The sequence below is a fragment of the Streptopelia decaocto genome, assembly GCF_964273445.1.
Source record: "Streptopelia decaocto genome assembly, chromosome: 9".
NCBI lineage: Eukaryota > Metazoa > Chordata > Aves > Columbiformes > Columbidae > Streptopelia > Streptopelia decaocto.
The window spans coordinates 17,086,299-17,199,246 of record NC_138664.1 but is presented as its reverse complement, the minus strand read 5'-3'; the positions used below and the strand labels follow the sequence as shown (position 1 = coordinate 17,199,246).

At 37.3% G+C, this 112,948-nt stretch overlaps 1 protein-coding gene and 1 long non-coding RNA gene across 9 annotated transcripts; one reads left to right on the top strand and one right to left on the bottom strand.

The window, feature by feature from the left end:
• Positions 1–617: 617 nt before the first annotated feature.
• On the bottom strand, positions 618–17,752 carry LOC309443956. Of its 3 annotated transcripts, XR_014184890.1 has the most exons (5): positions 17,299–17,752; positions 14,465–14,559; positions 9,464–9,625; positions 4,075–4,157; positions 618–2,370 (listed from the first exon to the last, which is right to left on the bottom strand). It is a non-coding gene; the product is annotated as an uncharacterized lncRNA (long non-coding RNA). The 3 variants fall into 3 exon arrangements; XR_014184891.1 differs by lacking the exons at positions 618–2,370; positions 4,075–4,157; positions 9,464–9,625 and adding an exon at positions 13,378–14,015 and having other exon boundaries at positions 17,546–17,752; XR_014184892.1 differs by lacking the exons at positions 618–2,370; positions 4,075–4,157; positions 9,464–9,625 and adding an exon at positions 13,861–14,015.
• VPS13C (vacuolar protein sorting 13 homolog C) lies at positions 17,305–107,475 on the top strand. Of its 6 annotated transcripts, none has more exons than XM_082061348.1 (84): positions 17,305–17,484; positions 19,002–19,045; positions 20,187–20,229; positions 20,971–21,066; positions 21,909–22,010; positions 30,130–30,239; positions 31,069–31,128; positions 31,711–31,770; positions 32,570–32,650; positions 34,735–34,792; positions 35,118–35,245; positions 36,118–36,224; positions 36,945–37,116; positions 37,573–37,635; positions 38,768–38,903; positions 39,470–39,564; positions 41,106–41,248; positions 41,991–42,183; positions 42,323–42,437; positions 42,752–42,888; positions 43,536–43,662; positions 44,297–44,414; positions 44,782–44,911; positions 45,274–45,352; positions 46,345–46,484; positions 47,084–47,237; positions 47,668–47,744; positions 47,913–47,972; positions 49,652–49,802; positions 51,149–51,265; positions 52,567–52,670; positions 52,971–53,138; positions 53,908–54,212; positions 54,521–54,668; positions 55,440–55,548; positions 55,987–56,120; positions 57,077–57,233; positions 57,979–58,058; positions 58,869–58,928; positions 60,038–60,203; positions 61,065–61,181; positions 61,711–61,814; positions 62,256–62,423; positions 62,857–63,161; positions 63,539–63,683; positions 64,763–64,919; positions 65,798–65,928; positions 66,964–67,133; positions 67,693–67,931; positions 69,140–69,369; positions 70,020–70,112; positions 70,265–70,630; positions 71,877–71,966; positions 72,391–72,546; positions 73,569–73,833; positions 74,665–74,825; positions 75,359–75,480; positions 75,726–76,020; positions 77,387–77,776; positions 78,806–78,910; positions 79,649–79,813; positions 80,208–80,336; positions 81,328–81,461; positions 81,839–81,965; positions 83,402–83,637; positions 83,965–84,115; positions 84,341–84,481; positions 85,530–85,611; positions 85,716–85,785; positions 86,546–86,657; positions 87,570–87,683; positions 89,142–89,278; positions 89,474–89,555; positions 89,992–90,105; positions 90,362–90,437; positions 91,029–91,192; positions 92,505–92,550; positions 93,533–93,656; positions 94,371–94,485; positions 99,345–99,436; positions 100,664–100,787; positions 101,047–101,130; positions 102,874–103,006; positions 107,230–107,475. In XM_082061348.1, exons 1-83 carry the CDS (start codon positions 17,385–17,387, stop codon positions 102,973–102,975), a joined length of 11,157 nt encoding a protein of 3,718 aa, XP_081917474.1. In that variant the 5' UTR covers positions 17,305–17,384; the 3' UTR covers positions 102,976–103,006; positions 107,230–107,475. The 6 variants fall into 6 exon arrangements, with proteins under 6 accessions (XP_081917474.1, XP_081917473.1, XP_081917476.1 ...); XM_082061347.1 differs by lacking the exon at positions 107,230–107,475 and adding an exon at positions 104,970–106,032; XM_082061350.1 differs by lacking the exon at positions 107,230–107,475 and having other exon boundaries at positions 75,726–75,763; positions 77,571–77,776; positions 102,874–104,477.
• Positions 107,476–112,948: the final 5,473 nt, after the last annotated feature.

The window sequence follows — 112,948 nt, the reverse complement described above, 5'->3', positions numbered from 1 at the left end:
AATTATTCAAATACAGCATTTGCATGGCTCATGCAGCAGGGATAGACTTCTTGGTGTTCTCATGCAAGCTGGAAAACTTTGAATTGTAATTTGCACATGGTCCACGAAGACTTAGATCTTAGTTGCTAAAATCTCAGTATGTCTTTTCTGCTTTGTGCATGCTTGATGAAATTAATTTTTCTTGGTTTTGATCAAGCTGTGTACGCACTCTAATGAGTAATTAAGCCTGATTCAGCCCATTAATTCAAGAAGGGTCAGACTTTCTTCATCAAAGCTGTCCTGGCCCCAGCACAGAGCTTGTCTTTTTTTATGCTCACATTGATCTTCCTGCTAGAATGGAATGGACGGCTGAGAAGAAGGAGGAGTGAAGGCCGAGGAGAGGGAGGGGTGACTTCAGGGAGCCAGCAGGACATGGCAGCTCTGGGCACAAGTGGGTGATGACACTAGGAAGATGGTGGTGGCTGCTGGGGACCAGCCCAGCTGGCCAAGGAGCCAGCAGGAAACCAGCTCAACAAACTGGGGCTCTGAGAAAACAAAGGAAAAGAGGAACAGGGAAGAGAGCCAAACAGGAGAAGAGGCAAAGCAATGGAGATCTGGGAGGGACCACAGCTGCAAGAGTCAAAGTAAGGAAACAAAACAATACCAGCGGTTCCTCAAGCAGCAAAACCAGTTTATTGGTTTCGGGGACAAAATATCCTACGTCAATAGAATTTATTTATTTTTCTAATGTATCCTTTCTCAAAGTTAAGTTTTAAACAAGCTATTTCAGAAGAGTAATATTAACCATAGCACAATTCCTATCACAGCAGAAAACATCCAGATCTTTTCTCAGAGCAGAAGTTTACCAACTTATTTCTGAAGGGTACTGAGAGAGGGAAACGGCCGGTCAAAGTGCTGGGCACAGGTAGGGGAAGGCAGCCTGGGTTAAGTCACTTAGAGATAATCTGACAAACACTGCCTATTTGCATGTTAGCTGCAGGTGTTCATTGCTTTCATTTACATTTTTCAAATCCAAATTATGGAAGAAAGTGAGGGAAAAATTATTGTTATTGCTGCCAGTATTTCTTGAATTTTCCTCTCTACTCTCTGTTTAATTTTGCCAGTGCCTTATTTTCAGCTGCCTCTTTCTAAGCTCATTTGCTACTTCCTCACATCATGAAAAGCTAAAACTAATTTACTGAGACATTACAGAGTAGGTAGTTTATGTTGGTTTAGGCAGTGATTCAGATTCTGTCTAACATTAAAGATCAATCTCTGCTTCCTTTTGGCTTATGGATAAATGTGACAAACTTTCCACAGCCACACAGGTAGGTTAAGGAGCCTTACAGACAAAGGAGGCAAATAAGAGTGCTACTCTTTGAAAAGCTGTATCACAATTCAAAAGAGCAGCTGTCAGTCTAACCTTGTGACTGCTGAGCATCTGTAGGATTCCTGGGCTGTGCTTCCATGTCCTGTGCTGCCAGCTCTGAGGATGGGGTGTCTCCCTGGCAGTGCCCCTAATAAACTGTTTACCCATAAAGCTTGATACTCAGATAAAAATAGGTATGAACAGTGATCAGATGCTGGTGGGGGGGCCAGGGAGGAGGCAAGTGTGTGTGGTTTCTTTCTTCCCCCCAACACTTGCTACAAGTGAACAGATTTTGCTTTTCGCATCGTGTGGCAATTTGTCTGCGTGTAACAAAGCAACAAGTTTATTTTCCTTGCTTGTATGTAGAGTATGAGCCATCATTCAGAGAAGGACATCTCATCAGGCAGCCTCTTCATGCTGGTGGTTTTGGCACACTGGATGTGCCTCTTTCTTTTCTGTCATTTGGCTTTGGGAGCTCTGAGCACATGCAGAGAGATGTTGCAAGCAGAACGTACACACCTTTGAGGTACAAAGCAATTCTTTGTTGTCTTATGCACACAGTTGATAGCCGGGACTCAAAAGTTCCCAGGCTAAGGTGAGCTGGCAGGGACCTGGCAGTGAGGGGTGGACAACTGGGACAGGGTCACACTCAGAGCTGCTGAGTTCCCATCCTTGATTCCCTGTTTTCTTTTTTCTTTCCTTAGGGCTTTATGCCTTTGGAGCAAATGACCTTCCCCATCTCAACAATCTTGTTTCTGCCTGTGGCTTTTCTCCTTTGTGTTTTGTCTGGCTCTAGCTGGCACACTGTCTCACAGCTCTTTCTCACAACTTAGCTGTTTTCTCAGAGGCCTGAGTGAGGATTTTGCTGCTGTGCGGTGCAAGACAGAGCCCGAGATTACGGAGAACTGAGCCAAAAGGAGGAGGGTAACAGTGGAGACACCACCACGAAGTCTGCATTTCCACAGCTGTGTCCTGAGCAGGTCAGTCTGGGAAATCTGACGCATTGTTGTACTGGCACAGAGCTGAGAAATAAAAGCCCATAACTTGGGTTAGGTATGACTGCACAGAAAACATTTTAGAGCATCATTAGCAAAGGCCAAAATCAATTCTCTCAATTGTGTAATATTGAGACAGCCTTATTTATCAGTGTCTAAAAAAAACCTGGTACTGCACAGTTTCCGTTTGCATTAGCAAGAATTATTTATAAGTATCTTTCAGTAAAGTGCACATTTAGCATTCCTAATGGAGCAGAGAACAAAGTTTTCATGACTAAGCACTGCAACTTAGGGACCAACCTGGGCTCACAGTGAAGGAAAGGCAATCAGAGGGTGTCACAAACCTCTTAGGAATTGATGAGTATGTAAGAAGAATCTGTGCCAAATACTTGACACTCTAATTTCATGTTATTCAAACTGGTAAGTCTTGTGGGCTTCTTTTTTTCTTGTGTGTGTGGCTTGTGGTTTCTGGCTAGCTTTTTTTTTTTTTTTTTAATTGCTAAGTATGTCAGCACTGAAATCCTACAAATTGAAACGCTGTGCTTGACATGCGGGGGGTTGAGGTAATATCATCTGCCATAAAATCTGAATGGTGAACATGAAACGATAACAGATGTGAGACTGAGAAACTCAGACTGCCTGGACACGTTAAGTTAATGTCATGCTGGGACACAGGGCAGAGTAATTGCTTCATTCTTCAGCTTGCCAGAGATACACAGCATGAGAATTCAGTCCTGCCATACTCCTGACCAGTGTGCAAGATACGTAATAGTGAATGAATAGTTGTGATTTGCAGTAGAGAACATCATGTACTCAAATATTAACCTCATAGGAGGAAAAAAAAAATTCACTATAGTAATACATGACAGCAGACAAATGCTAAAAGAACATCTAATTTAATCTGTGCAAAGAGCACTCAAAGAACTCTTGTCAGAGACTTGGAAGCACGCACCCCTGTCTAACATGCTTTCAAAAGGAGAGAAGGTGGTGTGGCCAAACAGGAAAGGGAGCCTTGTTGAAGCGAACAGACATATTCCAGAAAAAATCACATCTAAATCACAAGAGAAGAGCAGAGGGTTTGCATTTAGAATTGACTTCCCCAAAAAAGAGAACTCGTATAAAACCTGTCAGTGTATCTAAAGTAAAAAATCTGGCAGAGGGTCATTGAGGAAATAGTATATACAAGATGATTGATGAAACCTTTACAAACGGGTCAGGCTGTAGAGTGGAGGAGGAGGTCAAGGAGAGTCTTTCTTTCTAGGGACTTGGTCAGAGGGTCTGTCTCAAACAGTAGTATCTAGAGGCACTGACTTTTGGAAGGCATCTATAAACTAACTACGTGAAATTGTCAGGATCACACAATGCTCAGTGCTCAGCTGAAGACTGGGCAGCAGATAGCATGCAATTATCATGTTCCGTTCTCTGTCATGCCTCATGGCTGTTCTGTGCCTGTGCTCTTTGGCCAAAAATGATTAGACAGCACATCTGGCACTTGTGGTCATCCTTCTGTATTGAAAACATGTAAAAATGTCTTACTTTTAAGACGTATCATGTGAGTCATGACACTTAAAAATCTTACTCACTGGTTAGTCTAAACACTGCCTCTTTTTAAATGAACTGGTTCCAAACATGGTTCCATTCATAGTAGTTGCACATTTCTTACCAGTTTCCAGTGAAGTACAGTTCCTGCCAACCTTCAGGATAAGAGGAATGTTCATAAATTGCACTTACATTATGAATTACATGACGTTGCTATGCACTTGAACCATTCAGGAAATATTCCCTTTCTTTCATAAACAGCTTTGATTTGCTTCCTGTGAAAAGAAACAGTTTTTAATCTTTCTTGGTCACAGAGCAAGGCATTTAAATTTTTAATTCAAGTTAATTAAAAAGCATGGCAATTCATCTGGTATTCCCAGGGGAATTTGTGGCTGTAAAAATTGCAAATCAGATTACCAGATGTACAACACAGACACAATCAATGGAGGAAAAATACATTGCTAAGGAGAAACTGTTCTTCAGAAACATTAGACATTAGGAACTGGCTTGTTGAGCACTCCCATGTTTGCAGGTTTCTAGGTCTTGTCCTATTATAGAGCTTGTCCAGAGCCTCACTCTTCAGCTGAGTATGTTCCTAATCTTCAACCAGGGTCAATCTCTACCAGCATTGGCCTGACTAGTTCTTTTCCCTTCACAATATTTGTGACAGATGCAAAGGAAATCTTATCCTTCAATTTGCCAGGCTAATAAAACCAAGCTCTTCTATTCCTCTCCTGTAAAATAAGCTCACCCATCCTCTGATCATGCTATTGGATGCATTTTAATTCACCTTTCTTGACAAGGGGTGGCCTACTCTGATAAAGTCCTTTGCTTTTAGAAATCTTGTGTTATGAGAGACCCAGGAGGGGCTTTAAATAGGAAGGCATAATCTAGTTCTGTGTGCTTTTTCTTATTTTATTATTTTAAATGAGAACGGTAAATATTAACATCACAGAAACACATCACAGAGGCTCAACTACTGTAAACTTGAAATGAACTAAACTAAAATGACAGTTGAGATGAGATCATGTGTGACCAATTACATTGGCTTAGTTCACCAGTTTACGAAGTCATAAAGTTAGTACGGTGTGTAATCAAAGTGTGTGCCTGACAAAGACAAGAATTGCTATTTGTTAATTTTACATCAGGTGTGTTTGAAAGGGGAGTTGTTTCCTTTCAGTAAAGGCCTATCTGTGACAGAGGGCTTGAGCAACCTGGGGATTGCTGGGGTCACCGAACACGGGACATTTCCTGGAGGACAGGATGGAACCTGTTCAGCTACTCCTGGGGACAACAGACATCTCAGCAGCCCCTTTGCTGTTTTCTGCCTCAACACTTCCTCCTGAAAATTTTATTGCAGTTGCAGAGCTATTGTTTACCCTCCTTATTTATTACTCACCTTTACCCACATGAGTACAAAGCTTGCCAAGGGTTTTGCAACAAGGTTAATTTCTGGACCAGACTTAGGACTAGCCTTAGGTCAATACGGCCTACTTTCAGATGGCTCTTTTTTGACCTCAATTTAAACAGCAGGATTATGAGCTGGGGTTTCCTTTTCAGCTAATGATGGAGTTTCTCTTGAAACCAGTGCTGCCTGATCTTCTGCACTGGCTGACAGTCAAGTTGGCTGAGCACCTTGGACACAACCTGGGTGGGTGACCCTGTCCTCTTCAAGCAGGAAACCTTTAAACTTCAGTCCTGTTCAGAGCTGATCTTCATCACTCTATGCTAAAGAAGAACATCTCAGAAAGGATCCCTTTGTTTTTTTAGGTTAGGTACCGAGAATCATACAACTAGAAATATTTTTTTCATTTTTTTTTTTTTTAATTTATCTGAGAACATAATAACTTATGTGCCAAATGTATTTTTCAACATAATTCTTTTGCATCCACTGAAGTTTTCCGGTTTCTGGGTAACCTGAATATTCATTTTCTTTCATAAAGAAAAGAAATTATAATATGTTGAAAGTGTATCTTTCTAAGTGCCATCTCTTGTCTTTGTAGTATGTGAATGGGTTGTATTTTGGAGTTTGACTTATCTTCTATCCTAGTCTAACATTGTGTGGTCATATATCATTAGTGCTTTTTAAATATTCAGGAAAAAAAAAAGTTATTTTCAAAATATTTCATCAGTTAAAAGAAATATTTTTACACAACTTAATAACATTAAATATAAGACAAAAATTGGAAAAATTTTATTTTTCCAATCACAGCCTGAAAAGCTGATTTCTGATTGAGCTGACTGATGCCGTTATTAATTATAATATGCTTTTATCCTTTCGTGACTACACCAATTCCCAGAAACACTGTAAGTGGTGCTTCTGCACACAGTTTAACTCCCCAGTAAACATGCCCATCTGCTCAGTGTTTTCCTTCCTGCATAACTTTTACCTCAGTGGTAAAAGCAGCTGACTGAGGGCATTAGGCAAGAAATACATCTGTTCCTACAGACTGCCTTGTCATAATGAAATCAGAAATCAGGTGATGTCACTTCTATCAGACAATACCTATGTTGACAAATGCTGACTATACTTCAAGGATTTGGATGACAGGAAGCTTCAGTGCCTACTACCTTAAAAAACACTTGCTTTTACTTCTGGATAGCTCTACCTTGGAGAGTGTTTCAATTTAAAATAGCTTGTCTCAAAACTGTATATTCTCAAAGTAGGTTAAATCTGATGTGGTTATGGGCCAAATCGTTGTCATGGAAATGGTTATGACTCCTCTGATTTCAAATATTGTTCTCAAGAGAAGTAACTTCATTTTCAGATTTGACTATTTTAATAACAGAGGTATACATAGAGTGTTCATATGAAATCTAGGATAGTGGAAGTATCTTTCTAAAGCCTGTTAGAAACTGGAGGTGGGTTCCCTTTCATGCTGGTGACAAGTTTCAGAAGTAGGACGCTATCAAAATTCAGCTCATCAAAGCTGCATATACTCACTGGCTCTGTACTGTGTACGCAAAAAACTCAAGATCCCAGTTTTCGCCCTGGGAATCTTCTGATAGCAAGTATTAGTTTCACAGGCCCCGCAGCCTCTACAGGGAAGAATTTTCATTGCAGATCAGATAATTTCAAGACCACAGTCATGATTTGCATGTTACTCTTGTGCTATTACACTAAAACACTGGATATGGGAGGACCTGATCTGCTAGTTCCTGTAACAGCAAGTATTTGTTGTGCCTATATAATCTCTCTTCTCATAAAGTAAAAATGGACAAACTACAGAGAAAGTGCGTTACGTGGGCAATAGTGCCCAACCACCCTGTGCTCAGCTGCCGTGATCCCCGCTGGACAGCACAGTCTCACCAGGGGGGTCACCAGCTCACAGCTGGTTTTACTGGGCAGCTGCTGTTTCCATGTTGACTCCAGCTTCGCCAGGAGAGACCACAAGACATTTTTCTTCAGTTCAGAGGACCATGAGCTATCTTACATGTTTGTCAGTCCTTGGTTTTTACAGTGAGGACTTGCTGTTCTATTTTTACTAATCACTGCCCATTTAATGGGGAATATGCTTTTGAAAGACATGAGTGTCTAGTTTAAACCCAGTGTAGATCTTATCTGGTGCATTTTAGACAAGAGAAATTTTTTTAAAAATTTGAAATGACCAGGATTGTCTGTTTCTCAGAGTTGTAGGAGAAACATTTAACAGCGGGACAAAATACTTGGGTATCTAACCAGAACAGAATTTACTATTATATAAAGGTGAATGAGCTGAATTAGGGCAACATGGGCAGGCAAGCTGTAAGATGTGCTGGAGTTTACCATTTAGAGACTTCAGCTGGAGCAAAAACACTTACTTCAGTATTTTAAATTATTTTTAAACTGAGATTAAAAGAGAGAAATGTTTGAACATGAGAGGTTTTTGATCTAGCAGAGGAATTGAAAGGGATCCTGTGCCCAGGCAGTTAACCCACTGATGTGTGTCTGTAGTTCAGGATTGCTACTTTGAATTGTTCAAATGCATAAACCAAGAGATTCATCATTCAGGTATTCTGATTTGCACAGGCTCCAGCAGCACAGCATGTGAATGCTTAATTCATGTGCATGCTTAATATTTAACAGAGTGCTTCTTTGTTATAGTAACAACAGGGGAAAAAAGTACATATGGCTCACTGCTGTCAAAAACAAAGACATAGAAGCACAGTAAGCAGAGGCTCTTAATTTTTTCTCATCTGTCAAGTGCAACCTTTCACCTAAAAAAACAAATCACCTGTAAAAGGTAGCTATTATGCTATTATTTTTATTAGGAATTATTAAACAGCTTTTACTTCCTTTTGATAAGGGACAGCTTACAATATGTACAACTACTCAAAATACAATTTGTATCCGTAAGCATCAGCCTTTCCAAGTCACGTATGCTGACTATTCAGAGGATGAATGTTTCATGAGAAAGGCAAGCTCGTGAAATGAGGCTAAATCTATAAATAGCTTTATTATTGAATGCTGGTGTTTAGGGTTGAGGAATATGCTGAAAACGAAGGTTTGTGTTTCCCAATATTTTCTACAAATAGTTAACAAATTACGTGGTCTGAGCCAGGTTGCCTTTACTGCTTCCTAAGCGGGTTGCAAGAGGCCTCGGGGGCAATTCTCTCCTTACTGAAGAAAACAGGAATACAGCTAGAACTGCCAAAAAATCCACTTGAATTGGATGTTGCCAAAGAACTTGATTCTTTGGGGTTTATTTCTCTTTTTATGAAAAGCTTTTTATTCATATTGTGATTATGTTCAAGGAGTTGGATGCAGTACTGATTTGTAGGAGAGATGTAGCAAATAAGGCACCCTTCTGCTGCTGAGGATGAAGGCAGGGAGCAGAGCCGCAGAGATGGTTTCCTGGGTTTTCTCTGGCCAGGGTGATGTAGTGTGGTGCTGAAGGCATGTAATAAAGATGGAACGTGAAGGCTGGCTCTGTCCCACACCCGCGGACTGACTCCAGTAGTTAATGGAAGGAAGGCTGCTGTGTGCATGGTCTTTTTGGAACCACTGAGGCAGAGCTCAGGATGATGCTGTCATTTGGCATGCTCTTCTGGGATCAGTGATGAGCACCCAGGTTAGCACTGGTATATTTGATAAGTAGATTCTGTACAGATGAGACATAAATCAATCAATCATATAATACCTAACTAGGGAAATAAATTATGGATGGAACATAGTGAAGTTCCAAGTGAATATAAGGAGAACTTTGACAGTGAAAGTGGTCACGCATCGGGACAGCTTAGAGGCACTGAGCGACCTCTGACCTGACTGAACCTGACAAGGCCTGAAGAAACCATATTGCACTTGGAAGTTAGTCCTGCACTGAGCAGTAAGTAAGACTAGATGTTTCTAGAGATACTTTCCAACCCATAATCTTTCTGTGATTCTAAGTTTCCTTTGAATCAGTAAACTGAAATGGTGAGGGGGACTTGAGAGGTTTATCTTGGAATGTGAAAGAATATCTCTAGGTTTTTCTTGTGACACTAGTCTGATAGTCTGTTGCTATCAAAACATTGTGACAATAACTTAATTTCTCTTGATTGCCATGCAGATTTTTAGAAATACTTTTAACATGAAATAAAACATATCATTAATTTCTCTTACCAATGAACAATTCTTGTTCTTCTGGAGTCTGCTTCTGGAAAGAGAGCATTTTCCAGCTTCTGTCATTTGGAAGGAACACTGAGGTAAGCATCCAGGTAGTTTTACTATGAGAGTCTCATTTTGTGTTGCAGTGAGGGACAACTCTCAAACTCTGCTGAAGGCCTTCAGAAAATAAGAAGATAACATGTTTTCCTGACAGCTCACAGCCTCAATTGCTTCCCTGCAGAAGGTGCTGCCTGCCGCAGGAACATGCTGCAAGTCCCACCTTAGCCTTGTTTCCAATAATTCATCAGATCTGGTAGTTCTAAGGCAGGGCTTGCCACTTGCCATGGATTTTAGTAATGGTTTGTTATGTGTCTGGGTTGTTTTTTCTCCCTCGGACTTTATAAAACAGTATTGATATATCCATGCGAATGGTCAGAGTGAATGAAACAATTAGAGCCTTGTGGTGGGACTACTCTTTTTTAGGCAAAGTTAATATCAAGAGCTTTGATCTAGCAGCCTGTTACATTTAACTGAATACTGCACACAGATTTTCATGTGACAAATATAATTTGTACCATGCCACGAAGTATGAAAAAGTCAGAATTTCAGAAGTTTGACATTTTTATACATTACAGATGATGAGATATGTACAAAAGTAAATGTTAGAAGATGAACCTGGGGGTTTTAGTAGAAGGAATAGAGGCTCACAAGGCAATAATTTCAGACTATGATACAGTTTATGAAAAATTGAGACCTTTGAACTTTTTTTAGGTACAGTGAACATTCCGTATTTCCTGTTCCTTAGTTTTTTTTGTTAACTAAAGCAACGCTGTGTGGTTCAGCACTGTCTGGAGGAAGGGTGACTTCTGTGAGATGAAAGGAACTCTTGTGATTTTTTTTTTGAGTCCATAGTAAGTGTGACATTTGGAATTTTTCTTTACCATATTATTTAAAGGCTGACCTCCACATCTGAGAATTCGCTAACTCTGTTAGTGGGCAGGGACTGTGCAACGTCCTGCAGTTCTTAACTGTTTCCAAATCAAATTTGGCTGATAATGAATAAGTGATTGTTCTACCATTCAGCATCCCATTTCTTTTTCAATATCAGTCAGTGCTTTTTCAGAAAAGCTACTCAGAAAATTTATCTCGAACAATTCTGTTGTGTGTGACTTAGTGGGTTTTGCTGGAGGACTGTTCCGATCTTCAAGTGAGTGTGCAATTGACTGAAATTTTTAAGAAGTGAAATGGCTTGGCTTTGGATGAATAGATACTTACATGTGCTTTCACAATGAATAAGTTCAAGTTCTTATCAAGTGAATGAAATTACACTAATAATTTAAAAGCAAATGTGTTTTGTCCAGTCTAGACTATTACTGCTTCCTTCCTCACTCAAAGGCAACATATTCATTAAGACAAGTGTATTTTTATTTCAACCAATTTTCTTACATAGCTAGCAGCTTTTCATCTTCACAGCGCATCACTGAAGAAACAAGCTACGATTCTCAGAAATACCATCAAATAAAGCCCTCATGAAAAATTAAGTTAGATTCCTCTTCTGATAGAACTTAGCTAGCTTTTGAAGATTTCCTGGCTCAGGATAAAAGATAGCAATGTAATTTATGTTTCAAATCTCAGCTGGAATGACATGCATGTGATCAATACTGATCAGACAGACTAAGCCTCTTGGCTTAGAAATTTCACACAGAAATGCAGATTCTAATTAATACATTTCTTAGATGCAGATAAGGTTCAGTAGATAAAGGAAATGATCCTTCAAACTCCCTTGAAAACCACCTGCCATAGATTGTCTATGGAGCTATCCCCATTTGTGGATATAACATTATTTCTTACCATGTGGTATCTACACTATGCTGTCCTTGTTTGTTGTACTCACATGAAAGCTATGAAAAGCTTTGGGTGTAGGCTTTTAACAAGGAACAGTCAGTGGGAATGTCATTTTTTTACTAGATTTCACTGGAAACTTGTTCACAGTAGCCAGAGAGGATCATTTTATACATGGTTTGTCTTTGAGGATAACGGGTAAGGGTGCATGTTTATTTACTTAGAAACAGATGTGGCATTTTTTTATAGGGGAAAAAAAATAATAATTGTGTCAGAATTTAGACAATATATCAGGTTTAAAATTATCCTGAGAAACAAAAATAGGGTTTCTCCAGATGACTGAAGTTATTTTTGTGAATAAAAATCAACTTTGTCCTTTTGTAATATGACTGTGCCTTGGTGTTAGTAGCTGAAGTTAAGACTGACTTCATATACTGACGCGCCTCTGTTTGTATATCACTTAGTTCTTACATATTAGTGCCTGGCAAGTCTTTTATATTTTATTATTCCATCACAGAGAGAGAAGACACACACTGAAACAATATCATGGTTTTTTTGCAGATGTGAGTTCTTCATGTTTCCCCACTGAGAACTGCGAGGCTCCAGCTGTCACAGGGGAAAGAAGAAAGCAGATTGCTGTTTGTTGGTATGTTCTTAGTGCTTCAGACATCTTAGTATATCTTAGTCTATTAGTTTTGTTTCTGGCTAAGGTAACTGAGATAAGCATTGTAAAAAAATCTAAGAATGATGGTAATAATTACTACTTGCAGTTTTCTAACTGCTAAGTAATAGCAGTTATTCAAGAAAAAAGCTACAATTCTCAGAAATACCATCAAATAAAATCCTCATGAAAAATTAAGTTAGATTCCTCTTATGATAGAATTTAGCTGCTATTCTAGTTCTTGCAATGTAATTTGGGTGGTTATTTTACTATCTGATGTAATTGTTGAGACACCTTTTGTTTTCCCTTTTTTTCTGCAAATGCATTCAGCATTAATGAAATCTTCTGGTAACTACTTAGAAAAAACTTTAAAACAGTGAAAAATGAAGTTACTACATATAAAAATCAAAAAGTAAATAAAATTAAAACCAATATCTAACACTATTATTTCCACAGAATACTGAACTTTTCTTTAGAAAAGGCAATATGGCAAAATCATCGATACTGATCCCTTTCATCTGTTAATTCCAAAAATACGTGTCTTAAATAGACAGTTACTTTTGAGACCGTAACAATCAAAAATTGCAGCAAGGGAAATTATCAATAGCTGAAAGGAATAAAACACCCCTCGTAATCCGAGAGGATAAGGAACAGGTTGCTCAGAGAGGCTGTGGCATAACCACTTTTGGAGATTTTTCAAAACTTGTCCAAACACAGCTCTTGGCAACCTGATGTAACTCATCACAAAGTCCTCTCGTCCCTGGAGGCTCCGTGATGAGAGTTGATGCCACATTATCTGGCTGATTTCCCAACTGCTAATAGGCATACCCTCGATTTAGTGAGGTACACTGATAAAATTTGCCATCTGCTCACTTGCCAACAGTCAGATGGTAGGAGCTGGAGATTTTGTAATATTAATGCCGTAAAATAAGAGAAGAAAGCCTGGTTATTGAGCTATCAGTTCATGTACCCACCTCAGATTAGCATTAGATTTGCTCCATTATTTATTAATGCAAGCAAGATTGTCTAACAGGCAACACTGAACAAGTATTTGTTGTGACTGTTATTTATGTGTATTTCTATTCATAAACCCGAAGCTTTAACTGATACTTTCAACGCAGATTTCCTGTGTTTTTTTTAGGCTTCATTTTTTGTAAAGGCTTCCCTAAGAGCTTTGGGCAAATTTTGCCACATAAATAGTAAAACCACAAAATTAAGTATTAGTGTTGAATTTGTTTTTCGTTTAGTAAATTATTATGCAGTGATGGATCATCAAATCCTCTTCTTTAATGAAAGGCTACAATAATACACAAGAAACCTCTATATATCAACCTAATATGTTTATTGATGACTTTCAGCTGAGTGAAACTACTGATTCCATTCATGTTTATCAAACCAGTCCTGACTATTCAATGTTGGTATTTGGAAAAAATGGGCAGAATGGATGGGTTTTCCCTGAGGTGAATGAACATTACGTGAGTATTCAATGAACGGTAAGTAAATACCAAAATTTATTTGTTCTGTATCTGTTCTTCTAGATACAGAATTTGTACGTCATGCAACTGTGTACAAGGTGTTTTTTGGGGGGTTGTTTTTTCCCCTTCCTTGCCCCTTATTTTTGACTTTTCACCTTTTTCACTGAGAACGCAAAAGGAATGGTACCTACCAACAGACAGAGCTGCATTCATGCCGTGTCTAAGTGGCATCCTATCAGCAAGGAAGGCTCAGGAGGGCTAACTAAGGATTATTTTCTAACAGAGGTGCAAAAATATGTATCTTTATTTCCAAGTAATATCTCAGTACTTAAAGTAACCACACATATTGTTGATAAAATATGTATTAAAACTGCTGCCTTCACAGATTTTCCTTTGATTCCATTCCATTTTCCTTTCGAAAACAATCTGTGTAGGTTTTACTGAAACAGGATATATGACACAGATGTGGCTTGCTGGGGTTCTTTCCATGTGAAATCACGTTACTTCAGGAGTGTTGTTTGCTTGTTTGTTTGTTTGTTTGTTTGTTTGTTTTTATCCACTAGGACATTTATTTATGTTTGTTGCATGCCTGTAGAGAGCAGTAGAAATTTTGTTTACTCAAATATATGCTATAACAAGGTGAATTTAAAAATTCATGGAATTCTTCAAGTTCTTTAGGTAAACACTTGAGAAAGAATTTAACCACATACAAGCTTTTTTCTTATGTTTTTCAACACCCTTTTTAGTTGTGATTAATTTTTTTCTGTGCAGATATTTTTATGACCATTATGAAAAGTGAAGTAGCAAAAGGCTATATAATCCTGACTATATTGTATGATTTTTGTAGAGAACATTTAATGCCATTGATTTGCATGATAGTTGTTACATTCACATATACCAAGAGCATGAGCTGCCACTGATTAGCCAGTACTTTTGCTCAAACTTTAGTTATTCAGCTGTGGTTTGTATATACAAAAGCATAATAAACTGAAGTCTTTTAAAACTTCATAAAAAAAATCACAAATGAAAGTTTGTTACCTAATAGAATGGCAGCAGGAGCTCCACTCACAATTTCCTGTAGTTTTCTTGCATTGCTACTTCCTTATGACAGGAATGGCTTTGAACAGCCAACACTGCACAAAAGAAGTAAACAAATAAAATATAAATTGCCATTGTCTATAGTTTACCTTATTAGGTAATTCCTGTCTGAAGATACCTAGACCACAAAATGAGAATGCAGTAATTTTTGACTATTTTGAACACTAAGATATGCAGAAATCAATTACGTGGTGAAGAACTTCTGAGGCATTATGAAAGCTAAGTTGTACTAACATATTACTTAAGGTTAGAAAAATTGTGAAAGAATGAATTTGACTTGGGAACACAAGAAAAAATGGCACAAAAACACTTGTTCAATAAAATTTATTAATATTGCTCAGGTATTGCAGGAAACACTTTATTCTGGGAATCAGTGCAACCTCTTCTTATGGAAAGAAATTTAAGTTTGAATCTGTGACAAACATTACTGTGAAGTCACTAGCTAGAATACATATAGGATACAGGTAGATTATTTATAGAGACCTTGGCTGTAGGGATACACACAACTGCACTGATCTTTAGAGGCTGACAGTTCTTATCAGGAGATGAGAAATAAGAGGATGCGGGGTTGATGTTGGTGTTTAGCTCTGACTTAAAACTGTAAAAACTTTTAATAATACCTGGTCCCTTCTCATTCTATTATTCTCATTTACTGGGGCAAAAGTGTGCTCTTGTTGGCAATAAACAAAAACTCCTGTCTTGCAGGAAACAACCTGGCATTACTCCTTGGTGTGCTGAATTCTGCAGCCACGCAGAAGTTGTGTGGGTTGGTACCTGGCACTCACAATTCCCTTCTACCCCTTCCTTCTGTAATGACTTATTAGAGAGGCTTTAGTCCTTGAATTTGCCCCTGGGTTGCCACAGCTACAGTTCTCATGAAGAACAAAAACAGCACTAACAACTCAACAGAAAACTCGTTTATCCACGTTCAGGCATAGACCAGTTTTGCGGAAGGGCTAGAATGCAGCACACTCGGATGATTCTGAGTACACTGTGACTACTGATAACGCATCTGACAGTGCTTGTGCAAGAACTGCCACAGTATGTGGGAGGGAAAAGGCTTCCAGTGGGCACTGATGTATCATAGTAGTTGCTCATGGTGCTTATGGAAGTGTGGCATCCTATGGAAGGGCGCAAAGGGAGACTTTTCATTGTGAACCTCCCCAGTGTTCCTGTGCTTCTCCAGCACCCAATAATGTGATTTCCCCAATCAAACCTGCATCCTGACCATCATGTTTAACAACCACTGCAGGCCTGAACTTCGGTCTTTGTAGTACAAGGCTCTGACTTATCCATTCAACCTGCGATAATGTCTGCAGGAAATGTAGGCTTATATGTATAGTAATGGGGTACACATGTGGCATTTGACCCTTACAATGTGAAAAAAAGGTGCTAAATGATCTTGTGCTGCTTGCATGCTTTGGACTGGACTCTGTTGTTTTAGCACCTATTTAACAAACTGAAAATGCATTTGACACACATTGTTATTTGGATGAGTGTGATCTTATGTATGTGTCCTCTCTTTAGTTAAAGTCAAAAGATACCCAAGCAGAGCTCTTTGGATTTAGCTCAACTACAGCAAGAGGGAGCTTGCAAGTCTGAAAAACAGGCTCTAGCAGAACCAGAGATGTAACAGTCACTGATGGGCCTTTCCTTTATCAGTTTACTTATTTTTTTTCCTTAAACTACTTGTGGTTTTGTAACATCTTCTTGTTCTAAACTCCACAATATATTTGTGTACTGTTTAAAGCAATATTTGTCTTATCCTTGATCACATTCATGTGGTCTTGATGTATTTTTGCGATTAAATGCTGTTGCTAATATTCGTTTCCTTTCTCTGCAACACATTTTTGGACTGTATGTGTCCTTTTGAGCTTCCAAGTGCTGTTCTTCCATGAATAACAGAGCTTCCATGAGTTCAGAACAACTTTACATAACCGGTTTGAGATTAGTCCCTCCGATATTTGAGATGTTGCCATTGCTACCGGCAGGTTCACCACACAGAGCAGCATGAGCTTCTGCTGCAGTGCTATTAACTCTGAAAAATCTGAGTTTTACCATCGACATTCTTGTGTTCCCTTTGTCTGTGAGTTTTCCTGTCCCTTGAACGGCTGGATTAACAGAAATTGGTTTTCTTAGGAACCATTAGCACAAGCCAGGTTGTTTAATTCCAGCTGCCCCGGTGCAAACACCCTGGAGGCTGCGTTCAGCACGCACATACATCTTAAATGAAGAGGCGAGCGGGAAAGCGGGCACACCCGCACTGCAGCCCAGCCCTTGCACACCCGAGCTCTTGGGCTGCACCTCGGGTGCAAACGCAGCTTTCGGCGGGAGAGCCCTGGGGGAGGCGCGTGGGGGGCAGCAGGCCGCGCGCCGCCCGCCGTGCCCGCGCTGTGCGGCGGCACCGGGTGCTGCTGAGGGACCGGGAGGTTGTGGCGGCTGCGCTCAGCGCGCGGCGGCCGCTCCCCGCGCGAGGAGCTCGCGGATCCCCGCCCCGCGCGGGGCGCCCCCTGCCGCAGCGCCCGCCTCTCCCCGCACCGCCACGCGCCTGTCTGCCGCCGCGGCTCTGAGAGGCCACCGGCTCGCCCAGCCCGGGCCCCCCGACCCCGGCCTCTCCTCCACCTGGGACCCCGGCCTCGGGAAACGCGCCCACGCGTCCGCCTGTGCCCGGGGGCGGCCGCGCAGCCGCTCCGAGACATTCGCCTCCCGCCTCTCCCGCGGGCCCGCCGCCAGGAGGCGCGCGGCTCCGTCACGCCCCGCCCCCGCCCTGTCACCTGACTGGCGGGGACGCGCCCGGCGCCGGTTGATCCCCGTGCCCCGGCGCTGCTCGCCCCTCCCCGGCAGCGGGGGCTTCTCCGCCATGGTGCTGGAGTCGGTGGTGGCGGATCTGCTGAACCGCTTCCTGGGCGACTATGTGGAGAACCTGAACAAGTCTCAGCTCAAGCTGGGCATATGGGGGGGTAAGGAGCCCCTTCCCTGTCTCGCCCCGTCTCCGCGGCGCTGCGGGGCCGCAGCTCTCACCGGGGCCGAGCGCTTCCTCGCGGCGGGGAGCGGGTCTCGTTGGTTGCGGTTCCCCCGTGCGGGGTCTCCGGGCGGTGGGGCCGCTGTCTCCTCTGAGGGGCGGGCGGGCTGTGGGGCTGCGGCCCCTGTGAGGAGAGCGCGAGCCGCGGAGCCGCGCGCGGACCGGCCCCCCCTTCCCCACCGGGAGGGGCGGTCAGTCTGTGAGTCAGTCAGTCTGTGGCTGCGGACCCGCCTCCCCCGTGACTGTGCCCGTGGCCTGTGACCCCCTCACGTTCCTTGCCACCATGCCCGCCCCCCTCCCCGGGAGGGGCGGGCGGTCGGTCGGTGTGCGGGGCTGCGGCTCCCCGCGGCGGCGGGCGGAGGCTCCGGCTGTTGCCGCCGTGCGGCGGGGCTTGTTTGTGAGGTCCCCGCGCAGTGACGGGGCCGCGCGTTGTGGGGGCAGAAGGAGCAAAGTGAGGGTCTGTTCCACGCGAGGCGCGGACAGCTGTGTGTGCCCAGCTGTGGCACCTGCTCCGCGGGGCTGATGCTCTTCTTGTTGGGAGAACACGAGTGGAAGCACGAGTGTGTTGTCGGGTCTGCCCGTGGAGTGGCGGCCCATGCCCCAGGAGGAGGGGAAGCCTTGGTTGTGGAGCAGTTGATGGGCTGGGTCTGTAACCTGCTAATTTATTGGTGTAAATCATGTGCATTAAACAAGTGATAGCCCAACAACGTGGACTATTCTCAGTGGATACATTAATATATACCCTGTAGGCATGTAAAAAATAGTACTGTCTAAAGAAGGCTGGCTTTTTTGGAAGGCTGGCTGTTTATCCCATACATAAGGGATGAAACTCCTCTCTTTTCTAAATGTTGCTTTTGCCATGGTAGTAATATTTTAATACTTATATGTTATTAATACCTATATTAAAAATATAATGTAACTGTAGCGAATCTGTCATTGAAATATGAAGAGGTATATGTGCTTTCCTCAGGTATAATGCTGTGTACCAGCATTCCCTTTGGAAATCCTATTGTGTTGTCTGTGTCATGAAAAGTTAATGTGTTTGTGCAAATACACAAGTGTTTTTATGGCTCTATGATTCATGATTTTTCTGTTATGTGAAGTCATTAAAAACATGATAGAATTTTCGTAGTCTACCCTACCTTGATAGAACTATAATTATGGTTCACAACAAAATGAATAATAAGAAAGATTTCGTGTTACCGTATGTGTATTTAATAGAGTAGAAATACATAGATGTCCAAGTTAGTGATATTTCTATAATCTCTTATACCTTTATATTTTGTCTGAATAATCAGTGTTTAATGCCTCTTAGACATCTCTTGTGCTATTCTGTAACTGGAGTAAGGTTTTCAGATTTCATCCATCTGTACTGGGAAGGGTTGTAGTTGTGTTCTGTGTTCCAGCTTCCATAGTAGTTGAAGTCACTTGTTCTGTACTTCTCCTGCTAAATAGGTGATGTGGCACTTGACAACTTACAGATAAAGGAGAATGCATTAGTAAGTATTCTAATACTTGTAAAATTGTTTTATGGGCTTAAAGGCTCAGTCATAGGATAAAATATTACTATAGTCTTATGTTACACAGTATGCCTTCTTTACTGGTTATTGGAAGTAAGTCCCTCGTTAACTACTTTCAATTTTGCTCTTGTTACTGGAAGAGAAAGAAAAGAAGTTATGGGTGAAAAGGTAAGTGTACTCCTTCAGAAGAGAAGAATAACTTCTGAGAAGTTATCAGTAGGGTTTTGAATAAGTGTCCTAGTGTTTTATGTGTACATGCATACACAACCAGTCCTAGCATTTGAGGATTCTGTTACCATTTTGGTCATCCAGTACAACTTAGGATTTAGTTTCTGCTGTGACTACTGCTGTATAATCATACTTTAGTTAAGTCATAGGGTTTTTATATCAGTTTTATGTCCATGCAGTAGATGTTTTTTGTTTCTGAATGATGTGCTAGCTCTAATGGATTTGTGTAGACCTACTTTTTTATTTTTTCAGCTTTGGTTGAATAAATGTTTTTTTCCAAGGCCTGAGACCTGCAAATTGATTGATCTAATTGAAATCTTCTGAAAGATAGTGGTTCATTTCTCATTTGTTGGTGTGGGGATAAACAGGGAAAAAGTTCATCCTTCTGCATTGGTTGATGGGATTGAAGCTTGTGTTTAGGATTTTCTGTGCGTATTTAAAACTGGCAGGGAAGATGTTTTTCAGATGTGTACTCTCTGAGTGTAGATATGGTTATTCAAATGCTGGACTGAAGGAAAACTAAGAAAAAGCTTACATTAAGTACCCATGTCATTATCCAGAAATTCTAAATTCTTGTATATAGATAAATGTTACTTTTTAGTAACCTTTGGAGGGAGACATTATCATACTTGTAGGAGAGAATTGCCAGAAATGTGTAAATGCTTTGTTTTAAGGCTTTCTAAAAGCCTAACCATATTTATGGATTCCTGAGTTCATGGGAGTATTGCTAAATAATTCAATCACTGTCGTATGGAGAACTGTTTCTGTTCTGGAACTTCAGTTCTGGAAAAATAGTTTTAACAGAAGTAAAGATAATTTTGCTGTATAAACCAGCTTATCTTTGAAATACGTGAGTATGTTGAATACTTTTTTTTTTCTTTTTAATTTACAGAGTGAACTGGATGTACCTTTTAGAATAAAAGTTGGTCAGATAGGTAAGTTTTTGGTTTAGTGTAAGTACTGAAATGGAAATTTTAGTACAGGCTTTAAGGTCAGTCTTGCCTCTGAATCTTTTTTTTTTTGTCAAGCTTTCTTAAGTGATCTGTGTAATTGTACTTGCTGTTAAAACTAGCAGAGGAATCTAATGTGACTGCCCTGGATGACCATACATACAAGTTGGTATGAAAAACTTGTCTGAGAGGTTCTTCCCAGACACATGGATGATCAAGGGAGCTGTTTAGTGTAGGCAGAATGTGTGTGGCTCTTTAAAGGACAGATTTGGTATATGAAGAGTTTAAACAGAGTCCCTGAAACTTGCAAACATGCCAAGGGTTTAAGAGCTCCAAGATAGATAGATAAATTCCTTTCCCTAGTGGCCAAAATTGCTTTTTCACATGAAACATTTGTTGGAGAGCAATGTGTGTTGTATTTCTTCTTCTACTTGACTGGGAAAATTGCATTCATCCCAGTGAATTGAATTCCAGTCATGATCTCAGGTTTAGATCTGAAATCTTTTGACTCAAATTGCGTCTTCTTGCCTAGATCTGTGGCTTATATTTTCTCTGCATTTATTTTGTGGCCTCAAAGGCTTTGTAAAAATGTTTAGACCCATACAATCTCTCCTTCATATGTGTTTAGGCCATGAAGATACTAATGCTTTTTGATGCCTAAGGCATTGTTTGAACTAAGCACAGTGTAGATTTTTGTTTTGATGTAACTGTATCTGTTTTGTTTAGATAAACTTACTCTGAAGATTCCTTGGAAGAATCTCTATGGCGAGGCAGTTGTTGCAACCCTAGAAGGCTTGTATCTTCTAGTAGTTCCTGGAGCAAGTACGTAAACTCTTCAACAACACTTCATTAAATAATGAAGAGAAGAATATCTAAGGATACCATGTAACTGAGTATATGATAACAAGTAGTTAATGTAAGTTGCCATTTTTACATTGTGTTCCCTGAGGGAGACTTCTAGACAAATGCTGACAAGGTAGTGGAAGAAGGGTGGGAGAAAACACCTGTTGCTTTTATGGAAATCCTTGGTTCTGTCCATTCCAAGTTCAGTTCAACAGCCAAGTTTCTTCTGAAGCGAGCCTATCCTGAATCCACTATTCTGGCATGGTTTAGATCTTTTAGCATTTGCATGATATAGTTTGTCTGTTTCTAACTGACAACAACTGAAAATATTAATTCCATTAGAGCTGCTTTTAGAGAGAGAAAAGAGGATCAGAGAATCTGATTGGTTTTCTCTGAAATCATAGAATCATTTTGGTTGGAAGAGACCCTCAAGATCATTGAGTCCAACCATAACCTAACTCTGGCACTAAAATCAGAATCTCTGGTATATTAAAAAAACTTGCAAGTTTCTAGAGCATCAAATATATGTGTAGTAGAACTTACAAACCTGCATTATATTGCACAGACCACAGTTAAGGATATGGATTTTCATGGAAAGGTTCTCCTGTGAAGAAATGCTTAAATGTTGGTATGATTGTTTTGCATTTTACTGTGTAAAAATATCAAGTTCAGAGCCTGGATGCAACTTTTGGCAATTAAACCTAGAACAGCTTTTATCTCAAGGTGTTTAGCAACATAATATTGAATATGGTGTGCACTGCTTGGTTATGCATTCAAGTAACTTGAAATTTAGGATTAAGCTGTTCCAACTTTGCTTACAGGCATTAAATATGATGCAGAGAAGGAAGAAAAATACTTGCAGGATAATAAGCAGAAGGAACTGGTGAGAATTGAGGAAGCCTTGCGGAAAGCAGCAGAAAAAGGTACTGAGTTAATAACACAAATTTCCTTTGGAATTGGAGTATTTAGACTATGCTATGAAAGACAAGTCCTGTTTTGTGATTGACTTAATAAATGTTGTTGTTTTCAAGTGTCTGCAGTCCTTTGAAAAGCCTTTTTCCTCTAATGCTTGAAAGAAACATTCTTTGTTTTGTTTACTATTCATTTATCCAGTCAGCTTCCATTGGAAATGGGGAATTTGATAATCTGGTATGTCTTTTTTTCCTTTTTTTTTTCCTTAATGCTCTGGGGGAACAGGACCAAAGGTAGAAACTGCATTGCGTGAGACTAGTGTTATCTTGATTTTAGAGCTTCACTAGTGGGTATTTAATAATGTGTTTTAGAGGTGCATGTGACAGGTTGAAGGAAACTTTAAGCAGAGTGGTATGTTTGTAAATTTTTACTTTAACAATAATGCTTTTTTTTCGGTTTCTGCTGTCCTTTTATGGTATACTGGGTTTTGACTAGTTTGAAAAATTAGAATCTCTTGAGCAGGAAATAATTCATGTCCCTAGGAAGCAATTGAACATGAACTTAGGAAACTTAAACTTTTGATCTAGGTCATTACAATTTTTATAAGCTTTCAGTTATAGTTTAAAACAGTTGATTTCAGTGCAGTTAGCCTGATTCACGTAGGGTGTGTGATGGTGTTGTTTTTGTTCTGTTTTTTTATTGTAACAAAATTATGGTGTAAATTAGGCTTGTTTGGACAGAAGCCAAGCTCAGAACCAATGACAGGTGACTGTGTATGGTGGAGGAAAAACTTTTTGGAGTTTTTGTCTGAAGTGAGACTTGTTTGCTGGGCTGTATAATCGTTCTTAAGGTGCATCTCTATGATACCTGTAATGCTGCAGGTCATTTGCCTTGGAAAAGTTACTGAAAATTAAATGATGCTTAGAACACATGGAAAAAGAAAGTTTGATTGTTATCTCTTTGCTTATTTAGTTTTCCCATTACAGAATTCTCTACTGCCTTGTTCCTGTTTTGCTCATTTGAGATGTACATTTGCAGTTTCCTTCAAACAGCTATCTGGCAATGGATTTCCAGTGAAGAAATAAGCCTTGCTTTATTTCTTGTCTTTCGTGTGCCAGAAACTGTATGAGGGCTAAGACAGCTTCAGTGAATGAATTCTGCAGCCATGACTTCATACTGGGGCAAAGGGATGTTCACCTTGGTTATGGACTTGGTTGTGTAGTACTGTAAAGCAGCAGTGTAGTGTTTCAGCCATTATTCTTTGCACCACTAGCAATGGGATGAAGGGGTAATATAACAGTAAATCAACCTAATGGGCACTGCTTGTCGAATTCTCATTCTGGACCTTAACATAATTAAGAGTATGCCTGTGACAGTCATCTTATTTTGTTTTCAAAGAAACTTACCACATCCGGCATTTCTAAGGCTTTTGAAAAAACAAACAAACAAAAAACCCCCCACATATAAAAATCATACCTCAGTATAACTTCAATTTACTCTATTAAAAACACAAAGTATGACTGGGGGGTTGGAAAATGTGTTGGTGTTTTGTTTTTTTTTTTTTTTAATCCTCCCTGCATTCCCTCCCCCCCAATTTAGTTGTACCAACATCTGAGATGACCATTTAAGCAGCAGCAATAACCATCACTGAGAACTCTGTATGCCTTTCAGTATCTGCTTTACAAACTCTCTGCTTCTACACCACACAAAGGATGCATTTTATTTTATTTTATTATTAGAGGTTGTGGAATACCATAACAGTAATTTTTTTATGGTTAAAGAGATCAAAAAGTCAAATATCCCTTCTGTGTAAAAGTGAAAAACCATTTCTAATGCATGACTACATGGCTAAATACTTACATAGAAAGTTTAGCTTTTTTTTTTTTTTTTTTTTTTTTTCTAGAGACCTCAGTGAATTAATTTATTGCAACAAACCACAAGGAAGTAGAGTGGACTTGCAGCTTCAGCAAGTCTGAGTTTGCATTTTTAACTGTACAATTAGAAAGTAAGCAGGAAGTAAGGGTAGTTGATTAAAGCCACTATTCTTTGTGAACAACAGGATAAAGGTGATCAGCTTCTTATATTAATAACTAGAATTGGATTTGGTAATGTTTTGCAGTTTTAAACTTTCAGCCTTATGAAGGAAAAGCAACAGGAACATACAAATTGGATTTTTTTTTTTTTTTTACTGTAGTTATTGTCTCAGTCTCACTGCAGCATGATCTTTATGGGTCCCTTCCAACTTGAGATATTCTAAGATTCTATGGTCATATCTCAGTGGTAGCTGTTTGTTTCTGGTGTTTTACTAGAATACTCAGGAGGACTTGTGTAACTCTTGCATGAGCAGATCACTTGCTTTTGCATGGTACAGAAGTCTCAGGGCCCAAGTTGCTTGGCTGCACCGTAAACCTCTAAGAATTCAGCTCTTTCTGTAGGATTTTAAGAGTACACAATAAATGGTGAAAAACTAGGAAATATATTGAATAGAAAATTATCAGGGTCCGTGAATTCTCAGCTGTATTTGCTTTTCTCATTAGTACTCACCTTAATGTGTTTAGAATCTCGATTCAGTACTTGCATTTATTTAAGAGGGTCTTAGCATAAACAGTCCTGGGGATATTTTCTTTAGACATATTATTTAAATAATGAGCAAAATGGTTGTCACCGTGTGGTTAGCATAGTGTGATGGGGAAGTGATAGCAAGTCCTGCTGACACAAGCTGGGAGACATTATTTTCTGTTTTCTGAGCTATTAAAATCTATCAGTATCAAAACTTACATATGGGAACTAAAGCTTGCAGCTCTTGTCTTTTGCTGGTTATATGTAAAATGAAAATTGCATGATTTGCCCATGTAGATAATCTTTGAAAATAGATATTCTGAAGTGACCCTGGCTGTGAGATACTGTAATGGCAATAGTGATGTGTCATATGAGTTTTATAAACTTAACATAAAATCAGCAGCTGATTTCTGTGTTATAAACAAAATGCATTTTTTTGGTTATTTGCTGCCATGTGGACCAAGGCACTCATTTACAAGATTCCTTGTATGGGTTGGAGAGTCTGATTTACAAGGACATCAAGCCCGGTGGGTATGCATGGTTACATTTTGCACGTGCATGATGGGTATGCAGCTTACATTTTTAAAAACAACCCTGGCAAAGCAGCCCAACATAGACATCAGAAAACAGTACTTGTTTGGTAAGCATCCACATATTGGTGGTTCTAGAAATAAGATTTTAATAACCGTGGAATCAGTTGGAAACTTGCAATGACCAGTCCTGTCTTAACTGAGTGGCTGTTGAAGAACATTAAGAGACCATTTAGAAAGATTTCTATCAGCTATTATGAGCTCAGGAATGTTATAAAATACTGAGAACATTCTACTGTAGTTTTAAAACATTGTCTTTAGTTGTTTTCAGAATAGAGGGTAATTACCCTTACTTAAAGTGTCTGGGCTTAAGATACTGGAAATTCAGACTGTCTTGAAACTGTGGACAGGCAAAATGACCCCTAGCAGATGGAAGGCACTTAGCATGCTTTCCCCTGCTTCTGTTTATTTGGACTGCTCTCAAGTTATGCAGGGAAACAGTTTTCTCTGAAATTGGGAGGAACTGTTATTGTGTTTTACCTGTTGTATTTTTATCTTCTTGAACCAGATTTTCAGAAATTTATTCTTAGCCAAAATTACTTAGTTGGCTTTTAAGTGAGTGCAGATTTAGAATGAGCTTAAAGTCATACATTTAGTTTCTCCATAGTAATGGATGCAGGTAATCAAGAGACAAATCATGTTGCCTCAGTTATGTCATACATGGGAGTGAACTACAAATTCAATAGTAAGTGAAAGAAGAAGCTGTCTTGTAAAAAATATAATTTAGAAAGGATTAATTGTATTGTTAAAAGGAACTATCGAAAAGAGAACATTGTTTCTATTTGACAGTTTTTCCTCTAGTAATTTGTAGGGTCATCACCTTACCTGCAAGACAGGTTGAAATCTTGGCAGGTGCTTTTTTCCTCCTTTGTTTGATCAAGTCTGAAAAGTTGTTCCCCAAAGTTAAATACAATTTTTCACTTGCTTCCTTCTCATGCTACAACATCTTAAGCACAGGCAGCTTTAATGTTCTTTCCCCCCATATGGCCAGAGAGGGGAAAGAAACAGAGCAACTTACCAAACAGGTTTTATTGAGAAATGTGGAAAAAATTGAGCATTAATTTAGTTCATGAAATGGTTGTGAATGTATGGGTCATAACTAGTGTGTAAATAATAGAATTTAATTTCCTATAAAGCTTTTAAAGAGTCATCATTTTTGTAGGCATTTTCTACAGTTACTGGTATAGTTCTTTCAGATTGCTTTCATACCATATTGCTGATTAGCATGAGAATCATATTGAAAAGTGCTCTTTGGGTTTCTGTGTACATGTCAGAACAGGAAGTTCTGTCCTCGTATGGTAGAAACCTCTGAATTCTAACTTCCATGTTTTTTTCCCCATGTGTATGTTATTAACTGTTCACTTAAAACTGTTATGCCTTTGCCTGAGGTCATTAAATAAGAAACAAATGCATTACATAAAAACTGATTCACTGCGGTTTCTAATAAGCTGTCATGGCTCTGTTTTGAGCTCTCTTTTGTGTGTAAGTCATCTGGAATTATGCAATGCACTCATTAAGAAGTCTGGGTGTGTATTTGCTAAGAAGCCTGGTGATTATTTGTAATTTCTTTGACTCTTGAGATGTTACAGAAGAAATATATGAAAGTTGAATTATTTGCCTTGACTTTAAAATTGGCAGGACAATTGATCCAGTAGAAATTTGGATACTTAATCTGAAGTGTTTAGTGGCTGCCTAGTTTACTTGGGCTTTGAACTTGAATGACTTTTTCCCAAAAATTAAAAAAAAAGGCAAGTGTTTAGTTGGTTCTGTGAAAGTGAATTTAGGTGTACATAAATTATGAAAAATAAGGCTCTGTGGTATGACAAGTAGCTGATTGCTTCCTTAACAGATCTGAACTTCTTTAAAAGCTTTTGATGAGACCTTACTAAGTCATTCTGCTTTAAGGCAAACTAAACTTTCTTCCATCTCTTCTTATGCTTTCTTATATTTCTGCTTTACTAACTTGATTTTTATCCTTTCCCCCAAAAATTGCTTGCACTGAAAAAGGACGTAAGCGTAAAAAGTATAAAAAGCATTTTAAAAGACCTTTTAAAGGTCGTGATCGCTCAAAAGGTGGGTAAAAGTTATGGCTTTTAACTTATTTTTAAAGACTTTTTTTTTTTTCCTTTGTTTGGGTTAGTTTTTCTTAATCTTGGATATACATACACTGATACCTTTTCTCTCCTGTTTGAAAGAGAGGATTTAAATTGGAGAGAGGTCTGTTTTGCCGCTTATTCATTCTCTGAATCCAATAAGATGGAAGAGAGTCCTTGTTTCTCTCTCCTTGGATAGCTATGCCTGTTTCTTCAACTTGAGCTCTCTGTAGCATTTCCAACAAAAATGTATGCGTTTGACAGGCTGATTAGTGGCACTTCACTGTGACTGTTGGAAAAACTGATGCTATCCTGATGATATTGCTGTAAACAGTCTTTTCCGCCCTTTTCAACTTCTGCTCTAAATAGCAAGTGTGGTGTTATGACATTTATTTTGGCAGCAATGAAATTTATTATTTTCCCCAAGAGGATAATCATTATTGTTCTTAAGTACCAAACCATGCAGGTGGTTAGTATTAGCGTGTGAGTCAGAATGGGTTGCCATATCCCATGTGTAGTTATTGTTATGTATTTGATCCTGGAGGACACTGCAGCATAGACTTGTAATTGGAGTGAAAACTTTGTGGGGGCCCTAGATAAGTGCTGTTAGTTATCAAACTGTCATTGCTGCTGGTAGTTGTGTCTGACTGGAGAATGTTTCTGGGTTGCCTGCTTGCACTTGAAGGTCATGAAGCTTTGATAAGCACTTTTGCCCCTTTTTTTTTTTAAATCAGTATTGTGTTGGTTTCTGTTAATAGACAGTGGGAGTTGTGAAGAAATTATTAATAGGAGGAAGTGTGAGTTACATGTAATTGGTTTCTTCTGAGCTCCTGACTAATTATTTACTTGAAATCCAATTCTCACTTGACTAAAATAGTGTTATATCACATTCAATGATGAAATCTTTTCATATTTAGTGGGCTTTTCTGAACCTCTCTTAGAGCTTTAAAAAAATCCTAAGTTTAATAACAAGATGTACAAGGTTATATCTCTGGTGTTCAGTGTGCTTTGTAAATTTAAAAAGTTACAGTTAAAGTAAGCTGAGAAGTAAGTAAGAAGTAAGCTGGCTTAAAGAGAGAAGCCAGAGAGTGGTAGTCAATGGTGCGGAGTCTAGTTGGAGGCCAGTATCTAGTGCAGTGCCTCAGGGGTCAGTACTGGGGCCAATATTATTCAATATATTCATTAACGATTTAGACGAGGGAATAGAGTGTACTATCAGCAAGTTTGCTGATGACACTAAGCTGGGAGGAGTGGCTGACAAGCCAGAAGGCTGTGCTGCCATCCAGCAGGACCTGGACAGGCTGGAGAGTTGGGCAGGGAATAACCTAATGAAATTTAACAAGGGAAAGTGTAGAGTCCTGCATCTGGGCAGGAACAACCCCAGGTTCCAGTGTAGGTTGGGAGATTACATATTAGAGAGCAGTGTAGGGGAAAGGGACCTGGGGGTCCTGGTGGACAACAGGATGACCATGAGCCAGCACTGTGCCCTTGTGGCCAGGAAGGCCAATGGTACCTGAGGTGTATTAGAAGGGGGTTGGTTAGTAGATCGAGAGAGGTTCTCCTGCCCCTCTACTCCGCCCTGGTGAGACCAGATCTGGAATATTGTGTCCAGTTCTGGGCCCCTCAGTTCAAGAAGGACAGGGAACTGCTGGAGAGGGTCCAGCGTAGGGCAACAAAGATGATGAAGGGAGTGGAGCATCTCCCTTATGAAGAAAGGCTGAGGGAGCTGGGTCTCTTTAGTTTGGAGGAGACTGAGGGGTGACCTTATTAATGTTTATAAATATATAAAGGGTGAGTGCCACGAGGATGGAGCCAGGCTCTTCTTGGTGGCAAACAATGATAGGACAAGGGGTAATGGGATCAAGCTGGAACACAAGAGGTTCCACTTAAATTTGAGAAAAAACTTCTCAGTGAGGGTGACAGAACACTGGAACAGGCTGCCCAGGGAGGTTGTGGAGTCTCCTTCTCTGGAGACATTCAAAGCCTGCCTGGACATGTTCCTGTGAGACCTCACCTAGGCATTCCTGCTCCAGCAGGGGGATTGGACTAGATGATCTTTTGAGGTCCCTTCCAATCCCAAACATACTGTGAAACTGTGAAGTCAAACTGGGAGTGCAGCCCTTAGGCAAAATCTGTACTCCTCTCTGCTTGGATAACCATGACTGTTCCTTCAACTTGAGCCATGTGTAGTATTTCCAACACAAATGTACAAGTTTAAGTAGACTGGTCAGAGGCATTCACTGGGATAGCCCCCTTGTAAGGCGGATCATGAAGAAGACAAGGTAGCCTATGAAAGTAGCTAGAGAACAAGCAGATTATCTAGTCATATTTTGTGCAAAACGTTAAGACAGCCTGAGATGATAATTTTAGAAATGGAATAGTTCACCAAATGATTGTTTTCACTTATGGTCTGCCAGCTTCTTAACTTTCTTAAGCAGTGTTCTAAAGGTTTTAATGATCTGGCCTCTTGTGCAAGTATCATCTTCACCTTGGTATTCAAGGGTATTTTGTGCTAAATTACACCATCTTACCTATTTGCTTGTTTAAACGCCTAGTTAGTTGCTGAGAGGCTCTTAAGAGAGAACCTTTTACCTTAGAAGGAGTGGGGAGAAGTATATTAAACAAGAACTTGCTGTAAGCTAAACCATGTTGACTGAAACTTAGACAAAATTTTGTTATGGTTGTGTTGTGCAGACAGCTAAAATAACATCTTCAGAATATGGATGGACAGAAAAGGAAAAAAATGCAAATATGTAATCTAAAGAAGTGGAAACTTAAATGATAAGTATTTGTGTTACAGTAAACACCTTAGTGTAGCTGTTGGTGTGCTTAAACTCAAGATGCAGCTACTACATTGAATGCTGACTTTTTAAAAATTATTGTTTCAGACAAACCAAAGGAGGAGAAGAAAGACACTTTTTTAGAAAAGCTTGCAACTCAAGTTATAAAAAATGTGCAAGTCAAAATCACAGGCATTCATGTTAAATATGAAGATGATGTAAGTATCTGGAACGTATTATCTTCATTTTAAATTGGACTCCAGTGCAGTCATGATTGTATACTCCATAGAGAGAAACTTATCTGCCATCTTGAAGAGGTTGCTGTGGTTTCTTTTGCGCCTCTTTGAGTAAAGTATCCCAGATATAACTGAAAGCTGGGAATATTTTGGCTATGTGAAATAGGGATTCTTCTCTTGCCTTGTCCAGTGGTGCCTTGCTCACTAAATGTGGATGGTGGCTGTTGGTCACATGTTAGTGTGTGCAGTTGATGTATGGAATTTTTAAGCATCCTAGGTGAAGTCCATAATGACAGAAGCTGGTAGGGTTAGAGATGAGTTGAAAGGTGAATAGTTAAAACAACAAATAAAAATGTTTATGTGAACCAAACTGGTATTATTCTAGCCTGTATAAAGTAGTTTGTGACGGGATAATTGAATGTAAAAGAACAGCATTGAATGTAGAGGATTTCTCAACCCTATTTTGAGAATATTTTCAGGGATGCTAAATTTAAAAAGGTGAGAGGAATGGAAGTCATAAAATGATATAGCTGACTGAGATGTGGTACTCCGTTGGTCTTGGTTCTTTCCCGTATGAAGATTTTAGAAGCCAAAAGGAAATTTTCAGCTTGAATTGAAGTCCTAAGTTTTTACACTAGAGCCATATTAGTTTTGGCCTAAGTTAGGGGGTTCCAAGGATGCTTGAGCTAGAATGATTAAGCAAAGGAAGATCCTCAATACAGCTCAGGATTTCAATAAACTTGAATTAAATGACACATCTTTGATTGCAGCAAGATAAATAAATAGTACTTCTTTCTCTCTTTTTCTGTAGATCACAAATCCACAGTGCCCTATTTCCTTGGGAATGACATTGGGCGAGCTTAGTTTACAGGTGATGTGTGTATGCATGCATGTTACGTTTGTGATTTACTTGTCTTTGGAGTAACAGAAAGGAAAAGTAATGTATTAATACAATATAATGGCAGTATACATATTTTTCATGCAAATAGTACTTCAAGTTTGTGCAAGCAGAAGGGAAGATGCCTGAGGAACATCACACTTTCTGAGACAAGTGACTTATTCTTATGATCCAAGTGATCTTTAAAACTGAATAAGTTTAGTTTCATAGGGCAGGTTATTTCCAGGCCTAATCAATAAATTAGGGCAAACATTACATAATGATGATAAAGAATGTGGTATTTTGCCAGGCCTTTTGGGAAATGGGGGAAGAAAATTTCAGTTAGCCTCTGTTTTCCTTGGATGTTGGGGATTCTATGGGTAGGATAAGGAGCTGAAAAATCACACTGACAGATTTTGTATTGGATTTTGACTTGTGCTTATGTGGTGCAGAGAAACTGGCTTCTGTAATTGGGTAGTACTAAACTTATGCATCCTGGACTTGAAAAATTAGGATAAAACTGCGAATGTGTTAAATAAGATGCACAGGATGACTTTTATCACTTTGAACTTGTAGACAACAAACGAGAACTGGACACCTTCTATTCTGAATGAAGCTGCAAAGATAATATACAAGGTAAGGTGTGTTGTGGTGTTGTGTTTTGTTGGTTCTTTTTTTTTTTTTTTTTTTTCCTAAGCAAGTGAAGAGAGGAAGCGATCTTGGGGAGAAATAATCTGGGGTTCTAAATAAAAAGTGGAAAAATTGTTTTGTGAATTGTCCTGGGTTTGGTTGGGCTGTGTTTTCTTTTTCTGTAGTTTGTTTGTTTTTAATTTTACTGTGTGTTTAAAATGAAGTAGAGTCAAAATAACTGGCTTTACATAAGATGTAACTTTCAGCTCCATGGCTTAAATAATTTCCCTTAAATGCAAGCACTGATCCCCTCATGAAATGCATTATACAGCAAGTCTGCATGGTAGCTATGATTTCAAATGGGTTGTCAAATTGCCATTTCCTACCTTAGTTTATATGCCTAATATAGTTTGCATTCAGGTAGCTAAACAGTCTCTCTCTTCTCTCTGCCCTCCTGCCCCATGCTGAAAGGAGTATGTAAAGATCTAAGAAATTATAGGAATGAAATCCGAAAGGTTTAATAGTCCTGGCTTCTTTATTAGGCCAAATGTTGGTTTTGTGCCCCCGTAATTCAGAGTCGTATTTAACAGATGTACATGAACTGGTGTGGTTTAAGAACTTGCTTTTTAGCAATTCAATTTTCACTTCAAAAATAGTGTTATAAGATTAAATACATCTTAATGCTAATGGTGGATTTGCTGTCTAGTCTGCTTTTGTTTTCTGCTTTCACAAATGGAAAGCTAAGTTCATGGAATGGGTTGAATACTGAGTATAGAATCTGTTATATGTTTTCTTTCCTGTGCAGCTTTTGTGCCTGGACAGCCTCAGTGCTTATTGGAACATGCACAGCAAAATGTATTATCATGGCTCCCGTGAACAAATACTGGTAACGTAGAAGAAAATGGATTAAACAGTGCTATATTCTACAGCTGTTGTAGTATTCAAAACTACACCATGAGAATTTCTACCTCACTTGGCATACTTATGGTCAACTGTATTCTGATACCAGGGTCGTATGTTGATCTGTTGCACCATACACAGTTTATATTTTTTTGTGAACTTCATATGTTATCAACCCCCATAGGTTTTAGAAACAATCAGAAACTGTGTCTCTGAAGTCATGTTCTATTGGCATATTCATCTGGACTTCATGCTGGTTACCCACTACTTTTTACTAACCACTCGGGCTGTATGAGTTGTTATGTAGCCACTGTAATGAAAAAGGCAATGTTGAGATAATAAATGAGCATAGAATTAATAAAAAAAAAAATCAGACTATTAGATCTTTATCAGAACAGGAACTTAGATAATGTTATCCAGATTACCTAAACTGCATGGCTGAAATTAGTGAATAGAGTGAAGTCAAATAGAAGAACAGGATGTTGAAAGACATTTTAAAAATTATTTTTATTATTTTAATTTTTAACAAACCAAAAGCTCAGGTAGGTAGGTATCCATTGTCAGACCTGAAAAAAGGAACAAAAAGTTGCAGAGGTGCTACTGTGATAGTTCTTTAAGACAGCAACTCTTACTATGGGAAGTACCTTTGGCAAAACTTTGAGGAGCTTTAGTAGAATAAGCTATGTGGATGAATGAGTCACAGCTTTGAATGTGGAATGCACAGTAGGACTGCATAAAAAACTTTGAAAGTGAGGTTGGGTCGAACATAATTAAGGTAGACTGTATGGAAAAGATTATGCTGGAATTGTGGTTTTTTCCAGCTTGATGAAGCTGACTTGGTGTAGAGGCCAGAGAAGTAGATGACAGTGCTCCAGTGCAGATGAGAGGCAGCATAAGGGCAGTGAGGGTAAATTAAGACAGAATGAGAGGCAGATATCTTAAAATGATAATTACAGGGAAAGAATAAAATGAAGTTTGTGTGTGTGTGTGGGCTTCCTGAAGGCTATGTCTAGCTTTTACTAATTCATATTTTTTTGTATTTTTGATGTGAAAAAGTGGTCTCTGTGCAAAATTTTTTGATCCATTATGTTTATAAACGTTTTACAGGTGTTCTCTGTGTTCTTGTGATCAGCAGACAGGAAACAGGTTGAAATACAGATATTTTTGATCAGAAAGTCTATGTTTTAGAAAATGCAAACCAGTTTTTAAATAAGGAACTGGGAAAAACATTACATTGAAGAAATTTGTAGTTACAAAATAGTTTCCTTGTGAAAATGGCTCTTAATATTGGTAGTCTTTATAAAAGATAGTGCAAACAAGCACTTCATCTGCCTTCATATAATAGCTAGTATATATGTTTTCCAAATAGCAGGCCTCCTGCTTTAATTGTTTGTGCCTTTGCAAGTCTGAAACTAGACAAAATGTTTGGGTGTGAATATAGCATTCTCAATAAATTGCCAAAGACTGATAGCAGCAGACAGACCTCATTTTGAATTAAGAGTCTGTTCTACTGTGGCATTTCTCAGGCCTCTCAGGCTGTGCTGTTGTTTTACTGATTTCTTTCTGTCTTTAATTCCTCTCGTACCTGCGGAATACCAGAAGGCTCAAGTGGCCTCCTTATGTGCTAAAAATGAGGAAGAGTAGAATATGAATTGGTACTCCTGGTACCTTCAAGGAGGTTAAAAAACAAATGCTCAATCTATTATGCTATGTGTTTGAGTGTACATATGAGCTACATGTTTCTAAATTAACACACTATACTTGTTATTGCAAGATTTAGACAAGTTGAGCCAACTTTGTCAAAACTACTAATATTCCAGTTGATATGAGAAACTTAGAATTCTTTTTAATCTGGTGTATTTAAAACATTCTCTCTAAGGTACTTGTGTTATTTTAGCTTTCCCATTTAGGGGAAGGAGGCCCTTATGTCAAGGTTTAATGTTAGGGTTAACAAAACCAGGGCATCTAGCAAAATACATGTGAACTTAATTTGGTCTGCTCAAAGTTTAGAGAACTGTAAACAAGTAATGCTCTTCAGCAGTTGCTAGACAGTACTGTATTCCTTTACAGGATCAGCTGAAAAGAGGAATTTCTTGTCGTGGTAGCCAGCCTCAAGACTACCAGTACAGTAAGTGAATTAGGAATGACGGGATATAAACTGTTCTGAGCATGTTATTAATGCTATACAGCAGCCTCACCTGATCATGCAGGCATGCCCATACTGACTTTATTTTACAAAAACCTAAACATAAGACATGTTAGAGCTTGTATGCTTTTTGACTGCTGTTGGGATATCTTAATGCTAGGAATTGCATCCTTATGCTGTGGGTCTTGAGTATACACATGGTCAGTAAAGTGGTTGATATATCAGGCAGTGGAAATAAATACTTTAAGATTGCTTCCCATACTTTAATAGTAAACATAAAATAAATCTCAATTTTTTTTTCTCTAAGTTTTTAGACCAGTATCAGCCTCTGCAAGACTGTATATCAACACATGTGCAGAAGTAGAACTAAAAACTCCCAAGCTTGATTGTAACGTAGAAGTACAGAGAATTGTAATTGAATTCACTAAGCCACAGGTAAGCTGGCTTGATATCCCATGTCACGTATTTTAGAGTTTGTGATGAACTGTAGGATTTTTTTGTTGTTGTTGGAGAATATTGTTCTTTGTGAATTTTCTGCTTATATGCAAGTTGACTGTCGAAATTGTTTAGCAGTGACTGTGGGAATAGTGTAGGATCATTTTCCCTTTATGCGACTGTCAGTTCCTGGTGCTAGATCTGGACACTCTGACCCTGTTTTCTGTGGATCCTCTGCTCAGTATCCCACCCTTCCAATAGCATTCCTTTCATATAGACAATGGAATCATTCTTATGAGTAACCCTTATTTTATAAAGCTATAAGACAACATTATAATTGCAGAGGTGGCAGGATACAAGCAAAGGTGAGAATGAGTGGAGTGCGCTGACAGAAGTATCAAGAAACTCATTTAGATAGCTCCCCAGCAGTGCTGGTGTTTTCATTTATCCAGTGATAATTTACAGTTAGTTTGCTAGATAGTTTTTTAGCTCTTATTGATGGTCAGAGTGTAATCTGAGTTCAGAACAGTACCGACGAGGTTAACTAATGCAAAGGCAGTTCTAAAATTGGGGAAACTGTATTGACAAATGAAGAGAATATGGTTGGTTTGAGAAAGCCTGAGACTTTGTGCTGAGCAGGCTAAAAGAAATACAAATCGGTTTTGGTCTTCAAGGAAACGGAAAGTTAATGTGGTGATGTCTTTCGAGAGCAATGGGTATAGTCGGTCCACTTTTGCATACTGCTGAAAATGCATAGGCTTAAATTTCTGCATAGTTTGTGGAATACTGAAGACTGTGGCATGCATATACTTCAAGCGCTGCATACAACAAAATCTGAACCTCTGCTAAGAAATTTGGTTTTCTGTGTTTAGTACCTCAGCATGATAGACCTTCTGGAGTCCATAGATTACATGGTTCGCAACACACCGTACAGAAGATTTAGGCCAAATGTATCTGTCCATAAAAATGCCAGCCAATGGTAAGCTGTGTACTTTCATGCATTCTTTGGAAGATGCTGGAGTCCTCTCCAGTCTCTTCATTCTCTTTTGTGATTTAACATAGTCTTAAAACTTAGATCACGTATATCACTATGGCTTTCACAAAACTTTGCTTAGCCAAGTAGAAAAGGCTTGCAGAAGAGAATACGTGAAAGAATGAAGTGATGAAAAGCTGTCTTGCAAAGCTAACACAGGTCCCCAAAATCTCTGATCAAAATGTTGGTGTTCTCTCTAGAGGTTAGAATTTAATTTTAGAAAAACTAAAGAAAAAAATAGCAAATGTATTACAAGGGAATCATGTATGTCAATTGTTTGTTTTGTTTGTGGTTTTTGTTTGTTTTATTTTGTTTTTGTTTTGTTGTTGTTTTTTTCAGGTTTGAACTTTTTGTGGATTTTTTCTAAGTACTAACTGGTGCTGATTATTGAAGTGCTTAAGCATATTTAGTGCTGTTACAGCCCAAATTTGCAAACATGCGGAAGTCAATAGAGAATTCAGACTTATAGTTCTTCAGGCATTAAATAAAAGCCCTCAGTCCATTTTTCAAAAGTGGTGTTGAAAGTGTTAATGTTTTTATAAATGGAGTTACTCAAATGACAAGTGGTAAACAAAGTGTTTGCATCTTAATAAACTCCCTCTTCAGCTTCTAAATTGTAATGCACAAATGAAATGGAAATTGCTCACAAGCGTGTAATTATTGCAGGTGGAAATATGCAGGTAACAGTGTTCTTGAAGTTCACATCAAAAGATATACCCGAATGTGGTCATGGAGTAACATAAAACAACACAGGCAGCTTCTGAAGAGTTACAAAAATGTGTACAAGAACAAGCTGACACAGAGTAAACTCTCAGAAGATACACAGAGGCAAATTCAGGTATGTGTTTTCTGTCTTTGGAGAAAGTATGTTTTGGTTCCTTTATTAAATAATTCTTTAAATATGCATGAGAGGAATCAAGGTTGGTGGTTTTATAAGAGCACAAAAGTTCTTTGGAAATACCATTTAAATCTGAAGTTCAGTGTAACCTGTTGTGGATAGAAAGAAAATACTAGTAAAGTGCCATTTAAATAAACCCTTTTTGGTTGCAGATTAATGAACTTCAATGCATGTAAGGAAGTGCAAGATTAATCTATTAAAAAAAAAATTAGACTGCCTAATATCAGTTTCATATTCTAGTGAACTTCTGTCCAGGGGATATACCCTTGAAAGAAAGGAGCAGGTCTGTGAAGAAATTGGAGTGTAAATACAAAGGAGCTGGTAGAGGATCTGTAGTGGTGAGCTATTCCTAAATGTGTTTTAGAGGCAAATGATTTCATTTATACATTTTTACAGGACCTGGAAAGGAAACTTGATGTCTTCAATATAATCTTAGCAAGACAACAAGCACAAGTTGAGGTAAGAAAAAAGTTTTGTTCAATAATATTGTAACACTTCAAATAGAATGGCTTTGACATGATAGTATCTTCGAAAAATTTGTGCTGATGAGTTATGATAGGATAGGGAGGTGGGAAGACAAATTTCCAGTCTTCCCAGGACAAGAGTAAATGAATTTCCAAGCTGGAAACCAGTTCTAAAAATCTACCAGGATGTATGCACAGTGTCATTGCTACACACTCTGTGCCATTCAGGCAATTGTCTAAGGGTGATGATTTAATGATTCTTTTCTTCCTTTGACTTGTGTTATTTCAAGACTGGTTCTGCAGCTGTTCAAGATAAAACAAGTACAGCTGTTCCCATCCTCCATACATCTTTTTAGGGGATAACCAATCTAACTAAAACACAAATCTGAGAGGATTGTTGAAAGGTAGATAAAGTCTCTAGCTGCATTTTATTTTGGAAATCACATGTGACACTTAACAAGGAATTGCATGTTATAACGTTATGAAAAGTGTTGCATCTGCAGTTAAGATCAAAAACACCTAGTGTGCTGAGGGCAAGCTCAGAATAGTCGCGAGAGGCATGCTACTAGTTACTCTTTTCCTAACATGAAAATTAACCTCTGTAGTTGCACCATATGGTTAATATTCATGCCAATGTAACCTCAGTGTTTGTCTACACATCTGGAATGTATGTAAAATGAAGATGAAAAACAAGGAATGATGATTGTTTTTGAGATGGTTGTGGTCAGACCTTGATTTTTAAAATGGAAAGTGAAAACTTGAGTACAAAGTAAGTTTTAAGTACATGTAATGGTACAGGATCAGTCTTGAGGTTTGTTACTACTAGATTTAAGGAATGAAGCCTTTTTGTAGTCTAAATGCTAGTGAAATGTGTAGAAAAAGGCCATCCAAAGTAAAAGTAACATATGCTTGTTTCACATGCATGTGTGCACACACATGCCCCCTACCCTGATCCTCATTGTGTTTCTGTCTGGTGAGTCAAAGTGATCTTAATCCCTTGCTGGGTGGTGTTGCTGTCCATCAGTGAAATGTCTGTTTAACACACATACATACATACATGCATTATTTACAGAAAAACAAAGTATATAATGATTTTATTAATTATCTATTTTAATGTCTGTTTGTAGACAATAAGATCAGGACAAAAGCTACTGAAGAAGAAAACCACTGATGTAGAAAAAAAAAGTGGAGGATGGTTTAGTGGTTTCTGGAGTAGAAAAGAATCTGCGAAAAGGGAAGATGAAGAATCACTTGTTCCTGAAAGTAGGTGAACACTGTAATGCACTGACTACTATAGAGAGTTTAAGTTTCTATATAAAGAAGAAGGTTATATGTTTTGCTTCCTGCTATGCACAGGGAGCATGGCATAAGCAGTACAATGTAGTATTGACCCATGTTACAGTGTTACTTACTGTCAGTTAATTTGAGCTGGCAAATAAGGTGTCCTTCGTAAATGGTCATAAGCATTTCAGAACCTTGGTAAGGATAAGAGTATTGAGCTTATCGCTGTAGTGTGATAGGCAACGAACGGAGTACTATATTCTGGTGACTTGCTGCCTGGACCAGAGGTGTGCTTTAATAGTGCTCCTCAAAGCTATTTTCATTGTTGAGGACTATGGGTACTCTTGTAATATAACTTATATCGATTTCTGTGCTATGTCTGTAATGTCACATACCAAGGCTGCTTCTGTGTGAATTATTTTACAATATGGAACTTAGTGCGGTAGGAAGAATCAAATAAATGTGTCAGCAGAACTTAAGTACAGTAGAAAACAAATTGGAGGAAAAATGCTTATCATTAATAATTAAAGTGGCTTTTTGGTTTTTAGCTATTGACGAACTAATGACACCAGAAGAGAAAGCTAAGCTGTTTACTGCTATTGGATATAGTGAAGGCTCCCATCACCTTTCCTTGCCGAAGCAGGTAAGCAACATTTTTGGGGATGGTTCAAAAAAAAAACCCAAACAAAACCAACCAAAAAAAAAACCTTTCTGATGCATGTTAGCCTTAAGATAAAGAGTAGAACATGTGTCAGTGCAATTCAAATCTGTGTTGATTGTGCAAAGGTTAAAAAAAAATTCAGAAAACACAAAGAACGGCTTATGTTTTCTTTGGTGTTCTTCTGCCTCGTGCACAACCCTGATCTAGAGTGATTTATAAGTAGCAAACTGGATGATGGATACTTATTTGTGACTTGGAAGACAGTAAAAAAAAAAAAAAAAAACAACAAAAAAACCCCAACTGTAAATGACAATAGATTCCGTGTTAGCTTTTTCATTGCAGCTGTTTCTTGCTGCCTCTGGTGGTGAAAACTACATTAGTATATGCGGTCTTTTTTTGTTTTTAATCCAAAGTCAGTTTGATTCTGATAATTGAATAGTTGTTGTTTATATAAAGGTGAACATTGGCATCTGGTCATTTCCGGCTTGACCTAATGTTTATAACTTTCAGGGATGCTTTTCTTAGAAGGATCATGTTATGCTTCTATTAAAATGTCCTAATGGTAAGTGTTAGGAGATTTCAGTTGTAGTGCCTTTTTTCCTACTACCCAAAGGCAAGCATAAAATTAAAAAAACCACAACCAAACAACTAACCAAACAAGAAACCCTCACATTTTTGTCACAGATAACTTTTGGCTTATAAGCTTACATGTACCTCACACAGGGAAGTTCAGAGTTGTTTGAGTGGCAGCATGGAGGCCTGTGCGCTATTGTATGAACTTGTGTTCCTGTCAAATTGTAAAGAGCAGAGCAGCAGCAAGCATTTCTTAACCAACCAAGAAGAGGCACAGCCCAGACAGTACCCAGTACTGCTGCTGTTTTTTCTGTTTCATGCTTTCCTTGCTTACCTGTATAGAAAAACTTCTGCTTTTAATTTGGACAAATTAAGTGTAAAGGTGCTTTCATTTCTTTCAGTACCCTGAAGAAAGGTGCAGGCTTCAAATTCAGATAGGAAGTATCATTTGATTATTCTTAAATTGGTGATTGATATAGTCATAAAATGGTACATGTGTCAGGAAACCAAAACCCTTTCTTGACAAGGTCAAGAGATGACATTCAGCAGCAAGAACAACAAAGGTATATATGCAATGTATTTTAAAATGTAGTTATTGGATGGGATTATGATAATTTGATTTGCTGATCTTGCTAGCTCTCTACTGAGTGTAGTTAGCTACATTTGCTTTCACGGTTTAAAGAAAACTTCCCAGAATCCTGAAAAGAGATACAGACTATGTCTGCTTTGCATTTGTCAAAATGTACTGTTTTATGTTAAAGAACTGACTCATAAGGGTTGAAAGAAACTGAACTCTAAACTTCGCTTCCTACATAGGGATATGTTTCTTACCTTAGTTGACTTGAATAGCTTTAAACGCCATATGTCTTTAGATCTGTTGAAATTAGGAGTTGTGAGAAATTATCCATATCAAGATGACTAATTTCAATTTTCTCTGTCCTTCTCTCTAGTATGTTGCCCGTGTTGTGACACTGAAGCTGTTGAGCACTTCTCTTACCATTAAAGAAGACAAGAATGTGGCAGAAATTCTTAAAATACAGATGATTGATTTAAGTACCAAAATATCACAGCGCCCAGGAGCACAAGCCATTAAGTAATTGGATTGGTATTTTCTTTTTGTATAAATGTCTTCTTGCCCTCACCTGCCCAACTTATTACATCTTTTCTTGGGTAGTGCATTACGTTGTACATTGACTTCTAAATTTATGGGCTTTTTGCAATTGCACTCTGAAAAGTTATGGTCATGTAACTTGGTGAATAGCATAGAATGGAATGAAGAAAGGAGTATTATTTGTTAGTATTTATAAACAACAATAAGCTCTGTCTTGAATCCAAACGTTGGAGTGCTGAATATTACTTTTTGGAAGTAATAACTTAAGCAGTGTGAAATGGTCTGGCTAACACACTCCAGCCAAGCTACTGAATGTATTTCCAGCTTTCTACAGAAATGAAAAACTATGTCCAAAACTGATTTAGAAGTCAATATGTAGTATTTAATGCTCCTGTTAATTTTCACCTGTAGCATAAGTATTCTGCCTTTCGTTTATTTTGCAACTAATTCTCTTAATAAACATGAGCTAAAAGTTATATCGAGTCTACCTTGCAGATAAATGAAGGTAAAAAGAAATATCACCCTTATGTTGCTGTGAAAAGCTTGCTTCCTCTTTATTTTTCCAGCTTATTAATGTTATAATTCCTTAAGAGCATGGTTTGTTAGTCCTGTGAAGTTAGTCATGTCTGGCTTGATCAAAGACTGTCTCATCTTGCTTGTCTTTCCTAGATAGAACTGTGTTCTCTATTCTAATTAGGTATATTTAACTATTCATCCTCTTCAGGGTTGAAGCAAAGCTTGAAAATTGGTACGTTACAGGCTTAAGACAAGAAAAAGTTGTACCATCTCTTGTGGCTTCCATTGGGGATAGAAAGTCTTCTCTGCTTAGGATAGAGTTCAATGTTAACCCAGAGGATAGTACAGCTGACCAGAGTCTTACTATTGAATCACAGCCTGTGGAGATCAAATACGATGCAGTGAGTAGTAGCCAAAACTCTTTTTCTGATTCTCCTTTTTCTGCTGTTACTCTCTTTGCTCTGTCAAGATGTATTTTTGAGTTTTCACTGAGTGGCATCGGTGTATATTGATAATTCTTGTTTCCCTTTTTTTGAAAAGAGAACAATAAATGCAATGGTAGAATTCTTTCAGACAAGTAAGGGAATGGATCTTGAAAGATTAACCTCAGCCACATTAACGAAGCTGGAAGAAATCAAGGAAAGAACTGCTGCAGGTAAGATAACAAATCTCAGGTGAGGTGAACCCTTGAATGTCTTAATGTTTCAATATGATTTTCTTGAAACTCTGCTTATGTTTTGATTACTGGCCAAATAGTATGATTGGGTTTTTTCCTTGAGTGATTGACTTGGAGGATTAGTGGATGTGTTGTGGGGAGGAGATTGAGAAATCAGTAGAATGCTACAAGAGTAAGTCTTTACTCCAGATGTTACCTGTCAGATGGATAGCATCTCTTCAGATGTTGACTGGCACAAATGTTTCACTTGTGAATACCCTTTCAGTTTTAATGTACCTTTCTTTTTATTTAAGGATTAATTCATATTATTGAAATGCGGAAAGTCCTTGACTTGAAGATTGATCTGAAAGCCTCCTACCTTGTGATTCCGCAGACTGGTTTCCACCGTGAAAAATCAGATTTGCTGATTTTGGACTTTGGTACATTTAAGGTATATAAATGACCTCTCTTATAAGCTCAGAGGAAGAAAATATTCTTTTCTCCTGACCTAGCTGTCATGTGAAACTGTCCTGTTTTCAGAAGGCAAAGATGAAACATTGATCAATATTCAGAGCTGTTGTCTTTGACATACTTGTACTAGTTGATCTCCCCAGGGAACATTTTCATTTTGTAATCACGATTGTAATAGCTTATAATTTAATATATTTCACTTCTCCAGCAAAACACAACTTTTATTTCCTTTTTTTTGTAACTGATAGCCTTTATTAATAAAAGAGAATATGATTTTTTCTCTTGGAGTTTGAAAGTTGATTCCCTTGTCTGTATAAAATTTAAATAATTGCACTTGATTTTAGCTGACTGATGAAATGTTTATTTCAGTTGTACTCCATCAGTGAACTTGTAAACTAAAAAGAAAAGTTTTTTTGTATAACTTGAATACAGTGGATTGATAGAAGCAACAAAAAAATCTACTTACTTTTGATAAGTGAAGTGTGAAATGATTTAAGATCTCTTCTCTATAAGACTCCTGATGTCAGTCATAAACTCCTATGAATCATCTTTTTCATCTCCATTTGAATTAATAACACATGTATTTCAGTTTTAGACTTAACTTTATCTTGTCCTTTATGTGTTTAGCTGCACAGCATAAATCAAGGACGTAGTGAAGCTTCTACCTTTTCATCTTTAGAAGAGCTTATGGACAAAGCTTATGACAAGTTTGATGTGGAAATAAAAAATGTGCAGCTTCTTTTTGGAAGAAAAGGTAACAAAACAACATGGTTGCTGTTTACTGAAAAGATTGAAGGCTGCTTACCTGTAAATAAATGTTTTTTTAAATAAAGAAGGCAAACCAAAACCAGTAGTTAATGAAAGGATAGATTATAATATGCATGTATCTAGTATTAAACTGCGAAAAAAATTGTTAGTTTCTCTTCAAACAGCTGCTTTCATTTTGTTTGGACTTGTGTGTCACCTGTTTAATTTGATGACAGCGAACAACATAAATGCATAGAACTACTATGTTTTCCAGCATATGCAGGAAAATACAGCTCAAGTTAGCCTTAGTGCTTCATTTGGACTTAAGTTTGTGCAGTCAACAGAATGCTAGGTTCCTGGTTTGTGTTTATCCATGTATCTGGTTTTTTCTTTTTTTAGGATTCTATGTTCAGATGCATCTTAAAGTGTAGAATCGGGCTTAAGGCTGCTAAAGCAATAAATGTTAAGAACTATTGAAAGTGGATTCTGAAGCACTTAAAATACTTGACCCAAATTGTTCTAGGTTTCTCTAGTTTGTGAGTTCTTTATCCTTTCCTAGTGATGCGATTTGGTTACTTTACCTTAAGTAACGCAATTAGCAAGCAATGTTTTGTTAATCTAAATTTACTGAACATCTGCAGGTGAAAACTGGCAGAAGGCTCGTTTTCAACATCCATCAACTTTGCACATATTACATCCTATGGATATTAATGTACAGCTGGCAAAATCAATGGTGGAAAGAGATACCAGGATGGCAAAGTAATGTATTAATTTTGAAAGGATTTCTTTTAAACTACTGTGTACTTATAGAAAAGAAAGCTGTTTGGTTTGTGTGTTTTTTTTTTTTTTTTTTTTTTCCCCACCCCCAAATATTCAATTACATTTTATAATCTGAAGCTATTAACTTAAGTAGTAGAAGTGGTTTACTACTCTTTATGAAGCCTTTCTTGACTGATCACCTTCACTGGTTATGAACTATACTGTTTAAAGTGAATTTAAGACCTCTTTTATTTTCACAATCACTAACTTTGCTGTGATGTGATCGTTAGATATTGATAAGATTTAAATAAAGAATTGTGGTATGTACTTTTTTTTGTCTTGGAGTTTAATATATTTTTTTTTTAAGGTTTAAAGTGTCAGGAGGACTTCCTTTGGTGCATGTCAGACTCTCTGACCAGAAAATCAAGGCAATTTTTGATCTGATTGATAGCATTCCATTGCCTCGGAAGTCATCCGTGTCAGTTCCAAGCACAAAGGTAAGCTGACTATAACTAAGAAAACTAAAACTAAAAAAAACCCCAAAACACTGAAGTGATCATTTTTAGTGAGAATTCTTGCTAATGTCCATGGTCTTTTTCACTTGAAATAAGAGATCTGTTGCCAAGCTGAGTTAGGCAAAGTGTCTTCATTATGACTGATAAGAACATGCTGAGCTTATGCAAACAAGGCTAGCTTAGCCTTTGTCTTTTTTGTGCTGGTTTCAATATAAGTATTGGCAAAACTGACCTTTCCAAGTCATATGGAGGAGGCAAAGTTAAACATGCATCATCAGTAGAAAATACAACTGAAAATATACAAAATTGAAGGTAGTGACTTTTTTTTTTCCCCCTCCTTCTAGGTGCCGTCTATTCCCATGATTTCTGTTGTTAATAAAGGGTTACTTAATACACGTCAGTTTTTACCAGAAATAGTGTCAGGTAAGAAGCTACAGATAAACCTTTGTGAAAGTAGAAGGCCATCACTTAAGGAATATCTAACGTTTTCAGGCTTCTGTTGATCTTAAAACATGTTACAAAGGCAGTAGAGATGAGTATTATTGATCATCTCTAACTTCAATTACACAAGAAGATCCAATGAAGATGCTGATGTTATTAGAATTATAAACTTGCTTTTTTCTAGAGAGAAAAAACACCCAACTTTTTGGGATTAATCAATATTATGCATAAGCAACTTCTTCAAATATAAGTGAGCTATTAATAACTGTATTAGTTTGTCATTAGCAAACCCGTTTAATTATTCAGATGTCATGAAACGCCTTTTTAGCATGGAGTATTGAAGAACCTGTTATTTCAGAATTGACTTAAATCTAAAACGGATTTAGCTAAATACACATCTGTTAGTGCCACATCAGGGTGCATACTTTGGGGCAGGCAGATGAGAATGATGAGTAACATGCCTCAAGGATGGGTATGCTTGCATTTAAGCAGCCAACAGGTGGCAAAAATACACTGTTACAAACATCACCTGTACTGTCTGGAGTGTTCTGCATTAGCAAAGCTCTCCTTTTTCTGAAAATGCACAACTAGAGTAACAAATGCCAAATTACTGTGTTGACACTGCAGATTTGAGCATTCACTTCCATGGTTGATCTAGAGAAGAACTTCACTATACTGGAACCTGGGAAGCTTGTTTCTGGAGCTTACTTTGTAACTGGTTTTCCTTATATGTGTTCTTGAAAGTCTAATGATATAGCTAAACTCTACTGCTTTCCTTAATAGGGCTTTAATTTTCTTCACTTCTCATCCAGTGGGTAAGAAAGCAGTATAGATATAAAAGGTATACTTTGTCAGATTAGGTTTAATCTGCTCATACAGTTTAAAGTCCCACTGGAATGGGAAGGAGAGGGTGGGATATTTGGTCCTGTTTCTGGAAAAAGTTTGCTAAGGAAGAAGTCGATTCTCTTCTGTAGACTCTGAAGAAGACAATTTTGATTTTGAGGGAAGTTCTGAACCAGCTGATGGGTCACTAATTAAAGGAGAAGAAATGAGGAATAAGGAGCCTGTTAAAGAGGAACTGACAGATCTTCAGCTGAAGTTTGAAGTTAAAGAGGTATGTCTCTTGAGTTCTGTTTTTTGCCTTCTACATAAAGAATACTGAAAAAAACCCCAATATTTTATTACCAGTGTTCTGCAGATTTAGTGGATGCAAAAGCAAAGCCACCAAACAAAAGAATAGATATGTATATGCATACATATTTCAGTGTGTGAGTTATTGATATATGGTATGCATATGAGTTATTTTTTATCGATGGTATGTATATAAATAGAACACACATGCTTACTTGATCTGTGTGTATGTATTAAAAAAAAATCAGCAAAAAAGCCCCTTATTGGAGTATTTTTTTGTACAGAATAATAGTACCAGGTCATAATTTGGGGGTGGGAGGTAGGAAATTTTTACTGGAAGTACAAAGTAAATACCCAGGCAGGTCACTTGCCAAGAACAAATCCCAAAATATGTCTGTAATACTTATGTCTCGTCACCAGACAGTCACTTTTTTTTTTCTGTTTTTACACTTCAACTCTGTAATAATACTTCCTGTAAGGCAGGCAAGGAATTACTTTAGCTCTTTATGTCATTGTTGGTTTGAATGGTGAGAATGCTACATGTGAAAAGATGGCATAACTTTGTATTTCTTGCTCATCCAGGTTTTAGTCGAACTCACCAGGCAGAAGAAAACTGAGGAAATGGTACTTGTATTTGATGTAATGCATCTTGGGACAGAAGCTACTATCAGAACCTATAATTTAACAGCGGTGTCTTATTTAAAGGAAATAAGCTTGGATTACTATGGAATTGGAGGTAATAAGCAATGGGACAGAAGTATACTACTATGTGTGCGTATATGTCTGTAGCAGTTAGTCTGAAATGTGGCTCTCTTGTCTCTTGTGTTCACTGAAATCCAAATGTTCTTCTAGTTTTCCAGTTAAAATACTTGATATGCAACTGTCCATTGGCAGTGCCTGTCCCATTGGTACAGTTGATAAGCTCTGGACTCTACCATAATGCTTATTAGATAAATAGATGTCTTAGTGCTTAGTGCTTGAATGAAGAAAGTGTACAGAAATGCAATTTTGGACTTAACGAATGGAAGCAATGATCCTTATTTGCTGGTGTAATGCATTTTATGAGTGTTGACAGTTCATCCCTATCTTCAAGGCATAAATTCTTTGGTTCTCCAAAAGAACAAAGATTACCCTAATTCTTCTGTATTTCATGTGGTATGTTACAGGTAAAAAAGCACCTATTCATCTAATTAGTTCCTCAGATAAACCTGGCTTAGACCTCCTGAAGGTGGAATATATCAAGGTATACATAAAGCTTTAAAATTTTATTTTTAAAGCATTTTTATATGTTATAAAGCATTATAGATTCTTAAACCCACTATTCAGAGCTAGTGGATTGTTGTTTATCTTCTGAAGAGCACAGTGACTGGTTGCAATTAATATTAACCTTCATGTGAATCATTATTTTCAGGCTGACAGAAATGGGCCACACTTTCAGACAATTTTTGACAACACTGAACAGATGATTAAAGTGAGTGCTTGTGGATATTACTGCTTATTTTGGTTTGGTTTCCTGGCATAGAAGGGAGGAGTCAACAAGGGCTCTTTGGCTTTCCTGTTTCCTTCCCACTTGGCCTTGCTGCAGGGAGGTTTAAAGAGTTAAAATGGACTTGAAAATCTTTATACAATATAAGCACAGCGTGTTAGTCTGTTTCTTAGCTATGATGAAAAACTGTCTAGCTAGCTCATGTGGATAAAATAAAAAATAAAATTAGAATCTGTCTTCTCATGCATATGAGATCTTGAAGTTCAAGTGCCCAGTATGGGACAATGTAGTGGAGTCCAGAAGTCATTCCCTTCCCTGATGGTCGGTTTGTGTTGTGAGTGCCACATCATCAGCACCCTGGCTGAATTTATTACGAAGTCTAAATCCATTCATGAGTGATTTTTTGGAGCAGGGGGAGGGCAGATGGGAGCATGTTCTAATTTTTCACTCTGGAGTATGACTTGGGTGCTTCTTGTGGTACTGCATTTTCCTCTTCATAGGACATAGACTCTAGAATGAGAAATCAAACACTTAAAAACTATTGCAATACAGGGGAATGTTTTTAGACAGAAAGTGCCTAACTTCTTAAATTCTGACTGTTGTACTAATGGTGTTATTTTTGAGCCAGAGTCTTCAATCTGAGGAAAAGCAGAGTCTCGAGGAATTCTGGAAATAAATTACAAAGGGCTGTCAGTTTTCTGTGATAGCAACTTCCCTCCTTTATAACTTAATGCTATTATTTTGTTTGCCATTTTTTGGTGTGAAGACAAATATTTAACTTGCTGCCTAATAGGTTTTAGAATGTCTATAGATTTCATCAGGGAAGTCTAGTTATTACTGGAGTCTTTTTGCCAAGAAAAGGTTCCTAAAGCCACAGGAGAGGATGACAGTTCTGCTTCTGTGCTACTGAGGTGGATGTACATACTGAGTTCACTGACTTGATGCTATGGGATAGCACTCATGTTAAGAGAACTCAACTTTCTATACATCATCAGGTGTTGCCTTGCAACTCTTCCATGGGACTTCTGTTTCTGGAAGAATTGCATTTGAGCTCTTTTTCCAATTTCAAGCCCATTCAAGTGATTAACTTTCACTAAACTACATGGCAGGCACTTATTCTCCTTTTGAACTCCCTTAATAGATTTGTTGAGAAATAACTTTATGCTAAATACCTGCATGGCAGCCACCTGCCCCTCATCCGCTCATGTAGAACTGTGTTAGTGCAGGAGCATTTGAGGAGTCTGTTTTGAAAGAGCGTGTTGCTTCAGAAGACTGAATCCTGGTTTAGGTTAGACTACTTTGTTTCAGGTGTATCTTTCTCAGTCATGTAATTAAGTTTTCCACTTAATGCAGTTTTCCATAAGGAGTTTTTCACTTATTTAATGCTTCTAAATTAATTTTGTATCACTTGACTTTTGTACTGAGGAGGTTATAGGTTAACAGTTACAGCTGTTGGGTTTTTGTTAGATTTTCTTATTTTCTAAGCTTGCCACTTTTCTGCTTTACAGAAAGCTTTTTTTCCTTTATCATCTGTTGCTTGTAATACGTGAGGCTTTTCTGTTTCTAAGAAATTGTTGTATTCCATTGGGTACTTTTGCACCTGAGTCCAACTCTTATATTTGTGAGTTACTTTTTGGTCACGTGGTGCCTCATGTTTTCAACAGGTAGCTTTTTCATCATTGAACCTTCTACTGCATACCGAGGCCCTTATGTCTGCCATCAGCTTTCTAACAGCTGTTAGTCCATTAGGCAATCGAAGTGGTGGAGACACACCAACTAAAGCTGAAAAACAAGATGACACTAGACTGCAGAAAGGTACAGTTGTGTTGGTCAAAATGGTGTTTGTGAAAGGATGTGTTGCATGCTGGCAAAAGGATCAAGTCCAGAGAAACCTGATTAGTGTGTGGTGATGGTCAAAGTTTATATGACTGGCTCACCAGGCTGGAGGACTGATTAAAAACAAACAAGAAAATCAACTAACCAAACAAAAACCTCAAGAACCACAATGGTTTTGATAAGAAATGGTGTTGTAAGGTGAGCTTTTTAGTGTTTCACAGCTATTTCACAAATAGACATAAATTTGAATGAGATTTCTGTGAGCTTAGAGTGCTCAAACAGCAGCATGATCTTAGTGTTCATGGTAAAACAAAGGAGACAAATAGTACTTTGATTACACTATGTTATTGATCTAGGTGATTTAAATATACTTTTAAAGCAGTTGAGTCCTTTGCTAGCCTAATGAATACCTTGCTGTTCCTGTAGCACTGAAACAAAAAATTAATTCATGTCAAAATATGCTCAGAAGGGAACAGCTCCACTGTCCCTGATATTAAGTGCAAAACTTGAGCATTAGGTGAGCAGGAAATGAGGTGTCTAGTGAATGTTCAGAATCACTTGTAATTGTAAATGGTCTGGGTTTGAATCTGCAGGCTGAAAAAGAAGCTGCTGCTGTGTACAGTTTAACAAAGCACATAGACATTTGAGCTCTTGGATTAACACTCTGCTACTCGTGGTTAATGATGGCGCAGACCATCAGTGAGGTCTGATGGCTTCTGGTCTTTCCCCATAGACAGTGTTTGACACTTGTATGTGACTTCACCTTATTGTCACCAGTGTTAACACTTACTCTCTTAAAACCTTGATGTTGCCTGTCTGAAATAGGCTTCCAAGGTTTGCTGTTTTTTTACAAGCTTGAAGTTTAAAAGAAAACTTCCTACATTAGGATCTTGGAATAGGAAATATTAGATAACCTGAAAAAACACTACTGTGAACCTATTGAGTTATTGACAATGTTAAAGGTAAATATACTGAGCAATTTATCTTCCCTTGAGCTAGCAATTACCCTTCATTTCAAAAACAGTGAAATTGTTCCGATAGAGACTCATCACTAGATGGGAAGAGTATCAGACATAGAATTACAAGCAAATGCTGACATGTTTTACTCTCACAGTAGAGTTACCTTCAGAGCAAGACTTGTTGCTCTAAGATGGGATGTAACAGACTTAATCGTGATAATGGTGGTAAAAGAACCTATAGGAAACAAAACTGTCATCTGAATGCCAGAAAAACCCTTAGACCAAAACAATTCTCAATACTCTCAGGAGTTTAAGTGAAAATATGAATTATATGTACCTTGAAAATCCCTCCTCTCTCATTTCTAGTGGCTAGACCTTCCAAGGATAAGGATGTCTTTGACTTGAAGCTTTTTGCCAAGCTGGATGCATTCTGTTTAAATATTTGTGATGAGAAAAAGAACATTGCAGATATCAAGATACAAGGTATTAAATTCTTTGTTACTAGTAACTCATCTAGTAGTTTTGTTTCAAAGCAGCTACTAATAATTGGACTAAAAGATATTTACAGTGTAAATTTTCACTGCTTGACCTTTTATTATTGTTCTCTGTACAAACATGGCTGTGGTATTGTTTTCACAGTCAGTCTTCTGGTCTGCCAAAACCATTTGGCCTCCAGCTAGAAAAGCATTATATATAATTCTTCAGGTAATTAGATTTATGTTTTGAAGGAGCTGGATTATGAGTGGCTTTTCATGTTGTACTAAGCTTTGGATATTTTTATGGTGTACTTGAATTATTTAGGATAAAATAAACTTCACTTCTTTCTTTGCTTTTGAACTCCTAGGGTTTGTTTGGGTTTCTTGCTTTGTTTTTGTTTTCTTGATTCTTTTTTGCCCCTCAGAAGGACTATCGATAGTTCTGTGCGAGAGAGAGAAGGTGGAAGTTTAAACTACAAGTTCGGCTATAGCTGCCATCCTATTAGATGCCAAGACACACTCTTATAATGAATATTTAATCATGTGTAACAAGAATATGTAATACAGTTCATAAAGTCTCATGCTTGTGCCCATCTCGAAATCATATGATGTGTTCACACAAGGTTTTGTACACAAGTGTTGTATTTCAATACAGTATAGTAATACCTTTTTTGATAGAAAATCTCAGTAAACTGAGTAGCTTGGTTATTAAGAGATGGATTATTGATTGACTATTTTATTCTGCATAGTAGCTTATTTCTTTCCAGAGGTGCTTGATATTGAGACAGCATCTATATTAGAAATTTTTCTATTTTGTTTTGTTCAAAGTTGTAGTATAAGAGACAGCATAGTGTATGGACTTGGATTTGAGCTCTAGACAATATACTTATTTATTGTGTCTGATTGATAAAGTGCAAGAAGTCTCTACTTCCAGAACTTAAAATGCTTTTTTGATTTTGGAGAATTCATGGTAGTTGAGGAAGTACTTGTAATTATTCTGATTAGGATACAGGGAGACCAGAATGCATTAGATCAAATGGAGCTTTTATTTATAGTTCCTTCAGCAGTGGATATGTGGTAACTGATTTATTCCATTTGGAAACAGAGGAGACAATCAAGTGTGTTTAGATGCTTTTTGTTGGTGGTTTGAAATTTTCGTTCAATCTAGCAAACCATTAAAAATTCTGTGTTGCATTGTATAATTTACGTAACTTTTCTCACCTCCCCTACTGGTGTCATGTGTTCCCACCCTGAAAATGAGTGTTGCTTTTGTTATGCACTACAACTGTTTCTCTTTTTACTGTACAGGTCTTGACTCATCTCTTCTCCTTCAGCCAAGTCACACTGTCTTCTTTGCCCGACTTAAAGATATAGTTGTGACAGATGTTGATTCAAGGACCCTTCATAAAAAAGTACTCAACTACAAGATTTAAATTTTTATTTGATTCTTGGTTAGTTTTGTGTGTTTAAATGTGAAATGTAATAGATATTCCCCTCTTCTTAAAATATTTGATTTGTCATGAATACCTCTTTTCAAATAAGATATGTGGTAAAGCATACTTCTCATATTAGAAGAATGGATGTCCAAAAAGATTGAAAAAAAAAAAATCGTGTCTAACTTGTACATCTGGTAGGCTGATGATATATTTAGTTCTTTATGTACATTTTTAGAAGCTGCTGATGGCTAGTAGGTACTGTTTTTCTCTTTCTAGGCTGTGTCTATAGTAGGAGATGAAGTTTTCAGTTTCAACCTGGTATTAGATCCATATGCTACTGAGGGAGAAGCCTACACTGACATGTCGAAAGTGGATGCTACTGTATCTTTGAAAGTGGGCTGTATTCAAATAGTGTACCTTCACAAATTTCTCATGTCTCTTCTGGTAAGTCTTTCTTTTGTATGTTTCTGCTGCATTCTCAAATTGGTCTTCCTTGTTTGTGTCCTCAGTACAAGTGGTAAATTAAGTTTCTGAAAGAGAAAGGATACACTTAATTTTTCATGTGTAGTATTAAAATACCTTAAGTAAGCTTTAACTCATTAGAATTTCAAAAAAATAACACAATGCAAATGGATCACTTCCCATCCTCTGCTTTGGAAATACAGAAAAACTTGGTGCTATTAAGGTATTTTGGGGGTTTTGTGTTCCCTGCCCTCTCCACCCTGGCAAAAACCTCAGTTCTTCGCAAACACATCTGAGCTAAAATTAGAGGCAGAACTTTCTGCAAGGTTAGATGGTATGAGAACTGCAAATCAATCACTGCAAATATTTATACCTTTGTCATGTATCCTAATGTTGGCTTTTTTAATAAAGCATTAGTGGACTTGGTGTTCTTCAGTACTGACTTTCACAGGAATTAGTATTCACAGGAGGCAAAGAGCAGCTCTAAAAATGTGTCCCCAAAAGTGAATGAAGAAGGAAAAAGTAGAGACAAGTTTGAAATGAGTGGTTTGTATGGTTAGTATGTTTTTGACCCTATAATACAGGTCATGACAGAAGGGACTCAGTTGTCTTTCCCTGGGTAAAACAACAGAACAGGCAGTGTGATTGTTGGTTGGTGTTTGTTGTGATTGATGATGTAAAATGAGAGTAATTTACGTTAAGGAAGAAATATCTGTAAACAGTGTTTTTTTTCTTCATCTGCTTGTTCTAGACCTTTTTGAACAACTTCCAGACAGCTAAGGCGGCATTGAGCGCTGCTACGGTCCAAGCTGCAGAAAAGGCGGCTACCAGCGTAAAAGACCTGGCTGAAAGGAGTTTTCGCCTTGCAATGGATATTGACTTGAAAGCACCAGTTATAGTCATTCCTCAGTCCTCAGTTTCCTCCAGTGCTGTAATAATAGATCTTGGCTTGATTAGGATTCAGAACCAGTTTAGCTTGGTGCCTCCAGAAGGCAGTTCGCTCCCTCCAGTCATTGAGAAAATGGATGTACAGCTGACAAAGCTGAAACTTTCTAGGTAAAGTACACTTTATTAAGTAATGCCTTAGCTAATTTCTTATATTAATACTCTATAGGATATTAATCTACTTGCTTAGAAACCCTGTGAGATGACAGTGTCAAATATTTGCTGTTAACATACTAACTTCTTAAGGGCAAGTAAATCAGTAGGAAAATAAGATACTGTTCTACTCAGGAAGCCCTTTAAGCCTGAAGAGATATTGCATTTGGGGTTTTAAGATGTTTGAAAGTGTAACATAGGACTTAAGTTCTAACTTCCCCACCACGTGTGGTGTGGGTTTTTTTTTCCCCTCTCTTTGTTTTAAGGGCCACTATGGAGACGGGCTCGTCGCATCCAGACGTTCAGATACTTCACCCTATTAATTTAAGCCTGTCTGTGAAACGGAATCTATCTGCAGCTTGGTTTCACAAATTACCGGTACTGGAGATCACAGGATATCTGGATGCAATGAATGTAAGTCTTGTGAAAAGAATGTAGTGAAAAGCTTGTGATAATAGTGTAAGACTAACCTTTATGTTATTTCTGGACATAAAAGTGCAATGAGCTGCAAATTTTGAGCAGCTATAGAGTGGGTTTCAGGGATGTCAACAGGGTCTAACCTACCTGTGTGCATGTGCAAGTTCGAAAGTGTCATGTAAAACACTTGAACTGCTGTGTACATTTATTAAACTGAAAGAGAAGGAGTCTTGTTTATTACCTGCCGTAAGACAGGACCAGCTTAAATCAAGTAATTTTCTCACCAATTTTCTGAGTCTCTTTGTAGTGCTTTTTTTGGAAATGATATCTTAAGAGGAATTTAAATTTATGTAAATATTTGTTTTAGTAACTCCAGTTTCATCACTTCCTTTCTCCCTTGAGTTGATGTCAGGATAGTTGGATTTTGTGGCAATTTACATAATATGAAAGAAAATACCAGGTACATCTTGGGTGAAACTGGAATTAAAATACCATCAACTAACATATCATTTACAGGGATGTATTAAAAGCATAGGTATGGTAATTAAAGGCTGCAATTATATTGATAAAGCCTTAGAAGTCATAACCTCCTTTAATCTCCTAGTCCTTTAACAATAAGCTGTTAAAATAATTTCCTTGTGTTACTTGAGAGACAATCCTGCTGACAAAATACCTGTAAATAAGCACTCTTCTTGCCAGGAAACAGTGTTCTGCTTTACTACCCGGTGATAAGTTTAACAACGTGAACTGTGATCTGCCATTTTTTAGGTTGTGTTAAGTCAAGAGGATTTGAATGTCTGTCTCAAATTGTTGACAGAAAACCTTGGTGAAGCAGAAGAACAACAAACTTGTGCACACCCAGTACTGCAAAATGAAGGTCAGAGATGGAATTTGTCATGAATATTAAATGTGTTAGCTTTCAGGAATAATAAAAAGCATTTGTTATCTGGAAAGCAAGCTTATGTCTGAGAATATGATGTGTAAGTGATAAACTTCTCTTCTTAATTTTGCAAGGGCAGTGTTCATATTTCATTGCCTGAACTAAGTGGAAACATTACAAGACAAAATTTGGTAATTGTGTTAGTTAAAATGTTACAAAACTAGCAAGGTATTGAGATGGCAGGGTCATCTTGTTGCCAGAACATGTTTCTGTTTGTTTGCCTACTCTGAAGTTAACAGCTCTGCTGCTGGAAATGTTTCTAGCTTGTTTGGGGTGACTGTAAGCCATCTAAACTAATAAAAGAATTGGATATGTTTCTTGAGCTAAACAAATGGTGGTAGTTTCAAAAGTTAACCAATTTATTGAATGTTTCAGGTAAAAGCCAAGAAATGGAGAAATCAGTTTTGAGATGGGATACAAGTGTTAAAGAAGTAATCCTGTCTGAAAAGAGAAAAAGAATGTTAAATGAAGATGAAATCAATATGCTGCTTAATTTTGAAATCAAAGAGGTATATATCCATTTGTAAAATATGTTGTTACTGAATCCAATACTCACACTTTCTTCTTAGAATTAGTGGGCTAGAAAGTCCATTTTAACTATTTAAGGAAGAGGGTACATACCAACAGAAAGAAACCAAAAAAAACCAACAACCAACCAGGACCCAGATTCTTCACCTGTTTCTTTAGCTGTTTTATTTTTCTTCATTATATGAGATTGTATTTATAAAATAGTTAACATACACAATGCATCTAACAGGGAAAACTAGACTACTTTTAATTGTTCTGCACTCACCCAGCCTTAATCCTTCATGCTGCTTCATATGATTTTCTTGGTGACAAACCAGCTGCAGTAGTTAAGCTAGAACTAGTATTTTCCCTTAGAGATATGAAGTCTGAAGGTTAGGCTGTAGTGAAGTACTGGGAAAATGCACAATGAATTTACAAAGATACCTATGTGTAAGAATCATCCAAGCATGTATTTTCTCTGAAGACATCTGTGATACTTAAATGTGAACAGCTCAGCCAACTGTGGGTTCGTTTTGTGGTTGTGTTTGGCTTTTTATGTAATTTTTGTTTGACCAAATCAGTGTGGACGTTTTTGTCCAATGCAAATTCTGGGTCCTGTTTTTTAGACAGAAATAAAAACCCTTAAAAACAAAAACTGCTCTATTACTGAGTGAAAGTTGCATTCAAAGACTAAAACTTCCTCCTGTCGCCAGCCAGAAGCTAACATATTCTATGAGTGTGACATGAAATCATATCAGACAACTTCATTTTAAGGGCATTAGAAAGGGATATCTTTAACAAGCTGGGGGTGTAGGTTCTCTCTGTAAAAAGGCTAAATGTCTAGATTAATACTACTTTCAAGCTTAGCTGAGGAGATAATGCTCAGTTATAACTGTATGCCATAATATCTGGACAGCTTTACTGAAATAGTGAACTTATTTCTCTTTCTATATTCAAGGTTGTAATAACCTTGATGAGGCAGGTTCAGAAGGAACGGCATCCATTACATATTCTAACTGTGCTACAGCTTGGGACTGAAACCAAAATAAGGAATCATGAATTGACTGCAACAGCATATCTGAAAAAAATTATGATGAGATGCACTGAAATCAAGGGTAAGTCTTCTAGGAAAGTGGTATTCAGCCAGTACAGTGCATGCAATTGGCTTGGGCAGCAAGAGGATAGCATGGTGAAAAATAATAATAATTGGTGGGGATAGAGGGAAAAGGACAGTTTACGTGTCAAGTTCATTTAATCACGCTGTCATGTGTAATTTAGATTCAATTAATCTGTTTTACCTCACACCAATTTTCTCCTGTTGCTAGAGTTAGCTTGAGTTAATTTGAGATAGTTGCTTACTTTGAGTAGGAACAATCCTTCCTGAGAAACATTCTATCTGTTCAGACTGTTTTGGTGAGCTTATGAATCTGTGCTTTATGACCTGTTCTGGCAGCACTGGAAATCCAGTGTGCTTCCTTGATGGATCAGGTAACAATCCAAAGTGATAGTCAAGCAATAACTGAGGCATTTATTCCAAGTAGATAAGTATAGTTTTGAACATGAAAACCTAAAGATAGGAATGCAAAACTAATTATAGGAATGCAAATAACTTTCAAATTTTGTATCTTCTTTAAGGAAGATAAGTTGATTTTTGACTAGTTTAATTAAAAGAAAAGTAGAATACAGCATTTCACAAGTGCGATTAAGCAGTTTCTCAGTGAAAATAGATTTTTACCTCCACTATTTCAGCAAGAACAGTAGATAATTAGTATATAATTGAGAATTAGCATGGAGGTATTCCACAGGTGGAGTAAAGCTTGTGAGCAGAAATACTTTATAGTTTTATTTCTTTATTTGCAGACTCAAAAGGAGAAGCTCTTTGCATTATTAATTCTTCAAGTGAGACAGATGAACATCTTCTGAAAATGGAATACATTAAGGTTTCAATGCCTCTTAAATAAGATTATATGGGGAGTAAAATAAGGCTTCCAGACTTAGCCTGTGTTAGATTTCTTTTGAATATTTAAAAGCCTGTAGGATTTGTATCCAAAACTTGTCTAAGTCGTCTCCCAAATACCTGTTTTTTCAACTTACCATTCCATTTCATTTCTATTGCTTCCATATAGTGCTTGCTTCTTAAGTTAATAGAATTTCTGAAGTCACTGGTGAGACCAAATGTTTGAATGGTTTTGTCTCTGGAAATGATAGAGATTAGTACCTTTATGTAACTTAAGAGGTGAGATAGTCTTAGCCTACATAAGTGATAGGTAACTCTCTATGGGTGGTAAAACTAACATTTGAGGAATGTTATGTTGGTAGCTAGAGTTCTTGAGCTTTTATTAAATTTTTTGAAGTGCCCTTCAAAAACTGTACAAATGCTTGGGAATCTGAGCTGGAGGCTACTCATACTCAGATCTATAGTTACATTTTTATAGAGAAAACCAAGTTTATTTGTTCTGAGAAAGTACTAAGCATAAATTGATCCAGTTTAAATAGATCCTAGGTAAGAGCAAATTTTATAACTGGCCAATTGAACTTTCACAAAATATGTGCAATAAAAGGTCACTGAGAAGAGCATTGCGAGTACCCGTTCTGGTTGCCTTGATCATGAGAACTTGTTTCTTCAGGCTTCATCACTTTCCTTTGTTTTCATTTGCAATGGGAATAATCCTTCTGTGTAGTAAATTCAGTTAGTTCAGTTAATTCAATAGAGACTGACTCTGTGCTTGGCCTTGCTTTTCTTCCTTTAGGCTGATCCTGATGGACCAGATTTTGTTACTACTTACAGAAGCACCAAGCAAAATATCAATGTAGGTACTGGGCTTTATTTAGGGTTTTCTTAAGATTCTCAAAAATCAAAACACTGACTTTCTCATCATTAAAGATTACTGCTTTATGTGTAACTATATCAAAGAGAAATCCAGGAGGAAAAAGATGTTGGATTTTTTGGCATGTGGACTTTTTTTGGTATTTTTTTACAGAGATATTTAGTGTATTTTTTTCTTAACTAGAAGATGTAGATTTTTAACTAGTTAAAATTTATAAGGACATACTTCTAACTGGGACCTGTAGGATGCATTGTATTTTTGGAGTGTTAAACTTAGCAGTGTGTGAAGTGAAGGCCTGGTGTTTCAGAGCTTTAAAGTTCTTAACAGTGAAGCTGAGATATGAGGTGAAATGTCAAACGAGTGTTCTCGGAGGTGTTGTGCTCCATTGGTCCTTTCTTTACTTCTCCTGAAAGCAACTACTCGTGTAGTTTTCCATGGCTTTGGTGGCTTCTAAAGCAAGCAGGTCATTTTCCTTTTAAAATGTTGCCTTTAAAGCAGCAGTGGTAGGTGGAGCTTCCTTCTTGACAGCTGTATGTGGAATTTGAAGTGGCTGGACTACTTTGGAGTCAAGAAAGGTGACATCCCTTAATGTATCAGTAAAGCCTGCATTTATCAAGAGTTGCTCTGAGCTGGGAAAAGCTGGCTACTTGATGCTAGGTTTTGCTGAGTAATATTGGCTAGAGTACTTGCTATTTGCATACTTTCTGTTCTGAATGCAAATTTTGGATCTTGTTGGTTTGTATCATACCTACTAAAATATGGTTCTGAAAATGTCAACTAAAGTGCTCAATATTCCACAATGAAATGCAGCAGAACTAAGGGAGCTCACTGAAAAAGCATAACCACATGAAGCAGCAAGTTTTAGATGGACACAGTACCTCTACAGCTGTTTAAAGCTTCCCTTCCATAGCTCCCTATCTGTTCTGGAGATTGTGTGGTGTTAAGTTGAAGGAGACAGAAGGGTGAGATACTTGTGAAATTGAGCCAGCCACTTTTTTTTTTCCTTGGTTCAATGACAGTAACTCTGAGTTGTTATGTGATAGACTGCTACTGAATAACAATGTTACTTTGTCTCCTTGCCCTCATTTTAGGTCATCTTTTCACGTTTGGATATAGTACTTCACACAGAGGCTTTGCTTTCCATCATGAGTTTTCTCACATTCAGTGTTCCATCGGGTGGTCTTCCTAGTACTGATAAAGCATCAGACCAGAAGCCTCAAATAAAAGAAGAGGAAAAAGGAACTACTCTTAATCAAGGTACTCCTGTATTAGAAAGGCCATAGTTTTGTTGCTTAACAGCACCTACCTTTTGGTTTCAAAGGATACTGTTTCTGGTGACAGCATGGCAGTCTATTTTGTTGAAAAACAAGGCATGCGCAACTGTATGTGGGGAGAAAATAATCTAATTTTTTTTTTTTAAGTCAGATATTTTTGTTGTTTATTTTACAAATTCTTCTTTCTCAATTTAACTTTTTCTAGGAAGTGCCTGGATTTGTATTACAAGAAGTCGAATAAACAATGTTGCAGTGAACAGTATCAAAGCCTTGCCAAGCATCAGTGTCAAAACTTCATTGCTTTCCAATCCAGAGGCTCTAAAGAGTGTTTACTTTGGTGAAAATAAACATTCCTGGGTCCTGGGGAAGCAAAGAGAAGTTTTGAACTGAATGTTATTGTGCTTATTTTAATTACTGGTATCTGTAACTTTGAAATAGTTTGAGTTTTTATATGAAAGCTCCTTATGAATGTTTAATCAGGTCCTGCATGGTTGATTCTTGCATTTGTAGTCTTGTTTGGGAAATTCAAGGAGTTTTAATCCTAAATCTCTTGGGACTGAGTTGACAGTGGCTGGCTGTTAGATTTCGTGTTCTGCAGGCGCCTTCAGTTTTGCTGCGGAAACCATTTTTGCCTGTGTTGGTGACTGTTCTTGTGCTAGAAGAAAACTGTGTTGAGAGACTTAATCCATGTCTTGACTAATAATTAGCAGTAACTTTTAGGGTTACTGACTGCAGGTTACTTTTTTGAATGCTTCATATATGTATATAACAAATAATCTAACATTTGTTTTAAAAAACTGACTTGTAATGAAGTTCTTGTATGTCTCTTGTGTTGCCTGTCCAGTATCTGCTATTACAGCCCTTGATGACATCTGTGAATTAAAACTCACTGCAAAGCTAAATGCATTTGCTATTACAGTATGTGATCAGACCTGTAGAATTGCTGACATTAGAATACAAGGTAAGGGTTTTGATTTAAATATTAGATTAGTTGGTTGTAGCAAGAAATATCTTACTCCTCTCTGACTTCTGAAAGGCCAGTGTGCGCACTGTAGATGTCTCTAACTTATGTTCGAATACATTTGGATTGTATGATATGATTGTGGTTAAGTATTTCAGTAGCCAAGATGCCTGTGAGGGAAGAAAATGTTTGAATCAGAAAAATAAGGCAATTAATTTCTAAGTGTAGTAAAATTAAAAGAAATGAAGCCACTATGTTATAAATAACACTAGCTTCCATTTTTTAATAGCTACATTCCAGATAGTGTTAGGAATTTTTACTCTATTTTTAGAGTCAGTTTATTTTTGCAAACTTGTCATGTGTAATAAGGTCACGATTTCTGCCTTGTGCTTAGCATTGGTTGTTGCATCAAGAATACTAGTTTCTAAGCTTTTCTTTATATTCGGTAGTAAATAATACTGCTTTTCTAAAAAGTGTTTACTTAATAAATGCACTTCCACGAATTCTTCTTCCTTCTGTCTCAAATCAGGAATGGATGCATCTGTAGCTATGCAAACTAAAAAGATTGAAGTGTTCTCCAGACTTGAAGATATTATCATTACAAATGTTGATCCACAAACAATCCATAAGAAGGTGATGTGTTGTGTAGATTGTAAACAAACAAAAAGACCTAATTCTTTAAATTATTTAATGACAGCACAGTAGTTGATTTGCTGTGTTGTATAATACTAAGTACAATGTAATGTACCAAATATTAAGCAAAATTTCATTGGTTTAGTTCCTTTATCTCAGGGAAGCAAAACATGAGTATTGAATTATTTTTTTATCATGTTTGCATTGATGCCTTTTATTTTGAGTAGCATGGTTTAAATATCGAGAGATAATCAAGTGAGAACAGACATGCCATAAGATGGCTGATTCAGTTTCCTTTTGTGCCTAGCATACATGTCCAAGTGCTACTGATAAGTTGCAGTTGATCTTTTTGTGGAAATATTTCTTCTTTGATAACTTGAGCAATAAGTGTATCACAGATTATTGCCAGGGCGTATTAATTATATGGACTTAATCTTCTAGGCTGTCTCCATAATGGGAGATGAAGTGTTTAGATTTCACATGTTACTTTATCCAGACGCTACTGCAGGGGAAGCCTATGCAGATATGTCAAGGGTGGATGGTAAAATGTCTCTGAAAGTTGGCTGCATCCAAATAATTTACCTACATCAGTTCTTTATGTCTCTCCTGGTAAGACATTAGTTTCAGTTCTTTTCTTGACATTACAAGTTTTTTAGTAAAATAAAATGTAATTGGCTATTTGTGACCTGTACCTCATGGTGAATTGATGTACAAGCATATAGTAATATTTTGCTGAATAAGTGTCACTTAAGTTGCACTGCTTTATAGAAGAATGACAAAAGAGAAGGATAATAAAATAAGTAACTAAGTGAGCTTTAACAACATCAGAAAAATTAAATAGGTAAGCAATATCTTAGCTTGTGCAAGATTTTAACCTTTTTCTCTTTTGAAACTTGCACAGTTGAATTGGAAGTTTTCATCTTTCTGCCTCAGCCGTAGTATTTTTCTTAAATTCAGGTTTTGTCTGGGGGTTGCCATTTTGTGAAGCTTATTTAGTCTCACCGAACCCTTTTTTTTTTTTTTTTTCACTACCTACCAATAGAACTTCCTAAACAATTTCCAGACGGCACAAGAAGCCCTGACTGCAGTCACCGTTCAGGCGGCAGAAATGGCTGCTTCCAGCATGAAGGACTTTGCTAAAAAGAGCTTCCGCCTCTTAATGGATATCAACTTGAAAGCTCCAGTTATAGTTGTTCCTGAATCTTCAACTTCGTGTAATGCTTTGGTAGCTGATCTTGGCTTAATCAGAGTTCAGAATGAATTCAAGCTGGTGTCTTCAGATGAATCTTCTCTTCCTCCAGTCATTGACAACATGGATGTGCAGCTAACTCATTTGAAATTATCGAGGTATACACGGAGTTTTGTTCTGAGTCAAAAAGTGTTTCTGATCCATATGCAGCATTATTCTATTGTTTAAAGATGGTAGGCAATGAAAACATAGTAAAACCCAACAACATCCTTCCACCCCACTCCCCTTCTAGATTCAGGAGTGCTTTTAGATAGGGACACATATCTACAATCTCAAACTTCTTGGAAAGAAAGGAAGATAAGACAGTTACTGAGTTAATTCTAAGTACAAACTTGGGCATAAGTGCATGTAAGCACCAATTATTATTAATTAGGGAACAAGCATACCCACAGTTCTGCTAGATTAGTATGATATTATTTGGGATTCTGCAGCTACTAAGTGTTTTTTTCTCTGCTGCTTCCACTGTCTTCTGTAGGTGCATTATATCCACAGATTCTCAACCAGATTCTGAAATTCTTCGTTCTGTGAGTTTGACTTTACTGGTCCAGAGAAATTTAGCAGCAACTTGGTATCATAAAGCCCCAACAATTGGTATCAAAGGAGACCTAAAACCACTGCAGGTAATGTCATGGCAAATCAGAGCTACATCAAAAGTTAGATATATTCCCAGGGTAGTGCTTAGCCTAGTTAAAGAGCTTGTAAACTCATTGCAATTTGTGTTCTTTATGTAACGTAAGACTTCCAGTTTGACTGTCCAGTTTATAGATGTATTCAATTTTGATATTATATAATGAATAATTTTGATGTAGCTGCATACAACTATCTTTTGACTCAACAGTCAGTATAGTCATTGAGCTTATCTATTGAGTTAGCATTTAAAATCTAGATTCAAGATGTAATCTGTAATATTCAAGTTATTTGAGTGTTTAGCAGATTTACTAGTAATTAAAAGGGTAGATGTGGATCTGTAATATACAACAATTCAAAATTAAGGTTGATATCTTTGTAGAGGGAGTGCTTTACTTTCTATTGTCCTACATTAACCATATGGATTTGAGTGAAAACAGACTAGGGGTCCTTTCAGTTGTTCACGAGCCCTGCCTCATTTCTGGGTCTGTGCTGTGGCCAAATGTAGTACTGGTGAGGCACAGAGGAATAAGATATTGAAGGAGTACCAGTAAAAAAATTAGGAAACATGTTCTAATACTATTATGGGCTAAATGACCACATTTTGTCACTTACTGCTGTTCATTTTTTTTTTCACAATCCTGTTGTTTTACAATTAGATTCAGTTTGTGCACTCTTTAAAGGCTTACTGAATGGCAGTTGCTTTAGTGTATACAGTGTAAAGCTTGGCTTTAATGCTCTTTGGTTGTATTTCTGGATTACTGAATTTTTAAAAAGTGCTTGTGATCATCAGTGACTCATTGTTAGCAGGTGAAGAGCCCTTACAAGATTAGAAAGTGTTATCATACTAGTTTTGTTGTAGCTCATGTTCATAACAAGTAACAAATGATATTTTAGGAAAAGTGGGTAAATTATTTAGGGTGTTCTCACCAGTATCATTTTGACTAGACAGCTTGTTTATGATGGAAGCAGCATGTTGTTTCTCCTCAACATCTGCATACTGTTGATAGAGGTGGGGTTTTCTGGAAAGAAATATTGTCACCAAGAATGAAGTTGTTTTCTTACTTTATAGATTGCACTAAGTGAAGATGATCTAGCTGTTGTCATGAAAATCTTACTTGAAAACCTTGGAGGGGCTTCTTCACAGCCAAATATTGTGCAAGAGAATGTCAAAGATACACAGATACTCAAGAAGGGGAAAGTTCCAAATGAATCTGATTTCTCTGAGGGTATGCTCAATTCAAAAGCTGAGTATGTTTAGGCAGAGGGCTATTTGCAAATTCAAACATCATATTTATCTGAAGCACTTCTATGTGTGTAAATAAAATTGGTTTTCTTAATTGCTACATATGCATTTTGTACATGAAAAGTTATAAATAATAATATATGCATATGCCAAAACGTTAGTGTGAGCTGTTGATGGCCAAAAGTTCCTGTAGTGTATTTTTTTTACAATTCATCTCTTTTAGAATGGTATTCTGCAGTCTATATGAATACCTCTTAGAAGTTGCAAGTGTTTTAAAAAAAATCAAAAAAGCCAAACCAACTCCCGCAGAATATTAATGCACAATTACAGCAATCAAGGATACCATTAGTATTCAAATAGTGTGTTAATGTCAACAGTGTACGTCTCTGGATGAAATATTGTCGACACCTCGCTAAAATATTTTTTTTCCCAAAACTTAACATTCTCAATATAAAAAAAATTACTGCTTAACCAGTAGTTGAATTATAATGCTATGAGAAGTAGGTGGAAGGAAGATTAGTGCAAACTCCTTGAGCAGTCTTGGTAGTTCCTGTAGTTCTTCATGAAAACAAATGAAAAACTGCAGTACATTAATGACAGCTTTTTTTAAGGTTCTTAAACCACTCTGTGCTAGGCAATTTTACCATGCATTGAATAGAACTTAGTGACGCTGAGTAAATAAAAATGTGAATTGTTTTGAATAATTTTCCTGATTTAGAGCTTTCCTCCTAGACTTTCTGGTCTTAAATTAGAAGAAAAACAAAACAAAACCCACCAAAACCACAAACAAACCAAACCAGTAAACCACCCCCAAGCCCAGTGTTCTAAAGAAATATAAAAATATTTTCTTTTCACTGACAGGTCCTCTTCTTGCTTCTGGGCAAAAAAATGTTTCTACAGTTCAGTCTTCTGCAGAATGTTATACAGCGCTTAAATTTGACTTTCATTTTGAGTCGCTTTCAGTAATTCTCTACAACAGTGATAAGAATCAGGTTTGTGACAAAGCTTTTACCATACAGATGGGGTGGGGACCTTAGGCTTCTCATGTGGACAGAACTTGGGGTAGTAAAACTAAGAGTTGTGTTGGTTCTGTTGGCTTTGTTATACTTGCCTTATGGATCTTACGCAATTTATCCTGTGACTTTGAGTTTTTATGGGCAGGGATTATTCTTAATTTGAAGGACACCAGTGTATTTCTAAAAATCACACTGAAAAAAAAAAAAAATCAGCCAACCAATAACAGCCACCATTTGATTTGGTCATTCAAGCTCTGATTCAAGTTATCCAAAATAAAAACAAAAATTTGAAAGGCAGGAATTGCTAGCCTAGATGATGCTAGTTCTGTGCATGGTGCCTGTTTAGTTAGTAATCAGATCCAAGGGGTACATGACCCAAACTTTCTTACATCTCCCTGAGTGCGAGTAATAATGAACATCCTTCCTGTGCTGAAAACAGACAACATGTGCAGTGTTCCCTTTTTTTTGGTTATGTAACATGCTTTGTCCAGATGTGAAGGTGTTTGCCTTTTAAGTCTTGGTATATAGTGAACCATAGTAGTTTTGCATTTAAAATAACAATGCAGGAATTCATGGTGCTTTTTATTTGAGGGGTTCTTGTGAAATGAGCATCACAGGGAAGAAACACACTGTAATGGGATTGTATTTTAATTTAATCTTCATCTGCTTTCCATATATTGCTGAGGTCCTGGCTGTAATTGAGTTAGTGTGAAGGGAGTGGAGGGATCCTCTGGTAGGAGCTTCAGAGTTCCCATGGATTATCCTTCAGTCACACATCCTGAATTACTGTTAGAAATGTGGTGAAGAAACAACTTTACCAGAACCCAACTTGTTTCTTCTGTTGTCTCAGTGTTTTTCTCAGACTAATTTGTATGATTGGAGGACTGATGACAGCAACAGGCTAATCAGATCTTTCAGTTCATGGATCAAAGTGCTCATGGCTAGTAGCAATGGCAACATCCTAATTACTTTGTTCTGTGTTAACTAGTCCTACTATTTCTCATTATGTAGAAGTCTCTGCTCTCACCACATAGTGACAAGTTACGCCTTGGTGAACTCCGGCTGCATGTCATGGCATCGTCAGGCAACATGTTTTCAGATGGCTCAATGGGTATTAATGTTAAACTCAAGGCATGTACCCTGGATGACCTCAGAGAAGGAATTCAGAATGTGACTGCAAGGTAGGTTTGAGTGTATCAGAAATGGAAAACAACTCCATGCAACTTGTGAGGAAGACTGTTGCCTTGTTCTATGCTTTGCTTCACATGGGATTGATAAAACTTAGTAGGGATGTCCATTGCTGCCTGTCATACTATGTACAAAAGCAATGAATGAAGTAATTTAATGATGTTAAGGAATTTTTTTCTTTCATATCTGTATTTCCCAGGTTATCCAAAATACAAAAAAGTACCTGAGAGGCTTGACTATTACATTCAACTGTGTAGAACAGCTGAGTAGACAGTAACCAGCCTCAGCTAGAAAGTTCTGTGCACTGAAACTCTAGTATGATTGTTTCAAGCTGCATATGTAGTTACAAAACTGTTGCATACAAATTTTAAATTGAAATTACTCTTGTGCTAGAGAAGTCTATACAACTTTTTTCCTAGAGGAAACACTGCTTATGTTGCAATTCCTATTTATAAATGACATGGAGAGGAAAAAAAAGTACTAGTTCATCTTTGGTTTTTAGATCTATATGTTATGATGATTAACATATTTCTTATTGAACTTGTTTTCCAGAATGATAGACAAGAAAGACAACACAAATGACAGTTCAATGATAGATATAAACTACAAGCAGGATAAAAATGGAAGTCAAGTCACTGCCGTCCTTGACAAGCTGTACATATGTGCCAGTATGGAGTTTCTGTTGGCAGTAGCAGATTTTTTCATTAACTCAGTGCTGGCATCCTCAACTGAAAGATCAGCACAGGGGCAATTAAAGCATGTTGCTTCTGGGGTATCCAAGCCAGAAACAGGTCTGTAAAAACGATTTGCACCACCACTCCCCTCCTTTACAGACTTCAAACCGAAAAGAAATAATCCAGAAGTTTTCAAGATGCTATCTTGCTATCAGACTTCAGAAATTAGTTTCTTCACAATGTGTAAATTGGCTACTGATACCATAGATTGTTGCAAGTAGTAGTAATTCTGAAACTGTTCTGTTTAGAAGTGGATTTGTGCTTTCCAGCAGAGCTAAATACTGAACATCACTTGTGCTAAAAAAGATTTTGTACCCATGTAATATCGCAAAGGAAGCATGCTTAGAGTAGAAAGCACCCTGTAGATGGCAGTTAAGAGAGTAAAATGAACAACTAACTCTATAAAGGCAAGTGGTGAAGAATATTTTACCGATACTTCTGCAAGCTGTGTGTTTTGAAACTGTAGGCAGTTCACTTGTTCTTCTCTTTCCTTGTTGATGACCTGCACAAGTCCTGTGCTAAGTGAGGGACAGTACACACTTGAGAAAAATGGCTCTGGCAGGGGCTGCCAAGGACTACTCAAATGTGTTGCTGGCTGCAAGCAAGCTTTCTTTGTTTTCCTGTAGCGCACCAAGCCTCAACTTGGCACCTATTCCATTGCATAGGTGTGATATTTGGTATTTCTGGCAAGCGTTAGGTGTGAGTAACTCACATAGTGAGTCCCAGCATGCTGGAGGGTCACACACCACCATGCTGCCTGTCACTGAGAACTGAAGTGACTTGATTCATCACTAGGTTAGAGAGTCTTGCTTTTAACTGAGATAAATGTAATATGATTCTCTTCTCCTGTTTGGAGACTGAGAGGATCTTCAGACAAGAAATTGTATATCTCTGAGTTGGTTTTAATTAGTAAATCCTCACTCTAAAGCTAGTTACTTTAGGTATTGAGCCAGCAGATAACTGCTTCCAGCTTGGCTTTGTAGAGCCAAAATGCTTAGGGTGACTAAAGTGTATAGGTCTAATACTGTCCTTCTACAATACTGAAACAAACAGTTTCTTCAAAATTAATCTTCTGACCAGTTTGGTGCTGATTTCTATATGCTCTGTGACATTCCATTTCAGAGAAGCAAAAAATGTGATATTATTTGTTAAATTTGTACCCCTAAAATTATGTAGCATTTTTAATGCATGGTTTAGGTATTATGTGCATAATAATGCTTTCAAACTTCTTATATTCAAGGTGACTTTTTTACTAATTTTCACAGAAGTATCTCTACGACCAAATATGACATTAAAAGCTGTAATCATGGATCCAGAAATAGTATTCGTTGCTAATTTGACCAGTGCTGATGCCCCTGCCTTAAAAGTTTCCTTCCAATGTGACTTTTCTCTGATGTCTGGAGGGGCTGCACAGAGGATGACTGCTCAAGTGAAGGAATTCAAAGTGTTGGTCTGTGCCTTTCTCAAAGAAAAACAAGACAAGAATGTTACTACAGTAAGAAACTTGTATTTCATAATGAAAAAGTAATGAGAACTGTTGGCAGATGTGTCCTTTTAGTCGGCATATCCATAGCACTCAGAAAATTAAGTTTTCATGTCATTGATTATTATGAAGATATGAAGGGACTGTGAATCTGTGATATGCCATTTAAAGAGAAATCTTTTATCGGAAGGTGCATAGAGCTCTAAAACCTCTGTAGTTCATTTGTAAGTGAAATTTCAAGTTTGTTGGTGAGGAAATTGCATGAGGGGCTTAGAACACTAAGAATACTTCTATGCAACTTTGCTTACTACCTGTCAGTTGATTTGCATTTAGTTTTCTTAAGTATTTGGCATTTCTTTTTTTTACTATACCATAAGTTTATCTCTGTGTGTGGGTTTTGTTTTCAATTTTTTAAAGCTTTATGTCAAAAGTTTTTATTTCACGAACTTTTAACCTTCCAGTACAAAATTGCTGTTGTACAAATTTAGGTGCTGGAGTGAGGCACAGTAACACTACGGAAAGAATGGTGTTACTATGAAATGTGCTGTTATTATATGAGTTCAATATCCCTTTAGCCTGTGGGATCAAAAAAATACAAGACCATTTTGGAAGGATTAGATTCGAGGAGATACCTTAATAACCAAGTTAAATTTTTTACTCAGGTGTTACGGCCGTGTTCCTTGGTCATGGAAAATATGATGCACGTCTCAGGGTTACAAACTGTGGTAGTAACCATAGAAGAACTTAGTATAAAGGTAAGATTATAAAAAATGTCTTGGGAAGAACAGGTGTGTTTCTCAAACAGCAGCTTGAGGATTTTATAATTTATGTATTACTGTTTAAAATTTCCTTTTTCTCCCATCAGTTTAATTCCAATCTTAGAATTTCATTTTTTTCTTTGTTCAAGATCTCACCGATAATTCTGAATACTGTGATGACCATTATGGCTGCCATAAAGCCCAAAAGAACAGAGGAGGATTCTAGAGGAGCAACTGAAGTTCCTGAGAATTTGTGGCAAGTGAAGCCTATAGATGAGTGCAATGCTTGGTTTCTTGGTGTTGATGTGGCCACAGAAGCAACAGAAACTTTTAAGGACCGTGAACATATTCTGAAACAAGAGAAATTTGACATTGCAGTGACATCGGTTCAGATCACCTTGGAATGTGGTCTGGGACATCACACTGTCCCTTTGTTGTTAGTAGAATCTGAGTTTTCAGGTGTTCTTAAAAACTGGTCCTCGCTGATGGAAGTCACTGCTGATATGTCACTGGAGGTACGTAGAATCCAACTGTTAGCAGTTTAAAACACTTCTGCACATTTCAAAATGTTCAAGCAACCTTTTAGTACACTTTCTATATGCTAAATTAATAATAAGTTTAAATTGTAATGCTCTTAGGAGTTCTTTAGTAGTCAGTCAAATCTGACAAAGGATTATGTGTTCTTTATAGAAACTTTGCAATCAATATTAGGTTTTAATTGCAATTGCTACTGTGGAATAATGTAGTCCTCTCTGTTCCTGCATATTTTCTGCATAGTCACTTGCAGCTGTAGGAACAATGAGCTTGGCTTAGTTGAATATTCATATTTAACTCTTGTTGTCCACCTTGTTTCTCTAGCATTGTGTTTATTGATAAATTTACACTCTTTTTCTCAAAATCACTGCATCTTGGATTGTAATCCCACTGTATTTGTTTTGCCCGCAATTGCAACTCTTTTCCCAAGATATGGTGAATTCTGAGATGGTATAAGACTCTTACAGAGGCAGCATGTTAACATTTAATACAACCAGATGTGCAGCTACTCTGTACAATAGCTTAAATACATCGTAGGTGTATTTTGTCAGTTCAGCAAATGTGCCTTATAATCTGTTCTGTACTGGATATACAAGAAGCCTTATTTCATCGCTAGCAGTGTGTAATGCAGTAGAGTATGGAAGACACATACGTATCCATAGACAGTGGGGGAAGGCACTGTGGTTCCAGAAGTGGGGAGGGATGAGGAAGGTCGCTGACAGGGACCAATCCAGAACTCTTTGGTTCACAACTTCTATTCAGATGTGCAGTGGCTGAAGGGAAGTAAAAACTTTGTGTAGGCTACATTAATTGTTCCAGTGAACCAGATTCAGACTAAGGTTTGCTCAAACTAATTGATATTTCATAGTACAGTGAAGTACTTACAGCACTGACATTTTGAAGCTCAAAATCATTCTCTCAAACAGTTTAGGACAGGATAGAAACTGCATTATATTAAGTGAAGGTATTAAAATATTTGGAGTTACCAGACTGGTTGCTCTGAAAGCAAGCCAGTAGTGACTTCTTGAAAAAATGATGTCACTTACAAAAATTTGATATGTTACACGACTGCATATTAATTTTTGAAGCCATTTGAAAGTTGATAGATCTTCAATATGTGAAATGAAGACTATTTTCTTATTAATGTTTTTCCTACTAAATGCTATTAGAAGGAACCCAGTCCTTTGTTTTTAGATGCCTTTTTTAAATTTTGATTTTTTTCTTTAGGTTCATTATTACAATGAAACCTATGCAGTGTGGGAGCCACTTATTGAACGAATTGAAGGAGGAAAGAAGCAATGGACTTTAAAGCTGGAAGTATGTAATCATACTTGAAACTATGTGAAACAGTTACAATAGACAGCTATTTCTTGAAAGCTTTATGTGACAGAATATTGATCTTTTGAGTGCTGTTGCTTTGAGGGAGCTATGCAATTTCACATGAAAAAAATAAAGTCAGTCTTCAGGCACCTTAAGCTTTTTCTGTAGAATGTTGATTGTCCAGTGCATGGGTACCATGTAGCGTGTAACCACACATACAGAGAGGGAAGAAAATAACTTGCTTGCCTTCAATGCTGGTATAAAATTTCTGTGTTTGTGTAAGGTGTCTGAGATTTACACAGTAAAGTAGGTTTTCCTTTGCTCAGTGATATTGTCAAGCACAACTCACATTTTTTCCTCTTTTAACATAGGAGAAAGTAATCTATGTGTTGGTAATTGCCTAATGAAATTTTTATTTTAGATGAAGACTAACCCTGTCCAAGAGAGAAGTTTGTTGCCTGGAGATGATTTCATTGTTCTTCCTGAGCCACAAACTGCAGTTAACATCTCATCGAGTGACACAATGAATATAACAATATCCAAAAGTTGTCTTGCTGTTTTCAGTAATTTAGCCAAGGTAATCCTAACAGGCAGAAGGTGCCAAATTATGTGGTTCTGTATGAAGTTCTGATTTTGTTTTTTTAAAGAGCTTTCTGTGCTGCTAGTCACAAGCCTATGACTATTTTGCAGCCCTGACAGATGTTACCTAGCAGGGCTGAGGAGTTTACTCTACGTAGTCCTTCAGGGTTAACAGAAAGGTGGTACTAGCTTTTGAAAGAAGCATTTCTATGTTAGGAGAACAGATGTGCTTATGCAGGACTTAAGGAAGAGTCTTGGAAGCAGGCTGAATGAAAATAAAACCCTCAAATAAACACAACCATTTCCTACAGTCCTTTTTCTGAAATATTAAAGGAAAATTTACTTCCCTTCTATCTTCTTAATAGAATACTATACAAAGTGTTTTAGGATTGGCCTTCATACTATAGAAGTAGAATGTCCAGTTTATTGAAAACAATTTTTCCCTATTTTTCTTGTGATAGTAGGTGTGCTTATGAATGTCCCAGGCTGCTTTTTCCCATTTTTTAAGGGGAAAAGAAATTTTGGTTACTAAAACTGTTTTTACAGAATGTGACTTCTGCCTATTTATTTTTTATTTCTAAATGAACAACAGTTCCCTAAGTTAGTGCTTGCCTATACTGTAAGTCTATATTGGCAGTTGGTTACCATGGCTTTTGTGTAGTCAAATGTTTGTAAGCATATGATTTGGTTGAATATGAAGTATGTACGTGGTAAATGTGCTTGGGACTTCTGTGTCCCGGATCTTATTTTTCTCCTACACAACCCAACAAGTCTAAAAAAAAATTCCCTATGAGGAGCATGAATACTTATTGTAGGATAAACATTTGCTTCAAATCACAGAATAATAATGACATCTTCTGGAAGTAACCTTTGCTTCATTGAAATACTACTTAGACAATGCATAGGTATTGCTATATATGTGTTTTTATTCTTTAAAATGGTAATGGGAGCTGTCTCTTAAAGCCTATATATTTGTTATTGTGACTATCTATGACGTACTATATATGTTGTTAATTACAGGCATTTTCAGAAGGGACTGCATCCACATTTGACTATTCCTTCAAAGAGACAGCGCCTTTCATAGTGAAAAATGCCCTGGGTGTTCCTCTCAAAGTGCTTCCTAACTCAAATTTTCAGATAGTTGGTTCTGTTGAAAAAGGAAGCATCAATGATCTAGAAATTGGTCAGAACATGGAACTGGAATATTCTGTTTTTGAAGTGTACCAACGAAGAAAGTTGTCTGCATTGTACCGACAAGAAAGCTCCGTCTTCTCTTTAAATTTAGGTATTATGCTCATGTGTTGCGACATGTTGAATATGGGAAGATGAGGGAGTCAACATGGTTAAATTCAATGTGGTCAAAATTCAGGTGAAGTACATTGTGTTGAAACTACTTTTGAGTACTGATGGCAATTAAAAAAATTAAACCAGCTACCAAACTTCTTAGAAAGATGTAAAATTCCTTCTCTCAGTTTTTTTCAGAGGGTGAGAAGTACAATATTTTTCCCCTTTTGGAAGAAATGGAAGACATTCTAGTGGAGTCATTGATTGACCATCTTGCAGAACCCTGGGACATAGACCTATGGGTTCCAACTCCTGATAAACAGGATCTTCATTTCTTGTATCCCGACCACCGTTTGGCTTTCCATAGTTACTCAGTTACTTGAGAACAGTTAGAATTTTTCTGTGGTTTTTAGCTTTGCCAGAAAATACTCCTGGAGAGTGGGGTATAAGAACAATAACTACTAATACATGATCTGGTGTGTTTTGGTGTTTGGTGTGTGGTTTTTTTATTTTTTACCTTTCCATGCCATCCCAATGAAGGTACTTGGTTGTGTTGCATTTTGTGAACTCATGCAACAAATAACTTTGTTTACTGTTTGGTGTATTTATTGTGCTACGTATAAATCGTAATCTAAAGTTATGGTCTTCAAGAGTATTCTGACCTTAAAGCTTTCCTTCAGTGGGGCTCAGATACCATTTCAAGGTGCTTTTGCCAGAGTGCTTTGATCCTGGTAGTTGTTGAGTTTAGAGAACCTAAAGTATTGTTCAAATAGAAAATGGTGATGTGATTTGTTTTGCCTAATTAAGACTCTTGTATATTTTTATGGCTTAGAACTTCAAGGATATAAAGAAGCAGTAACCATTCCCATAGCTAAATCAGGTCGACGACTGTACAACGTCAGAAGCCTTCTTGTTGATCGTTCAGACTCTATCGTTGTACAGATAGATGCTATAGAAGGAAATAAGGTTATTACTCTACGATCTCCTCTGCAGGTAAAAAAAAGAACCAAACAAAAAAACCCAACCAATCAACAAAAAGAAAAGCCTGAAAGCAGTGCTATTCTCTGAGTGACTTGGCTTTTCTTACTTAATGCATTTATTTGAGATCATACTTTTTCATAGTTACATAAAGAGAAAATTAAGTATTTTTACTCTATTTTTACTTTTTTTTTAATCTTTATTCTCTATGTGTGTGTCTTACTGATAAGCAAAAAATTGAGCTTTACTTTCAACTATTTGCTTTCTAGTATCTTCAATGTTGAGGCTGGAATATGTACTTTTTATGTGACTTGTCATTTCAAGCGTGCTTTTCAGTTCATGGAACTTAAAAGTAGTATAGTTTTTGCATATGTTTGCATATTGTTCTCCTTCAGAATTGTATTTCTTACTAAGATGCCTAGAGGTCTATTTTCCAGAGGAGTTTGTTTGAATCTACTAATGTTGTTTTTCCTTGTTGCTATTCATACTTTTTTCATTAGAAATTTGTCTTCTAGAAATGTAATGAAAATTATGTCCTTTGATCCTAGATCAAGAACCATTTTTCAATCCCATTTGTAATCTATAAACTGGGAAGAGACTCAAGGTCGCTGGAGCCCATTGGCGTATCCAAGCCAGAAGAGGAATTTCATGTTCCTTTACATTCATACAGGTAATGCTTTTCTGTTCTCTAGGGCCAGTCTTTGTGAGACTGATGCACAAATACAAGATGAGCATTGAAGCTTCAGTTTGCACTTGGAACTCTTCCTGACTGGGCTAAAAACCCAAAATGCTATCTTGATTAGGTAATCAGTGTGCTGCAGATGCCCTTCAGAATGTTAGTAATTATTTTAAAATGGTTGAAGTTAGCTGTCAATACCAAGCTATTGTGTACCATTACCTGTATTGTTCGCGTAGGTGCCATCTATATGTTCGACCGACAGGAGTGTTTGAAGGTCAGTTTAAAGAGTCCACGACTTACATTGCCTGGAGGGAAGAGCTACATAGGAGCAATGAAGTCAAGTGTTTGTTACAGTGCCCATCCATGGAGACAAATTTCTTGCCTCTGATAATCAGCTCAACAGCTGTACCTGATGAACTAAATTTTATTTCAACTAGTAGAGAGGAGTGGGATCCTGCCTACATTATCCACCTTTACCCTACGCTCACTGTGAGGAATCTTTTACCGTACTCCTTGAGATATTTACTTGAGGTAAGTTATTTTATAATTTTATTTGTAGATCCTTTAATTGATTTTTATGTAAGACTATATTAACTTAGAAGTCAAGGTGGATGTAGTGTGGAAGATACTGAATGATGTTTTTCCAGTGTCCTCCTGTAAATGGATGAGTCAGCTGATGGATTGGTTCTGGGAGGTGAGTGGTTTAATTTGGATGTACCTGGCCAGTTCTGCCTTGCTTCTTAAAAATGAATCCTGTACTGGATTGGTCCTTTCACTTTTACATTCTTCTGAGATCCTGTTTGTGTTTTGCAAGGTATCTTTATTTCACAGAAGCATAAGAAAAGAAAGAAGCATAAGAAAAAGCCTCTGGAATTTCTGGAACTTTTCTTCTATGTAGAAAACACAACTTTTACTCTCCATTCTGACACTGATCCTTTACTAAGGACTATTGTCAAGTCTCACTTGCATAAATTGGAAAATTTCTTTGCGGGATACTGCTCAGACGACGACTTCTTTTTTCAGTGTTTTCAGTATCTAGTATTTCTTCATGAAAACTGGGTGATTTTTAGTAAATATAAGAGGTGTGAGGAATTGAACTATCATCCTAGTTAGTTCTGTTTTTTCCTGCTCTCGTCATTGGCTGTGGCATTTATTTAGTTTTTTTTTTTTCTCTTCTGCCCAACATCCTAATGGCACTATTTCCAGTTCTCCTTACTTTCACTGTACTTCAGTAATCAGAGTGACGAAGTGTACAACAGAATGCCATTGCCTTGACTGAGGAGCTAGAAACAAGTAGTTCAAATCCATTTCTGAAGTCACTGTACCTGTAGTATGGGTGTGTGGTTACTGTCTTCACATCCCTCAGCTAAGTGAGCAAGCCTGCCCACTGTGCTCTACATGGTTTCTCAGTAAAAATTAGGGAAGCTGTTGTTGTGGGATGCTACTCCTTGAGGAAAGCTGTGCTACCAAACTGTATGGCCTAGCTTCTGTCTTTCTGCTGTGGGTCTTCTTTAAAGTCCTGGCTGCACATCTGCGGCACAGGCCAATTCATTGTTGCACCCAATATTGTAAGTGTATCATAAGAACTTATTGCCAAAATCCATTGGAAGTCATGGAGGAGGGAGGGGAGGGAGTGGACAGAGACAAGATACATTGCAACTAGTTTGCCTTCCTGGAATCCAGGATTACACAGTCTCTACTGTCCTGCAAGAAAAGTACAATTGATCTCAATTTATTCTTAGGGTCAGGCTCAAATGAAAGTGATTGGAGACTGGGACACGTGATGCTGAGGTATCTGAACATGTGCATCCTGTAAGAGAAGAATAAAACGCCTTTTTTCCAATACCTCAACTTTATATATTAAAAACTAAATTTACCCCTTTTAACTTTGTTACAGGGAACAGCAGAAGCCCATGAATTGGTGGAAGGGAGTGCTGCAGATGTTTTTCATTCAAGAATTAGTGGAGAAATAATGGAGCTTGTGTTGATAAAATATCAAGGCAAAGACTGGCACGGGCATCTTAAAATTCATGAGGGGATGCCTGAATTCTTTTCTGTGTGTTTTACGTCCCATTCTGCAGCAGCGATGACAGTGGACATTTATGTACATACTAGGCGAATTGGAAGCCGTATGATCTTGTCTGTGTTCAGTCCATACTGGATAATCAACAAGACTTCCCGTATTCTCCAGTATCGAGCTGATGACACTCATTTGAAGCATCCAGCAGACTACAGAGATATTGTTTTGTTCTCCTTTAAAAAGAAAAATATTTTTAGTAAAAATAAGGTATGCTTGTTTTAAGTGGTGATTGTGGTGGTGGTTTTGTAAAATCCTGCTCTGAGGGGAGGAAAAACAAACACGTGTTTTCTCGAAGGAATTTTTTTTGCAGTATTTAAATCTGTAGGCTTCCATTTAGCTGCTGCCTTCTCCTTGTTAATGATGCTTTTTGAACTAAGATGGGAAGGCAGGTAGACAAAAAATCTATTGCAACTTTTTACAGGTCTCAAGATCCATCCCACTGGCTCCCGTTCATCCTGGCCAGGATCTGGCTGGTGGCATAGAGTGGTTAGGGCTTGAAAAATCAGTGGGTACCCTACCAGAACACTGTTTCCTTGGGGAGAAAAATTTCATGTAGATACATAAATTAAGACTGTGTACTCCCTTTAGAGGAAGGTTGCTTTGAATCTTCCTGTGTGGACATTTTCCAGTGAATAAGGAGGAATCACAGGCTCACGTTTTATTCAGCTAAGTACTTTGACATTTAAAATAAACAAAGCAACTATTCTGTCCTATGTTAAACATATTAATTTTGATTTTGTTTTGACGTGATATATACATGGTCAAATGAAGAGTACTGTAGTAGAGAATTATTTTCTGAAGTGGCCCTTCTTTCCTTTTAAATATCTTTCTTCACCTAGCAGTGGTTGAAGCAATGGTTGAAGAAACAGTTTTGACAAGGTGTTCTTTTAATCATTTCCTCTTCTCTTTTCAAGTTTGTGAAGCACCACAAAATTGTAGCTTTTTTTTCCCATCTGTGTGTGTGCTGTCATGAACATAAGAGTCAGTGAGGACTCCTCCATTTTGTTGCCTTGTGCTGTAACATCCTTCCGAGAACTTAGACACAGACTAATAAATCAGAAGATGAGTAGTGATATTACGTGCTTAAGCTTATCTTAACTTACAGAAGGTTTTAAAAGCACCTAAGTCTTGTCTTCATGCTGCTACATGTGATATAGTTGCACTCCATAATGTATGAATGATAAAATCAAAATGAGTTTATAAAGTACTTTCCATGTTGTTCTCTTTCATCTGTAGATCCAATTGTGTATTTCAACTAGCTCTTGGTCCAGTAGCTTTTCCCTTGATGCTGTCGGAAGCTATGGATGTGTCAGGTGTCCAGCTAATAACATGGACTATCTGGTAAGATGTGTTTCTGTGATTTACGGAGCTCTCTTGGAGTTCTTTTGGCTTGACTTCTTTTTCTCCTTAAGGCCTTTGTTTCACTACTTACACTGCTTTTAAATCATGGAAATATTTAAACATGTAGGGTAATAATTTTTATGCCCCAGCTATGTCTGCACCTGTCAACAAGTAGTTTCACCAACAGAAGTTTCAATGTAATTCATGAATATGTAGTTTAGATAACAAATAAGTAGTACTAGTCTGTTTGAAAATACAATGGTGAGCTTGCATAGTGGAGATAAGCATTTGCATTCAAAATTTCATAATTGTTTGCAAGTGTTCAGATCTCAGTAGCCTTGTCTGAGATTACACTTACACAACTAAGCAGAATAAAGAATACACTTTATAATAATATGCAGATATGTGAGGAGTTGTTTCCATATACGCTTTACAGATCTTTCATGATAAGATTATTTTAAATTGTCTTGATTTACTGTAGAGGGATTACTTTTGGATTTTTCCCTACAAATACTACAGATACAGAATGCTACAGCTAATACTGTCTCTTTACCATTGTGTTAATTGTGTTACCTAGTTTGCTGCGTTTTCCTGCATGCTGTTTAATTCTTTTATTACAGGTGTTCAGGAGTGTTGTGCTAGCCTTTGTAATTACAGTCATGTTGGCTTCTCTTTTCTCCATCTTGACTTTTCTTGTAAGCTGGTTGGTAGTTTGCTGAAATCATCCTTATTCAACAGGTTGGAGTCAGCATCAAAATGAGCAGTTTTAACCTTACCAGGATAGTTACCTTCACTCCATTCTACACAATAGCAAACAAATCTTTTCTGGAACTAGAGGTTGGAGAAATTGGTCCTGATGGCTCTTATCCAACTAACAAATGGAATTATATCTCAGCTTCAGAGGTAATATTTTGTGGGTTTTTTTGTTTGTGGAGTTTTGTTTCTTTTTCTTTGTTTGTTTCCTTTGGATGTTACTGTAGACAAACAACTGGTCTCTAGGTTTCACTTCAGGAATAAGCAGTTCTCTTACAGAGGCTCTGTCACTTCTGAGGGTGTGATGTGGATATGTCACATCTTGGGGCAACTTGAACAGCATAGGTGGCATATGTTGGTAAATTAATCAAGTCCTTCAGTTTAGATAATTTACTAAATGTAGATAAGATGTTCATCAGTAGATATTGGGCTAAGAACTAAGGCATTTGAAATAGTTTGTCACAAAAGACTTTCTTTTACTGCTAGCTTACTATATTGAACATATTACCAACTCTTAAAGTCATGCATGTTTCTTGTTTTACAGTGTCTTCCATTTTGGCCTGAAAGCTCATCTGGTAAACTTTGTGTAAGAGTAGTTGGCTATGAAAGCTCCTCCAAACCATTCCTATTTCAAGACCAGGATAATGGCACTCTGCTGAGGCTGGAAGAATTGGTGAGACTGACTTTGTGTGGCCTGTTCTTAATACTGTTTTTTAGCCCCATGGTATTGAACTTAAGCTTGACTCACCAAGATCAAGAAGATTGAAACCTTGTGCCTATATTTTCTTCAGTGTTCTGTGATAGTAGATGGCTCAGCTTTTCAAGAGAATCCTTTTTAGTCTTGTATGTCATGAGGTTTTACTACTACTGTGTAGAGTGCTAAACATAATTTCTCACATCCATCTGTGGGCTGGAGAATCTGTAAGATCATCTTCTTCAAAGGTGGATGTGTCCCCTCCCACGTTTCCTCCAGACGTTACAGCACAGCAAAAACAGCAGTTTATCTAGCTAGACAAGTGTTGAAGAGGAGTCTGTCCACAAGGGGAAGTATGAGGCACCTCCTTTTGTATAAGCAAATGAGAAAAATTGTGCTATACATGTCTCAGAAATATCTTGCAAATACATTGGAAGAAAGCAGGTTCTTGAAAGCCATCACAAGAAAGATTTAGGATGATTTGTTTAGAGGTCTAATTGACAGAACTTCTCTGCTTAGTGATCAGTTTGTTAATGCACTATTGCTATAATTGTCATACCTTTAAAAACTTGAGTAATTTGTTTAGGGTAGCCTTGCAGGTTTGTTTAAGGAATACGCAGGAAATTGCAGTTTTGAAATATGCCCTCAAGTTTTGTAGCAAAAAGTGAAAGGAATGTTTGCCTGTACTGCTTACTGAACTCAGCCTAATAAAGTAATTTTTAAAAATGTTATTATTTGAATGTAATTTTTCAAATAAGTTAAAAAATAATTTGTGGATGCTACTGATGTCTGTATTAGGCCAGTGACTGGTGTGTTTGAGTTTACCTTACTAGGTAATGTAGAGTACATGTACTTTTCTCATTTGTAAGAGGCTGGTGAAAGACTGATCTAAAAATAACAATTTAGTCTGTTCTAACTTGAGTTTATGCATAGAAGGAATACTGAAGTATTTGTCTAACTTTCTCTTCAGAATGGGGGCTTACTGGTAGATGTGAATGTTTCTGAGCATTCTACTCTCATAAGCTTCTCAGATTACCATGAGGGAGCCGCTCCAGCTCTGATTGTTAACCATACTTCATGGGAATCTCTCAGATACAAACAGAGGTAAGTGAAAGAAACAGTTCACCACTGGTGGTTGAACCAAGGGATATCTTTTCAGAAGGAAATAGTTCTCTTTTACTATTGTGGTATTTTGAAAAAGAAAAAACACCTTTTTCTTTATCATATTCTTTTAATGAAGTATTTTATGTCTAGTTTTAAACAGTCTTCATAGTTTGAGAAAGTTGAAAGAATAAAGTGAGTGTATAGATGTTACTGGAGCTCCCGCAGAGCATAGCAACAGCTGGACTGGGGGCAGATGGCCCCTCACCCCAGGAGCTGGAGGGGTGCAGTCTGTGCCACTGGGATCTGCTTGCACCGCTTCCATCAGTGGTCTGGACCAGTGAACACTGTCATTTTACTCCTTTTCTTTTCACCTGCAGTGGATTACAAGAGGAAATGGAGTTGAAACCAAAGCAAGTGTGCCTGTTTGCATGGACAGATCCAACTAAAACAAGAAAATTGACTTGGGGATATTCCCAAAATTTCGGTGAACATGACTTACTTAAGGTAAATTTCAGAAGGGGAGAAGTAAATGCTGAACCAATATAGGACTTGAAGTCTACAATTATCTGGGAGAGAGCTGCTTCAGTAACTGCATCTGTCTTGTCCTATAAAAGACTTCTGAGCCTGCTCTTGAGTAGCAAGATTTTAGGTGTTTAAATTAATATAATTGGAGGATTGGACACAAACACAGCGTTTGTTTTCTCCCTGGTTTGTTTGGATATTAAAGAAAAGGATAAAGTGTACGAGCTGTGGAAGCATCTCAACAGTACAGAGGATGAATAATTCACTGATTTTTCCAGCAGTATGGCATTTGGCTTAAGTGCATCCATAAAGATGGAGAAAACCCCTGACTCTTCTGACTCTCGCTTCCTATGGGAAATGCTTGCATGGAGCAGAAAACTCCGAGTTGCTCACTAAGAGCTATTTTGGTGTTTGTAACTCGTGCAATATTAAAGTAGGAAAACGTGTGAAGTGAGGGCAAAATAACAGTGATCAAGATAGACAATGAGTGAGGGAAAGAGGGAGACTGTAACTAGAAGCAGAGGTGAGTCTACGAGAAGATTGGGCAAGTATTTTGCTAAAGAAAGGGGAAGCAGCATTGATGGAGGAAGATTTTTCTCACTTAACTGGAAGGCAGGCTAAATTAAGTCCTATGTGTCTTTCTCAAAATAGCAGCCCTCTTGCACCTTTTACTGAAATCTGAATTCTTCAGAGCTGGCTTGGTTTTTCTATTGGCTAGGCACAGAGTTAAGAAAACTGAAAATGTTAGTAGCTGAAAGTGGAAAACAAGTTTGTTTCAGTTATACTGGCAATGGATTTAGTTTCTTATGACTGAACTCTGACAGTTAACCAATTAGACTACAGTTTACTGTATAAGTACTTCCTTGGGTCAAATTTTTTACATTTAAAACTGGTTTTAGTTTCAAACTGATTCTCTTAATTTATAATTATGGTTACTTTCATGATTATTTTGGGCTTTTGAGAAAAGGGCTCTAACTATCTCAGTTTTGCCTCACAAATTAACAGATAAGGAATACCTGTACTTGAGGAGCAGAGATCTTCATCACTTTGTGGTTTTACTGTTTCATGCTATATGATTTAATGCCTTCTTCCCCTATCACCTATGATTCTAGTCTTTTCTTTTGCTATGAAGACTTTTGTTTCCTAGTAATTTCCAGTATTATTCTCATGCACAAATATTGCTGCAATGCCTGATTTTCAAAATGAAAAAAAAAAAAAAAATCTCAACCCTCACCTTCTTTCCCGTGTTTGGGATACAAGATGCCACCAAATCAGTATGATGCCGTAAACTGAAAAAACAAGAATACTGAGTTCTGGTTTGTAGGTGTCCCAGTAAACTTGCTTGCTTGTAAACAAATACAGCAACGTCGTGGATCTACTCCTGTAATATACTTAGATACATTTTTTCCCCGATACAGGATGAGTGTGGCCAGTTCCCTTACAATGCAAATACTCAAATACACTGGGTGTCTTTCCTGGATGGACGCCAACGAGTGCTGCTTTTCACAGATGATGTTGCATTAATTTCTAAAGCACGACAAGCAGAGGAGCTGGAGCAACCCGACCAAGAAATAAACTTGTCAATCCATAGTCTTGGACTTTCTCTTGTCGACAATGAAAATAAGAAAGAAATCTCTTATATAGGGATAACCAGGTACTGTACATGGAAGCCTTAATATTCCTTTGAATAATCAAAATTTGACAGCATGTCATAATTTTAGCAATACAGTTGAGTTCGAAGGGACGTCTTTCAAATGAAATTCATATAAATGAAACTCTTAGAATACGGGCAGAACTTAATTTTATTTTTAATTGTGCAAATGGAATAAATAAGATTTAACTGCCTCCTTTCTTAGCTTCTATTAAAAAAAAATAGGGGGGTTTCGAATGCCTGAAAAATTAGGATATCTTTTTACATGATTTGTGTGCTTAAGAAAGGTTTATGTACTTTTAAATTGTTAACCTTCTTATTTTCTTGCAGTTCTGGTGTTGTTTGGGAAATGAAACGGAGGCAAAAGTGGAAACCATTTAATCAAAGGCAAATAAACCTGTTGGAACAAGCCTATAAAAAATATCTTTGTAAGAGTGCTTTCCAGGCTTCTACTTGGCATAAAGTCGACGACAATACTGAGGTATGTTTTGAGGCTTCAGTGTTCAAATGGTTGCAGAACATGTGCAACAGTTATAACAGGCTTCAGTTTTCTAAGTAAGGATAGATGCTGTGGTGAGAAACACAGACAAAAAGCAAGCTCTTTTTTTGGAATAGTTTCACCTTTATACAGAAGAATATTCTGCATCGAGGTGATACTGAGATAGTATTAAGGTATTTTCCAGACTCCACTTTCTTATATTTCTAGGTGAATTTTAGTAAGGTTCCAATGGAAATGCGCCTCCCGTTCAGATGCAGCATCCGGCGCAACTTTCTGTCAGGAATTCAGGTTGAATTCAAACAGTCGCCTCACCAAAGAAGCTTACGGGCTCGATTGTATTGGTTGCAGGTACCGTCTTTCATGATGTTCTATCAACTAAACAGACACTCAAAGGCTTTTATTCATTTATATGAAGTATCTCAAACTCTTACATATGTGGTGCTCTGTTCACACGTCAGAGTAGCAGAAGTACTCTTCCATTGGTGGGAAAGTACTGCAGAGCTGCCATCCCAGGATTTTGCAAGTAGTGTGAGAAAAAAATCCACAATTGTAGTTTTCTGTAAAGCAGGGGGCTATGACGGAAAGTTTCTTTCTAAAAAGAAGTGTTTTGATGTTTTAAATCAAGCGAAAAGGCTTTCAAAATTCGTTTACTCTAGTTTGCATATAGTCATGTAACCTCTTACTCTAGAGAGTGTGTCTATAGGTTGAGATATACTGCCTAATGGAAAGTAGATAGTAGACGTTTAAATACTCAAAAATAGTATGCAATAATACATCTGTAGGTAGGCTTAAGAGTGAATGCATGTGTAACACTTGCACCTGATTAGTATACTCTAGTCAGTGCTAAGTGTTGCTAAACAATATAAAGGGCTAGACCAGGTTAGTGGTTGGAAATGTTTAGTACTAGAGGAAAATGATGGTGAAAAATCGTCATCATTGTAATCTTCATCTGTATTTGCTGCACTTCAGAGTTCCACAGGGGAAGGTCCTAATTGAGGACCCTGTTGATACTTTTTCTGACCAGCTGGTGGTGAAGAGTTGCTTCTTTCCATTTTTATTTTGCATTGTTTTTTTGTTTTTTCCTGAAGGTAATTTTCAGTATAACAGTCAATGTATACTGTCAGATACAGTCCCTCTAAATGAATCTTTGTGAGTGTGAACCTGTGTAATCATCCCTTGTGCAAGACTTTAACCAGCTGACCTTTTATAACTAAATAGGTAACATTCCAAAAGAACTTCAGCCTAATCCTATTCCTCTCTTCTCCTTCCCCCAAATAAAAATGACATTCTTCTTGAACACAATCTGGAAACAAGTTTCTCTAGCCTTCTAAAATGGAAATAGTCTTTGATTATTATGTTGTTAAAATAGTCCAGTAATTATGCAATATTTTTTTAGGTTGATAATCAATTGCCAGGATCAATATTTCCTGTTGTATTTCACCCTGTAGCCCCTCCCAAGTCAATTGCTTTGGATTCAGGTAAGAGAAAGCCTTTAGTAATAGCAGACTTATTCAGCCTTGAAAGTAGTAACCTGGCAATGGATTTTTTTAAAATGTATACTTACTTTTTTTTTTCTGTTCAGAACCAAAACCCTTCATTGATGTCAGCATCATCACTAGATTCAATGAATACAGCAAAGTACTGCAGTTCAAGTGAGTTTAACAGTGTGTTGTAATATAGTTTGAGATTTAATGCATTGTAGAAGGGAACCTTGTTTTAAAGTTTAAGTTCTCCTACCCAAACAACTCTTGACTTTGGATTGAGTTATTAAATGTCTTCAGTGAAAACACATAATTCCAAAAGAAACTTACTTTTACAAAGCAAATACTGACCACGTGAAGGGACTGTTGTGCAAATTCTTCAGTAATCAAAATTATTTCGCTCTTGCACTACAATATTGGTTCTCTGTCAACCTGTTTGCTGTACAGTGCTGGTTTATTTGGTGCTGTAAGAGCAGACAGCTCATACAGTCTGTAATGCAGCCCAGTGCAGTGTCTTCTGTTGTGAAAAGTATGTTCTTTAGTTAATATACCAGTGTCTTGAATTTTTGTACTAAAAATATAACATATGAGGATGATGTATTTCAATAAAATATTCAGTAACATGACTTTTGGAGAGAGGCAGTTAGATAAGAGGAAGAAATATGTTGTTCAGGTGATGCTGCCCATGAAGCACATGGAATCATACTGTGTGAATAGAAGAAATATTTGATGATGGTTGATATTTTTAGGTAAATTTTGAAAGTATTAAGAAAGTATTAAGATAGGAATAATTCTAAATAGTTGATATTCTAAAATATAAGTTTTAATATGCAATGTTGCATAAGAAAACTTCAATTATGTATGGTAGGCATGTGATATTTAAATTAAACTTCTATAAGTATACGCTGTTTGTTTTTTTTTCCCATTTTAGATACTTTATGGTTCTTATCCAGGAAATGGCACTGAAAATTGACCAAGAGTTTTTAGGAGCACTTAGTGGACTTTTTACACCATCTACAGACCCAGAAGCTGAAAGACAAAGGGTAACTTATGAAAGAAACTGATTTTTGCCACAACAAGACCTTTATGATAGCAGTGTTGTGACTTGTCTAAATATTTTGGCTTAAATGAGTGAATATTGCATTTGACAACGGTGAACAAAGGGACTGTAGGATAATTTTCAGAGAAGCATTCGTATTTCTGTTAAACATTGGCTGTGAGCATTACTAATTGACACGTTTGAGTAACTGATACTTGGGTATGTGTATTTGTTTTCTGCTCTTTTAATGTTTCATTAATTGATGACACAGTTGTTTCAACTGCGGTTACAAAGTGTTGAGGGTGGCAAATGAAATAAGGTTAGGGTTTATAGAGTGGGCTTCTGATTGTCAGTCCCTAGTGTCTTTTGTCTTCAGAGAGCAGAAGAAACATATTTTCGTGCCTTGAAATTAAGCCTTACATAGGTGCATAGTATTCAGAAAGGTCATGTTTGGTTCAAACATGTGTAGGAGAGTCATTCATACAAATTTCTTAAGAAATTATATTTTGAGATGTATTGTATAAAAATTCTGATTTTGTAAGGCAATACAAAAATGCAAAACCCTCAGGAAGTTAGTTATTTTACTAGTATTTTAAAATTAATTTAGAAGTGATACCTGGAGAAATTTAAGGGAATATCAAGTAAAATAGCATGAATTGGAAAAGTCATCCAGAAATTGTTGTGGGGTGTTTGTGAAGTAATAAGTATATTTGTGGTTTTGGAGGTGTTGTCTACTTAACTAGGTAGGTAACTGTTTTGTTACATTTGGCCGTGATGATTATTTGTGATGTTTATATGTATATTTTTACATTTATATATAATTACATATATTACACATATGTAATTATGCTCTTTCATATGTTGATGAGATAAACTCCTGTTCTTTTTTTTTTTTTTTTTTTTTTAATAAAACCAGTCTGAATTAATTCAGAAAGATGTAGATGCACTCAAAACTGAGCTAATGGAGTATTCCCTGACAGACCTGTCAATGCTCAGCTTCTTTGAGCATTTCCATATTTCTCCAATTAAGGTATGTAATAGAGATAATTTTGGTTAATAAATCCCTTGATATCAAAGATCTCTTCTTTACAGTAAATCCGTTCTCAGATCAGCCTTCTGGGTAGTTGAGATCTTCGTGTTGTCTTCCTAATGGGGATTTTTTTTAATGTTCTCTAGAACTTAATATTATGTTGGAGAAGGTTCTTAGGTGGCCATGAGTACAAATAGGCCCTTAACCATTGCTAAGTGTGAAGAGTCAAGGGTTATAGTAATGAGGAAAGCAAGATAAAATGATGGCCTTAAGGTATCCGAGTAATGTATGGCAAACTGCAATAAAGTACATTTTCGTGGGCCCATCTTCATGTCCCTCTTGAACCAGTTAGATTTTTTCGGAGCAAGGGAATAAAGTTTATACATTATTCTGAATCTACAGAATTCTTCCCTAAGGCTATTGGATTGAACAAGAATTTAGAGGAAAAAAACCCAACACATCACCTACTTTCTTTTTCTTTTGATCGAATGTATAAAAGGCAGACATAAACCCCAATACAGGGGATTAAATTCTGTCACTTTTTTGACTTTTTCCTTATTTCACCAGATATCTGTTAGGGTACACTGAGATTCTCGAGGTTTTGTTTTCTTGCATGATGGTGCTTGTTAACTTACAAGAATATGAAGCCAGGGAAAACACTAAAGGAATGAGACGCTATTATGATATTTTAACATTATCCTCTAGCTAGTCTGATTAAAGTTGTTGAAGGAACTCTTACAAGTCTCTTTGGTATCTTTATGTGAAATGTCTAAACCTTCTGCCTGGTAAGTACAGGAAGAGGCTTATTTTTTTCCTCTGGATTTTTTCCCCTTACTTCAGTGACCTGTCCCAATATTCTAAGCCACTGGATAATAAGAAAATGGGGAATCTTGAAAAAGTCAAATCATACAGTGTAACTATTATAGAGAGTAGAAGGGAGCATTATTGATTATGGTGATGAACAAGGGAAAAGTAAAATAATTTTCTGTTGCCTATTGCACCCTTAAGAAAAGTGTGTGGATATTCTTTAAGAAAAGCATCTTATCGACACTAAACAATCTCATTTTACAGTGTTAGAAGTTCATGTATTTCCCCAGAAGAGTGATTAGTTGCAAAAATATACGTGAGCTAGTTATGTAAATTGGAATTTAAAATTTACTGGGAATTAACCTACAAGTTATTTCTCTCATTGCTAACACAGAAGTTTACAGAAGTAAACATAACAAAAGTTGAAGCTCCAGGACACTTTGATGCTTTTCTATATGGAAATATAATGAAATACATATGTAATCAAAGTGATACCATTGTAAGTTCAGGCATGTTTGCTTGAAATTGGTACATTTCCTCAGAGTAAAAATACACTTAGTGCTGTTTCACCACTGGTTTGTTTGCATGTGCACCACACAGCCTGTCTTATTTGTCTTGATGTCTCTTGTTTTACTAATTCTTTCTTGACAGTTGCATTTGAGTCTGTCTCTGGCTTCTGCTGGAGAAGCGTCAGATAAAGGGGAAGAAATGGTAGCTCTCCATTCTCTGAATTTGCTGTTGAAAAGTATTGGAGCTACTCTAACAGATGTGGATGATCTTATTTTCAAGTAAGCTAATAAAGATTTCTTTTTCCTATTTTGAATAAAGTTCCTATACTTTGACTGAAGTAAATGTGTATAGGGAAAGGGAGGAGTGGAGGAAAGATGGAGTTTGGTCTCCTTTATAAGAGAGCAGGGCTTCAGGATTGTCTGAAGGAAAGAAGAGGAGGAAGAGTGTCTATAACGTGATTACTTGTCTTTCAGACTTGCTTTCTTTGAAATCAAATATCAGTTCTACAAGAGAGACCAACTGATGAAGATAGTTGTCAGACACTATAGTGAACAAGTAAGTTCATTTAGTCAAGTCTTTGTGTAAAATTATGAGCAAATATCTTACAGAATGTAGGAAATAGGAAAGGTGAACACCTCTAAAAGCTACTAATTTGTTATTTCATCATACTGAAGTAGGAATCCGGTGGTACATTACAAAAATGTAAATACAAAGGTGTCCTGAAAATCTGTTTAGGAATTTAAAGTGATTGCTTCTGTTCTTTTTATCGATGTTTTTCTTGACCAAAGTACTCTAATACTTAGCCACATATACACTGCATCGTTTGCCTAAGCTTGTCTTCATTCTAGTAGGAATACTGAGTTGAGTACTCTAACACCTCACTTGAACAGCTAATTAAAAAATTTACCCACCTTGGGTTCTAATATGGAACTATGTGTAACAACAGCTAGTAACACCACTCTTGTCTTTTTTCCCCGCTGCAACTATTTAGCTCCTGAAACAGGTGTATGTTCTTGTACTTGGCTTAGATGTTCTTGGAAATCCATTTGGCTTAATCAGAGGCTTGTCCGAGGGAGTTGAAGCTTTTTTCTATGAGCCGTTCCAGGTATGACTTCCTGTTTCTTCCACTCTCTATAAGTAGTGGCTGATTGGGTACGCTGGTAATGGGTGTAGTTTTATTGTCACTGTACTCTACACCCTGAACAATTAAGGAAGTATTGATTTTTTTTATGTTAGCTTAAAAGAGATGAACATATTCAAATGGCCTTACTTTCATCAGTGAAAAGGAATTGCTAGTTTTTCCTGAAATAGTTGCATAAATGTATAGTTTTCTGCTATTCAAAGTAAGCTTCATTTTTTAGGGTGCAGTTCAGGGACCTGAAGAATTTGCTGAAGGCTTTGTAATAGGTGTTAAAAGTCTTCTTGGACACACAGTGGGTATGTATCATATTGTTACTGTTTCAATCAATTAGCTTAACTCATGGATTACTTTTTTTTTTCTTCTTCTTATTTTAAGGGAAAGTTATATTTTAAAAATATCTACGTGGTAATTTTCTGATGAGATACTACTGCCCATATTGGTAATACATATCAGTCATACCTAACTCACTTGAGACCACGCAAATGCCTGTTTTGTTGACTGAGCAAGCAAACTGAGAAACATTGCATGTGTAACTGAATTTGAAAGTAACTCTAATGGTCCTAATATCTGGAGAAGCCTGAGTGTTCTTAGGACCAGATACTGTCACAGTTTTTATTTGGCTATGTGTTGCGGTAATTAGAGAAAATATGCTTCCATCCAATGTGCTCTGTAACATGTATGGAAGTGATTTAAGAGTTACCTTTTGCTGTATTTATGGATTTCGGGCCAGATTCTGGAGTATTCTCATGGGCAACGTGGTAGTTACTCTGTGTCAATTGGCAATATCTAAACTGAATATGAAGGACAGTCGCAATGAACTTTGTGGCTTCTTGTGTGTTGTCTGCCATTAAGAACAGTAACTTTTGCTTTCTGCCGTGTTCCATCAGGTGGTGCAGCAGGAGTGGTGTCTCGGATCACTGGTTCTGTTGGCAAAGGCTTGGCTGCTATTACTATGGATAAAGAATTTCAGCAGAAACGGAGAGAGGAAATGGGGCGGCAGCCAAAAGATTTCAGTGACAGCCTGGCCAAAGGAGGAAAAGGCTTGTTACGGGTAGGAGTTTGAAGCTGAGGGTATGATGTGCCAACTCTTAATCCAGGCTTGAAAATTATATGGAAGCGAGTTTGATAATGTTGTCTTTATCTGTTCATGAACTAAAGAGAAGAGACAAAGAGGCAGGTGGTTTATTGCAGACTTGGTATACTGCATCAGCTTTAGTGTTTGAGGTCATGTTTTTGGCCAGCCTGAGGAAACTAAGGTAGTATCTGAGAAAGGAAAAGCGTGGGAAGTAACACTGATTTAGACAGTGAGTTACATAAATAAACAAGTAGTTACTTATGGTCAACAGCTGTGTTATGTAATTGAAGGAACTGGTCCCTTTATTTACTTTGTAATCAGTTCTGTCATTTAAGTCAGTTAGCTGTGAATTACCAGCTCTGGGCATGTGCTACATAGTAGAAATATCTTAAAGAATGTGAACATAAAGCAAGTAGAAAACGTATGAAAGTAAGTACTACATTAGGTTGGAGAGATTTTTCTGAAATAGAAGCTGCACAACTCCTATATTTTTTTCACAGAATCACAGAATGTCAGGGATTGGAAGGGACCTCAAAAGATCATCCAGTCCAATCCCCCTGCCGGAGCAGGAACACTTAGATGTGGTTACACATTTAATCATTTAAAGTTGGGAACCTTTTCTAGTTGCTGAAATATCATGTCTATTTCTAGTTAAAATGTTAGGTATGAGACAAGCTTCATGTAAACAATTACTGAGAGATTTGTGTTACCTGAATGCAAATTAAATCTTCTACAAAATTCCATTACTTTCCATTTAAAATAAAAGCAATCAACTTATTTCTAAGTAATTGTAAGTAATAAGCATTGTGTGGTTGTTTCTGCTACTGTTAACTGAAAATTTGGAGGTTACCTCAGTGGATTTTTATTCTTCTGCCCTGGTGCCATTAAACTACTTGACATTTAAAGTCTTCCAGAGAGGTATTTGATCTTGAATACTTGGTATCACTCATTCATGACTGGGAATTCTGTCAGCTCCCTGTTAGCAGTCAAATAGTAGCTTTCTTAATTATTGCTAGACTGATTACATAAAACTTGTTAGTCTTTCTTGCCAGCATAATTGTTCAGCCATTTTAGTTTCTCTCTCTTTTCTTTTACTCAGTTGCAATTTTCTTAAAAAATTGAAGTAAAAAAACCAACCAAACCAAACCAAACACACAGCCAAACAATGTTTCCAATGTTGAACTTCATTGTAAAGGTTTGCAATGAAGGATGAGAGACAGCTGGTTGCCCAGCTGGACTATAGCATTCCTGTTTCGAAGTATGAACTCAATTGTTATTTTCTTTTTAGGGTGTTGTTGGAGGTGTGACAGGCATAATCACTAAACCTGTAGAAGGTAAGCCCTGAGGTTGCACTGTACTTCTTGAATGGTTTCCCGATACTTCACAATTTATTTTGTAATTTTAAGAAATATCAGTCTAGGTGACCATATATGTGACCGCGTATGATGAAACAGTTAAACATAGTTGTAGCTGCTGCTGCCTTACTGCTTTCTCAGCCTTTGCATGAATTAAGGAATGGTTGTCTTAGTGATGTATTTTGTTAGGCCTGCTGTAGTACCCGATGTATTGTTTAAAGCCAGAATAAAGATAGTAAAAATAAAAAATTAAAAAACACCAATTGAAGAAGTTTTTTGGGACTCCAAGGGTTGCAGGAATCTTAATAAGCAAATCTGGTTTTATGCCTGAGACCAGTATTGGTGTTTGTAAAGACGTGTCACTTCATCAGTGTGATAGAGGATGGAAAAATACAAGATAAAATGCTTTTTATTAAAATACATGTAAGAGTGATTTAAATGTTGGAGGTTGTGTTTTATAGGTTATTGGCAGATACTTTGAGCTGCAGTCCTTATCTCATTAGCGGATGAACACACATGCTTTCTAAACGCTTTCTTGACTCTTCCATGGTTATGTATCACCAGAAATATGACATCTAGAGATACAAATAGTTAACTTTCATTATACTTGTGCATCTTAGTCTTTAGAGTATTTTATTATTACTATTAACCCGTAAAAATTCAGATTTTGGCCTTCAGTCCAGAGTGAAAGTGTGAGAAGGAGAATCTAGTTAACATCTCTGTTATTCTGGCTTTGGAGGCTGGTAAGGTGCCAAGTGAACAGCAACATGTCTGACCAGACAAGGAACCCAGGTGTGACTTTTCACAGAATTTTTTTATAAGTTGTCATCAGTTGCTGTGGGCTGTTTCCAATACAAAGCAGTTCTAGTGCAGCCTGGAGCAGTAATGGTTTCATTCTTTGGTTAATGGCTTCAAGGAGGTCATTAAAAGTGTTTCTTTTTCTGTTCACTTTCTTTTAAAGGGGCTAAAAAAGAAGGTGCAGCTGGATTCTTTAAAGGAGTTGGAAAGGGACTCGTAGGAGTGGTAGCCCGCCCAACAAGTGGCATCGTAGACATGGCAAGCAGCACCTTCCAGGGAATTCAAAGGTAACGTGTCAAGAGGACGTTTTGAAGTACGGTCCAGATGTTGGATATCAGGTGGTAAAGTGGTCCAGTAGTGCCACAATTATTTGTGTTAAATACAATATGCAGTAGGATATATGGGGCTTAGAGATGTCCAGTAGCCTGTGATGAATGTGTTTTCTGATGATCTTTGGAAATTGCTTCTTCAGAATTCATCTTCCAGTGTTGGAGTTCAGGGAGATGATAACTTGTCTGTTTTCTCCTTTTACTCCCTCCCTGATAAGAAAACAGTTAAAAGATTGTGTAAATTTTACTTCTGAGGTAAGTTTGTGTACTGCTGAAAGCAAATATCTAAATATAATTTAAACTGAATGTAAAAAATAGACTGTTGAAATTTTCTGAGAAACACTTTTCAGTTTGGAATGTGGTTAGCAGTGCACATCAGGGGCTTCTTTCATTTTAAAAGGGACCTTTGGAAAGTGTGTTAGTAAGTAGGAGAACCCTTAGTAAATTATCCATGGTAGGGAGTAAACTCCTCCAAGTTATTCTGTAGCTGTCTGTTTGGCTAACGTTACTTTGAATTTATTACCAGCAGTATATCTTTACTCTTTGCTTCTGTAGGGTGCCCAGGAAGTATAACTGGGATGTGGCAAATGAAGGGTGACTTCTTAAAGATAAATTGGTGGAACTCAGAACAGTAGTAAACTTACCAGAATACTGTTCCGCTGTCTCTGGCAGGGTGGCAGAATCAACGGAAGAGGTATCTAATCTCCGTCCTCCACGTTTCATTCATGAAGATGGCATCATCCGGCCATACAATAGGGTGGAAGCTGAGGGTTATGATTTATTTGAGGTATGACTTGCTTTTTGAATACAGTTAAAATTCTCTTATCTACAGGGTTCCATAAAGGATTATGTTACAAAAAACCTGACAGGGATCTGTGGCAGTTGTGATCTGTAGTAAAAACTTGCCCAGCCTATTTCATAAGGCAAACCTGTGTGGCAGAGAAGACCCAGTGCTTGCAGTAAACTGAATGCAATAAGACAGCTGCAGTATTGCTGTTAAATGTATCTTCTGCACATTATGTTCTGTAACGGCTTATCTCATGCTCTGGAAGGAGGTAGTAGGATTAAGATTTGAATATGTGGAAACAAGAAAAACATTTTGATCCTCAGTTCTAATATTTTGCTTAATAACAAAGCTGAGGCTGGTTTACAAACTAAGCAATTTTAAAATACAATGAATAGAGCTTGAATTGTTTGGCATATAACTACAACTACTGAAACTCTTTATGTGGTATCAGCAGTTGAAAAAACCTGCGTGAATTCTCAAAATAGCACCTTTTGATATTTCTTTTAATAGCACTATGTCACAGCTACAGGCATTTGTGGACATTTAGCCTGTTTCTGCATCTGGATGTGCCCAACATATGGAAGATTAATAACAGTGGTTGCCTAGTCCTAGATAATCAGAGTCCAGTTAATTTGTATTTCAGCCTTCGCATTCCTAAAACTTACCTTAAGATTCTTATTTTGTTGCAAAAGAAGTTTGAGTAAAATAACTGTCTACGTTAACATTTGAAGACCAAAACTTTGATATTTGCTACTTCCTTCATGTTGTTCTTTTAATATTTATTTCCTATTCTATTTCTAATGTTTCTCTTATTTCTCTTTCTCTCCTGGCATACGCAGCAAGAACTGGAATAACGGAGTAAACATTTTCCATATTTCTTTTCTATTTATGTTACGGTCTTTTATCTGCCTTAAGCATATAGATTAAGGGCATGATCACATTTAACGTGTCTTCTCCCCTTCATTCATGTCTCTTCTGTGTAGCAATTGAATAAAACACTTTTTCATGAAAAGAAACAAACAAACTCAAATAACCATCTTCAGTAAGATTAGGTGTGTTAGTAAGGTGAGAGAGCCAGGGAGGGTTTGTTTCCTGTATGTTGTTTTTTTTGAAGGATGCTTAGCTTCGTATGAATGGCAACAACAGAAGGCACTTGGGGAAAAAAAATCATGGTAGGATAGATGCTGAGTTCATTCTTTTATAAACGTTCTCTTAGAGCTGGGGCTGCGGAAGAAAGGAGAGAGCAACGTTTTGATACTTGTGCAAAATTTAAATAGTGATACTGAATGGAATTTTCTTCGGTGAAAATGCTTATAGTTTCATAATATAGAAATATTTTTCCATATAAATACTCAGAAATCTTGTATTTTTGGTTGCTGTAATATGCCATAGGCCTGTCATTTGTACATCTGATGAACCACTACCCCTTCAAATTACTGTTACTACTTCTTCATGAAACTTTCTCAATTAAGAGTTGTAGCCAGCTCAGTTGACTCTGGTTTCATTCACAGAATCTTTTAGGGTTTTACTGTTCAGCATACTTAAATGTGAAGTTTCAGCTGTTAACATGGATTTACATATATGTAAAAATTTAATTTAAAATACATTTATAAATTAAGTGATGCCACAAATTTAATTTCTAATACAAAATCTCATAAATTAAGAAGCTGTCCTCAGAGCGAATTACCTATTGTATATGAAAAAAACATTGAGCAGTGACATCTTTCTGCTGCTAATGCCTTTTCAGAATTTAGTGGTCAATAGTCAGCTTTTTATATTTAAAATTATTTTTAAAATAAAACTTTTAGTGAATTTTTATTTTATGAATAACTAATTAAGTGAAATTAAGTTGTCATGATATGCTAAGAGAACTACATTTCTTCATGTAGTGAGATTATTTTGTGCACTTTATTTTTTCCATATATCAAAAAGGAAAAGGTAGTACAATTAACACAGAAAACTGGATATTATGCAGTTCCTGCACATCTGATATTTGTATTTTTCTTGGATCTAAATGGTGTAGATTGGAATTGTATACCAACCAAGAATGAATCTTCCGTATAGTTCACTAAAGACAGTTTATTCTTTTCGGAAGTCAGTTGAATTCAGGTGTGGTTTCTTGGTTTTTTTGGTATTGTGGGTTTTGTTTTGTTTGTTTGTTTTTTCCTAACTGATTTTGATTATTATGCTAGAGGTTAGTGTTGGGAAGGTTTTGTCTCCTAGTGTAAATTACAAGGAAGAGGGGGACAATGTATTTGCAGGAATAGGACATTTAACAAGCAAGATGAGTCAAAGTCAGCTTTATATGCATTTACAAATTTAATCTCAAATACCTCAACTTATAGGTATTAGTGCTGGCTTTTTTTTTATGCAGTTTTGACCTAATATTACAAGTAGTTTAATCAGAATCCTTACCCTATTTTAGCTAATTATAGTGTGTGTGTCCCTTTAAAATAAATATATGCTTATGAGGTTGAAGCCTTGTAAGGTTACCTTAAGGAATGGATGCCTCAATACTATCCAGTGGTTGGAAAAAGTTGTTTCACTTAAATACTCCTATGTGAAATCTAGACATTGACAGGCATTAGAGCTCAGCTTAGGAGGAACATTGTGCACGTTTTAAAAGACAAGGTAGTCTTTTCTGTGCACAATGGGGACAGTAGCCAGACAGAGTAGATCAGGTCACGTGTGTGAACTTGTTCATGCAGTGCGTTTTCCTACAAGCAGTGGTTCTAATGTATATGGGCTATGTCGGAATCTGCTCAGTCAGTTCAAAACCTCAGAAGTCAGATTTGACATCTTGCAGGCCATGTCTTTACTCATGCAGCGAGGCTTAATAGCACAGAATGCATTTTGTGAAACATAAATACATAGTGTGTATAGCTGGAGAAATCGAAGAACAAATAGGGCAACTTTAGGAGAACCGTTTTCCAAGGAAAATTCTCCTGAGTTTTAACCTTTGTATGAGGAGCATTTGTAGTTGATGAGATTTGCTAGAACAGGTAATGAGCCTTCAGCTTTGTTAGTCTTTGTCTTTTAATATGCAGGTACTGCTGCCTGCTCTGTGAGGACTCTCCTCACCCCAGCACTTACGGTTTGACATGATGCAGTTCGTACATTATTCAGTGTCTTGTGGTGTTACTTTGTTTCATTTCCCAGTTAAAGTGTGGAGCTTTATAAAGAATGCAGAATACTTCTTGAATAATTGAGACATGGTGGTGAGACAGTGTTGCGTGGCAGAGGGAATACTACCCTCGGTTCTGAGAATCTGCAGATTCTATTTCTGGTTGAGTCGCTGTGCTGCTGCGTAAATTTGCATTGGTTCTTTAATTTCCATGCAAAGCAAGAATGAGTGGAACTTCTTCAAAGTGCTCTGATGTTCTCATAAAAATACAAGCTTTTGATAAAGATGCCTGAATTTTAAGAGTGTGCAGATCATGGAGTAATTTGCATCAAGTGCAGCTCCCTCTTTACATAAAGCCACCACCATTATGCTGACGTCTATCAGGTATATTGAGAACAGCTCTGAGAAATACTGCATCTCATAGGCACAGAGCTCAGTGGGAGCTCTTACTTTAGTAACATACTGCATGTAAGATCTAAAAATACTATTGGGATTGTTTCTGAAGTTACAAGAAACAGGCTTTCTCTCCAAAGCTTTGAGTTTTTAATAGAGGAGAATGCTTATGAATAAATCTGTTTAAAAACGTGGCAAGTCTCATTACTGCATATCAAGCAAATGGATTCAGAATATGGATAGCAGCCTGAGAGTTGCAGTCTTACATGGTGGTAGGTTTTGTATCTTTAATTTTTACTTGCTGCTAAAGTAGCTGTGGTTCAGGTATAAAATGTGAGTTCATATTTTCGTTTTAGTCATATGCTGCCGTCTTTCTTCTGATGTTTTGAAGAGACTTTGAGATAAGCAGTCTTTTGTGGCATTTTTTTTTTCCTATCACATCTGTTTTACAGTTCTCAGAAATTTTTAAGATGGTCAGAAAGTGATATTTTTTTATAGAAGATGTGGACCCTATATTTTTGGTTGCTGGAAAATGCTGAATTAAAATGTTTTCCAAAACATCACATCACTTGGGAATCTTAATCCACTTTTGAGCTTAAAGGATTTTTTGGGTTGATTGCAATGTATGATGCTGATTTAAGACATTTGTTGAACTTTTAAATATATGAAAATAAAATGCAAACATAAATAAATGTTGAAGCCTCTTTTAATTGATTCTGATGAAAGGTGTGTTGATGAATGATCTTTCCGCTTTTGTTACTTAAACAATATGGAGTTCTTTGCCTGAGTGGTCAACCATAGACAGATAAGTTTAGCTTCTGCTGTCTTGTTACCAGGTTTATAGATCCAGCTATGGAAATACAGAAGGAAATGTATCTTTACAAGGATACGTTATTTTTTTGAATGTTGAATAGGTATGTCCATTCATCACTTCAGAAGCCCAACCTTGAGGTGCATTGACTGTTTGTAACTTGGTAGTTTATTTTTAGGGGTCTGGCTCATGTGCTACTGCCTTTAGAGGTAATGTTGCTGGATTTTCACTCTTGAATGAAGTCTGCAGTGTGGGGTGTTACAGAGTGAACATTACTAAAGAATTGTTAGCACAGAAAGGAAATTAAATCTGAGGAAACAGTCTGATACTGCAGTGTCAATGTTGCACCTTTTGAGTGAAACAGATCAGACCTTTCAGTGACTCAGCTTCAGGAGTGAGAGCACTGTAAGAGCCTGCCCTTAAAGAACCTGTTCAATGAGGTAACTTCTTAAAAGGCTTTTTTTTTAATTGAAAACACCACTATAAGTTCACTTTTTATAGCCCCCAAATTATGTTCTATTTCTGTTTCAGAAATTGCACACCAGAAAACTGGAAAAAGAGAGCTATCGATACCACTGTGCACTTCCAAGAGGCAGAAGAGCAAACCTTATTGTCACCAATAGGTATTAAGTTTTGAAGGCTTCCTAAGGGCTTGTCTTGGTTTCAACTTGGGGATTAGACATCTAACCTGGTGGCTGTTCTCTGCACAACTACTTTCCTTATCCATTTTCTTCTTGATTGTTGTCATAACTTCTTTTGTTTCCTTTATGGAAAATGTAATGTGGTGATGCTGTCAATACTAGATACTAATTTTAGAAAGGCAGTCTACTCTGAGGTCAGCGAGCCTTTCTTCATACTGGAGGGAAAGAATATATTTTTCTCTTTGTTTCTTTTTTTCAAATTAGCTTGCGATAAGTGTTTGTAGTCAAACCAATGTTTTGATAATGCGTGTGTTTATAATCTTGTTAATTAACAGATACTCTGAATGGAGTCTGAAGTTTTTGTAAGAGTATGAAAATTAATATTAAACTCATCAGACAATTTTTAGAATGCAAAATGTTACTAGTATTGAATATGCAGTTTGAGGACTCAAAACCTGCTAAATACATGCAGGTAATGAAGAGGAACACATGGATTATGATCTCCCTGTCCTAAATGTTGCTGATTTCCACCTTGCCTGAATGTATGAGAAAGACTCATCCATCATGAGACTCCGGGAGGCATCCCACCATGTTTGTTTTATAATGTCTAGCACATATCAAAATTCATGCTGCAGCTGAACAAGCTCTTTCAAGATACTGAATAAGTGCTTTAATGATAGGTGATTTAGTTGTTTGCAGGTTGAGATAAATGTGCACTTCTGTATCGATTCTTCTGCACATGCTTAAAAGTTCTAGTTTAACTCCATTCAAAACTGCCACCAGTTTTTGTGTTAGTGCGCTGACCCTGGAGCTCGCTGGCAGCCGCAGCGCCTGACCACCTGTCAGTCCAGTAGTGCTGGTGTCACTGTGCAGCTCATTTGTCGCTGTTTGAGTAGCCTCTTCTGGCTCTGAGGACCTCTGTTGAATTAACTGAAGCCCCTCTAGCATCCAGTTCTAGAACAATGTTTGGATTTGGAGTGCTGGGTGGCCTGTATGTACTGTGTCATATCATAGATCATCTCTGTCTTCAGGACAAAAGGATTATCTTGGAATATATATTAGGAAAACCTGGTTCCATCGTGACTGAATGGATAGTTCTAATCCACATAGAAAAGACCTTCTTGAACAAATTTATTTTCTTCATTTTGTTTTCCTGGCAAGGTTCTAGTCCCCAGGAGAAACTTAGTATTACCTTTTTCTTCTCAACAGGAGACTGATATGTGTAAAAGAAGTGGAAATCTTAGGCCATTTAACAGTGGAGTGGGATTACTTATTTGAAGATTTTACATCCTGTCCTTCCTATGAAGCAAATGTTTTAAAAATAAATGTTTTGGTAAGAAAAGCATGTCAACTTTTTTTATTTAACACTATTTAGAGGTCCAAACATGCTCTTAACTTATTTATGGTTCTAACTGCTAACTATGGGACTAAGAACAGGATTTACATGACATTTCTTAAAAGTAGGAGTTGGGTTGGACAGAGGCCACAGTGAAATCTAACCTGAAGTTGACATTCAAGCCATTTAAGTAGCAGAATCAGCGTTCTTGTTTTGTGAGTCACCTGAAGTACTTTTTTGTTCCCCTCTACAACAGGATCAAAAGATGTTCCAAAGGAGGGACAGTACAGGTCATGAAAGTGTCAAGACAGTTCAGCTTCAGGATAAAACTGCAGCAATGGTATATTCTTTTTTTTTTTTTCTTTCATCTTCTTTCCTTCTGATATTGTGAACAGTTGTTGAAACTCAGTATGTAAAAACAGTGGTAATGTTCAGAGAGCCGTTACAGAATAGGCTGCTGTGCCTGAGGAGCGTGTGCCGTACTTGCATGTTGAAAAATGAGTTTGACCAGGAAAACAATTAGACAAGATAGTCTGAAATATTCAAGAGAGTATATGCAACAGTAATTTAAGGTTGAAGTTGCATAGTCTTATGTTTTATATATAGAACTCATTAAAGAAAAATAATTCAGATACCTAAATTACAAGGTTAAGTTTCATTATAGTCTCCAGGGTTCAACATACCTCTGCATTCTGCTGCCTCCTCATTATTTCAAGATCACTGGACTAACCCAATAAGTCTACTTTGTGTGAAAAGGTTTGCTTAGATTCCTCCTCCCTCCCTCCTGCCCCCCACCTTGCCTCCACCTGGATTTTCTACCATCTATCTCCAAATGTTTGTTTGTATTGATGCTGGAGAGGCTGATTTATTTTGGGAGCTTTTGTTCTGTGGATGGTTGGGTGTCAGAGCTAACCCAAATAAGCTGAACTTAAAGCTTTGTATAAATTCCAGAGTACTTCAACGGTAGAAAAGTTTACCTAGGAAACAATGCATCTTATTGTACTTTTGTATCAGATGGTGAGAGAGGAGGAGATGTCCCCGATACCAAAAGTGAAATCAGTTAGATCCTCAGCATCTTGGAAGCACACTTGAAATTGTAGCCTTATAAAATAATGGGTTAGACTGGGAAAAAAGATGCTATCCTTTTGAGGCACTTGTTTTAGCTGCTGGACGACTATATTTCCTTACTAACTCTTGCATAAAGAAAAAAATTCCTTCAGCTTTTTCATACAGCATGTCTTCTGAATCACACCGTTTGTTAAATAATTTAAATCCTCTTAGTTTGTATGTATCTTAGTGTCATGTCCAAATCTAGGACATTGGACAAAACATGCAGGCCATACTAGAAGGGTACTTGTATAATTCTCTTTTTCATTAAAGTCTATGCTGATATGCATACATTGAAAATAATTTTTTCTGTTCTGAATTGCAACCCATTTATCTTCCATGGATTTGTTTATTTGATTTTGTCAGTATTACTCTTCATTTTGCCTCTCCTTTCTTTGCATAGATCCCACTTGTAAAACTATACCAGTTTGATAGGAAGACACAAACGAAGTACACTTCACAAGTAATTGTTACTTCTGTGAAGACTTCTGTGGTGCCCTTTCTATGTGCATGAAATGTCTTTAAGATCAGATTAAGGAAACTACAGACAATCTTATTCTTTCTGTCTCCCCTAAAAAACGAACCAAGGGGTTTAGGTTTGTCCTTCTTCAGTCCTCTGAATCTTTCCCCAGCCTCCATGAGTTATCAGAAATCCATAAGTGTTTTAAATACTTCAGGTACACCTGATGCATATTATTTGTCCATCCAGCTTAACTTATTCTTTATTTTAGTATTCATTGTTGTATAAATGAGTTTTATTTTTATTGAAGTCATGGATAAAAAGCCTTCACAAGCATTTCAAACACTTTGGCTTTCACTAAATGCTGCCATTACTCAGGTAAAGTCAGAATAACCATCCAAGCTACCCCAGTAGGTTTTAATGTTTGTTGCATTAGCTGTCTTTAGTAGCATTGTATGGAAGGAGACTGCAGATTGCATGCTTAAATGTTCTTTCTTTAAATATGTTGATTTACAGAGGATTTGTTATGCTATTCAGGAAGCCCAGGCGACAAGAAAACAACAGAAGCTGGTGAAGCAAGCATCTTTGCAGTTGAAGAAACCACTAACACTGTCTTGATAATGACAGGATTTGTCGTGTTTGACCTTTGGTATGCAATTTTATCTCTAAAATAGTTTAGAAGCAACATAGAAGCATTGTGCAAAAGTAAAGATACCTGAGAACATCACTTCCTTCACAGTTAACAGCCATAAACACTTTATTTTAAGAACCTATGTCTCCTTCAAAAACTATCAAGTTCATTTTTCTGAAATACACATTTAAGGTTAAAAATTGCAACTTTTGCTAAAATGTTACCTGTCTGCAATTTTCTTTTCTGCCCTTTTTCATATCAGGAGTTCTTTTAAATGTATTCTAAAATAAAGTGGTTGTCTGATTTGCACTTTAAGTTTACAGTTTACGGACAGGTGGTAGTAATTGTTGTTCTAGTGTTAGGCATTAGAAAATACTGTACTAGAGCAACATAAGAACGAGTATGTGTGAAAGAAATAGGCTGTTGTTTACTGGAAATGTTTACTTTGGAATGTTGTCAATTATATGTGAATGAAAATTTGCACTTTAAAAATGGAAAATATTATTCACCTGTCAAGTGTATGTATATGGTTTTAGCTGTATTGTAGCTTAAAGACTTCTCTAAGAGGGGACACCACACTGGTTTTACACAGCATTGTATGGCAAAAGCTTAAATCAAAGTAATTAGCATGCCATATTTCAGTGTAGAGTTACTCCACTGGAAGAGTGCCATCTCATTAAACTAAAAGTAATTTCTGATACAACATTTTTTTGCACTATCTCTTCCTGAAGACTGTTATTAGCCTTCAGTTTAGCAAGGTATTTAAGTACATTTAGAGTAAATGCCTAGCTCTTAATGGTATGAATAATCCCATGAACTTCACTGAGACAGGTTGAATTCTTTACACTGGGCACATCAATTAGTATCTGTCTGGGTCAAGGACTAAATGACCAAACAGATTTTAGTTCAGTGATCAGTAAAGTGAGGGCTCTTGCTGTCAGTCTTAGGCTCTCAAATAAGATATAAAGTGCAAATACTTATGAAAATTCACTCTTTCCAACTCACTTCCCTTGGAAAGACTGATTTCTGGGATTTTTAATTTTGTACTACATAATAGCTATAGATATGACCTTAGTGAGTAAAAACGGCAATATTCTTGCACAGATCTATTCAATAAGTACTGCAATTGTGAGAACTATACCTGGATTTTTAAACTCTCTTTATACTTGAAGGCTGGTGGATTCTATACATGTACTCTTAATCTGTACCTATAATCACAACAAAATTTGAAAGCTTAAGATATTTGAAAGTAAGATGCCAAACACAGAACTTCTATGGAGCATCTGTAGACACGATTTTATTGCCATTGTGTGCATATGGCTGGCTTGCTACAATAGAAAAATGTGGTACAACCTTTCATTCTGTGGTATCACCTATTTTCTAGAAAGCTCTGCTCAAACATTAAATTAGCTGTCTAGGTTGTATGTATTTCAAGCCCTTGATTAAAACAAAAAAAGTCAATAAATTTTTATATGCAATTATATTTCCACTATGGTTTTAAGTGTCGTTGCTTCCACAATACCTAATATGCTGTTGGTTTGCCACATCACTGGCACTATATGGACAAAATTATTGGAGTGCTAGCATACTGCAGAAGAGCTTTCTGCAGCCCAGTGTTTCCTCCAGCTTGGCATCTGTCGTGTAAGGGATAGTTGTATATGTGCTGCCTCTTTAACCATAGCTGGAAATAGATTTCACTTCAGTACACTCTGTGTGCATGTTTGGATGATACCATGTGCCTTTTCTGAGGTGGAGAATTGGAGCTTAAACCAGTTCTGATGCCACATTCCTGACTCCAGTCTCCTGCTTGATTCACTTCTGTACTTCCTCATTTGTATTTGTAAACTTTCTGGCTTGAATTGTAAACAGTAGATACTCTGTTTTCTCACTCTATATGTGATTAGGTACAATTTAAAATAGTCTGAAGAAGCAGTAGGTTTCTTTAGAACAATTTTTTATTTTGAAATGCATGTCTTTGCAGTTTGAGTTGCTAACTGAATTTGAGCTGGCGCTGAAGAAGTAATGAACAACCTTCTTTACCACTTGGATCGAGCACTCAAGAGGACATGAAAGATCATTTGCTAAGAAATGCCTTTTTTACTTAAGTGAAGACAGAAGTTTGAGAACAATAGGTTTTCAGTGCTTGTCCTGTGCTTTCCATAGGTGTTCCATTCCATTTTAGTAAGAGTTCTTCCATCTTTGCTCTTGTTTTTTATCCAGCCTTTTGCATTGCTGCATTCTCTCTGGCTGTACCTCAGCTTTGGCCTCTGACTTTGGCAACTCTTTTTCCCTGTTCCCTTTCTGCCCATCTCGTTAAGCTGGTGCATCCTCTTGAAGTGCTGGCTGAAGGAGTTACGGCACAAGCAGAGTCACTTGTCTAGGCCCTACTCATCCACCCATTACAGAATGAAATGGTGTTTATCTGTAGGAATGAGGCATTGTTGGGGTTTTCAGACAGTCTTCAGTGATGAATTCCAACCAGATACCACAATGCAAAGTGAAAGAGCTTTTTCAAAGTAGTTGTTTGTGGTTTTGGTGGTGGGTTTTTGTTTTGTTTCTTGTTTGTTTGTTTGTCATTTAACCAAGAGATTTCCCATACCTGTAAGATTTTATGTTTCTATGAAGCTCTAGAGTTTCATTATTACTGAGCAAACAAGTTGGCCAGTCTGCTGAGATCTTACTAGACCTTTCCTTACAATGAATTCCCAGAATTTTTTACTTTTTCACTTGTTAATTACAACTCCAAGCATTTAGGTCGGGCCTGGGTCCTTGCTTTGCATCAGTTACTCCATTGAGTTCTGGCTTGTCATAGGTTTCTCTGGCACTTTTTTTTTTAATAAGGCCTGAGGGGTGTTTAGTCCTTGTGACTGTTTTCTGTCTCTTGCTTGAGCTGTAGGCTTCTTTCTGAAACTTTCTCAGTCCCTTTCTGTCATGCCCTCCTTCCCCATCTCTCAGCATGCTCAGTTGCTTCCTAGGCAGAGAGCAGTGTGTCCTTAATGTAGGTCTGTCTCAACCTAGTAACCATTTTAAAGGACAGTACCAGAGCATTATAATAAAATAAAACTGTTTCATGTAAAAAAAAAAAGTGCTTTTGCTTATGATTTTAGAACCATCTAATGTTAAAAAAAAAAGAGGAAGACGTGAGAACTTTTGGAATAGATGATGGATATATGTGGTTTTTCATAGGCAGGTGCTATCAATTCCACTTAACTGTGGGCCTTTTGGGAGAGGTTTTTTTACTTCAATTTTTATTGAATTTATGTCTGATCTGGAGACTAGTAAGTTTTCACACTCAGAAATGTTGTATTTTGAAAACACAATCAGCTTCTTTCCTAATTTAATATATGAGCTTGTTAACTCTTGCTGTTAACTCTTCAGAGGCAATTTTACCATCTCTTTCAATGGGAATTTTAACTGGGTTTTATTCAGTTTAAGTTGATGAATTTATCTTAGAAGGACCCTTTATGCATTAAATTTAGTACTACCAGTCATTCTCTACAGAATTGCAATAAACAACTTAAAACTACTTCAGTGACCTTTTCAAAGAAGCAAATACCACCCAACCACTCCTAAAAACACTCAGATTGTGGCATCTCCATCATTGTAGATATTAACAACCTGAGTCAACGTGGTCCTGGACAACCCACTGTGCCCAGTTCAGCCACAGTCAGCTAATCTCAAGAGATTATATCTTCCAACCCCGGCTGTTCTGTGATTCCTTCACAATAAATCTAAAATGGCTCCCTCTCCCCCCACAAAAGAGAGGTTTTTTGTTTCCTGGGTTAATTTACATTATACCTGTCAAACTTCACGTTTCACCATCATATTTAACCATTTTCTCAATAATTGCAGAGCCTGGAAGAATATTTGGTTTATTACGGACACTGAATTGGGAGTGTTTTAGTAGTAAGAGATCAAATAGTTTTAGGGGGGGTTAATTGTGAAGTCAAATGAGAGGAAAAATTAAGTAATTCAGCTTAACAGTCAAGGTACCAATATTTCTATTTCCTGGCTGCCAATAAGTATGCTTTTGTTGTACTAGGGTAACATAGTGATTACACTATATATATCCTAATCTCAGTCTTTGGTTGACAACAAGGGTTATTTATATAAGGGGATCTTGGGTCACTCAGAGTATTTAAAAATAAAATATAAAGGATTTCATTTTACAAGTGAAAACTGACTTGTGAGACCTTTTGCAACTGGCTAATATCTGTTTGACAAAATAATTCTTTCAACAGCTTATAAAGTCGCACTTATTCAAACCTGAGTGTGAAGACTTGATTTGGTATAGATGCCACTGGACTGACCACTTCAAGAGAAATCTTAATAGAAACAAGTGGAGGGATTTGAGAATCAACGTATCCAACTTCAAGTTCCATCAGAAAAATCAAAACTTTAGCTTCTTTATTAAAATTTCCTGGACAAAGGTATGCTTTTGAGGGAGAGGGCAGTTATCAGTTAAACGTATATTGCCACACAGCACATGAAAGGCAGATTGAAGAAATAAAGATAATTAGATATCTAGATGTAAAATAAAATTTGTTCCAATATATGAATATTGTTCAGTTTACTAATGTTCCTAATGCAATTCCCTTCCCTTGGATTATGGATCTCATGTGCATAATCACTAAGTAACAATCTGTGGAGATACACAGATCTCCAGACTTTAGCGTCTGTTTTCTCTGTGCTGCAATTTTCTCCTGTTTTGGAGTTTTCTAGAAGTTTGTCAGCAATTAAGAGGGTAGCTTAATCTAGTCACCTGACTTGTCTGAAGGGGGAAAGCTTAAGTATGAAAGGAGAAAACTGTAAAAAGGAAAGAGATGACCTATCAGAAGGAATGTGTGATTTTAAAACCTGCAGTTTTTACAGTTCATTGTATCCTCACCCTTCTTACAGTTCATCAAGTAAAGTTCTACTTTGAAATTATTTTATATTGTTTGTTACTTAGCCTAATCTAGTCTTCAGATTGCATTGGGTTTGTGGGGTGAGGCAGGAGAAGCCCCAGTAATACTGGCATGGTAGGTTGGGAGTGAAGGAAAGTGACAGCAGGACGGTGATAAATCTGTAAAGTGGCAAACTTTAGAGGTAAAAAATTGGTAAAAAGCTAATTTGATATGTTGAAATCCTGCTACAAATTCCTTTTACATCATTACCTGGGAAAATACCTCATCGAGTTAGGAAGAGAAACTGTGCTACTTGCAAACAGTAACTGTGTCGAACTTTAACAAGGAGAAGAAATTTTTGTTTGGATTTCAGTCAGGGAGGCAGAGAGCTATTCCCAGACACGTTACTGGAGTCAGCAAATGGAACACAAAATCCTCTTTATTGGTAATATGACAACACTCAAATTCCAGTGTTCATCTCGTGTGTGTGTCCACGTTGTTTCTAGACTCTCCTGTTTATCAAAGGTAACCACAGTAAGGATGTGTAATTCTGAAAAAAGCTTATCCAAAAGAAAGCCTTAAAAAAAAGAATAAAAACCTAACTGCTTATGCACTGTATAATGGAGCACAATTCTAGGGGCTTGAAATATTTCCCTATCAGGTATGACATTAATTTCTCTCATATAGTCAAAGCTGTATAGGTAAATCACTGATCTGTGCAGGTCCTTGTCTCTGCTCTGGTAAGTGTGGCCCTGAACCTGTCCTTGACTTAGTTGTTGTGTGAGGACTGTGTCGGACTTACAAAGCTTCCTCTTGTGTTTGTTGTCTTCACCTCTGGCTGTGCTTTCCATTTCTGTGCTCGAAAGACATTTGCTATTGACTTTTAAAGAGCTATGACATTGGGCTAGGATGCTCTTAAGGAGCCCCAAAAGACTTCTGCAACTGATCCCATAGGATAGTTGCAGGTTAATTATCACTAAAAGCAACACAGGAAATATCTTCAAGTCAGTACCTTAAGCAACCCAGCTTTAGACCTCTTCCTGTCCTGAAAGGTGTATAATCAAATAACAAGAGAAAATGAAAGTTCAGTATCATGGCGTTCTGACAGGCATATTGGGGAGGAACTGTACAATTGTTTTTAAAGTAGAATAGTGTGAGCAGGTTTGTCATGGTGACAGTCCTGGAGAAACTTTTAAATTTAAAGCCCTGTTAGCTGACTTTTTTCTGTATGCTGTCAAGACATTCTTCACATTTTAACAGAGCATCGCAGCCCTAAGTAGTTGGTTACTGATGTTAATAAGCATCCAAAGAACATATATTCTCTTAAGTTTTTGTAGAATTGAAAAAATAAATCAGCATATTATTTCAAGCAACTTCAAGTTAATTGCAAGGATTATTTAAGTTTGACTCACTGGGGTATAGCAGAAATCTATGTGTGAAATTGATAGATGAATGTGTCTGGGTTGCAAATGATGAAATGCTACTGTGAATAGTTGTTTCAGTAGTTATCCACAAGGTGGAGGAATGAATCTTTATATGTTACTGCTGTTGCCTTACAGCTTTCCTGCCCACCCTCCTCCTGCCTGGATCCCATACCGTTGAAATCATGTAGTTGATATGCTCAATGCCGAGCATAGGGCTATAAATCAGAGGCTGTCAGAAGCTGTACAAACTGTAGATCCAAGCCTGGAGTTTTAGAAGTGCTGAAAAAAATATACTACAACAATTATTCACATGTTATTTCTTACTTGTATGTTGTGTTATAGAAATAGGTATTTCCATGTGTACAGGTTTCTTTAGTGGGTCATGGTTTAGAGTAAAAGCCCTTCCATGTGGTTTTCACTCAAGTACTCATTCTGCTAATGCTACTGTTGGATTGCAGAAATTGATCTGAAGATGGCTGTGTAACAGACAGTGGCATATAAGGTATGTCCTGGTTTTCTTCTGTGTATCTAATCAATTCAGAGAGATCTAAGGCAGCCCAAGAAGCCATGTCAGAACTGTTTAACAGGGTTGCGTACTTTCTTTGCACCGTTTAGCTAAAGTTAATTTAAAAAATCCTATTTTTCTGAAGAGGAGAGATTGCTTTATGGTATATATTAAACCTGTTTCAAATAATACTTAAAAACTACCTAAAACTAATACTTACAAAGAAAGTAAAAATTAAAAAATAAGCAATACTATTCTGTATTTGGGTCATGACTCTCTCTTGCTTTAGAGACTCCCATGATGAGCTGCTGCTAAAGAGAACTAGTCTTCCCTCAACTTCTATGGTTCTGTTGTAGGAGCCATTCTTACACTTGAGAGCTTCCAGGAGCATGCAGAATATCATGGGTGTTCCTTTACAGCACGCAAGAACTGAAGATGTGTTAGTTCATTGGCTTTTTTTATGTCTGTATTCTTGGTTGCAAGTGTCCTTTTCTTTATCTGCTTTTAGGATCCTTTCCAATTCCTACTTTATAAAGATCCTATTGCCAATTCTTTCTTCAAGTTTCCTCTGTAGATGTCTCATAACATGTTCTGCCTCTGATAGTTGTTTCTTTTCCATTTGTATATCTGCAATTTTAAATGTAAATAGTACCTGTATAAAGGGCATGCATTCTTGAAACATCTGTTTCAAGTCTTCAGAATTCTATGCACATCTTTGAAAATATATATATTGTATAATAATGCATGGAAGTGCTCATAGGGCTACTAACATGATTAGTTTGGGGGTTTTTGGTGAGTATAAAACTTTATTTCCAGAACTAACCATCTATTCTCTTATACACCCTTCTACATAGAGGCATATGTAGGAGCCCTCCCTAATCTGAGGACATAGCAAGCTTGTAGACCTGGCAAATACATAATTTAGCTGAAAGCACATTTAGAACCATGATTGCAAATAATAAGCGTTAAACAATATGACTAAAGTAGTATTAAATCCAGTTAGGCAGGCAGTCTTACCAGTGCTGGAGTTCTGGCAAGGAAGCACTGATTTTCATCATGGGTCTGCCTCATTCTTTGTTTCATTCCTTCTGTGGGCTGTGGTACATGGAGCAGGCCATTGTGTGACAATATGAAGCATTTAGAGACAATATTGCTTGGTGGAGTTCAAAGGCAGTCCAAGCTACTCATTCCTGTTTCTGTGCCATGCCCTCAGTTGGCTAGATCTGACTGTTGATTAAACTATCAGATCAGTAAACTCATGGCTTAACACCAGTGAAACCTGTCAGAGTTGGGACAGAGCAGTCGGAAGAAGTGGTGAGATTGTCACCAAATGATTTGTAGCAGCAAATCAGAGCCTAAGGAACTCTTGTTTTGTGCTTACCCTTCTGATGTGCCATGTTTATGTACATCAGAATGAGAACTTGGAGTTTTTAGAGGTTGTTTCTGTCCATAAGCACAAGGTATCCACAAGTTATCTAACCTGCTATGTCTTTTGGGGAAACTACTTGATTATCCATATACTTTAGGATTTTGGTTACTGCAATACGGTAGTTAAGTCAACAACACATCGACAACCTTCCTCCTCTGTTTTGATCATTCACAGCATCAAAGCATCAATGCACCAAATGATGGTTTTTCTCTGTTTTGCTTTACCAAAATAGAAGACAGCCTTATGTTTCTCACCTTAGCAAAAGTTGCACTGAAATTCACTACTTAGTATATGTGTATAGTGTATACCTCTGTGTGATTACAATCCAGTAGACATTAGTATGCTTGACACAGCCTATATTTGGTTCCTCAGAAGACAGCTATGCAAGCCTTCTATGCTTTAGCTGTTCTTCAGCTTCTTGTTACCTGTAGGGAACCTGTAGAGATGTTGTTCGTTTGAATACAGACTCATTGTAAATTCAGATGGGTGGAGTGGTTTAATGTTGGAAAGAAACTGAAGTGCTACCAATTGTCTTAATAACTTTGATATCAAACAAACAATGGAAGGGTGGGCAATATACATGCGAAATGTTACTCTCTGCGTATATATTAAGTACAGTGATACCAACAACTCAACACAATCAACAAAATCATATAGAGTGGATTAGTTTAGGAAAGGCTTATTTCACTTTTCCTATGCTGGATTAATTTTCTGCCAGGTTAACATCAGCTGAGTACCTAGAGAGCGGAAGGAAAGGGAAAGAAGGGGAGTACATGTTCCCTTTGGATGATGGCAAGCTGTTAGGTTGGCACGGCTTCATCCTCAAAGTTAGCAGTGCTGAAGAATTTGTGGAAATTTTTCAATTCAAGCTGCACTTTGAAGATCTGGATTTTCATTTGAACTAAGCTTTTCATTGAAAGCTGACAGCTTTCCACAGTGTTTCCATTCTTGTTGTCATTGAAGAATTGAGTACTAGAGATGAAATTAAAAAAAAAAAAAATCAGTTGGAAGCTGAAATACTCCAATTTTGAGATGTTACAGTGTTGTCTGATATGAGGTGTTACTGTTTGGGTGGCTTCCGTGTCCCTGTTCTTTTTTTTATGTGCCGAGGTCTATGACCTGTTTCTGGGTTAGGTGAATGATGTTTATATTTGTGGAGTGGAGTCAAGAAAATGCCCCCAAACCAGAGGCAATAAGCAAAGAAGGGAGTGGAAAGTCAAGCAGAGAGGCTGTTGGCAGGCAGGCAACTGGTTAGTCCACCAACAGACACATAAACATGTGATGTTTACAAAGGCCTATGCCAGATGAGCAACAAGTGGGCAGTTAAACCTCCAAATCCTTCCAATGGTATCAGTCAGACAGATGCCAGTGTGCACTAAATAGCGCATGATTGAGGATCCAGTCACCCATGTACCCGGTGAAGATAAATTGAAATAAAAGCTTTGCAGGATGAAGTCCATCAAAGGTGTGAGCATACCTACACATTTGGGATCAGGGCAGCTATCCACTCACCATGAGATAATAGTGCTTTCCAAGGAGTTTAGGGAAGAAAGACCTCTTAACATTTCAGGTTTATAAATATATGAGGAAAATTGTGTGAGAGCACAGCATGTGTCTGAACTGTGGCCACCTGAACTTCTAGCCGTCCAGTCAAGAGACCTATTGTGCATTTTCAGTGGAACCTGAAATAGATTCAGTTCACAATATACAAAGCAA

What these genes read in the sequence shown, in the direction of transcription:
- VPS13C (XM_082061348.1), top strand. Translation starts at nt 17,385, where the DNA reads ATGGTGCTGGAGTCGGTGGTGGCGGATCTGCTGAACCGCTTCCTGGGC. An exon ending in AGAGATACCAGGATGGCAAA is followed by an intron (nt 44,415 to 44,781) that starts GTAATGTATTAA and finishes TTTTTTTTTAAG; the next exon opens with GTTTAAAGTGTCAGGAGGAC. An exon ending in AATCACTAAACCTGTAGAAG is followed by an intron (nt 92,551 to 93,532) that starts GTAAGCCCTGAG and finishes TTTCTTTTAAAG; the next exon opens with GGGCTAAAAAAGAAGGTGCA.